The following is a 102,184-nucleotide window of genomic DNA, read 5'->3' on the forward strand; positions in this document are numbered from 1 at the left end:
AGCCAGGGGTGATAGGGCTCTGGGACATGTGAGTTTTTTATACATATAACTCCTTTTCCCCATATTATTATTATCAGATGGTCTGCACCATTATTTGTTTCTTTGTATTTACAGATTAATTTAGCACGTTCTTTTTGGTAATTATTGTTTTGCTTTTCACAATTTTTTGTGCATTGTATTTTTGAACGCTGCCATATTATCTGCATGGGATTTTAGCGCTCACACATTGGTTATTGTGGAAGTCATATTTGACCGACTGCAAGCATGGCTTTCCTGCCCAAAAGAGTTCCATAGATTTAAGGTGTGCGGTAGGTCTATTTCACATAGTTAAAATGCTAAGTTCCATTCGAATGCACGAACAGACGTCGTTTGTGCAAATCCCAATGTTAACGTGGCGTTCGAATATCCTTGGTTTTTTCGAAACTATCTTTTCCAACAGGGGGTCCTCCTTTAAGACAAATATTTATTGATTATATTTTTTAAATCCTTATTCTTCGCTGAATAATCAAAGATTAAGGAAACTTCGTTCTTGTTAATATTCTTTCTATTTTTATTTGTAATCTTTTTGCTTGACTTATCTAGTAGCTTTTTCCTGTCTATTTTCCCCACTTCCTTATGGGCCTTATCCAGTAGAGTCCTAGGGTAGTGTTTGGCTGTGAATTGTTCTACTAACTTGCCAATCTGGGTCTCGCAAGTTTCTCCACTCGTGCAGTTTCTTTTTAGCCTTAACATCTGCCCTTTGGGAATGTTATCCAGCCACGGGCCGTAATGACAGCTGTCATAAAAAATGAAACTATTAACGTCCACCTTCTTGAAGAAGGTTTCTGTCCGTATTTGATTATTGGAAATAAAAATCCGTAAGTCCAAAAAATTAACCTGATTATCACTGTGGTCCATAGTGAGCTGAATCCCCCATGAATTAGAATTTAAATGTGTCAAAAAAACAGTAAGCTCTTCTACAGAACCCCTCCAGATCCAAAACAGATCGTCGATGTAACGGCGATAGGTGACCAGGTTCTGCACCCAGCCATGACCACCATATATGAAGGATTCCTCCCAAAAAGACATAAAAAGGTTCGCATAGCTGGGTGCGAACCTAGTCCCCATCGCCGTCCCAAGGATCTGTAGATAAAAAGAGTCTAGGAAGTAAAAATAGTTGTTAGTCAAGATGAGGTGAATGCCCTCCAAAATAAATGCCTGTTGATCCAAAGATAAATTTGAAGCCGACAAGAAAAATTTGACGGCCTCCATACCCTTGGAATGTGGAATGATCGAATAGAGTGATGACACATCCGCCGTTACGAGGATGTCCCCATCCTTCCACTCGACTTCCTCCAATATTTGGAGAATCTGACTAGTATCCCTTAAATAAGCTTTCGTTTCTTTCACTAGGGGCTGCATACATAAGTCGATATACTCCGACAAGGGGGCTGACACCGAACCTATCCCAGAGATAATGGGCCTCCCTGGTGGTCTAGTTTCATGTTTATGGATTTTCGGTAGAAAATAGTATACAGGTATCTTAGGATAGGTGACAACCAGATAATCATATTCTGTTTTAGAAATCACTTCTATTGATAGACCCTTATTCAAAAAGTTCGTAAACATATCTCTTTTCTCATTAGTGGGGTCACCTTTCAATTTCTTATACGTAATACCGTCGTTTAGTTGTCTCAATGACTCCTCTATATAGTATTCCCTATCCATAAGAACGATGCCACCCCCCTTGTCGGCCGGTTTGATAACCACTTCTTTGTTCTCTCTTAAGTCGGCCAAAGCCTTTTGTTCTTCCTTATTTAAATTCATTCTGTTCTTATTTATTCTTTTAATGCGTTCCACCTCTCGCATCACTAGTTCCTCAAAAGCATCTATTGACTTTGTCTTACAACTTTTCGGAAAGAAGGTGGATTTCTTTTTAAGTGAGGTGAGATTGGGCTCTTTTAGTTGCACATCTCCATTCAATCCCTCAGTAGTGTCCACCTTCTCCAGAAAAAAGCGTTTCAAACACAATTTTCTGACAAATTTCTTCAGATCTATATAGACTGAGAAATTATCCACATTAGCGGTTGGGCAGAATTTTATCCCCCTAGCCAATACTCTATTTTGCATAGTGTTTAATGTAAGTTTCGAAAGATTGTATATTCCCTTGATCTCTATATCCTTCCCCTTTTTCCTTCTCTGTATCTTATTTCCCCCTCTTGTTCCTCTCTTTCTATTCTTCTTTTTAATGGAGAACTGGTAGGGGGAAATACACAACAAGTATATAGTGTGAAACAATTGATAACTTGTCACACTACTAACTGCATTTATGTTCTTACATGCCCGTGCAATATGCACTATGTCGGCAAAACCACTCGGCAAGTGCATATCCGTATTGAGGAGCATGTGCGTAACATAAAAAGAGGTTTCAAGGAGCACCCCCTATCCTCCCATTTCATTCACAAACATCAGGGAGATGCTACCAAATTACAATTTATTGGGATAGAAAGAGTTAGTAGAAATTGGAGGGGTGAAAATCTGGACAATAAATTGTCAAAACAAGAAATGAGGTGGGTGTTTAAATTGAAATCGCTGTTCCCTAGGGGTTTAAATGGAGAATTTGAAATCTGTAATTTTCTGTGAATAAATTATAATGCTTCTTTTTGTCCTTTTCCAACTTCTCCTTTTTCAATCAGCAGGCACCTTATAAAATTCCCAGTCTGTATTAAGTATAGGAATTGAGTACTTTTGAAATGAGTATAAATATAGATTTGTACTGTCTACTTTAAGGGATACTGGAAAAGCGAAGACTTTTCCTGCTGTCTAGAATTGATCACTTTTATATAATGTGTAATTTTTATTTACAATTAATTACCCTTGTATAATGTCTATTATGTATACCTATAAAAACTTAATTTAATGGAGTAAGAAGATGTCTCTTTGATAAAGCCCTGTAGAATTACTATGTGGAATAATTTAGATATGGTCTATGTATGTATTTGAAATAACTGTGATTAATATCACTTTGATGATTCTGTTTTTTAATATGTGGCACTGAATATAATCGATTTAGTGTGGTTGCTGGAAGGGGTTAAGTCTATGAAGTTTACAATTGTGTAATTGAATGATTGAGAGAAAAAAAGATCGTGCGAAACCACGCCCCCCGGCCAATGGGGTGAGAGGAGGGCGGCACTATGAACTTAAAAAGAAGACTGGAACCCCATGACGTTGTCGGAAGAAGCCTGTGGAGGCGGGCGAAACGCGTCACATGGACGTCATTGGAGGGCGGACCCGGAAGCGATCACGTGACCGGACTACAACCAGGAAGCGTTTTCGAGTATATGTGTTTTATGCTTTTATGTGGGTGACTCTGCGAGTTCATACCCACCACATCCAAAGTAAGGGTTTTTAACCTATTTTATACAATAAACCTAATTGTGATACTATTCAATTGGGGGTCCTGCCCTTCTTCCTTTTATACACAGCACAACAGAATCATCAGTGAACATATCCTCCTGACTACCATGCAGTGTGGGAATATCCCCTCTCCCAAGGAGCATTTCAAACCCAGAGCCAGGGGTGATAGGGCTCTGGGACATGTGAGTTTTTTATACATATAACTCCTTTTCCCCATATTATTATTATCAGATGGTCTGCACCATTATTTGTTTCTTTGTATTTACAGATTAATTTAGCGCGTTCTTTTTGGTAATTATTGTTTTGCTTTTCACAATTTTTTGTGCATTGTATTTTTGAACGCTGCCATATTATCTGCATGGGATTTTAGCGCTCACACATTGGTTATTGTGGAAGTCATATTTGACCGACTGCAAGCATGGCTTTCCTGCCCAAAAGAGTTCCATAGATTTAAGGTGTGCGGTAGGTCTATTTCACATAGTTAAAATGCTAAGTTCCATTCGAATGCACGAACAGACGTCGTTTGTGCAAATCCCAATGTTAACGTGGCGTTCGAATATTCGAATGCACTTCGATTTCTGTCGAAGTGTTTAAGTTCCAGAGAAGGTAAGAAGTCAGCTGTGTTCGTGCCGTTGTGTAGCCGATTTGAGTTCCATGAACTCGATGGCAAAACACCACTGACCACGTTCGACTAAACAAGATGGCCAATATGCCCCAATAATGTTCTTAAAGGCAATACACACCAGGGCCTTAGTCATAAGGCAGGAGACTGGCAATCAGGCTTCTCCAAAAGCCAGGGGTAAAAGGCAGTTTTGTCACATAAAAAGCCAGTGACAAAGGGCAGTTTGTCACAGTGATGTTTTCAAAAGGGGTCTCGTCTAGTAGATCGGAGATGTTCCTAAATAGGTTACTATCTATTGGAAGTCTTTTAATGGGATTATGACTTGTTAGTCTCTGAACGCCTCTAAGGACACTTTTGACTGGGTAATATGCTAGAAATGGAGCTTTGTTTGGATAAATTGTTAACATGTAGTGTTGTATGCCTGTTAAGTAAAGTTTGATTGTATTGTATGCTAATTTTAGAGATATGTGACAAAAAGTTGTGAACGCAACCATTGTTTCTATGGAAAAAAAATTATTACATAGTAATCACGTACACATTTTTTGAACAGATCATATTGTCTGGCATAGGATTTCTTAGTATTGAGTGACAAACCAGCCTGTGCGAGCGACCTACTGTGACTTAACAGGGTATTTAGACCATTATTCGGTCTGTGAACAGTGGAGGTTCTTTGGGTTCCCAAATATTCTTGAAAATTAGAACGTGAGAGTGCGTCAGCTGCGTTATTCTGAACGCCTGGAATGTGAATACAATTTAGACAGAACTGCAGATTTGCCGCTAACCAGGTAAGATTCCTTACTAAGTTCATGATTGTAAGGGACTGAGAGCGGCTTTTATTATTGATGTTACATGCTGCCAAGTTGTCTGAAAAGCTCCTCACTGATTTACCTCTCCACTCTTTACCCCAAATGTGTTGAAATTTTCTAGTGAGGTAGTCTCTGCTGGCCAAGAGTCGTATACCCAGTCATTGCCAAAAATCGCTGCATAACCTATGGCTCCTGATGCGTCAGTCCAAATTACTGGGGGATCGTCAGAGATGGGGGTAACGCATAATGACCTGCCATTCCAAGAGGATAGCAATAGATGCCACATTTTTAAATCGGCTCTAGCCGGTTCGTCAAAGTTAGTTCTGGGATCGTCATCGGGGAGACCCTCTGGAATTATCCTCATCGCGAAATTGAGTGATCCAAGAAGTGACTGTAGCTCTTTGCTGGTGCAAGATTCTTGTGAGGTGCAGATATCGATGTATGCTAGAATTCTATCTACCTTTTCTTGAGGCAAGCTAGCTTGCATTGGAACTGAATTAAGTGTTATCTCCAGGAACGTAATCTCAGTGTTGGGACCTTCTGTTTTGCCCAGGGCTACTGGAACTCCTACATCCTCAAACAGTGACAGCATGTGATGTAGGTTGCTTGGTGTGAAGTGGTTTGGTTCAATAGAGAGAAAATCATCCAAATAGTGAATGATTACTGAACACCTACATTTGTTTCTTGGGGCTACTTTTGGAGCCTGGTTGCGAAATAGTACTTGTCTTCCCAGGTGTCAGATTATTGATGGATTGGCAGAAGTTTGAATGCATTTGAAATATCTGTTTTACTTAACTACGCTGCCTTGCCAGAGTTAATGATAGCTTGTATGGCATTGTCTATTCTTGCATAATGTAAAGAGAAATCCTCTGATGGTATCAGTGCAATTAAGCTAGGTGTCATGGAAGAGTGAGGTGCTGGAAAATCAATAGTGAGTCTTTTTTATTATTATTAAACTTCCCTATAGCTATGCCTAGAGGGTTCGTTCTCCTAGAGGTGAAAGGTGGGGTTTTAAATAGCCCAATCATGAAACTGTTGTCGATTTCTTTATAGAGGAGTTCCTGTATACTACTAGGGTCAGTGAGTGCTGACTGTAGGTTGGGGCATTCCAGAATTCCTGTGGGGAGTGCAACAAAACCTGTGTGAAACCCATTAGAAAAAGCAGATGTGAGACATTCTACCAGATCTAAAGAAGGATAATTAGACAGGTAACATTGCAAATTAGGTATGTTTATTGGTGTAGATGATCTTTTAGGGTACAATCTGTTTGGGCACATTGTTTTAGCATGTGTTCTGTAACAAAGTGAACACACGTGAAGGAGTCTGCAAGCACTGTAACTACAACCTCCGGCATTGAAGTTGTTACAGACTTGAGCCTTGCCAAGAAAAAGGATCGGCCTGCCTAGTTTATTTCTCAATTCTCTTTGGGCCATGTTGGGTTGAAACTCGGGGTTGGCATTGCTAGTGGAGGGAATTGCGGGTCTTTCGTTATCCTCATCTGAATTTAATAGAAGTGCGGCAGTAATTTTAGGTACTGTCCAGGACCTATAGCTGGACGCTGGGCTGGCAAGTACAGTTTGCCTTGTCTGCGAGCCTGTTCTGGTCGGGGTACTGGTAACCGACAGGTCATCTCCTTGTATGGAAGCATTAGACAAGCTATGGATGTGAGGCAGATAACTTAGTTAATATGGTATCCATGTGGATATGAAGTAACCCAGTTTACTAGTTTAGTGCCCTAAGAGGAAATTATATTATTTTCACTATTTTAGGTGAGGGATGATGCCCATACTACATGCCAAGTGGCTTTGAGAGGCTCTACCTATTATTTGGCTCGTGGGGCCTTTGTGCCACTGAGGTAGGTGGCTGGGTGTTGGTCTCTCGGTGACACGTATAAGATTTTAAAGGGACTCTATAGTCACCATATAAAAGCAAGAAAGACAGGTCCCCCAGCCTTCCTTCTTGCTTTTATATGAACTTTCATTCATTAAAAAAAAAAAATCGGTGTTTTTATATTAAAAACTTACCTCCGTTCCAGCGCCGAGCTCCCCGCTAGGCCGCGCCCCCTTTTTCGTCAAAATGACGAAATCGCGGGGCCCAATGGGACGGCTTCGCGCTGGACCAATCGCGTTCTTCATAGAGCGGCATTGAATGCCGCCCTATGAAGAACCTGAGCGCTTTACCGCGCATGTGCGCGGAATGCGCGTTCGCGAGCTGAGCTGTCTGACTGACAGCTCAGCTCGCTTTCTAAAATTATCAATAATAATTTAGGGCCCCCACCCGCCCTGTGCGGCGGGTGGGGGCCCTAAAATTATCAATGAGGGGGGGGACCTACTGTCCCCCCCCCCGGCCCCCACCCCTGTGCGGCGGGTGGGGGCCCTAAAATTATCAATGGGGGGGGACCTACTGTCCCCCCCCGGCCCCCACCCCTGTGCGGCGGGTGGGGGCCCTAAAATTATCAATGAGGGGGGGGGGACCTACTGTCCCCCCCCGGCCCCCTCCCCTGAGCGGCGGGTGGGGGCCCTACAATTATCAATGAGGGGGGGGACCTACTGCCCCCCCCCCGGCCCCCACCCCTGAGCGGCGGGTGGGGGCCCTAAAATGATCAGTAAGGGGGGGGACCTACTGTCCCCCCCCGGCCCCCACCCCTGTGCGGCGGGTGGGGGCCCTAAAATGATCAATAAGGGGGGGGACCTACTGTCCCCCCCCCCGGCCCCCACCCCTGAGCGGCGGGTGGGGGCCCTAAAATGATCAATAAGGGGGGGGACCTACTGTCCCCCCCCCGGCCCCCACCCCTGTGCGGCGGGTGGGGGCCCTAAAATTATCAATAAGGGGGGGGGACCTACTGTCCCGCCCCCCCGGCCCCCACCCCTGAGCGGCGGGTGGGGGCCCTAAAATTATCAATAAGGGGGGGGACCTACTGTCCCCCCCCCCGGCCCCCACCCCTGAGCGGCGGGTGGGGGCCCTAAAATTATCAATAAGGGGGGGGGACCTACTGTCCCCCCCCCCGGCCCCCACCCCTGAGCGGCGGGTGGGGGCCCTAAAATTATCAATAAGGGGGGGGGGACCTATTGTCCCCCCCCGGCCCCCACCCCTGAGCGGTGGGTGGGGGCCCTAAATACAAAGGGGGGGGGGACCCTAGTTAACCCTCCCCCCCCAAAAAAAAAATATCTCCCTACCTACCCCCCTCACCCTAAAAATAATGAGGGGGGACCATTAACTAAAAACCTGTAAAAAAAATGAGATAAAATCAACTTACCATTCGATGTTTTCTTTCTTCTAAAATCTTCTTTCTTCAGCCCCAAAAAAGGCCAAATAAAAATCCATAATAACCGACGCAATTAAAAAAAAAAAAAAAAAAAACGAGCGCAAAAAAAAATAATCCATCTTCACCCATGGAGGGCTCCGCGCAGACTGAGCTCCGCAGGGCGGGGGAAGGCTTATAAAGCCTTGCCCCGCCCTGCAATTAGGCTAAGAACACTCTGATTGGTGGGTTTAAGCCAATCAGAGTGCTCTTTGTCATTTTACAAGCGTGGGAAAGTTCTTTGGAATTTTCCCACGCTTGTAAAATGACACAGAGCACTGTGATTGGATGGATTTCAAGCCATCCAATCACAGTGCTCTTTGTCATTTTACAAGCGTGGGAAAATTCCAAAGAACTTTCCCACGCTTGTAAAATGACAAAGAGCACTGTGATTGGATGGCTTGAAATCCATCCAATCACAGTGCTCTTTGTCATTTTACAAGCGTGGGAAAATTCCAAAGAACTTTCCCACGCTTGTAAAATGACACAGAGCACGGTGATTGGATGGCTTGAAATCCATCCAATCACAGTGCTCTTTGTCATTTTACAAGCGTGGGAAAATTCCAAAGAACTTTCCCACGCTTGTAAAATGACACAGAGCACTGTGATTGGATGGCTTGAAATCCATCCAATCACAGTGCTCTGTGTCATTTTACAAGCGTGGGAAAATTCCAAAGAACTTTCCCACGCTTGTAAAATGACAAAGAGCACTGTGATTGGATGGATTTCAAGCCATCCAATCACATTGCTCTGTGTCATTTTACAAGCGTGGGAAAATTCCAAAGAACTTTCCCACGCTTGTAAAATGACAAAGAGCACTCTGATTGGCTTAAACCCACCAATCAGAGTGTTCTTAGCCTAATTGCAGGGCGGGGCAAGGCTTTATAAGCCTTCCCCCGCCCTGCGGAGCTCAGTCTGCGCGGAGCCCTCCATGGGTGAAGATGGATTATTTTTTTTTGCGCTCGTTTTTTTTTTTTTTTTTTTTAATTGCGTCGGTTATTATGGATTTTTATTTGGCCTTTTTTGGGGCTGAAGAAAGAAGATTTTAGAAGAAAGAAAACATCGAATGGTAAGTTGATTTTATCTCATTTTTTTACAGGTTTTTAGTTAATGGTCCCCCCTCATTATTTTTAGGGTGAGGGGGGTAGGTAGGGAGATATTTTTTTTGGGGGGGGGGAGGGTTAACTAGGGTCCCGACCCCCTTTGTATTTAGGGCCCCCACCCACCGCTCAGGGGTGGGGGCCGGGGGGGGACAATAGGTCCCCCCCCCTTATTGATAATTTTAGGGCCCCCACCCGCCGCTCAGGGGTGGGGGCCGGGGGGGACAGTAGGTCCCCCCCCCTTATTGATAATTTTAGGGCCCCCACCCGCCGCTCAGGGGTGGGGGCCGGGGGGGGGGCAGTAGGTCCCCCCCCCTTATTGTGAATTTTAGGGCCCCCACCCGCCGCACAGGGGTGGGGGCCGGGGGGGGACAGTAGGTCCCCCCCCTATTGTGAATTTTAGGGCCCCCACCCACCGCTCAGGGGTGGGGGCCGGGGGGGGGGCAGTAGGTCCCCCCCCTTATTGTGAATTTTAGGGCCCCCACCCGCCGCACAGGGGTGGGGGCCGGGGGGGACAGTAGGTCCCCCCCCTATTGTGAATTTTAGGGCCCCCACCCACCGCTCAGGGGTGGGGGCCGGGGGGGGGGGCAGTAGGTCCCCCCCCTTATTGTGAATTTTAGGGCCCCCACCCACCGCTCAGGGGTGGGGGCCGGGGGGGGGCAGTAGGCCCCCCCCCCTTATTGTGAATTTTAGGGCCCCCACCCGCCGCACAGGGGTGGGGGCCGGGGGGGGCAGTATGCCCCCCCCTTATTTTTTATTTTAAGGCCCCCACCCACCGCACAGGGGTGGGGGCCGGGGGGGGACAATAGGTCCCCCCTTATTGATAATTTTAGTGCCCCCACCCGCCGCACAGGGGTGGGGGCCGGGGGGGCAGTATGTGCCACCCTTATTTTTAGGGCCCCCACTCACCGCTCAGGGGTGGGGGCCGGGGGGGGGGGGGAGGAGAGTAGGTCCCCCCCCCCCCCCCTTCAACCACTATTGTGGCCAGACAGCATCCCTGTGGGTTCGGGCTTCAGCTGTCAGCTGAAGCCACGCCCACAGCAGTGCTGACAGGCTGTCAGCACACAAAGCGCGTTCACAGTGCTTTGTGTGCTGATAGCCCGTCTGATGCATTCACCCAGAATGCATCGGACGAGAGGCCTTTTTAGGGCCTCTGAACTCGGAAGTCCCTCTGGTGGCCGTCTGATTGACTGCAACAAGAGGTGTTCCAAGCTTCCAATGTAAACACTGCATTTTCTCAGAAAATACAGTGCTTACAAGAAAAAGGCTCCGGGTAGCTGTAGCACTCACCTAAACAACCTCATTAAGCTGAAGTTGTTCAGGTGACTATAGTGTCCCTTTAATATCGATTGGCCGTGACAAGTGAGGCCCTAACTATAACCTGATGCAAGGCGATAACTATGCGTTGGGCCGATTGGGCTTGTACCTCTGATTGTAGGGATGAGTGTAGGCCTTGCAGGACCACTCAACTAAAGGAAAAGAGGCCTATGGAATTATACCTAATTGGCGAGGGTTTGTTAACCTTTACGTTATTACCTAACTGGGTTGTTTTTTTTTCACACATACCTGCTATTGGCCTGTAGGATGTAGTCGGTAAGAATGACCTCTACTTGTTCCTAAAACATGTCATAATTATTGAGTTATAACCTAAACCCCCAGAAGTATGAAAAACGACAAGGACAAACCTAGGAAAGAAACTATATACTAACCGTATATAATTGGAATAGAGTTGGGGAAGCTTGGACTTGTCCTGGGAGGGCGGTCACTTGAACTAATGTTTGGAGAAACAAACCGTGACTTGTTTTAATTTACAGTCCTGGTTACACCAGGAAAGGACTATAGGGTAAAATATGGGTAGGTAGGTATTAATTTAGAGGCCTACCTCTTTAAATAATGCAGAGTTGTATTTTATAAAGATGGAACCGCTGCAACCAATGTCAGTAATTGTAGTATCTTTGTTTAAAATAGAAGGGAAAACAAAAACGTCATATAATTGCTAGCTTAACTTATATTACTTGCTTAACTGGCATTGATCGAAGAATCAAATGAAAATGCATGAAATGCATTAGGGGTAGTGATGTCCCGAACAGTTCGCTGGCGAATAGTTCCCGACGAACATAGCGTGTTCGCGTTCGCCACGGAAGGCGAACATATGCGATGTTCGGTCCGCCCCCTATTTGTCATCATTGAGTAAACTTTGACCCTGTACCTCACAGTCAGCAGACACATTTCAGCCAATCAGCAGCAGACCCTGCATCCCAGACCCTCCCACCTCCTAGACAGCATACAATTTAGATTAATTCTGAAGGTGCATTCTTTTTTTTTTGTGTGTGTGTTTGTGTTTATTATACATTATCCTCCATAGCCAGTAACCTGTGTTTATTATACATTATCCTCCCCATAGCCAGTAACCTGTGTTTATTATACATTATCCTCCCATAGCCAGTAACCTGTGTTTATTATACATTATCCCCCATAGCCAGTAACCAGTGTTTATTATACATTATCCCCCCATAGCCAGTAACCTGTGTTTATTATACATTATCTCCCCATAGCCAGTAACCTGTGTTTATTATACATTGTGACGAGAGCAATCTCGCCACATTGCATTGGAGAAGCCTGGTTGCCCGCCTGCTGCCTTTGGACTATGGACCAGACTTTAAAATACTTTATTTTCCCTGCAGAAAGGCTTATTCGTGCCTTTCTGCCGGGGTGTTCAGTAGATATTATCTACCGAACAAACTGACGAAGGAGCGACCACCTGGGAGCTGGAGTGTGCCGCCAATTTACCTCCCTGAAGCTGCGGTTAACTGCAGCTTAATTGACAAATACAGGGTGGTCTTTGTTTGTTTACCAAACATGTGGCGGCGGCCATTTTAAAAGTCCCGTACGGTCAGCAGTGTTCGGCACTTAAACTATGGAACTAAAACCGGACACTTATTTGCACGAACACCGCTGAGCCGTCCGCCACCTGGTTCCTGTTCGTACAGTTTAGCGAATACATGTCTATTCGGTATAGTATTTTATGTGAATGTGTTAACCCAGATAGCTATGCCATGGAGCCCATTCGTGTAGTTAAAGAATTTGGCTCCATGGCAATTGAACTGTGTGAATAGGATCTGAGCGCTATTCAGTAGTTTTGTGCGCTCAGATCCCAGCTATCTGGGGATATGTGAAATGTCTGTGTTTTATGTAGACAAGGTGACTTTATGTATTTTAAAGTGTTTTACTGTCTTTGTGTCCCCATGTGTATAATGGAGTCTTGCCTCTGTCCTGGGAGATAATTGAATTTCTTCTCAATTATCTCCAGGATAGAGGGAGGGAATTAGAATGCATTGTGGGGATGTTTTATTGCTGTGTGTCTGTAATTGGTGTATGTCTGTCCCTGGTCACAGTCTTCCATCTGGTCCCCTAGGGGAGTGTCCTCCAGGTGGGAGACTTGCATAAATACTGGGCGGGTAGCCCATAATAAACCAGACCACTGCTTGACCCTCAATACGGAGCTCTGTCTCGTCTTTGGGGGGATTCACTGTATGCTGTTAGAGACTGATTGCCAGGAGTGTAAGCCGCTTGGGAGCTTTTCCTGTTCGTCTGCTAGCAGCTATTCGTGAGGTTCCGGTTCGGGAGTTTGGAGTGCTACCTTACTCCCTTGTATGCAGTTCGGGAGTTTGGTGCATTCACTTGTATTCAATTCAGGAGTTTGGTGTTCTACAGTAGCTGCCTTTATATCTGAAAGGGGAAGATCGCCTAAACAGATTTTAACCCCTTGTCTGCTGAAACGGTCTGTTACAATTGGTGGCAGCGGTGGGATCATTCCTACAGCCAGAAGGACAGCTACAGGAGACACCATTTCTTTGGATTTACAAGTTAAGGGCAACGCATGTCCCAGTACAGCGAGCCTGACAGCACCAAGATGGAACCAGCAGTGGCGTACAGCTACTCTATGAGAGAGTTTGACAATATGATGAAATTGCGGCTGAAGTTCTTTGGACCCAATCCAGCTGAGAAATATGTGCAGTCCATGAGGGACCGAGTGTTCAAGAATCTGCAATACCGGGCAGAAAGAGAAGGTCAGCTGGAACGTTGGGAGGAACTCCAGCGGCAGGTACTGCAGGGAATTGGGAGCCCAGTCTCCATTCCCAGCGGCAGTGTGATGTGCTGGGAATTTGGAGCCCAGTCTCCATTCCCCAGCGGCAGTGTGATGTGCCAAGAATTGGGAGCCCAGTCTCCATTCCCCAGCGGCAGTGTGATTTATTGGGAATTGGGAGCCCAGTCTCCATTCCCCAGCGGCAGTGTTATGTGCAGGGAATTGGGAGCCCAGTCTCCATTGCCCAGCAGCAGTGTGATATGATGGGAATTGGGAGCCCAGTCTCCATTCCCCAGCGGCAGTGTGATATGCCGGGAATTGGGAGCCCAGTCTCCATTCCCCAGTGGCAGTGTGATATGCCGGGAATTGGGAGCCTAGTCTCCATTCCCCAGTGGCAGGCTGAGTTAAAGGGGACAGAGGTAGTTGTTCCTGCCCTCCAGCAGCAGAGTGATATGCCAGGAATTGAGAGCCCAGTCTCTATTCCCCAGCGGCAGTGTACCTTGCAGGGAGAGGAGAGCAGCGTCCTCCCTCCAAAGCGGCAGGGTGAGCTACAGGGATGCTGGGCAGTCAGCTCAGATCCCCAGCGGCAGCGTTATTTTTTGGGAATTGGGAGTCCAGTCTCCATTCCCCAGCAGCAGAGTGTCCAGCAGGGAATAGAGAGCCCAGTCTCCTTTCCCCAGCAGCAGGACTCTGTATTGGGAGCAGAGACAGTCGGTCTCCTTCCACAGAGGCTGGAAGTATATATGGGAGAGGAGCTTGTTACCCCATCTCCCCAGCGGCAGCTTTACATACCAGGGGGAGACAGTAAGCCCTACAACTGTGCAGATGGGACCGTGGTCTCTGCACTTACCACACAGGGGGTAGGGACGGTCGGTCCTGCCCCCCAACGACCAGGTTGTTTAGCAAAAGGGGAGACAGTCGGTCTCCAGCAGCAGAGCTGTGCAGCTAAAGGGGAGACAGTCGTTCTCCAGCAGCAGAGCGGTGTATTTAAAGGGGAGACAGTCGGTCTCCGGCAACCAGGCTTCAACCAGACTACTCCCGTGGTAGTGCTGGCATCAAGGCAGAGTACCGCTGGTCTCTGCCCACTTAGCAACCCACCAAGGCAGCCTACCAGTCCCCCACACAGCCGTGGTGAGGCACCTGGACATGGACAAGTTTCTCCTCTACCCAGGTGTAGTAACCAGTTATTGTGGGTGGGCTGTACTGCTGTTTCTGTTTTGTGGGTGGGCTGCTGGACTAACAAGGGCACTGACCGGCAGGAGGTCAGATACCATGTTAGTCTGTTTGTAAAAGGGGAGAGATGTGACGAGAGCAATCTCGCCACATTGCATTGGAGAAGCCTGGTTGCCCGCCTGCTGCCTTTGGACTATGGACCAGACTTTAAAAGACTTTATTTTCCCTGCAGAAAGGCTTATTCGTGCCTTTCTGCCGGGGTATTCGGTAGATTTGATCTACCGTACAAACTGCCGAAGGAGCGACCACCTGGGAGCTGGAGTGTGCCGCCAATTTACCTCCCTGAAGCTGCGGTTAACCGCAGCTTAATTGACAAATACAGGGTGGTCTTTGTTCGTTTACCGAACACGTGGCGGCGGCCATTTTAAAAGTCCCGTACGGGGTGGTGTTCGGCACTTAAACTATGGAACTAAAAACGGACACTTATTTGCACGAACACCGCTGAGCCGTCTGCCGCCTGGATCCTGTTCGTACAGTTTAACGAATACATGTCTATTCGGTATGTTATTTTATGTGAATGTGTTAACCCAGATAGCTATGCCATGGAGCCCATTCGTGTAGTTAAAGACTTATGGCTCTATGGCAATTGAACTGTGTGAGTAGGATCTGAGCGCTATTCGGTAGTTTTGTGCACTCATATCCCAGCTATCTGGGGATATGTGAAATGTCTGTGTTTTATGTAGACAAGCTGACTTTATGTATTTTAAAGTGTTTTACTGTCTTTGTGACCCCACGTGTATAATGGAGTCTTGCCTCTGTCCTGGGAGATAATTGAATTACTTCTCAATTATCTCCAGGGTAGAGGGAGGGAATTAGAATGCATTGTGGGGATGTTTTACTGCTGTGTGTCTGTAATTGGTGTATGTCTGTCCCTTGTCACAGTCTTCCATCTGGTCCCCTAGGGGAGTGTCCACCAGGTGGGAGATTTGCATAAATACTGGGCGGGTAGCCCATAATAAACCAGACCACTGCTTGACCCTCAACACGGAGCTCTGTCTAGTCTGTGTGGGGATTCACTGTATGCTGTTAGAGACTGATTGCCAGGAGTGTAAGCCGCTTTGGAGCTTTTCCTGTTCGTCTGCTAGCAGCTATTCGTGAGGTTCCGGTTCGGGAGTTTGGAGTGCTACCTTATTCCCTTGTATGCAGTTCAGGAGTTTGGTGCATTCACTGTATTCAATTCGGGAGTTTGGTTTTCTACAGTAGCTGCCTTTATATCTGAAAGGGGAAGATCGCCTAAACGGATTTTAACCCCTTGTCTGCTGAAACGGTCCGTTACATACATTATCCCCCATAGCCAGTAACCTGTGTTTTTTATACATTATCCTCCCATAGCCAGTAACCTGTGTTTATTATACAGTATCCCTCCATAGCCAGTAACCTGTGTTTATTATACATTATCCTCCCATAGCCAGTAACCTGTGCTTATTATACATTATCCCCCCCATAGCCAGTAACCTGTGTTTATTATACATTATCCTCCCATAGCCAGTAACCTGTGTTTATTATACATTATCCTCCCATATATACCCATTTTGGTGATAGTTGGACTTTGTCTTGAGAAAGTCCTCTAGCAAGGACGAAACGCGTAGACAGTCTTCTATCTGTTTCTCTGTGCTGTACCTCCGTTCCGGTCCTTCATTTGCGGTCCGGCTGTGACTTGTGGTAGCTGTCGTGATCGGATCACTTACCCGTTTACATCTCGTGTCAAGGGGTTGGCGTGCTCCCCTTACCTCGCTCGGAGGTCGGGCGAACAGGGTAAGTTGCTCTGGCTGATCCCCAGGGTATCTATATAATATTTTGTACTCTGGGTTTTCACCATTGCTACCCCCTCAGCCCAGACCCGGTAGCCTGGTTGGTTTATGAGCTCCCCCCGACAGGGATAGTGCAGGAGCCAGGGGGACTATTTATCCTTCTTCTCATTTTTTTCTATATTTTCTATATTTTTTATATGTGCACATTTTTCACCAGTAGCCTATTTGCCAGTGTTTAGGGGGCCCCACACTGTGTCTAACTTTTTTCTTAACATCTGCTCTGGACGTTTATGATGCCGGTATATACATCTTTGTAGTATGAATTTGATGCTATTACATTGTGTTTATGTCTAATAAATATGTTTTAGACTTTTGACACATGGCAATATTATTAATGCTACTTACTTATTAATTTATATTAACCCTGCTTTACTACCAGGTCCTATTTTATTTTTATTGATATATTTATTGAGGTACAGTGCTTTAGTGGTCACTGTTTTATTGTATTTTACCTTGGAGCGCTCACATACCATTTTGTATTTTTTATGTATAATCAAGTCGCTCCCCTGTATGTGATGCAGCCCGGCATTTGATTAGTATTATTCTTTTTGTCAGTCACCTTGTATCAGTTGTGGTATTGATTATCCTCCCATAGCCAGTAACCTGTGTTTATTATACATTATCCTCCCCATAGCCAGTAACCTGTGTTTATTATATATCAGGAGATATGTGGACATTATATATTGTTCATGTTTTTTTTAGCTTGTGTTTATTTACTTTTTTAATTTGTTTTATTTGTTTTACATGTATCAATAAATTTAACTAGCCATATACATATATATAGTCCAGTGGACAGAACTGCTTCTACCCAAAAAAGGGTTGTGTCCCTCACGTTTGCCATAATTATGATAGCTAAGTAACTGGCTCCCAAGAAGGTGAGCAGAACCAGCACTTTATTTTTGCTATTATATTGAGCTTACAATGCCAAACTAAGAGCATGTATTCTATCTGTTTTATCCCCCTCTCTGAGTCCTTCTGGATTAAAGAAAGAAGGGTTTTTGGTATTACCATAAGATACCCCTGTTATTGTGATTTGAGCCTACCACCATTTGGCTCGGCCTTTTGTGAGTGCATCTAATTCCCACTCCATATATCTCTTCGCTAATTGATGTAATGTACTCTATTACATTTTTTCTATCCTAGCTACCATTTTTCTTCCCATGTTATAAGGGTAAGTGCATATGTAGCAATACACTGGTTTTTACTTGACTGGGATTATACCACTCAGTTTACTTTGTTTTTTACAAATATGGAATAACCTCATGGATACAATCAAATCTTCCTTCAGTCTAAAATAATTTAAGAGATCTCTGTCAACATATCTCAATATTGAATGCACCTGAAATAATGGTTGATTATATTTCTTACCTCTTCCTTTTTAAATGTATATGTGTATTTTAATATTATTTTGTCATTTTAATATTATATTTTACCCTGTTGCAACAAATCAATGTTTGTGATTCCACAACATGCTTGAAAACAAGATACATCTCAATGTATCCTTCCTGGTTATATATTTTATAAATAAATGAATACATTTTTGAATTAATTTGTGTGTGTATATATATATATATATATATATATATATATATATATATATATATATATATATATATATATATATGTTGTGGGTATTAGACTACATATATTATATAACCTTTGTCACATGTGCTTCATTCCTAGTGGGAGCAGCTCCCTTTCTTGTCCTGAGATTTTGTTCTTCTTTTATGACAGTATTTATTTCATTGTGTTTTCTTTTTTTTTTCTGGTGAGGATTGGGTTAATGTGTATTCAGTACTTGTAAGTACCTGTTAGCTTGAGTCTGAAAATGATTTTGCCATGCTGTCCATGGATATTTTTATTTTCTACATAAATATTTTATGACTAAGGAGCAGAGTTTAGGGAGCCAATTTAAGGAAGAGGCTTTGAGACAACTCCAGGATGAAACTACTTATATGGCATTACAGTCCGACCCAGTGTTTACATTTAAACATGAATTGTCTCATTCAAATTGTTTATTACAGATAACTATTAAATTCATGGATGTCTTTCACTTATCATCACAGGAATAGAATGTCCATTACAAAGTTTACATTATTGTAAAACAGAATTACAGAATTATTTGGGGTGAAATGGAGATATTTCCCCTACAACTAAAAATGTGATTACATTCAGAACAGTTCGAGAAAAAATTCTCAATATTTTGCTCGAGGTGTCAAGGGAGATTTATATCTTGCTGTTGAATGGCTGTCTCAAATGGCAGTCATCGAGGATATAATTATGAAGCACTGCTCGGTAGACTTGTGCATTCTTAATTTATCTTAATTGTGAGCCATCGCCATTTCATTTGAAATACCAAATTATGAAATTCTATATGGACAAATCACGAAAGAAATTAAATGGAAATTCATTTATTTTGTGATATGTCAATATCGACTTTTGATGGATAAACAGTTCTCTTCCAGTACTTAGTTTCACTTTAACATGTAGTGTGACAGCCAGATAAAAGGTACCGACTGTATCATTCAGGGATTTTATTGTGATAACATTCTTTTTTTTCAATCAAATACATTGTTTGCATAGTGACATGACAACAGGGAGATGTGCACACAAGAGCATGAACAATGGTATTTTGGTTGAATATTGTCACAAGTAGTTGCATTGAGATTTTGGCACTGTTTCAGGGTTTTTATTCAAGCCCGTATTCCAAGCATCAAATAGATGTGGTTGAAAATTTTTCTAAAATATTATGTCTTAAACACATAACAATGAGTAATTATTTTTTTTTATAAGGTTGATCTATAACTAATATTGCCACGTTCAAAATCAGGAATCTCTAGATCATAGTTCTCCATCTGCTTAAAATGACCAAATACCAGCCAATTATCTCAGTAGGTGCTCCAATAGTTCACACAAGACTTGTGCAAGGTGAAATAATTTGGTTCTTAAAAAAGTTTAGGAAGTAATTAAACAGCAGCAAAAAAGGTACACATGACTCTGCTGACATTCAAAAACCGCTGCAATCTTGCCTAGCCCAATGGCTACACAATATCAGCATTTTTGCAATGCCAATTTTTGGCAAAATTGGATTATTGTATATCTGGATTTAAAAAAAAAAAATACTATCTGGGTTTAGTGAAAAATGGGTAGCAGGGAGTCATTCTAAGTTAAAAATAGGGGATTTATCCAAAAATGAAAAAGTCATTGGGCAATTGATCATCTGCTCAACAAAGCTTTACCACACATCCAGCGTGCAGCAACATTAGTAATTTCATTGTGATATATATAAAAAAAAAAATATGAGATGGGTGAAGGGGAGGACCTTTAGCACCACCACCACAACAAATAGTTTTGTTTTTGTTTTTTCAAACGAGTTTGAGAATATAAAAGTGCCACACTCAGTGCAGACAGGATTTACTCGTGCAGTACCGCCACTCATAGCCATTAATGTGGGAAGAAGCTTGCCATTTCCAAAGTATACGCAGTGTATTTTTTTTAATGAGATGGGTGAACAATGGAATGGCCCCCATCACCACCACCACAAATAGTTTTTGTTTTTTACAAAAAGAGTTTGAGATAAAAAAAGCCACACTCAGTACAGAAAGACAGAGAAATACATATAAATAAATAAAGTGCTGCATAAATGGATAAACCCTATGTTTTGTCTCATATAAGAATTCCTCAGGGGCAATAAAGTGCAGCATGATCATGCTTATTATTTTGTTTATATGTATCTGTTTTTTTTTGTTTATTTGAAATATGAAATCCCATATACATCTACTTGTGAAAGGAGATCTGGTAACATAACCCGAGATGTTATTGATGGACCTTTTAACTAGGTACATTTTAGGATCCATATGAACAGAGATTGTCACCGCTTTTCATGACGGGCTTATTATTCTACCTATATTTGTGAGTTGAACCTTAAAACAGCAATACATAAATCAGTGTTTGTTAAGCTAGAAATCACCCCAGTGTCTTGAAACCCTTATGCTGCCATGGATTTATGCACCAACAAAGAAGGTTCTGCTTTCCTATATCTCTATAATCAGCTGCTGGGAATACTCAATGAAGTCACACCACTCAGATGTCGTATCAATAATAATATTCAAAGTTTTAATGCGTAGTACATTGTATATATAAATCACAGTTTGTCTAGGGGTGTATACAACAACGGCTACATTAACCAATCATGGGAGTCTCAGAACCAGAAGTATAATTTTTAATATAACATTTCGTAATGCTGTTTGTTAGTCTCCTGTTCACTGATGCAAGTGACAGTATGAGATTTAGGAGCTCAATGAAAAATTGCAAGAATGCGATGTTTTGCAAGATAGTGCAGGCTGGTGTCAGGGTGCAAAAACACAAAAACACAAAAACACAAGAACAGAAAAATATTGTATGTTAAAAAATGCAAATGTAACTCTTTCAAAGCATGAATATATTGACTTATAATCAGGCCTACTGACCATTTGGTGTTTCAAGCTATGTATACAGTAATACTTTAGCTACGTAATAAGAAATACAGAAGTTGAAAGCAGGACATGAGACTGTAATATAAAATGTATGTGTAGGAGAATATTCAGTAACCATTGCGTAGGTAATACAATTTTTTCCCAACAGTGTTCTAATTGAATTACACTATTTTTGGCCTATGTATAATCTTTTTTTTGTAGATACATCCAGTGTGGTTTTATGTCCAAGTTTTAGAGGATTCATTTTTGTCTACAAAATTGTGCAATTGAAAAGGGGTAATTACTATTTCAATTGTTGTGTGTGAAACACTAGCACTGCACTTTATTAGTAATTGTGTTAATCTAGTATTGTTTTTACACTCCGTACAGACAAGGTTCCCTTGTGCAGTAAACTGCAGCCACACATAGCCATTGATGATGGAAGAAGCTTGCAATTTCCAAAGTATAAGCAGTGGCACAGAAGCACACTGTAAATCAAATACCCCATCAAATAAAATAAGAAAATAAGGTATAGCGGCTAGTCAAGTGGAATTGTTTTTCAATTTGTTTTCTTATTTTTCTTTTTTAATTCACTTAATGGTTTTCCTGTCCAACCTACCTATGCTGAACTTTTGTACAATCCTAACAGTTCCTCCTGCATTTGCCAAGGGTGGTGGTAGTAGAATAGGTAGTGTTGATGGAAGATTGTGCCAACTGTACCGAATCAGAAGCAGCACAAGTGGACCTGCTGCCTGCCCTAGTGTATTTTTTGTTTTTCTTCTTTCCTCAGTAATACAGACATGTGGTATCTTTTCAGATGTGGCGTCATACCTGCACTAGTGCGATGATCCTTCACTCGCCTCCTACTCATTTTCTTGCCACACAATTTGCAATTTGTAAGACAGCCTTCATGAAGGCACAAAAATGAAATCTAAACTTTGCTTTAGAGGGATACATTAGCTCCTGCCCATTGCCTTTTGGCTGATAAAGATGCAGGTGGATTTGCATTGGTAGCAGTGGAAGCTTCTGAAACACTAGTCTGTACACAAGCACTTGGTTGATTGATGCTATTGTAAATGATGTTGGTACTGTTTCTGGTGATGTTGATTGTTATGGGAAATAGACTTAAACAAGGCAACATAGTTCTTCTATATTTATTTTCTTCCATGAGCATGTCAGTGAATGAGTAGAATTGCAAACGGTTAACAGGATATCAGACAGTACAACACAATTCCTAACATAACATGATTTTCTCTATACTTCTATACCTTTTTATGATTAATAAATTAATGTTTTTAAATTAATCATGGTCAGGATGGCACTTGGATGCAGCAGGGCTAGAAACTTCTCAGGGTCCTCCAGACCCTCAAACTGCCATGGACTTGTGAAAAGATCTCTGCTTCCCTCTTATCTCTCTGCAGCAGAGAGATAAAGCCAGTTGGGAAAAAGCCAGTTGGAATAACAAACAAAGGACAACATAATGTATTCCAAACAAGCCTTTCAAATTTATTACACACAGCAAAAAGAACTTAGAAACACATTGGTCAGGGTGGTACGCATTATTATCCAGTCACAGTAGGCCTCACATGAACATCTGTGAAAAGGGTCCTGCTGTGGCAAAATTAAGCAATATATCATTTTCAGCTGGCTCCAATCTTCAGTTAGAGCACCCCTTGTGGAATGTAGAATGTCAGTGTTGTGATCTGGGTCTCCTTTATATCTTTTTTAATACAGTGAGAAAAAGTTAAATTAATTTATTTAAAGAATTGGGTGTCGGGGACTCTGGACTGAATGGGGACATTGATAACATTCAACCTCAAGCCTTCTCCTCACTCACAATAACAGTGAGGGTGACACATGGAGTAACCCATAGCTACTGAATAGTTAATTTTAAAAATGGTTAATATTTTTAAAGGGGATGTTTGGGACACTTAGTGGCTGGCAGACACTACCTCCTCAAATTGAAAACCTGAATGTACGTGAAAAAAAGTCAATAACCAATAACTTCTCATATATCATGAAGGAAAAAAAACTGTTATATATGAACACTAAAGCACATACCAAACCATGTGAAATAGCAATAGAAACAAAGGAAAAAGCCGAACAAACTCAGTTGGAGTACAGGAGTTCTGTCACACATTTAGCATAAGAGAGATTTACATTTTTATCAACTACTGACCTATCTAAAAAGGCATTAACACTTATTATTGTCTGTAATAATTTACTGTTACATTTATTGAGATTGAGAGAAAATCAAACATAAAATATGCATTCAATAAACCCACTGATTTTTTTTAAATTGAGACATCCATTAATAATTGAGTATTCTTAATTATAATTTTCATGTATGATGTGCCAAATGTTACCAGATAAAATGTGTTTAATGTTTTATGTTTTGACCTTTCCCATGAGATGTTACTTTGAGTTCATATGGGATCTGAACAATACAATGAAACATTTTGGAACAAACATACATATAATCAAGGCCCAGCTTGAAGATAGGATGGCAAAGACCTCCATGGCCACCGTGTATCAGGAAGTATTACTTTACTGAGAGGGTAGTGGATGCATGGAATAGCCTTCCAGCTGAAGTGGTAGAGGTTAACACAGTAAAGGAGTTTAAGCATGCGTGGGATAGTCATAAGGCTATCCTAACTATAAGATAAGGCCAGGGACTAATGAAAGTATTTAGAAAATTGGCCAGACTAGATGGGCCGAATGGTTATCTGCCATCACATTCTATGTTTCTATGTTTCTCTGCTATTTCTAACTGGATGGCTGCCCACTTAAACTCAACTTTACCAAAACTGAAATTCTGGTCTTTCCTCCCTCAAGTGTTGCTACTGCTGTGTCTGTCTCATCTTCCTGTCTCATCTTCCTGTCTGCCCCGCACCTCCCACGCCTCACCCTTCTGTCAGTCCCTATATTGGCTTCCTGTAAGATAGGGCTCAATTTAAAATTCTGGTTCTTGCTTTCAAATCTATATATAATGCTGCTCCCACCTATCTATCCTCCCTAATACACAAGTATGTCCCATCTAGGCCCTTACGCTCTGCTGAAGATTTACGTCTATCTTCTGTCCGTACTCCCACCTCTGATGCTTGCCTTTAAGACTTCTCTAGGGCTGCACCTTTCCTGTGGAACTCACTTCCCTCCTCCATTAGTTGCTCACCCAGTCTCCACTCCTTCAAAAAAATCATTAAAAACCCATTTCTTCATAAAATCGTATCAATTAAACTGTTAACAGCTCCCGACTGATTCCTCCCTTGCAACTGTCCTCTAATACTATCCTTACCTTTTGTGTCACTTTACCCCACTCCCTCTAGCATGTAAGCTTATTGAGCAGGGCCCTCAACCCCTCTGTTCCTTTGTGTCCAACTTGTCTGGTTACAACTACATGTTTGTTCGTCCACGCACTGTAAAGCGCTGTGGAATGTGTTTGCGCTATGTAAATAATAACATAATAAAAATAACTTAATAATATATACCAACAATAGCGGAACAAAAGTGGGGCAGAGGGATTTGGGCTCAACATAGGGACTATGCCTCTTAAATAGTGACAATTGGAAGCCAGTAGGGTGTATGGTATTGGTTAAGGAGCTTGGAGTGTTCCTTTAACACTTTTGCAGTTTTTTTCTGTACGATCAGTCAAACACAAAAAAATATTTTATATATAAATCAATTAACTATTCATATGGAGACATTAATTAATAATTTAGTTTATTATAATCTTGACCAAATATTGCCGGAGACTACGTTTTTGAGTTATGTGTCATATTTTAAGTTTCTAATGAGATGTTGCTTTGAGTTCATGTCAGGTCGGAACAATATAATAAAACATTTTGGGAAAAACATGCATATCACCAGGGCCCAGCTTGAAGACAGGATGGCAAAGACCTCCATGGCCACCGTGTATTTTCCAGTGGAACTAAGAGATGCCGGGATATAGGACACCCAGACACTGAGGAAGGCCAGCATGCTGAAGGTGATGAACTTAGCCTCATTAAAGCTGTCAGGAAGTCTCCTGGCCAAGAAGGCAACAAGGAAACTGATGGTGGCCAGAAGACCAAGGTATCCCAACATGCACCAGAAGGCTGTAGGTGACCCCTCATTACATTCAACAATTATAATTCCTGGTTGTGTTAGTGTGTTTTCTGCTGGGAAAGGAGTGGCAATTGCAATCCAAGAGATGCAAAGAACCAACTGTATAATGCAAGAAAAGGCAATAATCATGTAGGAAACTCTAGGCCTGGCCCATCTCTTTACACTGCTGCCAGGTTTTGTGGCCATAAAGGCAAAAACCACCATGAAAGTTTTGGCTAAAATACAAGAGACACAAAGTGTGAAGATTGTGCCAAATGCAACTTGTCGTAAAAGACATTTCTCAGCCTGAGGGTAACCTATGAAAGCTAAAGAGCTGAGGAAGCAAAGGGACATTGACATTAGGAGAAGACAACTTAGAGAGAAGTTGTTTGCTCTGACAATTGGGGTGTTCTTATAACACATGAAAAGTCCAAATATGGAAAATGGTAACAGAGAAGAGAGAACACCTGTAGCAGATAATGCAGCACCCAAAGTTTCTTCAAAGGAGAGAAACTCTTTGTTCTTCTGGAGACATCTGTCTTTCTTGGTGTTGGGCCACTCATCCCATGGACACTTGAAGCAATTAAGTGAGTCTGAAAAAATATATAATGAGAGAAAACTGAAAACGTGTCCATCTTTTCTTTTTGCTGCACTCTGACTGGTTGTATTTTGTGTAATAAATGTTAGTATATATCTCTCCCAAATACCTTATGCAGCTAATAATCTAAATTATAACTGTACAAAATAAAAGGTCTGGTTTTGAATCCTTGCAAATATATGTGGACTTTCATTAACTCTATTGTTAATGTAAGTATGTGATGTATATTGCTAGTGTAATTAAGTTACACCAGGACACATGACTGGTGGACATCTTGATGCTCCTTGAAGCACATAGTCAGCAGCCAGATTGGTGCTCCTGAAAGTTTAACACAGTAGTTGAATTGAATTGCGCAAACAAATTCATTTGAAACCATGAACCACAACACACACATGGCAAATAACAGTAATTACAGTTTAATGTCTTGACAAAGCAATCAATACATAGCTTTGCCAAGCAAAAGCACATTGTCTGCCAAATTGTATACTAAATATATGGGATAACAACTTTAGTTTTTTCCCCAAGAACAAAAAAGAATGGGTAGATATCTAAAACTAGATGTGACAAACCCCTAGTTCATTTTCCCAGTTTTCCTGTACCCAAGTACTTTTCATGATTCGGTATTTTCAAACCTACTGAACACGGACCACCCCCCCCTCCCGGTTCGTTAACTATAAAGTAACCACAAACTTAAGTGCTCTCGCTGTGTGGCCGCCATTCATATAACTGAACAACATGTGCTATTTAAAACGGTATCCATCTTGTCTTTCGAACACAGGCAGTGGCATGTGGTCGTCAAACATCTGGAACTCGATGTCGGATACTTACAAGCACAAACCAAGGTGGCTTTGTGTCAATGCCTGCTTCCATTCCTGACAAGGCAGGAGAGTGCTGTTTGGTAAGAATGTTCACACGAACTAGGAGAGCATTTTCTACCTACGAGCTATGGGAAATGTTTGTTTGTTTTCGAATGGGAACTCCTGAAAGATGACCGGCCAAAGTACCAAACTCCCTGGAACTGTTTTACCCCGGTGGCGATTCGGCTAGAATCTATGGATCTGAGTGCTATTTTGACAACATTGGCGCTCAGATATCAAGGGATATAATACTTGTGAGGGTTCTTATAGATATTCTGTGTATTTTGGGATGTTTATTGTAAAATTCTGTACCTCTAGTGCCTGGGAGATAATTAGGTTAAGCAAAAGCAAGCTTACTTATCCCCCAGACACAGAGGTGCCTGGGCAGGCTTACTGTACAAATGAATGGAGATCCCATGCTGGGGGTATGGGTATATAAACAGGCCACTGGACCATAACAAAACATTCTTCTTGTACCCTTCATCAAGTCTTGGCTGATGTTTGGGTTAATCAGAGCTATAATCACTACTTCACTTCGGTACTTGGGAGATTTATATCGCATATACTCAGGGGATAGGGGATCCACCTTTTTTGTCAAGATATCTGTAGAGTATCTTTAAATATAGGAAATACCTCACAGGTGTTATGTTGTGCCATAAATTATAAGGTATAAAGGTATAAAGACTAAAGGAGGCCCTCATCTGCACAGTAGTATATGGACCCTGACCACAGCTGGTAAGCAATCCAAGAAACAAAAAAAATTACTCAATCCTCAAAGTGATCCTGTATTGTGGTGCTAACATGATAGATAATGCTTCGGCCTAAGCAGGCTTGATAGAGGCCTGGTTAGGCCAAAATGTAACCTGTCATATTGGAACCTGAATAAAGGACACCTTTGAGGATTGTGCCTGTTCTTTTGTTCTTCTTTTGTTTATTTCTAGCTTTATTTTGTTCAACAGCTTTTGTCCGTGGGTGAAGTAATAGTCGTGACTATTGGTTCATCTTGATAGGTTTATGGAATATGTCCTTATACAGATTTAGGAATGCTGAAAAACATAGCTGATATATCAGATGGAATTAATGTGAGCTGTAATTCTAGCATTAACTCCATCTGATATATCAGCTGAATCTAATTCTAGCATTAATTCCATCTGGCATATCCATCTGATAAACGGGTCAGCTGCTTCAGAAATATCATCCGATCAATGCGCCATTGAAGCACATTTATTGGCCTTTTTTTAATGACTAATTGTATGGTAAGCAGTTTTGTAGATGGAGCCCACAATGCTGCATGGGTCTGGATGTCACAATACCAGGGTCACAGTACAAGTGAGGTTCAGACAAAAGACTGGCCAGGTTCTTATGTGGATAAACAGGGAAAGGTGAAACAGCAACTTGAACACTACCAGGAGCACAGTTTAACTGAGCAAGGAGGGACAGGAGGAGTGCTATTAAATAGGGGAGATGTTAGTCATTAACAAAAAATTAGATAGATCATCCGATGCCCATGGGTGAGGACACTAGGTGGACTTGTACCAGGTCCCTTCAGTGTATTATTATTGCTGCCCATTATTTTCTGTTTAGCTGACTTTTCTGTTTTTTCTGTTTAGTGGACATGACCCCCACACGCGTCATGGGGATTAGGGGCATGGGGAAATGTTAAACTTCCTTTGTTCTAAAGTAGGGCTAGTGGGCAAAAGGTAAAAAAAAAAAAAAAAAAAAAATCTGTTGATATTTTCAATACCATTTATCGAGGATTATATGTTCAAAAGTAAAAATATTTATCAGCCCCAATAAGCCTTGAACGGTGGATATTAAATTTATTTGAACTATTAAAAGGTTTATCAGAAACTGATACATGGTTTTGGTTGGATTGTTGGGTGTTAGGACATCTTTTCTACATGTTTATATAGATGCCGTTTTGTCCACACTATCTCTAACATTAATCGTTGAAGAGTTTAACCAGCATTGTGTACCTGCAAAGCATAGTTTTATATGATTATTCTTTTAACCTACCACATATTGATACTTTCAATGCTTCATCAAATGTCTTCTGAGACATCACCCTCTGATCTTTATAGGTATAAGGGACATTAAAGAGGTATGCTGGTGTAATGCAGGAGCATCGGGAGAGGTTCAAAGGGCAGATCACACTCCGTTATCTTCTAAATCTTATAGTGCACCATTCTGTCAGCTTTATATGCCCACATATAAACTGAGCTCAATAAGTCAAATTTTAGATTCACCTATCTACTTTCATTAAGTGAAGTGGCAACCTGGGTTATTTGGGCACGCAATAATACATTAGGAAATTGGTTAAACTCAAAACACTAAAACTTTTTCAAAGCATGCAATATTTGATTTATACGAATTTGTGAGTTTTTTTCAATGTTCTCTGTATTATTATGTTTAGCAATATTTTTTCCACTTTAATTATATTTTTTGCTTTTTAAGGTTTGAATTTTTTTCAAATATGAACATGATATTTCATCATTACCCTTATGAAATTTGAAAGCACTTTTCTTTTGAGCACAATTCCAATTATGAATACGTAACTGAAGACAGAATATTAAAAATATTGTCACTTATTAAATCAGATAAATGATTGCTACTCTTGTACACTCACCTGTCCGGTTGGAAATCTCTCCCAGAGGACACAGAACACACTCAAAACAACAGACAGGTAAGTCCTTCCTTAACACCTTCCTAAAGCCAGCAAGACAGCTCTCGGTGCAGACAGACACAGGAACCTATAGAACAATGTGCAGCAAACTATTTTAATATAATTATGATGTAAATAATTCTTTATCTGCATGATTAAACAAGCCAAACAATTATATAAATCTTGGTGGATTGAAAATCTCCAGGCCTTGGTCTGGAAGGCAGTTCTGTTTTAGGGAGGCAGGTACACGGTGGCCATTCAGACTGCTTACCCTCGTGGTTTGGGTTTGCTACTGTTGGAAGGTTGGGGTACCCTTGTTTTAAATGGTGTTTTTTCAGACTTGTGATGACTCTCCATTACCCTCTATTGGTAAAACTGGAAAATGCATGGAGTTGTTTAATCACAATATGCAAGTCAGAAAATTAAAAAAAAAACTGACCAGTTGCATTTGTATATCTCAATTTTTCCATAGTTTGGAAAGTTGTGATTGTGTTGTATATTTGAGACATTGTTATCTTGCTTGTTCTTCAGGCTATGTATGTTTATTTATAGTTTATATGGATTTCACCACATGTTTAAGGATAAGTCACCAAAGGCTAATCATTGTCCAAAATAAAGCAGTGGTTGTTAGTTCCAATGGGAAATGTTTGGTTTAGTCAGAGATCCCAATAACAATGATGAGTTAAGATAGAGCTAGGCTTCCATTTGTAAAGGCAGTAGCTGGAGACAGTGTAGGCAAAGGTGTTAGTACCTGCCTGAGAAGTGAATAGAAAGGAAGAGAATAGCCAAAGGCAGAGGGGACCTGCCTGGTCTAGTGGAAGAGATCATCAGAGACCCTATCCCAGGGTCCCTGATAGCAGCTAGGATGCTAAGTTGGTGGAGGAACTCAGACAGAGTACAGGAGCTCCATCACAGACAGACAGATAGACAGACAGATAGATAGATAGTTTTTTTTAGTTTTTTTTATCACGCCAATGGCCATTAAAGAATATTACCCCTCTCTGTCTCATTAGAAATTTTGCCTTTTAGCTGAAAAAAGCAGAGATAATTGTTAGTGTAGTACTTACCTAAGAAGAGGTTTTGCCTTAAAGTGGCAGGTGAGCTAACCACCAGTTATTTAAATGTGCATAGGGATTTGGGATAGTGCACAAGTAATTTTTTCTTTGCTTTTTACTGTATGTATTGGGGTTGATGAGTACTATAGAAATTACTGCCACGCAGCAGTTTTAGGAGTTTGAGCGCAGGCTTGATTTTCTATGCTTGTATTTTTAAGAAGTTAATACGTTTTCATACCTCTTTGTGGCCATATGCCCATATCAGTGCACTTGTATTGATAAGAAAACGGTTCCCGTTGACCTGAGTAGTATCATAGCTGCCCACTTTCACTTGCCTCGTTGTGCCATCTGTATTCATGTGCCAGTTTATTATATCATATATGGCAGGTGGATCCCCATTTTGGTCAAAGAACAACTCTCTTCCATTACTTAGTTTCACTTTAACATTCTGGATGTAGTGTGACAGCTGTGAACCAGATAAAGTACATCTAAAGTGTCATACTGAAATATTTAGTTTTCCATAAAGAAAAACTCATTGGTCAGATAGTTATGTGACATTAGGGAATGTGGCAAGACCAGATATAATATTAATTGTGTGTAAGACAACAGACTGGCTTTTTTTTCCTTTGTTCTCTGCATCTAGCAAAGTAAAAAATAAAATACTACAAGCAAGGCGACCAATGACTTAATCAGAGCCAAATCTAAAAGTGACCACTCTTTACTATATCCTCTTTAGTCTCTCTTTTTGCATCTTCCTCTACTTTTCTTTCCTATGCTAGTTTTCATCAATTCTCTGTCCTAAGCCCACTTTTCTTCTCACATTTCACATTCTCATTACTTTGTCACTGGGTAACCGGTTTTAATCTTTTGGTTTTCAATACAATTCAATGCTGATAATGACCACCAGATCTACTTCTCTTCTCTTGACCTCTTGCCCTCCCTCCTTAATCATGCCCCATGCTCTGTCTCCAAATGGATGGCAATATACTTTCTGAAACTCAATCACTCACAATTAGAACAACTTGTCTTCCCTCCTCCAAGTGATAATCCTCCACTATTAGTTTATCTTCAGGTAAGCAGTGCTACCATTAAATTGACCTTACGGGTTTGATGTCTACATATCATCTTTGATTCCAACTTATCTAACCATCTAAATCCAGTCAATTTTTCAAGTTAAGGAAGGTTTCACATAATGAACTGTGCTAACATTTTCATTGTCATTTTAATTTAGTCACTGTGTATTATCTGCTACTTATTTAGTGTTAGTGTAGAGCAGGGAGTCTTACCTGCCATGGTTTAAAATGCTGAATGTCAATACATCTTCCATTATCAAACAGTCCTTTGCTTTCTTGACACGTTCGCATGTCATGTAATGATTGAGCAATGACATGCATTGCATTGTAAGTGTTGTAGGCATCATTTAAGCTTAATACATCATAGAAGACATTTTTGATACCCTCAATACTCTCATTTCCTGTGCATAATTTGGAATTATTCCATAATCCTGTGAGGTTTGCATGATCAAATAATTCACACCCAAAAGCATTTTCCCAAAATATTCTAGTCCATAGATCCTCACCGTTGTTAAATGGATGAAGAACAGTTAAGAATTCTGCAAATCCCAGGATTGTTGAGGTATGAAAGGAAAAACCAATAGAACCAGAGAGTAGTGATGAATATTTGGCTGCTGTTAGCAAGTTAGAGATTGCCCAAGCTTCACTGGCCACAAAAACTTTACCTGTAACATTTTGCCTCAGCATCTCTTCCAATAAGATAATTTTGTCAAAATCTTTGGTGAAAGAAACTATAGCTTTTACAGTGGATCCTTTAATGGTTTTTGTTACATGGGAAATGTTATCCAAATCATTAGTTTTTATATATTCTGTAAATGCTACACAAGCTCCACCCCTGAGGAGTTCCTGCCTAATAACCTGAATGCCCTGTTTTCCGTATTCATCATCTACAGCCAATAACCCAACCCAGGTCCAGCCGAAGTGTAACACTAGCTGTGCCAAACCCATGGATTGAAAGGCATCGCTTGGGACAGTCCTGAAGAATGAGGGGAATAGTGTTTTGTCGCTCAGGATAGAGCTGGAAGCCACATAGCTAATCTAAGATTAAAAAAGAAAGTATGTGAGTGCAAAATCTTCAATTTACAATTTTTAGAATCTAATATAATATGTACAGTGATCCCTTGCTTATTTTGAACGTTTGCCCACTGACAAGGAAATGATCAGTCTATAATCTTAATGGTAGGTGTATTTTAACAGTGAGAGACAGAATACCAAAAAAAAAAAAAAAAAAAGTGGACAAACGTTCAAAATCAGCAGGGGATCAAATACTTTTTTCCCCTGACTGTATATGAATATGATTAGTGTATTAACACTGTGTATATGTAATGCTACTATATTAGAAAATATTTACAGAGGCTGTTTGCTATGCCATAGATTTTCTACACAGTATTATCTAATTTTGGAATTCTATAGTACCTATAAAGAGCATGTTCTGATATATACAATACAAAGCATTTCGGAGCCATGGAAAGCTATACTCCTTACCTGTGGGTATTTATATAATCCCAACACTTGGGCATTAAGAATAGAGAAGGTTGATGTTGAATGTCCAATGACCGATGACAAAGGGGGCAATTTCTTGCAAAAGAAATTTGGAACTCCTTGCTTTTGACCTGTTAGCATCTTGAAGGTTCCATCCAGTTCTTGATGAATCCCAGCACACGAGTCATAGACTTGGAGACCCAATGTTAAGTTTGAGAGCAGAGTTGGGTTCCTGTTAATTTCGTCCAAAGCAAATTTCATGACACAAAATTGCAGAAATCCTTCATATCTAAAACTAGATGGGTGACAATTTTTTTTTGTTATTTTAAGAAAAATATAGAAATATTTTACAGCTGCGATATAGAGGGTATATCAAAGTATCATAAACTGGTAGCAATCTGACAGAGTGCATTAAAAGCTATATGTGACGATGTGAAGAAGAAGCAGAGGTGAGTTACTGATACTGAGCTGATACACTACCTTTCTAAAATAAGACACATATAAACAATTATAATAAACAAGAATAATGATGAATGCAATGTAGGTGAAAATAAAAAGGACACTTTTAAAAAATATTAGGAACCATGGGCAGTAGATTTATTGTTACAGGTAAGCTAGTGAAATGAACACATTGGAAAAGTTTTGCAGAGAGGCACTGAGGCTAGAGGTGTTGTGGAGAGAGGCACTGAGGCTAGAGGTGTTGTGGAGAGAGGCACTGAGGCTAGAGGTGTTGTGGAGAGAGGCACTGAGGCTAGTGGTGTTGTGGAGAGAGGCATTGAGGCTAGTGGTGTTGTGCAGAGAGGCACTGAAGCTAGATGTGTTGTGCAGAGAGGCACTGAGGCTAGAAGTGTTGTGCAGAGAGGCACTGAGGCTAGTGGTGTTGTGGAGAGAGGCATTGAGGCTAGTGGTGCTGTGCAGAGAGGCAAGGAGGCTAGAGGTGTTGTGGAGAGAGGCACTGAGGCTAGAGGTGTTGTGGAGAGAGGCACTGAGGCTAGTGGTGTTGTTGAGAGAGGCATTGAGGCTAGTGGTGTTGTGCAGAGAGGCATTGAGGCTAGTGGTGTTGTGCAGAGAGGCTTGAAGACTATGGTGAGGCCTAATAGAAAGCAGTTGTTGTTGGGGGATTCCATCATAAGAGGTGTGGAGATGGACAATGGTGGAATTGTGAGGTGTCTTCCCGGAGCTACTGCTCACAGAGACAGGAGACGTATCTGTAATATTGTTAAGCAGGCAAAGCAGGAAGGGGAATTGGATGTACTTGTCCATTTAGGGACAAATTACTTGGCTTGCAATGAGGTTTCAGAGGTTAAGGAAGTTTTTAGTGTTTTTGCCAATGATATACGGCAGGTTGCTTCCACACTGTTATTCTCTGAAGTTCTGCCTGTGCATAACACTCAGAATGACAGGCAGATGTGTATTAGGGACTTTAACTTGTGGCTTGGTGAATGGTGTCGGGAGCAAGGATTTGGCTTTATTTCTCATGGTAGCTCTGTTTGGTATGGAAATAAACTGTACAAAAAAGATGGTTTGCTTCTTTCTCAAAAGGGAACAAATGTTCTCAGTGAGCAGTTCAGAGGTTTTGCTAAGATGTATTTAAACTAGCAGGGGGGGGCAAAAGGGTGATAAAACATCAATCCAATTGTCCCCCAAAACAAGGACAGAAGGTGCCTGTAGCAAGTGTGTTAAAAAATGATAAGCTTAGAGTCATGTCTACAAATGCTCGCAGTTTAGGGAATAAGATCCATGAACTTGTGGCAATAATGGCAACTGATAGTGTAGATTTAGTCGCTGTTACTGAGACATGGTATAATGAAAAAAATGACTGGGACATAGCAATACCAGGGTACTCTTTATATAGAAAAGTCAGGGAAGGCAAGAAAGGGGGAGGGGTGGCCCTGTATGTGAAGGATAACATAAAATCTAGCCTAATAAAGGTTAGTGAGGCGAACATAGAGTCCGCTTGGGTTACGTTAGAATTTGGTAATCACACAGTAACTTGTGCAGGTGTAATTTATAGGCCCCCAGGACAAATTGAAGAGTTAGATATTCTAATAGTTGAATAAATAGCTAAAATGACAATGAAGGGGGAAGTTATCATCATGGGTGACTTTAATCTTCCTGATGTAAATTGGAAAACAAAAATAGCTACTTGTGCCAGGAGCACACATATTCTAAACTCCCTACTGGGATTGTCTCTAAAGAAGTCGTTGAGAAGCCAACTCGTAAAGAGGCCATACTAGATTTAGTGTTAACAAATGGAGATTTGGTATCAGATATTACTGTAGGTGAAAGTTTAGGATCCAGTGATCATCAGTCAGTGTGGTTTAATATAAGAACAGTGACTGAGTCACACCACACAAAAACAAAAGTTTTAAACTTTAGAAATACAGATAAAACTTACCAGGAAAGGTTAAAGGATCTTAACATGTATAGCTTGGAGGAAAGACGAGACAGGGGGGATATGATAGAAACATTTAAATACATAAAGGGAATCAACACAGTAAAGGAGGAGACTATATTTAAAAGAAGAAAAACTACCACAACAAGAGGACATAGTCTTAAATTAGAGGGACAAAGGTTTAAAAATAATATCAGGAAGTATTACTTTACTGAGAGGGTAGTGGATGCATGGAATAGCCTTCCAGCTGAAGTGGTAGAGGCTAACACAGTAAAGGAGTTTAAGCATGCGTGGGATAGGCATAAGGCTATCCTAACTATAATATAAGGCCAGGGACTATTGAAAGTATTTAGAAAACTGGGCAGACTAGAGAGGCCGAATGGTTCTTATCTGCATTCTATGTTTCTATGTTTCTATGTTTCTAAGTTGACTTATGAAGAAATTAATTTCTGATGTCTGTAAACCTTACATTTTACAAGGTTCTTGCTTCGGAGGCTCTGTAAATTGGAGTTTACTTCTGTCCATATATTTATCAATGTGGAGGGAAAGCACAGCACCTATTATAATATCTCCATCCTCTGAATATCCAGTCAAATCAGATCCATGCATTCTGCAGCCCAGGTGATCGCAAAGGTAAACCGGCAAGAGGTAGGATAGGATAATGTGCCATGTTGACCAATAGACAACCATTTTCATTTTGAAACAGAAAGACATCATAGTTGTGATCTCAATGCAAATTGTTAAATCCTACAGAGAACCGATAGTTAAATAGCGTAAATTGTAAGCAATGTTCCCACGCGTTTTGTGTGCACTGTTTCTGGATTGAATGCTGTCAAATTATTATTTATATCACACTGTGCAACCTATCCATTTATTAATTTAGACTTACACAGAAAAACCTGTATACATTCATTGTAAAGCTTCTATGGAAAATCATGCTGAGAGGTGCATGCCAGTTTTGGACATCTTGCTCAATTGCAATTTTTTTTTTTTTTTTGTATTTTTTTTTTTAACATACCTTAATATGAATTAATGAAATCCCCTCACCAAACAGTCTGTTCTAGACATATAAAACATTAATATGAGATGGGAACATTGCACATTTTAGAATTTCCCTTAACCCTGACAAATCTTCAATTTCTTCTTGTGATTCTGTGAAATAGGTTCAACAGTCTTTTTTTTTTTTTTTAATGACATGTGTCTCCTTTTTTAGAGATTATGTATCAGATTCATGTCACAGATCAAAAAAATTAGAGGTGTCTGACTTTGAAGTATCCTGATTCTTATAAGGCTTAGGTCACCTGTGGAGGTCCAGGGATGATCCTCACTATGGAAACCAAGAAAAATAATACTTCCCTGCAGAGAAGGTGCAGGCTGGCTAAAACATATAACAAAAACACATAACTGGAATGCTAAATTCAAATAGTCCCAAGTAATTTAGCTCAGCAGTAGGCAACTTTAAGCTCTCCAGATGTTGTGGACTACATCTCCCATAATCATCTTAATGCTGGAAAAGCATCAAGGTAGATGCAGTACATCTGGAGTGCCGAATATTGTCTACGACTGTCATAGCTGCAGTAAGAGATTACCTAAAACCGATAAAATATGAAATAACCTGGTTTACAAACATGTAATGGGTTTGTTTTTTGGGATGTGTCATGACACCTTATGTGTGAACCTTTCTCTTCTAATGAAGTAGAGTCTGTGTTATCTGTTTAATGTCACTTGTATCAACCGGATATCTGTATTCATGCACTACACTTCAAAACCAGGAAAAAAAAATTGCTCTACAATTCTGGGTATAAAGGAAAAATTAGATTTTTTCCATACGAGGATTAGTAATTTTTCTCTGCTTTGACCATAGAGATGGTTTATGATTTAAGCACATTAACTGGCCAATGTCATACTGTACAAAAGTGTACTCTTACATTAAGAATTCTGATTAATACCTATTAATATATTAGATGTATATTCTTCTTTCTTGCTGTTCAGTGGCTCACCTGGTATCATATATATAATAGTTATTCTGTGTCACTTAAAATTATAATGCTATCAGCCTTTCCTGGGTTTTCTTATAACAGAGATTTATTTTTCTTGCTTTGCAAATACAAAGTCAATACTTACAACATCATTGATATTAAACAGGTCAACAGCTGATGTTATATGCTGGACATTCAAAGTGCAGACACTTCTCAGTACAGTGATGTTCCGTGCCTCGGAATCTGTGTCTCATTGTCTCAAGGTCTCCCTTACACAGATAATACATTCTACATGAGTGGCTGCGTAAGCATTACAAAGTCAATGCTATTCATACAATATGTTTGTTGGCAATTGTCATCTGTTCATCACTCAAGATCAACCATATCTCATTGTGAAATGTATTTAAGAAACATTCCCAAAATATAGAATATTTTACACATACCAACCTGTAATAACTGAAGCAGAATAACTGATGATATAATGGATGGAATTTTCATGTATTTTCAGTTTATTCTATATATACACCCTGTGTTTTAAAGATGTGAATATGTGCAATAAAGGAGAATTCTGTATACCAGTGAAATTATTATAAACAAATGACCTACCTTATATCCCAATCTGATAGATTCAGACCACATTTTGTGATGGAAATCATTAAAGATTTTAGATTCTGTGCAGAACCTGTTTGAGGTTACAATGGCACTATTTCAGCAGCTCATTCACAGTAATGTGACATGGTAAAATTATTCACACTGCATATTCTCTTCCCTTTTATATTCTGAATGAAATCCCCTTGCTGGCATAAACACAAATAACTAGAGTTAGACTGTTCATTATTTAACCTCCTTTACTATTTCCCTAGCGGCTGCTGTAGGGGACTTGGGGATAGACTGGCACACATGGAGTAAAAGATAATGATGTTGTTAACAATATAATAAAAAATGTTTGTTGGGCAATTAATATCATTCCTTTTTTTCAAGAGAGAGTAGTAAATGGCTTGACTATGCATATATTATGGAATGGGATACTTATGGGCCCCAAGTATTGAGGCTACACCAGATTTTAAGAACCCGTAGACTTGAGCAGCCACTAACAGTATGTTTCACACAGGACAAGTTTGTTGACCCGCACTTAAAGGGAATCCCCAAAAATACAACAGGACAAAATCGTAGAAACAAATGCACATTTATTGTAGTCCAAACAGAAAATACAAATGGCAAGATACTCGAACAGCAGTCCTCATGTATGCTATATATTTCCAAGCATGTGAAAATGAAAAAAGATTGTGAGTGAACAAAATATAAAAAATATCTGAGCATGGGACCAGCCGCAGCTGCTGTACAGGAGGGAGACCACCAAGAGAGCCGACCTTAAAGAAAAATTAGAAAAGCCTTGGATGTGTTTCGCACCACTCCAGGTGCTTTCTTAACACTGGGAGTATATCTTACACGTCTGTCTTCCTCAAAGCATGATGTATCTCTCCTAATCCTTTTAATCCCTCGTTTTAGTGCTCCCTCTGATATGTGATAGAGTAATTCCACATCCAACAAGCATAGAGCATCTACATTTCATAATGCACTTATATCACATACATCTATTACGTTATATTCATCAGCTACATGAAACCCATAGTGCACTCAGGGCCAATGGTTTGGCAACATCGACATACCACCACACATTGTGAGGTATGCAGATCTGGACAGGTGGGCTCCACCATTAGTGCATGATAACAGTGACAGTTTTCACAGACCCAAGCGCCCGGGCCCCAGAATTTCAATATGGAGTGCACATATTACAGCGCACAACTTATGCCGGTCCAAGACCCACTCGCATCAGCTTCAGCCAGCAGCACCCCAAGTAAGCCACCCTCCCGCAAACAAAGGTATGCTGACAGGAGGGTGGTTGCAGGTATAAATATTATGACATGTATGTGTGTATATGTCAGTGTGCATGTGTATATGTGTGTCAAGCTGTGTGTATGTATCTTTGTGTGTGTGTTTGTGTATGTGTATCTGTGTGTCAAGCTGCGTGTAGGTATATGCCAGTATGTGTATCTGTGTTTATGTGCCAGTATGTGTTTCTGTATGTTAATGTGAGTGTCTGTGTATTTGCATATAAGCGGGTGTGTGCGTATCTGTGTATCTCTCTGTGTTTCAGTGTGTATGTGTTTGCATATCAATGTGTGTGGGAGTATTTACACTACATACAAATGCATGCCTGCATTTGAATGCCAACAATCACACACACATCTATAATTTAAACACACAAACACTGCTCAGTGCCAATTACACAAGTTTTATATCTCCAGCTGGCAAAGTGTTGTGGTACTTGTACGACAGAAGGGTGTCTACATTTTGTCCACCCTAGAGCGAGGCCCAAAAACAAATTATTGCATCAGGGCCCATTCTACGTTGGTTCCACAACTACCCCTGCAGGCCCTCAGCAGCCTTTATAGTGAAGAGGGGGCCCAGCACACAAGATCTTCAACTTCCAGAAGCTTTCTTTAACTCTTGCCATCCCCTGGCTATCAGAGTGTTGATGTGAGTTACCATGGCAATGAACTGCGAGACACACAGACCGGACTTGTGAGAGTTGGAGATCATGTTGGCTGGACCCCTTCTTCACTACACAGAACCTGACAGCCATCACAATGCCACCGGACCACCAGAGAGTGTAATGCTCCCCCTCCCTGACACTGCATACACATGGGCGGACTCAGGTACTGTGGGAGGTTTCAGGGGCAGGTCCTGGTAACCGACTTGGGGGCCCTAGGGCCTGGACCTTGAGCTACTTAAGGGGTTACCATTGATGTGGTTTCTTTATCTTCCAGTATTCCTCATAATTTGGATTTGATGGCAGTGCGTCGTTTTTTTTTTATATATATATATTATTTTGGTCTTTGTACTACACATATTGACTATTTAGTGTCTTGTGTTTCTTTTTTGTTTGTTTGGTTTTGCCATATTCATAGACGTGGCTCAGCTATAGGCACACAATGTACACCCTCCTATGCCAACATTTTTGGGGGGTTGGTGGGAGGCCACACATATCTCAAAGGATGGCAACCCTCATAAACATTGTTTTGATTTTGATTTTCGTTCTATAGATGACCTTATAAATTTGTGGAATGATGCAGAGGATAGTAACACTGAATTCCTGGCTTATCTAAATAATTTATGTAATCTGCAATTCACACATTTATGAAAATGTAAATGTCTCATTTAGATCTCGTATTGAGACGTGATAGTTTGACAGGTTTAATTATAACACAAGTGTATATGAAACAAATGTCTGGAAACACCCTCTTAAGAGCAGATGCCTGTCACCCTGCATATTTGTCCAGCGCCGATCCTCAGGTCCCCCAGGCGCCCTCGGCTTCAGAATTATAGTTGCAGGAAGCACGGAGTGCTGCCGAGCAGAGGCACTGCTGATTGTCTGAGAGTGGTCACCTGACACTCTCAGCCAATCAGTGACTCCCCTTTTACAAAACTGTCTTGAAAAATTTACGTTTCTATTCAAACTCATTTTATGAATTGGGTGTCACTGATTGGCTGAAAGCATCAGCTGACTGCTCTCACCCCATTTAGTGGTTATCCTGCACAGCAGCACTCATGCTGCCTGAAACTAAATTTTTAGATTGGATACTGCCTGGGGGACCCGACGATCGGTGCTAGAGGCTCCCTTTAGGGTTAAACCATTCTCAATGGAGTTGTTTTCATGCCCAAAGTGCCCCTCTAAAGACTCCTTCACCGCTGTATGATATAGTAAAGAAAGGGTTAATTGTTGTTTAACCCCTTAAGGACACATGACATGTGTGACATGTCATGATTCCCTTTTATTCCAGAAGTTTGGTCCTTAAGGGGTTAAGGGACAGGGAGGAACTTGGAGATAATAACTCCCACTCCCACTAATTCAGAGAATTGGGGGTTACTTGGAGCCCACAAAATAATAAGCCTTTGGCCACAAAGTTTCATGGTATAAAGTAGTGATCCAGGCACTTAGATTGATAGATAAACAGCAGCTTTATTGAGCTTGATAAAGACCTGGTCGGGTTGAAATGATGCTGCGTGTTCTGCTCCAATAAACCTGCTGTTTATCTAACAATCTAAGTGCCTGGATCACTACTTTATGATATACACTTTACATCTTTCTTCCTGCCTACAGGATATCCAGTCGTGGATGGGAGCCAATTATTTAAAACTTAATGGCTCCAAAACTGAATGCATCATCTTCAGTAACCAGGAGGTGAATAGTATCTTTCCCTCATGGCCGGACTCGTTTTCTCCATCTCCGAGTCCTGCCACCAAGGTCAGAGATCTGGGAGTCATTTTCGACTCTAGGTTGACACTGAAGCCCCAGATCAATCAGGTGGTAAGCTCTTGCCACTACCACCTGAAGCTTCTGAGGTCTATTTTTAGATTTATTGCCCCCTCCGATCAAATCTCGGTGGTCAACGCCATCATCGGTAGCCGATTGGACTACTGCAATGTCCTGTACCTTGGACTGCCTCAGAACATCATACACAAGCTACAGTTGATACAGAACGCAGCTGCTAGGCTACTTACGGGTGTGGCCCGCAATGACCATATCACTCCATCTTTAAAAGCCCTGCACTGGCTGCCCGTTCGTGAACGGGTTCTGTTTAAAAATGGTTGTTTGGTATATAAGGCAATCCACGGTATGGGACCAGACTATCTGAAGGATAAATTCACACGCTATGCTCCCAGTCGATCCTTGAGATCGGCTGATTTAGCCTTATTGAAGATTCCAAATTTTAAAAAGAAAAAGTGCGGAGGGAGGACGAGTGATGTTCAGGGAGCGCAATTTTGGAACTCCCTGCCTCTGACATTAAGACTTGAGAATGATCTACTGAAGTTCCGCCGGAGCTTAAAAACAGTTTTATTTGCTCAGGCATACGGGATGACATGAAATTTTTAACCTGGTTCAAATGCATGTGATTATAATGCTGTTGTGTGCTGGATATTGTTTTGCTTGTTTTTGATTGCTGGTATGCGCATCGAGACCCTATGGGTAATAAGACTGCGTTTCTTAAGAATTTTTAATAAATAAATAAATAATAAATACATGGGGCCTGGACTTCCGCTGATCCAGTGCACCTTGATAGCCTTGTAAGGGCGGTCTCCTTCTAAATTACCTACAAAGTTTTATAGTGACCAATGGGTTAATTCATTCTTCACATATAGAGTGGTACATAGGACAGCAGGAGGGGGAAGGCATACTCTGCACTACTACTCACTCATTATCTCTGTAAAGAGTAGAGTGGCTTGGAATGTAGACATACACAGCGTTACTAATTTGTGACTGGCAAGTGCTGGCTTAGTAGCTGATATTGATGGCTCCATTCCCAAAGTATCCAAAGTACCCAAAGTATCAGTATCAGCATTTGCTCAGATATTGTGTCACATATATTTGCATGCTGCAATCCCTGATGGATATTGGGCCATTTATAATTCTCTGGTTACAGTTTTCTATCTCTTTCCCAGCACATCACTAAAGGAGATTTACTATTGAGATAATATATTGAGATAATTGAGATAATATATTCTATGCTACACTTTAGTTGAAGATCATTCAACATTTTTCTTACTCTAGAGCCATACTGTAACTGTTTACTGTGATGAATAGTCTTAAAGGGACACTATAGGCACCCAGACCACTTCATCTCATTGAAGTGGATTGGATAAAGTGTCCTTAACCTCTTAACCCTTCATGTGAAAACATTGCAGTTTCAGAGATTATATTACATTGATTACATTAAATTGCAGGATTAGGTCAGCCTATAGTGGCAGTATCCCAGACAGCCATTAGAGGCACTTCCTGGCTTCTCACAGAGTTTAACACTCTGGAGGGACGTTAGACGTCCTCCCGCTTTGCCTGAGGACATTTAGCATCTTCAAAACCCCCATAGGAGAACATTAATCCAACGCTTTCCGATGGAGAACCTCTCATGCATGTGCATTAGATTCCTCCACTGGCTTGACGTCACTGGAGAAGGAGAGTCAACCAGCACCAAGGGACCTTAATACTGGAATTAAGGTGAGTGTTTAAAGGGTCTTAACCCTTTCATAAGTGGAGGAGTCTAAAGTAATAGTGACAATGACATACTATATTAATAGAGTTTTGTATTCCTAACATTATAATGTTTCTTTTAGTAGAACAAAATAAAACAATGTTTCCTATTCAGTAATAAAACTTGCTGACAACTCACTGGAAATGTGTAATTCCTGGGGAAATGTATTATATTTAACTTCAAAGGAGGTATTTTTCTATACATTATTTTCTATGATTTTTCCATTTGTTTAAAGCATTAGACATATAGGTAATATAAGCCGTTAGCATAACAGAGACAAACACTGCTTTCAACTTATCAGCTTAAATGCATTAACAATGTCACTGTCACTTTTGTACAATAATCCTTTTTAAGTTCCATGAGTGTTTATTAAGAGAAAGTCAAATACAGAAAATGTTTTATTCCGGAATCAGCTCTTTGGAGTTATATTTTACATTTTCCCATGAGATGTTCCTTTGAGTTCATGTCGGGTCTGAACAATATAATAAAACATTTTCGGATAAACATGCAAATCAGCAGGGCCCAGCTTGAAGATAGAATGGCAAATACCTCCATGGCCACAGTGTACTTTCCAGTGGAACTAAGAGAAGCTGGAATATAAGACACCCAGACACTGAGGAAGGCCATCATGCTGAAGGTGATGAACTTGGCTTCATTAAAGCTGTCAGGAAGTCTCCTGGCCATAAAGGCAACAGTGAAACTGATGGTGGCCAGGAAACTAAGATATCCCAACATGCACCAGAAGGCTGTGGGTGAACCCTCATTACATTCAACAATGATAATTCCTGGTTGGGCTTGGGTGTTGTCTGTTGGAAATGGAGGAGCAAATGAAATCCATGTGATACACAAAACCAATTGTAAAGAGGTGGATAATGCAATAATCATGTAAGAAACCCGAGGTCTGACCCATTTCATTAAACTGCTTCCAGGCTTTGTGGCCATAAAGGCAAATACCACCATGAAGGTTTTGGCTAAAATACAAGAGACACAAAGTGTAAAAACTGTGCCAAATGCAACCTGTCGTAATAGACATTTCTCAGGCTGAGGATAGCCTATAAAAGCTAAAGAGCTGAGGAAGCAGAGGGACATCGACATTAGAAGAATACAACTTAGAGTAAAGTTGTTTGCCCTGACAATAGGGGTGTTCTTATAACAAATGAAAATTCCAACAATGGAAATTGGCAGCAAGGATGAGAAAGCACTTGTAGAAGCCAAAGTCATACCCATACGCTCTTCAAAAGAGAGAAACTCTCTGCTTTTAGGGAGACATCTATCTTTCTCGGCACTGGGCCACTTATCCCATGGACACTTGAAGCAGTCAAGTGAATCTGAAAGAAACGAGAGAAATAAAATGTGTTTTCATCCGTTTCAATACATATTATTCTTGTTTTTTGTTACTTTTACTATTTGTTAGCAATGTTATTTTTTTAAACTTGTTTTTTTATTTTGTGCAGCACATTCTTTTATTTCCGTTGAATATAATATGGAGTTTATCATGTCCTTCTATTCCAAATAATGGAAAATCGGTATAACAAAAACATTCTCACAGAAGCAATAATTCTAACCATTTATATGCTCACCTGTCATGTTGGAAGCCTCACCCAAAGGACATGGAACACATTCAAAACAACAAGTAGGCAAATCTTTCCTCAAAACCTTTCTAAAACCAGCAAGGCAGCTCTGGGTGCAGACAGACACAGGAACCTGTAGACAGATGAACAACAAACAATTGTTTAATACTCTACACTCTATACACTTGTTTTGCTGCGTCTTCATTTTGATTACAGTGAAAGCTCACCGAGCATAACTCTCAGTTTTCAATCTCGGTTTCATATGTCTAAAGTTACACTACTGCTCTACGCGATTATAGTCCTATTAATATTGAGAATGAAATTGTTGTACCTGTTGTTGGTCAGATGCCCATATCAGTGCACTTGTATTGATAAGAAAGCTGTTCAGATTGGCCTGAGTAGTATCATAGCTGCCCACTTTCACATGTCTCGTTGTGCCATCTGTATTCATGTGCCAGTTTATTATATCATACATGGCAGGTGGGTCGCCATTTTGATCAAAGAACAGTTCTCTTCCATGACTCAGTTTCACTTTAACATTCTGGATGTAGTGTGACAGCTGTGAAGCAGATACAATGTACCAATTTTATAATTCAGGGATTTTTATTGTGACAACATTCCTTTTTTCAGATATGTCATGTGTTGTTATTCATCTGAGGTTGTATTACCTAATTTTAAAACCTGATAAGGAACAGATGATTTTTATTATGTCCTAACATGTAAAACCATAGAATTCAAAGATGGGGAACATTCTTTTTTCTCATATCATCTCTTACCTTTACATATCTTACCTTTGGAGTCACTGTAATGACTGCTGTACATACTAACAAAATTCAAAAGGAACTGCACTCATTTCATTTGAGCTAAAAAAAAATGGGTGTAGGAAGTCCCAGGACACCAAAAAGTTGACTCCAAGGAACAAGAGAAAGGTCCAGGCACCGCAAAGCTCAGTGAGGCACATTTATTTATAACACAGGCCATTCTGACAGCCTCTGACATTGAGCCCATGAGTGAGTCCTCCACTGATGGTGCCCTACCACCATCTGCAAGAAGATGTTTAGGATGCCCAGTGCCAGAGAAAAACTGGGTACCTCTAAACCTGACTGTCCCATAAATACACTAATTCACGACGACATCTGACATCATGGTAACAGTAGATGTTTGTGAGTCACTGAATTATTTTTGCCTCTTTATGTTGGACGACGTATTTGAACTAATGCTTGAGAAAACCAGCTTGTTTGCAAGCCAGTATCTTTCTGCAAATCCGGGGTCACATTACAGTAATGTTGCAGAAATAAAAACATTTAGGGGTTCTAACCATAGTAATGGGTATTGTCAAAAAGCCAAATATCAGGTCTTATATATCAGGTCTTATTGGTACAAACTGCTATTTGTAACTGGGATTTTATGTGACAAATTGCCCTGTGTCATTGGCTTATGGAGAAGCCTAATTGCCAGCCTCCTTCCTCATGACTATGGCCCCTTCTCATCAGCCCATGATAAACCTAAACCCCATGGCGATTTGACTGTGTTTGTGGGATCTGAGCGCTGTTTGGATATATTGAGCGCTCAGATCCAAGCCATCTGGGGATAGTTTGAATGTGGGGGTTCTGTTCAGTGTAATGGGAATTATGTATTTTTGTGTATTTTGGCTGTTGTTGTGAATAGAGATATTTTCTGTACCTGGAGATAGCTGGCTTACCACACCCAGTTAAGCCAATTATCTCCAGGATAGATGACTTTGTGGAACTGGTTTGGGCTGGAAAAGCCATGCTTCAGTGGTCACAAAGGACTTTCGACCTAACTTTTGAACCACTGGATCAATTTGAATGATTTTTGAGTATATTTATATTTGAAGGACGCTGATTTCAAATATGTAACTTTTATTAATATTGCATTCATACTTTTAAAGTTATAAGAATTGTGTAAAAACTGTATATTTTCTGCCTGTGCTAATTAAGTAAGTCCATTGTCTTGAGATAATTGTATCACAGGTAAAGGGGAGGATTTCTGCTGGGAGTGGTTTACTTTATTGTATGTGTTGTAATGTTTTTATTGGTTGTTCTGAAAAACCCTGTGGGCGGTCCTGTATGTGTTAAACCTGCATAAAAGAAGGCCCTTTGGTGCCAAGTAAAACAGAGTTCTTCTTCACCCTCAATCTAGAGTCTTGTCTCTTATTGGGGTAACCGGCTATATCAATCACTACAAGGGATTACTATGCTCTGCATGCTCCCTTGAATAGTCACTTCTAAGCTCTTGTAAGAACTTGTTCCTGGTTTGCTCTCTCAAGGACTCTACGGTGGTTATGGTGTCTGCTGGAGTGCTTGGAGCCCTCAGGAAGCGCTAGGAGCATCCTTCAACTGAGGTATCCAGTCGGGGTGCCAGGTGATCCGTTACACACCCCATACTAGCTACACCTCTTTTCAAAGAGGTTATTAAGAGTGAATGCTACTAGCATTACTGTCCTTCACTGCAATTCCTCCATTTTAAAGATATCACACTGTTTCCGGCTAGAAATTATCCATTGAAAGGCTCTACAAAATTTGGTAAATTGTTCAACTCCTGTCTGACAAAATTTTCCAAAATGATGTCCCTGATAACAACATTTTATTTTTATTTTTTTATGAATACCTGATGAAATTTAAAGGTAGACTGCTTTTCAAACTATATTCCATCAAAGCAGTCACTATATGGCATTACATTTTACAAATTATGTGAATCCACTACTGGTCATACATGGGCATTTCACATTAACAAGGGAAAGATAGCCACCTTGATGCAACAGGATGCCCTGATTCTGTTGGTACAAATGGCAAGATTGTGTGTGATCTGGTCCTCCCATTGTTAATAAGCTATGGGTTGATATTTATTATACCAGTTTTGATTAATTTAAAAAATGCATACAGTTCCGAAACAAAACTTGGCACAGTGTGTACAAATCAGTCATTTCCCCCAACACCCTGACAGGTGTAGAGCTGAAGAGGGTCCTCTTCATCTCTACGCCAGGATGAGGCGCTGTTCCTGGGTTCAAAGATAAGAAGGATGTATGCATACTGTCCACAACGTACAATGAACGTACAATGCCAGTCTTTGTCAGTGAAAAAACTGAGCGGCTGGAGAAACAGAAGGGCATTGTAGACTACAGCAAGTATATGGGAGAGTAAACTTGACTGACAAATATATACAGCCTTATCTGGTGTACCGAAAAACTAGGATCTGGTACGAAATAATTGCAATCTGTCAGAGCCAGATTGCTGTTTCAGTTTCTATGTGCTGTACAAAAAAGAAACCATTGGTAGGCCATACCTATTTCTTGATTTTATGTTGAGAATGTTGTCAAATATTATATTTGCCTAGTCCCCTAATCCTCCCTGTTTGTAATCAGAAGTTGTAGTTGGGGCAATATAGCCGTGATGAACAAGTAACATAGCATATTATAACCATTAAACATATTTAAATTTACACCAGTCGGTTGTGGTAGGCCTGTAATAAAAGTGGGCAAAAATAATTATTTGGACAAGTTACAAAAAGCTTGCGTTAACTCTTTAACTGGGTTTGGAATGTAAAGAGTATAGGCGAAGGATTTCCAGCATCCCATAGCCTTGATGAGCTGGAATGTGGTTGGCGGAAGCCAAAGATGCTGCCCCTATGCGGAAGGAGTGCCTTGAGAAAAGGTTTGCATTTAGGCCGAGCCTTGTTAACAGTAAGCGAACATAAAGCATGGATTTTGATGTTGTAGGGATGGAGCCGTGAAGTTCTAATAAGAGTTGGTGTGGTTGTTTCTGGATTGTGATGAGATAAGTATCCAGGTCTTTTACAGGGCACCATTTGTTTTGAGTAGGGAACAGGGTAATTTTGACAGTATGTCCTATAGGGTTAGTTTTAGACTGATGTAGGGATAGAACATAATGACCTAAGGTTTTCTGGATATCAGAAGTTTTTAGGTATTGCGTGGCAGTTATATTTCTGTCTGTAAATTCATTGTGACGTAGGAACCCATAGAATGCTAGGTATATTTTGATTACCATATTGGTCTTGTGTTCTAAAGGAGCGGAATCTAATAAGTCGGATAATGAATGAAAAATTTTGTTGTGGATGGGTAGCCTCTGGTACGTGTGTATCAATCTTTTTGATTTCCTTCAGTAAGGTCCTTATCTGATATGATGAAAGGAATCCTGTATTGTTAGGGTGTCGTAGAAGCATTTGGTGTTGGATGCCCATAAGGTACAGTTTAATTGTGTTAAATGATAATTTTAACTTAAGGTGGCAAAAATAAGTGAACCCCAAAATAGATTCCAAAGCAAACATGTCAAGCACTTGAAACTCCGCTATAAAGTGAAAATATTAAAATCCCTATCGTATGATTTCCTAGTGTTGACAGAAAGTGCAAGGTGAGAAAAGTGATGTGCATGGTTTAACAGGACATTTAATCCATGAGCATGTCTAGGAATGGCGAGGAAAGGGTAGCCAGTCTGGAAGCGGTGGGTAGTGTCTGGAAGAAAGCCTGAAAATGAAACCGATACAAAGCAGCAGGCCTGTAATAAAAGTGGGCAAAAAGAAAAATGCCATACAACATTTATACATGTAACAAAAACTTGTTTATTTGGACAAGTCACAAAAAGCTTGCCTTAACTCTTTAACTGGGTTTGGGATGTAAAGAGTATAGGTGGAGGATTTCAGCTGAGATGTTTGTGAAACCTGGAACGTGAATGCATGTGATAAAAAATTGGTAAGTGGCCGCTACCCATGTGAGTTTCCTCAACAGTCTCATGATGAACAAAGATGAAGATCGTCCTTTATTCACAATGTGGCAAGTGGATAATTTATCTGAATAACATCTGACCGAGTGACCGACGTGATGTGTATGTGGTGAATCGTGGGAATAAAGAGAGTTAACGGGAAATGAAGGATCTACCCTGCGGGATATTTATCATGGCAAAATTGAGCAACCCCAGCAGGGATTGAAGTTCCTTGCAGTTGCAAGAACCTATTTGCAAGTAATGTTCAATGCTTGATAGGGTGCACTCAATCTTGTCCTGGGGAAGGCCAGCTTGCATGTGGATTGAGTCCAATTGGATCCCCAGATATTGCATGCTGGTGTCAGGACCTAAGGTCTTGTGCGGGGAGACTGGGATAGTCAGGGACTCAAAAAGAGCCAACATGTGTGTAAGGCTGCTAGGGGGGGAGTGCGTTGTTTTCAATCATGAGGAAATCATCCAGGTAGTGAATAACGGATGGACATAGTTACATAGTTAAATAGCTGAAAAGAGACTTGCGTCCATCAAGTTCAGCCTTCCTCACATTTGTTTTTTGCTGTTGACCATCTGTACACATTAAGTAATAACCAACACAGTTTCAGCAAACGTGTCAAAAATTTTGGGGCTGCTTCTGGAGCCAAAAGTGAGTCGTGAAAAAAAATAATATAGCCCTTGCCACTTAATGCCGTGCAGATGCCATAGTGAAGGGTGGATGGGAAGAAGTTTAAAAGCATTGACAATGTCCGTTTTACTGAGCAATGCACCTGTACCAGCCGCCAAAATGGCCCAAATGGCATTGTCGATAGTGGCATATTGTAAGGAAAATTCTTCGGAGGGTATAAGGGAATTAAGGCTGGAACAGTGGAGGAATGTAGTGCTAATAAGTCAATGATAAGTCTGGGTTTAAGTGAAGTTTTCCCCGTGACAACCCCTATGGGGCTGGTTCTCCAAGATGTGAAAGGTGGGGAAACAAAAGGCCCCAACAAAAACCCTTGCTCTATTTCAGTCCTTATAAGTGTACACACTAACTCTAGGTCATTTAAAGTGGTTTGCAAATTGTTGCATTCTAGTGTCCCGGTTGGCAAGTGACGTTGATGCAAGTGTGGTAAGGTTTAGGGAAAACTTTATTCGGGTACATGGTCTTTGCATGAGCCCTAAAACAATGAGAACACACATGCAATAACCTACATGAACTAAAACCACAAGTGCCTGCATTAACATTATTGCAAATTTGAGATTTGCCCAGGAACACAATGTCCCTAACCAGCTTATTCTTTTGGATTCTGGTAGGTCTTGCCGAGTTCTGGACAGAGTGACCCTACTATGTACTATGTGCGGTAGATGCACATACTGCAAAAGCCGGGGGTCTGAGGCCTGCAAAGTGTCTGCAGAATAACTCAGTGTCCAGCTTACTCCAATGTATGCTGTAATTGAACTGAGTCAGAGCTGCAGACACTTTTGCAGAGAAGGAACGGTGGTAGTCATAAAAAGCAATACCACCATATTTGTACCCCATATCCAACAGCTTGTGCATATAAATGTCAAATTCCTCTCTTTTCTCCGGATAAACCGAGCAATAGACATCCCTATAAATCCCAAAACCCAATACAAATTCAGGAATAGACAATTTTTTTGTTCAACCTGGGGTCTCTTGCCCTTAGAACCACTGAAATGTCCCCATACGCAAATGTCCTGTTCTCAGGAACATCCTGGGAGGCAATAAGAAATGAGACAAGATTAACATCCTTGCCTTCCAGAATGTCCTTTTTAAGATGACCATGTGCGAGGGGTTGATACTTTCAGGGACTTTAATTGATGTCAAAGTATTACCGCGCATGACAGCCATTCCTGCATTGTTAGAAATAGCTGGGTCTGTAGGAACCTGGGGAGAACATACTGCTTCCAATTTCTCCAGTCTTTCGCTAATAATACCAATGGATGACATTAAAGACGTCATCATGGCATGAAGAGCCGGCAACTGAGACCTTCCCCAGCATCAGAGTTGTCGGTGTTAGTGTTCAAAAGTCTAAACAACTCAGCTTTCCTAGCAGTAGCTGGGAAAGGAATGCATCTCCTTCGTAGTTCTGCTGTGAGGAGTAGGATATTCCATGACTGCAGGAAAGATGGACTAGTGGCATCAGCTCCTTGGGCAGGAGTACCGGACCTAGCGGGAGTGCTGGGAAGGGACTGCTCCTCAGGCATATCAGGAACTTGAGACATAACTGAAAATATATAGATGCAAATTGATTATTCTGGGACAAAGTAGCCGGGTACTGGCAGGCTAGCTAGGTGCCAAGCGGCGAACAAATTATGCTATTTGCAATGTGATAGATGAGTCCCTACTAATTGCCAAGCGGCGTGAGAGGCGCTACCTATGCATTGTTTGTAAATCCGCAATCAAAGTTTTAATTCCTGTAATGAAACCTGTGGGAATGACATCAAGACAAAAGTCAGATTATATAAATACCCATCTCTATCATTATAGCCCGAATTCATGCATAAAATTGTAACTGTAGTATCCTTTCTAACCAATAGGGGCATCTAACTTAACAACCAGGCTAATCGGCTGAAATTCGTGAACAGTCTCATGCCAGCAAGATACTGCCAAACGGGGAGGAATCCCCTGTATAGAATAATTGGTTAAACCTAATCATTCGTATGTTTAAACCAATTTGAATCAAATTTGTATGAAATGGCTTAAGGTAACAACCGAAAACGAAACGAATGGCTGCATTTGTGTATTTAAATAAGAAAGACACATATTAAAAAAGTTATTAAATCAAAAGAAACTTGTGCCGAAAGCGCCTGCAAGTAAACGAACGGCAAAGCAAACAAACGTACGCAGAATTGTGAACGGACCCCTACCGCGATGGCGTGTAACACTTGCGACCGTTGCCTTACGGTAAGGATCTTGACTTACGGTTTTAGAACCACTAGCTGTGCTGAGACTGGACTGCGAGGAAGCCAGAAGGAGGCCGTGGGTTACAAACTGTTTGGTAAGCGGTCAGGTAAGCGAAGAACAGGAGCCAGGACCACGCGGGCAAGCAGGTAAGAAAATAAGATGGCGGTATGACTGAAAGTAATCCTCTCAAACTCGCCAGACCATCAACGATAAGATGGGAGAGGATTGGCAGCCCTTTTAAAGGGAATTCAAGCCCCTCCCACAATTACAGGACAAGGCCTTAAAATATGTCTAAAAACTTTATCGCTAACACTTTCCTTCTCAATGCCCCCTTGTCCCCGTTCCCCCAACGCCCTGTAAAAAGTTACCAGAAATAAATGAAAGTAGGTTAAAGGGCTCCAGTTATTACTGCCCTTTCTGCCCATTACAAAGTCTATCATACTGTGCTGAATTGTTGAATCAATCTGTATGGGACTTTGTCAGTTTGTTTGTTTGTTTGATTGTTTTGGAGTTCTGACCTTGCTTGTCCTGATTACTCTGGTAGCTGCCTGTACTGACTTATTGGCTTGTTTTACCGACTGCTGACTTCTGGTTTCCCCTGACCTTGGCCTATCTTTGTTTAAATTAAGCCTACCCATTATAAAGTGACTACACCAAACAACTCGAAATATTAGAATAATCAATGTGTTAAAATGTTATGATATCATGGGGGCAACGTTCTCTCAAAGGTGACAGGCCCAGAAAATCCCTTTGTCAATTTTACAAAACGAAAATATTTGTCTTAATTCACATGATCTCTTCCAACTGTAAGCCCATTGATGGCATTGCTCAGTACTTTGTATTGAAACTCTACATATCTTATAAAGAATGCCCACAAGCATCATACTGCAACAATGTTTAATTATACTTAAAAGGACACTATAGTCACCAAAACAAGTTTAGGTTTTTGAAGCAGCTTTTTTGTATGTATATATATATATATATATATATATATATATATATACCTCTGAAGTCTCACTCCTCAATTCACTGCTATTTATGAGTTAATTTACTTATGTTTCTGTTTATGCAGCCCTAGCCACACCTCCCCTGACTGTGACTGACACAGCCTGCATGAAAACAAACTGGTTTCATTTTCAATGAGATGTAACTTATTTTAAATGTTTTTATCTCCTGTTCTGTAAATTGAGCCTTAATTACATACAGGAGGCTCCTGCATGCTCTAGCAATCTATTAACAGCGCAGGAGATAAAACACTTGAAATTAAACATAGTTTGCAATATAGGAAGTGTAACCATTAGATGACTCTTTACAGGAAGTGTTTAGGAAGACTGTGTAAGTCACATGCAGGGAGGTGTGACTAGTTGTATATAAACAAAGTTATTTAACTCCTAAATGGCAGAGAATTGAGCAGTGAGACTACAGGGGCATGAGCTATACACCGAAACTGCTTAATTAAGCTAGAGTTGTTTTGGTGAATATAATGTTCCTTTAGTTATACAAGACTTCAGACTGTAAATCTACATCATATTAATAGTTAAATTGTACAACATGCTCTGGGTAGAAACAGGTAAATGAATACCCAATGTAATTATTTAGTATCCCCGTTAAATAGTTGTACTTTTGTACTTAAGTAATGAAAATATGATCATATGTGTAAAATGTATAGCAAATATTTATGGACCATTACAAAATAGCATGTCTGGTCTACTGTTCTTACCTGCCATGGTTTAAAATGCTGAATGTCAGGGCAACTTCCATTATTAAATTGTCCTTTGTTTTCTTGGCAGTTTTGCATGTTGTGTAATGATTTTGCTATGACATGGATTGTGTTATAAAGGTTGTAGGCAGCATTTAAGTTTGTGACATCGTTAAAGATATTCTGAATACTTTCTTTACTCTCATTTCCTGTACACAGCTTGGAATTATTCCATGAATCTGTGAGAATTGTTCGATCCAAAAATTTACACCCAAACACTTTTTCCCAGAATATTTTAGTCCATGGATCCTCTATGGTGCTTAATGGATTAATAATGTCCAAGAACTCACTAAATCCTGGGATCATTGAGCTATGAAAGGAAAGTCCAATTGTTCCAGAGAGTAGTGAAGAGTATCTGGTCACTGTTAATAGGTTTGAGATTGACCAAGCTTCACTGGCCACAAAGATTTTACCTGTTATATTTTGCCTCAACATCTCTTCCAAAAATACAATTTTTTCAATGTCTTTAACAAGAGAAATTACAGCTTTGGCAGTTGATCCTTTGATAATTTTTGTCACATGGGAAATGTGTTCCAAATCATTTGTGGATATGTATTCTGTGAATGCAATACAAGCACCACCCCTGAGGATTTCCTCCTTAATGAACTGTATTCCCTCACGTCCATAGTCATCATTTACAGCCACTAACCCAACCCAGGTCCAACCAAAGTATAACACCAGTTGTGCGAGACCCTTGCATTGAAAGGAATCACTTGGGACAGTCCTGAAGAATGAGGGGAACTGTGTTTTGTCACTCAGAAGAGGGCTGGTTGAGAAATAGCTAATCTTAAGAGAAAATACAATAGCATTTCAGTGTAATTTTTCCAATTTACATAAAATATCAAAAAAATGATTTGAAGGAAATACATACATGGACAGCCTATTAAATCAATTAATACGCAATGCTATCTTCTTGACAAAACTTTGAGGGAATTTACTATAGACTTGTGCATATGTTTTCAAATGAATTGCAATTTGTCAGACATTTTGGCTGTTGAGTGATTTGTCCAAAATAATAATAACAAAGTATTTAACCAGGAAAGGTACACTCAGATTACTCTGGTTTTCAAGTACGTCCTGGGAATGTTACTTTTGCCCAACATCCAAGGAATATTACCATTACCCAATTTAATGGTACTCATTTTATCTATCTGGAAAGGATGAAGGGCTGAGTCCAGGGCCAGATTAAGAGTCCTTGGGGCCTGGTGTTGACAATTATGATAGGCCTAATTACAGAATATTATCGACCAAAAACACTAAAACATTCATACCTCCCAAGTGTCATGTATCTGATGGAGATGGTGCTGGAGGGAAATTCATAGGATGCAGCTATGAGAAGAAGTGCTATGAGAAGGGACGGACATGCCCAAAAAGGGGGCATGTCTGCCCACAAAATTGGAAGGCCAGCCTGACATGAAAGTATGTCAGGCTGCCTGGCCAGCATACTATACAGACAGCACCCTGATCTTGCCATAAATGTGTCTAATGATGCACTCGCTACACGCTTTCTAAGGACTCCCCTAGCACTCACATGTCTACTCGTCTCTTTATCTTCTTACTAGCAGGCAGAATCTCCTGCTATATAGTCTGGGACAGAGAAAAGCTGTATGTTGTGAGTGTAGAAGAAAGGGGACATGCCAAAGTGTTAGAGAAGCCAAAGTCTGCATTACCTTACTAATTTCATTGTCAGACAGCCCACACACCTTTTGTTCCCCTACATCCCTCTTGAGTTTCCATACTTAAGCAAGAGCATGTGAAGAATAGTGTGTAAAAAAAAATAAAAAAAAAATGTTTTTATTCAATGGGCCAATTCCATGGGCATAAGCTTGGAGCAGCAGTTGCTATGTTAATCCAGCCCTGGCTGAGTCAACCCTGCCACCCCCAAAGGTTGAACAGATTCTATTGATGATATAGTAGCCCAATGAGCTATCTCGCCAGCCTCAAATCCATCCTGTCATATGCACAAATCACAAAACAATAAAATTGACAATGAACAATCTGCTTGATGGACAGAAAAAACATGGTTGATGGTTACGGGACAAAATGTTGATTTTATTCAAAGATCAAATAAGAGGTCATTAGTAGAAGCCAAAAAGGAGGCGCAGTAAAAGAAAAATCTATATTTACATACATATATTTATTCCTACTTTTTTCATTTTTTTTTCAATTTATTGGCTACTTCTTGTTTTACCCCTTTCTGGTTACTTCTTGTAGCTATAAACCAAATGTGAACAAAATGGCAGGAAAAAAAGTACCTTACAGTCTTCTGCAAAATGTATACATAATATTTTTTGCACAATATTGGTTTGTCCTAAATGTTTTCCCTGAAAGGATCACATAGACAAAATCCAAATTGCCCAAAACATTTTTGGGAAGAATCAATTCAGACAAATCAAAATGTTCCACTGTGTTAAGTCTAATTTATAATGTCATAGATTTTAACTTCAATATTTATCTGCTTTGCCTATGAACTTACATAGTTACAAGTTCTGCCTTACTCACATCTGTGTTTTGCTGTTAATCCAAAAGAAGTCAAAGAACCCAGTTTGAAGCACTTCCAATTTTGCAACAAACTAGGAAAAAAAAATTCTTGACCCCAGAATGGAAGTCTGATTCATCCTTGGATCAAGAAGCTATCACACCACAATTGAAAAATTATATAATTGATTATTATGTTTTTGCAAGTATGCATCTAGTTGCTGTTTAAACATCTGTACATAAAAATCAATTTTTTTCAGGTAGAGAATTCCACATCCTTATTGTTCTTACGGTAAAAAAAAAAAAAAAAAAAAAACGTTATTTTGCCTTACAGTAAATCTCCTGTCTTCCAGTCTAAAAGCATGACCTTGTATACTATGTATAATCCTGTTTGTGAATAGATTTCCAGACATACGTGCATAACTTCTATAGTGTTTTAACATAAGTTCTTAATACAAGCAATGCAAAGTATTTCATAAGTGTAGTAAGTTTCAATTATACTCCTTACCTGTGGGTATCTATATAAACCCAATATGTGAGCATTAAGAATAGAGAAGGTAGAGGTGACATGACCAATAATTGATGACATTGGGGGAATTTTCTTGCAAGAAAAATTTGGGACTCCTTGCCTTTGACCTGTCAGCAGCTTCAGGGTTCCATCCAGCTCTTGATGAAGTCCAGTACATGAGTCATATGTCTGAAACCCCAACGTTAGATTTGGAAGCAGAGTGGGGCTCCTGTTGATTTCATCTAAAGCAAATCTCATGGCGGAAAACTGCAAGTATCGTTGATACCTAAAACTAAGTGTGACATTGAATATATTTTTTATTATAAAGCAGAAAGATAGACAAGAAAGGGAAATAACACAGATAACCAAAAGCTTACTGAATGACTGGGATAAGAAAGGAATGCAAAGTGGAGACAAAACAGATCAAGTTATGTTTTAATGACATGTCATACACTGCCTATTTAGAAAAACAGAACATTGGAAACAATATAATGATATATGTTATAGGGATTTAAATGGATGTGGAAATAACAACAAAACCAATTATAACAAAACAAAACCAAGAGACATATAGACATTGTTTCAGTGTAATGGGTGAACTGGTGAAATTAAAATATAGAATAAAAACGTAATATATCCAAATCTATTGCTGTAACTACTAAGGTCGACATCCACAGTTTAAAAGACCTACGAGATAACTACGATTTCGTATGGTCTAACAATGTTTTTAATTATCTGGGCGTTATAATTTCAACCCAAGTTAACGATATTATGGAAATAAATGTATTGAATCTCCTGAAATATACAAATATAAAATTAAAAGAATGGCGCTCGAGCAAATCCTCCTGGATCGGCAGGATCAACATAATTAACGCTTACATCATGCCCAAATGGTTGTATTTATTCAGGATGATTCCCTTACAAATCCCAGATAACTGGTTAACTATGATACAATCTAGTTTTCAGAAATTCATCTGGAAAACGAAAAGACCCAGAATAAGTTCTAGAGTTCTTTCCAGGAAACCCTAATATGGAGGTTTAAACTACCCAAATATCAGAAACTGTTATTATGCTAATATCATTGGTCACATATATAAACTTCAGGTTGAATAGTTTAAAACAGACACATGGTACCAAATTGAATCTGAGGCGGTTGGCAAAGATAGATTAGAAGTGTATTTATGGCTTAAAAACGACAAAAAAGCAACAGAGTATTTATGTAGTAAATCACTAATCCTGTCACAAACTATTAGTGCATGGGAGATGATAAAAAAAAAAAAAAAAAAATCTCCAACAAAATAATTAGGACATGCCATCTGATTGTCTTGGAGGATAGTATTGAGGATATTTCTTTAAATAACTGGTCCAAACTCCAATGGACGATTGGGGATATCCTCCAGGACGACCACATTTTGCCTTTTGCTGATATTCAAGCCAAACTACTTCTCCCTAACAAAGAACTATTTTCTTATTTAATAATTAAAAATTTCTTGAATTCTTGAAGTCTTTATTGAATATGTCGCCAAAAATTGATATTCTTATTCAAGCCATCTTTAGATATACCAAAGTTAACAAAATTCTCTCAAAAGCTACTAACCTGTTATCCATCCTTGACCAACAACCCTTAAAGATACTAGATAAATTGAATAATAACTTAAATATTGACATAACTGAGAATGAATGGTGTTAATAATAAATATATTCATTGCCAGAACTTAGTTGAATGTCAATATAAGATTATGTACAAATGGTATTTGACTCCGCATAAATTAAGTAAGATGTATCCAGGTCAAATTCCTCATTGTTGGCGTTGTGGTTATTTAGAGGAAACACTTGTTCATATATGGTGGCACTGTAGTTCAGTTAAAAGTCTTTGGGAGTGGTCCTTTGAAATACTTAAATGTTTATTTAATATTACAATTAAAAAAGGCCCTGCTACATTTAAATTGGAAACTTTCTTCCACTTCTTCTAAGTGCCTGGTAAACCACTGCTTTTTGGCGGTAAAGCTAATAATAGCAAGACAACGGAAGTCGCATCTTCCTTTCCAGAGGAGTCAGCTTATTAATCAAATTTTATTCCAACTCCGAATGGAAAAAGATTTACCGGTCTCCTCCATACATCTTCTAAATAAACAAGACCAATACATTAATTGGATTCGAACTTTGGAAAATAAATGAATTATTTTTAGTTTTTGATAGATAATTACATTCACAACGATGTTTTTTGATAATGTTTCAGACTGACCACTGCCCATACTTATTTCGACAGCAGTTCTAAAAGAAAGAATTTATCTCTTTATAAAGATATTCTCAGCTGTTTAGTTGGGGAATCAATCTTATACTTTAGATTAGAACAGTTGTAATAAATGAAATATTATATGTTGTTATTGTCACACTTGTTTTTGTCTTGCATGTAAATTGCACTAGTGTTGTCATATGTATGATAAAATGAGAACAAAATCAATAAAAAAAAATATAGAATAAAAAGTGCATGCTTAAAAATCAAAGTTCGTAAAATCTAATACTTACATTATACATGGTTCATTTCGACGAGGCTCTGTAAACAGGGTTTTAGACCTGTCTGTATATCTATCAATATAAAAGGGGAACATTGCACCTATTAACACATCTCCATCTTCTAAATATCCAGTCAAATCAGATCCATCCAGTCTGCACTCCAGGTTTTGGTACAATGAGGTTGGTAGGAGGTAACATACGACAAATTGCCACATTGACCAATAGATAACTGTTTTCATATTTAAACAGAAATAGGTTATAGCTGTGATCTGTGAAACGTCCTACAAAGAATGGATAGCCATATATTATCAGTGTAATCAGAAAAATACAGTGTAAGCAAGGTTAAACCAAGAGTTTCTTGTGTGTACCATTTCCAGTTTGGAGTGCCTTAAAGCATTCCGTTATATGTCCCAGTTACAAAGTGGTCTAGATGCAAAATGCATTTGCAAAAAAAAATTTTTTTATTGAGAAGTGAACGGGTCTTCTCTTCAAGAAAGTGAAGCGACCTTGTTTTCTAACCTATAATAGCTCCAGGGTAAAGATCCACAGCACTCAGCCATGTATCTGAAAGCTGTATTAGCAGTTAAAGTGTCTCTGTCACTAAAAATTATCTTTATCTAATCTGCTTCTATATCGTTCCCCTGTGTTTAAATCTCTCTTTATTTTTTTCCTTGAGTGCTGTAGCTTTTATAAAATATGTAAGGTAAAATTGGAACTACTTTTTCTTATATTTAGCAAGTTGACCAAACAGTTTCAGTTGCCAATCAGATTTACCCACAATCCAACAGTAAAATCACTGACACAGAAGGGCACACCACAAACATCATGAGCAGAGAAGAACAAATGCCAGTGCCAAGGTAGAACATATTCTAAATATAAATAGTGGCAAGGGGTAGAGGGGAGGTGGGGGGAGGGCAACATAATTAAGGAAAGCAAAACTGGAAGAAAAAAGAACATGATAGAGCTGCATTTAGATTTGGTGGGTATTCATCTACATCCTAGCTGCAGTGAGAGATCCAAGGTGGCCCTGTAAATTTTTTAATAATGGGATTTACAGACATGTAATAGATGTGTTTATTGCGATGTATGATGATGACCCTGCATGTGTATAATTTTCTCATATAATGAACTATGTTATCTGTTAAAAATCACTCCTAGTACCCATATATTGCATTCTTATTCTACCATAACATAGCATTTTGAAATCACTCAGATATAAAAGGAAAATGAAATTTTAGCATCTTTCCACTTTGTTTGTTTTCCTCTTTCTCTGCTTTGACCATAGAGATGATGTGTGGTGTCCTCTTTCTCTGCTCAGACCATAGAGATGATGTGTGGTTTCCTCTTTCTCTGCTCTGACCATAGAGATGATGTGTGATGTCCTCTTTCTCTGCTCTGACCATAGAGATGATGTATGATGTCCTCTTTCTCTGCTCTGACCATAGAGATGATGTATGATGTCCTCTTTCTCTGCTCTGACCATAGAGATGATGTATGATGTCCTCTTTCTCTGCTCTGACCATAGAGATGATGTGTGGTGTCCTCTTTCTCTGCTATGACCATAGAGATGATGTGTAGTTTTCCTCTTTCTCTGCTCTGACCATAGAGATGATGTGTGGTGTCCTCTTTCTCTGCTTGGACCATTGAGATGATGTGTGATTTCTTCTTTCTCTGCTATGACCATAGAGATGATGTGTGGTTTCCTCTTTTTCTCTGCATTGACCATAGAGATGATGTGTGGTGTCCTCTTTCTCTGCTCTGACCATAGAGATGATGCATGATTTCCTCTTTCTCTGCTCTGACCATAGAGATGATGCATGATTTCCTCTTTCTCTGCTCTGACCATAGAGATGATGTGCGGTGTCCTCTTTCTCTGCTGTGACCAGAGAGAAGATGTGTGGTTTCCACTTTCTTGGCTCTGACCATAGAGATGATGTGTGGTGTCCTCTTTATCTGCTCTGACCATAGAGATGATGTGTGGTTTCCTCTTTCTCTGACCATATCACATTCACTGCCTCATACCATACCGCCCCATTATACTCTAACCCTGTGTTTAAAGCAGCAAATATGAACAAAGCAGGGGACTCCCATATAACAGTGCAATTAGTCAAAAAAACCTACCTTGTGTCTCAGTTTGGATGTTTTTTTGTTTGTTTTGTTTTTTACATTTTGCATAGTAGAGCATAAAGATTCCGTGCTGAACCTCTGTGTTACTGAGATTACAGTAACTGTTTGTTCTGCATGTTCACACTAATACACACAGTAATGTGAAATGGTGCAATAATTCCTCATTCATTCCTTGCTAATGTCTGCCTCGTAACTTCAAGAATTTATATTAAAGTTTAAATCCCCTTGTAACTCACAGTAACTAGGTAACTCGTGTCAAACTGTCAATTATTGAATATCTCTTACTATCCCCCACACTGTTAGCTGTAAGGGACTTGTCTGGCACATAAGGAGTCACTGATGAAGATAATTGGATAATTAACAATGTGACTAAAACTGCTCATTGCACTGTAATAATTCCCTTTACAAAGAAGGCACTAGAATCTAACACTAGGTACAACACACAGGTACATGTTAACAAAGGGGCTGATGGAGCTCCAGGCCCATGCCCAATGAATAGGCCCATTGATTTTACTTCTCTTCACATGCTTTTGCTTAAGTATGGAAACATAAGAGAAATGTAGATGAACTGTCTGCCAATGAAATTTGGTAAGGTAAAGCTGGCTTTGTGCACTATTCAAGTACTCTTGCTCTCTAACACTGAAGCATGTTCCCTTCTACACTCACTACACCCACTCTGGTCTGTCCCAGACCATAACACATTGATACCGGAGAAACTGACGGAAGCCAAGCACAGAGAGATGGACACAGGTTTCTTCAGGAAGGAAGAGATTCTTTATTGGATCACCGATCGGGACTCAGAGGGACTAGCGTCACCAAAATACAGCAAGTTCTGAGCCCCGGACAATAGTGCAGGCTCCTTATATAGGCACATAACTCCTCCCATATTAAGCTCCACCCGCACATTCTCTTAACCAATCAACACAAATAAGAATTAACTTCCTGTTTGACCGCATGGCTTGTCCAGCACAATGGAGGAGGGGGAAATACTACATCCTGTATTCTTGCACATGCTCCGTACACTACTGATCGTATCTTGCCTCGTGCAACCAACTGATCGATACGTCAGCATATGCACGTACACATGCCACGTGGTAATCTCGGCCTACTAAATTTATTTTTACCGAGATTCCACCGCATTCCCCCCTTTGATGCCTCTTGATATTTTACAATTACTTGAGGCATCACTTAACCTTGGTTTGCATACACCGCAAGTTACCTTGAACCAGACCAGACTTATCTTATGATGTGAATCTTTTAACACTCATCTTCCTGCATTGGTTCTCCCTGATCTAAAGCCTTATACTTATAAATCGCCATGATCTGTGCAGCAGCCTTCCTCTCTGCTATATTTCCTATCAGGCTTTGCACAGACCTGACTACTAGGGGTATAAGACACGGCAGGAGTAGACACAACATTAAAATCAGTAGGACTCCACCTACCACTGCCTTAAGCCCTCCAAACCACTCATACCAGCTACCAAACCAACTACTTGGATTGTACCCTTTCCATACCTGAGTAGGCACATGCGCTAGTTTAACCATATGGCTAGTAAGCTCAGCTATTGCTTGCCCTTCGTCATCTATTTGAAGACAGCAATTGCTCAGGTTAAACTTCCCACATACACCTCCCTCTACTGCCAAAAGGTAATCCAAGGCTAATCTATTTTGGTAGACTGCTGTCCTCATCCTGGTGTTATGCTTCGCTAGAAGATTGAGCGCTTGTGATGTCTCATTAGTGATAATCTCAACCACCGCCTGTAATCTTATAATACGGTTGAGCATATAAATAGGGGTTCTGTAACCAAAAGTACCATCCTCAGCCCACGTGGCTGGCCCGTAATAATCTATGATACGCTGGGGAGGCCATTCATTATCTTCCCAGGTGCCTATCTCTATGGGTCCCCTTTTCTTCCTATGATTCACATCATACACTTTAACACCTAAAGTCTCACCTGTTTCAATCGGTAACAAGAAGAAGGATGGTTTGAGCATACCCAACACACATGCCCCTTCCCAGTCCTGTGGCAACTCCGAATAGGCTTTCTTACCACAGATCCAGTACAAATTTGCTGGGGCTCTCCAGGTAGATGTGATGGATAAATCAAACCACACATCCTTTAAATTAGCGTATCTAGCAAACGGGTTAGATGGTTCTGAGACATTTGAAGCCGACCACCAGGTTGTATTCTTTGTATCATCATCATAAGCTTTTTGCCCTAGACAAGTTAATTCTCCTACAGAAGTATTATACATTATTCCTTTCCTTGCTATGCAAACATAACCTATGATGGAGGTCTTTAATCTCCACTCAGATTTACCTCTAACACTCATATGATAATCGGCTTGTGTAGATATCAATTGGTCAACTGCCTCAGAACCGGACATTACCTCCTTTGCTTCCCAAGGCCATTGGTCTCCCATGTTAGTACCTCCACACACATAGCAGTTGGTAACATTAAGACTACCGGCAATACTTTCGGCTAAATCGATGAACAGGTTTTTAGCATTATGGGGGATCTTATTATCTATACTCATCTCTTCATAAAAGGAATGGTATACTTGATGAGTTTGGGAGGATACCGTATCAGTCTCTATCCCTATAAACAATAATGTCCCAGGATCTAAACCCGTCCTGTATATTTGAAACCCAAATAAATTGCCATATTTGTCTAAGAACTTATCGGGGTTATTTATAAGTATATGGATGGGATTACATTCCATAGACTTACAATATGGGCTAGTCGGCAACTTAGTCACTATCATGTCTTTATCTACTGTCTGTCCCCAAGTCGCCCACCCCACACAAGACCAATATGGGCAAAAGTTATAGTCTTTATTTGGGCATCTAGGACTTACATATTTATTTTTACTACTGGGACAAATATATTTATCATTAGACCCATACGTCCTCTCCCATCTAAGATCCCCACATACATTCCACGGCTTTCTACCACTCGATATCGCTTTACACGCATCAAATAGCAGAACACCCGAAGAATGTACGGATTCTAACACCGTCTTATTAATTAGGGTCCCCTGAGGATCTCCATTCCTGAGAGTCAACCAAATTGTACGAGGTTGATACTCCGGACTGAAGCACTTAGGTTCTCCTACTCCTAAATGGCACACACTATAGTCTATATTTAAGTATCTACATCTCGATACATCTCCTTTACACTCGTATTGTGAATGCCAGATTAGGGTTTGGGAAATATGGTTACCTGTTCTCGTAGTCTTAATGCATACCTCACAGCTAGGAGTGTCAGTACCTCTACCTTCCTGAATATAAAAACACATATAAATAAACACTATCAAAAGCACATCTTTCGCCGTCATCCTCAGTCTTCGTCCGTGCGAAGGCGCCTCAGCTTCCAGGATGTGAGGGCTGCAGGGAATGGAGTTCTGCTCGTCTTCACAGGTGTCCCTTCGAGACTTTCCTGGCTTATATACTATGTGTTGGTAAGCGGACAGGCTTTATTATGGCCTTCTCACTCACGCACCAAATCCCTGTAACAATAAAATTTGTAATCCACACGATTCCTCGTTACTCCGACTGAGTAGTGCGTTTTAACCGGATCTTGCAGGGATTCTCTGGATCTGCTGTAACTTGCCAAGAATCGACTGCTGCTGGCTTAACCCTGGAGTGATGTATCCACGGAGTCACTTCGGCTACTTTTATCGCTGTAGGGGTAGACAAAAGAACAACATAAGGACCTCTCCACTTGGGCCCTAACGGTACATTATTCCACTCTTTAATCCACACTTGATCTCCTGGATGATAACTATGAACAGGGGGATAAATATTCACAGGTAATCTATCTTGTACCCATTTCTGTACCTCCTCCATAGTCTTACCCAACTCTACAACCTGCTGCCGGGTAATTCCTTCTCCCAACTGACTCAAATCCCCCCTTAAGTTACCAAGTACGGGAGGTGGTCGCCCATACATAATTTCAAAAGGAGAGAGGCCCATCCTTCTGGTAGGGGTACTGCGGATTCGCAATAAAGCTATGGGTAAGAGAACGTTCCACTTAAGTTGGGTTTCCTGACACATTTTAGCCAACTGGTTCTTTATAGTTCTATTCATTCTCTCTACCTTACCAGAACTCTGGGGTCTATATGCAGTATGAAGCCTCCACTTTATACCTAGCATATGAGTCAGTTGTTGTAGGCACTGATGAACAAAAGCTGGACCATTGTCCGATCCTATAGAACAGGGTAGTCCATATCGGGGTATTATTTCTCGTAGCAGGAATCTTACAACTTCTCCTGCTTTCTCTGTACGAGTAGGACATGCTTCTACCCAGCCTGAATAGGTGCACACAATTACCAGCAGGTAACGATGTCCACCCGATTTATGCATCACTGTAAAGTCTATTTGTAGATCGGACATGGGGAGTCCCCCCATAAACTGGACTCCTGGTGGCTTTACTGGTCCTTGTCTTGCATTATTTTTAGCACACCTTACACATCTTCGTACAATGGCCTGAGTCAAGTTGGACAATCTTGGTATGTAGAAATGTTTTCTGAGAGATTCTTCAGTACTGTCTCTCCCAGAATGTGTCCCGTTGTGATAATTTTGGACAATTTCTACCGCTAGTGATGCTGGTATGACTATTCTTCCATCTTCTAGCTGATACCACTTGTTCTCCAAATACTTTCCTGGTTCAGTCTTTAACCACTCCTCTTCTTGAGCTGTATAAACTGGAGTCCATTGAGACAGTGGAGTTGGTATTAGAGCAGCTATATGCCCCACATACTCCTGTCTTCCTGATTCAGCAGCACGCTTAGCTGCAATATCTGCCATCCGATTTCCCTTGGTTACATCACCATCTCCTCTCAGATGCGCTCGACAATGTATGATACCGACTTCTTTCGGCTCCCACACTGCTTCCAATAGTTGTAGGATTTCAGCTGCGTATTTGATTTCTTTGCCTTCTGAATTCAGTAGTCCTCTTTCTTTATATAAAGCTCCGTGGGCATGAGTGGTTAAAAACGCATACTTAGAGTCCGTATAGATATTCACTCTTAAACCTTCAGCCAATTGTAACGCTCGTGTTAGTGCTATTAATTCTGCCTTTTGTGCTGATGTTCCTTTCGCCAGTGGACGAGCTTCTATCACCTTGTCTATTGTTGTTACTGCATATCCTGCATAGCGGATCCCTTCTTTCACATAACTACTGCCGTCGGTATAATATTGAACATCGGGGTTCTGGATGGGAAAATCACGAAGATCTGGTCTACTTGAGAATACTTCATCCATTACTTCCAAACAATCATGTTGACTTTCAGTAGGTTGTGGCAAAAGGGTAGCTGGATTTAAGGTGTTTACAGTCTCTAAATGCACTCTTGGGTTTTCACACAACATTGCTTGATACTTGGTCATACGGCTGTTACTAAACCAATGATTTCCTTTGTAATCCAACAATGTCTGTACTGCATGTGGGACTCGTACATAAAGTTCTTGACCCAGAGTGAGTTTATCGGCTTCAGCTACTAGCAGGGCGGCTGCAGCTACTGCTCTTAGACAAGGTGGAAGTCCGCTGGCCACTGCATCCAATTGCTTAGACATGTAGGCAACAGGTCTTTGCCATGATCCCAAGTACTGTGTCAATACTCCCACAGCCATTCTTCTTTGCTCGTGTACATATAAGTAGAATGGTCGTGTGTGATCAGGTAGACCTAATGCTGGGGCACTCATCAAAGCCTTCTTCACATCTTCAAATGCCGTTTGCTGTTCTTGGGTCCATAAGAAGGGGTCGTGCTCTGTACCTTTGATAGCTGCGTACAGAGGTTTTGCTAGTATCGCATAGCTGGGAATCCATATCCTACAGAAGCCTGCTGCCCCCAAGAATTCTCGCACTTGTCTTCTATTCTTGGGTATTGGTATTTGGCAGACAGCTTCTTTTCTCTCTGGCCCCATAATTCTTTGACCTTCAGAGATATGGAATCCCAGATACTTGACAGTTGGCAAACACAACTGAGCCTTCTTTCTAGACACCTTGTATCCTGCCTTCCAGAGAATGTGCAGTAGATCGTGCGTTGCTTGCTGACAGATTTCTTTTGTAACTGCTGCTATCAACAAGTCATCTACATATTGTAACAAGACACACTCTCCTGGGATGGACTCGAAATCCAGTAGATCTTGACTTAGGGCTGAACCAAATAGGGTAGGTGAATTTTTAAACCCTTGGGGCAGTCTTGTCCAAGTCATTTGGCGTTTTGAGCCCGTTACAGCGTTCTCCCATTGGAAAGCAAAAATACATTGACTTTCTGCGGCAATTCGGAGGCAAAAGAAGGCATCTTTGAGATCTAAGACTGTGAAGTAAGTAGCCCCGCCCGGAATTAAAGCAAGCAGGTTATATGGATTGGGTACAACTGGATGTATACTAACAACCGCATCATTGACTGCTCTCAAGTCCTGCACAGGTCGATACTCATCTGTACCGGGCTTTTGAACAGGCAGCAATGGGGTGTTCCAGGGGGAAGTACAGAATTTTAGGATACCATACCGTATGAACTTATCCAGATAGGATTGGATGTTCTTCTTAGCCTTCTGCGGGATGTGGTATTGTCTTAGGCTCACTGGATAAACCCCAAGTTTCAGTTCAATTTTTATAGGTGGAATATTGCGGGCCAGTCCTGGTGGGTTGTTCTCTGCCCAAACTCCTGGTATGTTAAATAATGTCTCATCACTCCTAGGGTTTTGGCTAGTCAACGCTGTATAAAGTCGCCACTCTTCTTCCTTTGGTACAGATAATGTCATGATACCTGAAGGTCCATTAAACTTTAAAGATGTTGTTCCATTTGGTAGGAACGTAATCTGCGCTTGTAATTTTGATAGCATATCACGTCCCAGCAATTGGACTGGACATTCAGGCATATAAAGGAATTGATGTTTTATTACGTGGCCTCCCAATGTACAGAGTCGACTTTTAAGAACCGGTTTTTCAGCACTTCTCCCAGTTGCTCCTATCACAGTAATAGTCCTTCCAGATGGAGGAGCAACTAGATTAGTCACCACTGAATGTTCAGCACCAGTGTCGATCATGAACGCACTCCTTTTCCCCCCTATTGATACATCGACCATAGGCTCCGCTCGACCAAGGGGGATGGAGCCCGGTCGGTATCAATAGTCCTCCATGACCGTGTCAGCCAATCCTACAAAGTCCCTACCTTCTCTATCGCGGGACCTTTGCGCTGCTGGAATATACCTGTCTTCCCTAACACTTCCTCTGTTCCCATTACTCCCTCTATAACCATTACTCCCTCCGGGGCCTCCTCTACCTCTCGCTCTGCCTCTAAAGTTTACATAACCTGTCCTAGGTCTGTCTCTCTCAGACTGTTCTCTTCGCGGACACTCATTTCTCCAATGCCCTTCTTCCTTACAGTAAGCGCACTGATTTCTACTTAGAGGTTCCTCATTCCACTTACTATCGCCTCTATCTGGGCCCCGTCTATCTACGCCTGCGATCGCTACCGCTAGCATATCAGCCTTTTTACGCATCTTGCGCTCTTCCTCTTTCTTGCTTTCTGTTTCCCTATTCATATAAACCTTGTTCGCTACCTCCATTAGTTGGGTGATTGACATACCTGCAAACCCTTCTAACTTTTGTAGCTTGCGCTTAATATCTCCGTAAGCTTGGCTGACAAAGGCGGAGTTCACCATTCGGGAATTATCTGCGTCTTCCGGATTAAAGGGGGTATACAAGCGGTATGCCTCCAATAATCGGTCATAAAAGACACTGGGCGCTTCATCGCTTTTCTGAATCACCTCAACTGTCTTCGACATGTTAATGGCTTTCTTTCCTCCTGCTTTCATGCCAGCAATTATAGCGTCTCTATAGGCTCTGAGTTGAGCCATATCAGCACCATTTACGTTCCAATCGGGATCGGTGTTGGGATAATGTGTTGCGGCCCATGCTGATGGATTGGCTTGGTTTAAAGTACGGGCTTTATCCTCTAGTGCTTTAATGGCTGCTTGATTTATTCTTGTCCTTTCCTCATTGTTAAATAAAGTCATTAATAACTGCTGGCAATCAGCCCATGTCGGGTTATGTGTCTGTACTATTGAGGTGAACAGATCAGTCATAGCTTGTGGTTTCTCAGTATACGAGGAATTGTGGGTCTTCCAGTTTAAAAGGTCGGTTGTTGTGAATGGAACGTATACAAAGACTGGGTCAGCATGTGCCATTTGGCCTGCGGCATCGAGATAGGCTGGCCCAGGATTCAGACGAAGAGGCATCTGATAGTGTCTTAATTGTTGGGCACCGGTCAACTGTCGGGTCTGTATGGGGCTACGTGGAGGGGCGTCAGTCATAGGTTCCAGTCGGGGAGAAATAGGGTATGGGGATGTGGGAGCTTGGTTTTGGGAAAAGGTTGTAAATAGAACACTTCGAGTCGAGCTAGATGAAGCTTGACCGGAAGTCTGAAGTGGCGCCAAATCAGGATATTCGTTTTTAATGGGGGTTGGTTCTGATTCCGGAAGGGGAGATTTAGTACGAGGGGGGGTGGATCCTGTACTGGAGGAGAAAGCGGAAGTGGATGAGGGTAATGAGGGGAGGGCTGCAGGACTTCCTGCGTTTGCGTCACTTCCTCTTAACGGAAAGTAAGGGGGCGGCAAAGGGATCTCGGACTCAGGGGGCGTGTCCAAAATGGGCCTAACACCAGTCCTAGTGGACGAACAAGTCCTAGCTACCATGAGGCGACATTGCTCCTCGTGGCATGTCCGGAGCCATTTTGGCGAGTCATTTACGGCCTGTCTCCAACAATCAACATAAGGAAACTGGCCGTAAAGTTCAGGCCTACCTGATACAGCCACGTGTAAGCGCTGTACCAGAGTTGGATCCAAACTGCCACGTGGCGGCCATGCCGCAACCAAAGTAGGCCACTCCCTAGTACACAAAGTGACCAAACGTACAGGAGACATTTTAACCCCAAAATCACAAGTTTTGAATCCCTTTTTAAAATTCTTCACCATACAAACTAAGGGATCCGGGATCGTTGACTGCGACGCACCCATACTTAACAATGGAACGTCGTCGACAACGAATACTATGCACGCGTACTATTCAACAGTCACACCCGTTTCCTCTGGCAACAGCACCACGTGGTACGGTTACCAAGTGAAACGTACACAATAACAATAAACACTCAGGGAATTCCCGTACACACACAGCTGTTACACCAGTCACTAGATAATCAATATTATGCCCTTTGGCGTAACTATACAGTCACCCACGCTATAATTCTCTATATACGAATTACCCGTCTATAACACACCCCAGTAACATCGTCTTTTACAAATAGCGGTTACAGTACGGTTAGCATAGGTCAAAGCACAAGTTAAGGTCACAATACAATTATTAGTGGTTATGGTGTTAAACATGCAATGGACGACAATGATTAGTACTTATATACAGTGTCAGTAAATATACAGGGTTATGGTACCGTGCACTATAATACAGCAACACACTATGAACACTCTCGCTAGACGGCTGAGCTCGCGCTATCTAACAAGATATACACTTTACTAAACAATCGTTAACACATTTACAATTCCCAACTAAACTATTGGCCAGTACCTTGAATGGACTACCTAAAAACAATCTACATACGTTTTGGTTAGCCACACTGCCCAATCACCACATATATAGCGAGCTAGAGGACCGAATTTACACAGACGCCTCTTAGTCGCACTATCAAAAGTCTAGTGGGTTCCAAATTTACACGCCTTCCCACTTAGCCCAGATAGGATGAGAACTAGCGAACCGAATTTACACAGACGCCGCTTAGTCTCCCGGTCCCTCCGACCTAGCGAACAAAATGTACACCCTAGAACGCTAGTCTAGACAAGACACCGGTGTCCGGCTAGGGCTATTTACACCAGAGCCCCGCCTGACTAACAGAATCAAACGGTCTGACTAAAGAGCGTTCGATCGAGCGGTGCGCCTTCGCTCCTTCCCTCCGACAGAGGGGGCAGATACACAGATTCAAAACCCCTTTGGGCCTACCGCACAATCGGTATACCCCTAGTGGGTCCTGCCGTCTAAAACAGCAGTTGTCTTACCTCCTCGTTCCTGAACCTGAGTTCACACTCATCGACGGGGACACCCCAGCACTTCTCACGTAGAGGCCGATGATCTCCTGGACAACAGACCAGTGGCGCCGAGACGAAGGGAGGTCCACGCAGAAGTTCAGGGGTGCAGCCGTAGAGAACGTGGGCAAAGATAGACCGTCTCACGCCTCTGCCTCTCAGCTACCGTTGAACGATGAGCTTCCCGGCCAATGCACCAAATGATACCGGAGAAACTGACGGAAGCCAAGCACAGAGAGATGGACACAGGTTTCTTCAGGAAGGAAGAGATTCTTTATTGGATCACCGATCGGGGCTCAGAGGGACTAGCGTCACCAAAATACAGCAAGTTCTGAGCCCCGGACAATAGTGCAGGCTCCTTATATAGGCACATAACTCCTCCCATATTAAGCTCCACCCGCACATTCTCTTAACCAATCAACACAAATAAGAATTAACTTCCTGTTTGACCGCATGGCTTGTCCAGCACAATGGAGGAGGGGGAAATACTACATCCTGTATTCTTGCACATGCTCCGTACACTACTGATCGTATCTTGCCTCGTGCAACCAACTGATCGATACGTCAGCATATGCACGTACACATGCCACGTGGTAATCTCGGCCTACTAAATTTATTTTTACCGAGATTCCACCACAACATGAGCTTCCGTGTGTGACTGTGTGACTGTTTTAATGTTTTCTGTCAATACGATTCTGTAATTGGGCCCATCATAATGGTCAGCACCAGGCCCAATGGGCTCTTAATCTGGCCCTGCCAACACACCAATGACAGCGAATTTAAAAACAGATCAGGTTGTTTTTTGTTTCTTCCCATGAAGCCCCAGATATCACCAGTTATTCAAAGATTATCAAATCTGCAAGAAACCAGCCCACGCCTCTTATATGTCTTTCTCTGCATACAACAAGGTGAACTGTATCTTTCTTTGGGACACTCTGTGAAAATTTGCAAGCCATATTGTTTCAGATCTGGGTACTGAGTCCCACATGTCCTAGTTTATAATATGACTATAGTAGGCAGGGCTGCCATCAGAAATGATGGGGCCTCTTACATACCTCAAGGTCTGGGCATCCAAGGCTCACACCCTGTGTCAGGGCACAAGGATGCAGTATGTGTGTTTCTTTAGTGGATCCATTGTCTGTGTGTAGGGGATGCAGTATGAGTGTGTGTAGTGGATGCAGGCAGGGCTGGCCTTAGGCTTTTGGGCACCCTGTGCAAAAAAAATTCACAGCGCCCCCCCCTTCCTGCTCCCCCTACCCCCACTTCTCCCCCCTTCCCCTTCCCTCCCCTTCCCACACACCCTGTCACACACACAGACAGACAGCCACACACACACACACACGCAGGCAGTCACACACATACAGCCACACACAAACAACCACACACACAGACATAGAATGTGATGGCAGATAAGAACCATTCGACCCATCTTGTCTGCCCAGACAGTCACACATAGGCAGTTACACACACACAGGCAGACAGTCTCACACACACACATACAGGCAGATAGTCTCACACACAGGCAGACAGTTATACACACAGACACAGTCAGACACACACACACACAGGCAGACAGTCACACACACAGACAGTAACACACACACACACAAAAGGGCAGACAGTCACACACACAGGCAGACAGCCACGCACACAGGCAGACAGTCACACGCGCACACACACACACACACAGGCAGACAGTCACACAGGCAGACAGTCAAACACACAGACAGTCACACACACACACACAGGCAGACAAACACACAGACAGTCACACACACAGGCAGACAGTCCCACACACACAGGCAGACAGTCAAACACACAGACAGTCACACACACACAGGCAGACAGTCAAACACACAGTCAGTCACACACAGAGGCAGACAGTCTCACACACACACACACACACACACAGGCAGATAGTTATACACACAGACACAGTCAGTCACACACACAGACAGTAACACACACACACACACACACAAAAGGGCAGACAGTCACACACACAGGCAGACAGTCACACGCGCACACACACACACACACACACACACACACACACAGGCAGACAGTCACACACACACACACAGGCAGACAGTCACACAGGCAGACAGTCAAACACACAGACAGTCACACACACACACAGGCAGACAAACACACAGACAGTCACACACACAGGCAGATAGTCTCACACACACAGGCAGACAGTCAAACACACAGACAGTCACACACACACAGGCAGACAGTCAAACACACAGACAGTCACACACACAGGCAGACAGTCACACACACAGTCAGTCAATCACACATAGTTACCTCTATTCATTATGGAGGTGGAAGTAGTGCAGCTCCAGGATTCTGGTTGTTGGGGAAAGCAGGGACTCTTTCCTGCTTCCCCGGCAGCAGTTCCACGGCACGTTTAAAAAGTGTGTGTGTAGTGGATGCAGTGTGTATAGTGAACGCAATGTTGGTGTTTGTGTAGTGGATGTGATGTGTAGTGGATACAGTGTGTGTGTAGTGGATGCAGTGTGTGTGGGTGTAGTGAATGCAGTTTGTGTGTGTAGTCCTGTGTAGTGGATGCAGAGTGGATGTGTAGTGAATGCAGTGTGTATAGTGAATGCAATGTGTGTGTTTGTGTAGTTAATGTGGTATGTAGTGGATCCAGTGTCTTTGTAGTGATGCAGGGAGTGCAAAGTGGATCTAGTGTGTTGATATATATGTAAAGTAGGATAGGATTGCATTATGTGAGAAAAGATTGTTTGTTTTTTACATTTTTAATTGTTATTCATTTTATTCCCCCCTCCCTGCCTCTTACCTGTGACCATGGTGAGGGAACATTGCACTCCTTGGTGGTCTGGTGGCATTGTGCAGGCTGCCAGGTGCTATGTAGTGAAGAGGGGGTACAACAAAGGCCATCTTCAGCTTCCAGCAGCTCCTTTCTCCAACTCTTGCGAGACCGATCTGAGTGTCACACGGATTGCTGCCAAGATTACCGGGGGTAATGCTCCGATGGCCAGGTGCTTGTGAGAGTTTGAAAGAACTTCTGGAAGCTGAAGATCATGTGTGCTGGGTCCCCTCTTCACTATGCAGACTTCCGGGGGCCTGTGGCACATATAGAAATAATCGCTATATATATGTGCAATTGGGAATGTGGGGCCTGGGCTCTGTGACAACTGTCATGGTTGTCACACCCTGATGGTTGCCTGATGACAGGCTAAATTGGATGTTTATTTTCATTCCCCTGAGGAAGTCTGAGTTCGACGAAATGCGTAGGGCTAACAACTTTTATTATCACTTTGTTATTTTTGTTATTGTTTATTCCATGTGTTATTTGCCACATTTATAAATTGTAGCTGCGAGTACTCCTAGACTTCCTTTTATCCAACTACATGGACCGGTACTGGGGACTGCAAGACTTTATTGATGGGCCTTTTATTCATTTTTATCCTGTAAGTGTACCAGATTAAAGCGTGTTTAATACTTTACATTTTAGTGTTGTACTATATTTGTTTCAATTTTCTTTACATATGAGTCTTCAGAATATTAAACGCTGAATATCCGGAATCTTCACCATATTGGTGAGCCTAAACTTGTTTGAATTTTGTGAGTGCAACCTTGAAATTTAGAAGTTTTAAGGTTTTTTTTTGGTTTTTTTTACTATATTGCCCTATCAATTGTTTCTCAAATTTTGTGTTTTAGACATATCTTAGTTTTGCTAATACAGCTCCAACCCCTGTTTCTGAGGAATTTTCTTGAAGTATGTAAGGCAAGGTGGGATCAGGATGTACCGGAATAGGAGTGGAGGCAAATTATGTATCACGTATTCATCCGAACATAAAAATGTGATTAATGGCATTTACTGTTCTGGCAGGAAAAGTTGTGCCGAGCAACATTACTGTCCTGACAGGAAAAGTTGTGCCAAGCAGCAATCAATCCACAGGAGGGTTTGTGCTGAACAGCAATCATGCAAATAGGAAACTGGTAACTGCCTTTGGGGTCAAAGGCCAGTTAAAACCAATCAGATCCACAGGCGGGGTATTTAGGCCCAGTTCTCCTCTTGCTCAGTGCCCTGTCGTGGTTTCCCTTGATGTTGTCCAAGAGTGCGTTATTGATTCTGGTCATTCTGATTATTTGACTTTGGTATTAATTTTGACTTCCCTCTTTTCTGGCATCCCTGACCCCTGGCTTTTCCTTATCGTTGTGTCTCTTTCTGTGTCCCTTGACCTTGGCTATTCCTGACTATTCTTTGGTACGTTAGTCCGGCCATTCTAAGGTCTGGTATACGTTACCTATCAATCCTCTGTGTTACACAATTCTACGTGCTGGATTATACTGTAAACCTGACATTATGCTTTCAAGTTTTCAAACGCCTTCAGTGCTTCATGTGAGCAAAGTTTTACATTAACTTCTTTTTTTAGGTTTCGTTGAATCCATAGAAAACCCTTTAGAGATATAATGTACGCTAGGAATGCAATTTGGGTTTGGTCAAAAAGACACTTTTCTAGTTTGCAATACAAACCACTCTATAGTAGTCTGGTTAGTACTTTCTTGACGTGTACGTGATGTGATTCCTTACCATTGGAATAAATCAATATGTCATCGAGGTAGACAATAGCACAGTCATATAAGAAGTCACTTAGTACATCGTTCCAATCAAATCCTGGAAGACAGCAGGAGCGTTAAATAAACCAAAGGCATTACGGTAGATAATGCCTATAACGGGTATTAAATGCTGTCTTCCATTCATCTACTTTATGTATTTTGACTTAATTGTAAGCACCCTAAGATCCAATTTGGTGAATGCAGTAGCACCTTTTAATTAATCAGAGAGAGTAGTGCCTATAGGGTAATGGAGAGACACACTGATAGTAGTATCACAAAATGGGGGATAACCCCTAAATTGTTAACTAGGATTGAGAAAAGAAAAAGAAAAAAAAACTACCAGCAGGTGTATCTCTAGCTAAGAGAGTTTTGAATTAGTGCCAACGTTAAAACTTAACTTTTAATATAATTTAATAAAATAGAAGATAAGATAAAAGCAAATTAAGCAAGGCGTTCAGTCCTTCCTGTGGCCACACTACCTAGTATTATATACAGGAAGGACTGAGCGCCTTGCTTGATTTGCTTTTCTTATCTTCTACTTTATTAAATTATATTAAAAGTTAAGTTTCCATGATATGATCTCTCCCTTCTCTCAGTTATTTTTTTTTCAACCACAGAAATCCTAAAACCACTTGGAATATCATTAAAGAAAACATAATTGTGTTCTAAAATAAATTGAACTGAAATGACAATAACATTTCTCACATATGGAGATATCTTTCGCCAAAAAATAATCTATAGCCTTAGGTCCCAAACTGTGCTCAGTTTGCCCAACTATATATTATATAGTTCAATTTATTTGAAAACAGAATTATTTTTTCTTTAATGATAAATATTATTTACAAATCACAGGGAGCGCCATGGGCACCAGGTTCGCCTCCAGCTTTGCCAACACATACCGTATATACTTGAGTATAAGCCGACCCGAATATAAGCCGAGGCCCCTAATTTTACCCCAAAAAACTGGGAAAACTTATTGACTCGAGTATAAGACTAGGGTGGGAAATGCTACTGGTAAATTTCTAAATAAAATTAGATCCTAAAAAAATTATATTAATTGAATATTTATTTACAGTGTGTGAATATAATGAATGCAGTGTGTGTGTATGAATGCAGTGTGTGTATATGAGTGCAGTGTGTGTATAAGTGCAGTGTGTGTGTATGAGTGCAGTGTGTGTGTGTATGAATGCAGTGTGTGTGTATGAATGCAGTGTGTGTGTATGAGTTCAGTGTGTGTATGAGTGCAGTGTGTGTGTATCAGTGCAGTGTGTGTATCAGTGCAGTGTGTTTATGAGTGCAGTGTGTGTGTATGAGTGCAGTGTGTGTGTGTGTGTTGCAGAGCCTTGGTGGTGGGTGGGCATTTTTATTATTATTTTATTTAAATAATTTTAATTTTTGTTGTTGTATTATTTTTTATTTTATTATTTTTATTTTATTATTATTTTATTTTATTATTATTTTTATTTTTTTTGTCCCCCCTCCGTGCTTGATACATGGCAGGGAGGGGGGCTCTCACTCCCTGGTGGTCCAGTGGCATTGGCAGTTCAGTGGAGGGGGGCTGGCAGGAAGCACTTACCTCTCCTGCAGCTCCTGTCAGCTCCCTCCTCCTCCGCACCGGTCCGGTCAGCTCCTCTGTCAGCTCCCACTGTAAGTCTCGCGAGAGCCGCGGGGTCATAGCGCGGCTCTCACAAGACTTACACTGGGAGCTGACCGGACCGGCGCGGAGGAGAAGGGAGCTGACAGGAGCTGCAGGAGAGGTAAGTAAGAGCTTCCTGCCAGCCCCCCTCCACTGAACTGCCAATGCCAGCCCCACACAGCCCCATTGTCTGTATTATGGCAATGTAAATTGCCATAATACAGACATTGACTCAAGTATAAGTCGAGTTGGGGTTTTTCAGCGCAATAAAATGTGCTGAAAAACTCGATTTTTTCTATTTGTGTCCTGATTTGTACTAAAACTTGGTGACAGATTGCAACAGAAAGTTAAAATCTGAAAATGAACTAAATGCACTGGAATAAACTTTCCCAAGTTATGACATTTTGTATTTATATTTTCTACTATGAGTGTTATTATGCATTGTTTTTATGTTTGTTTAAAGTATGAGCTACGTAACATAATGAAGTCAGCATAGGCTTCCTTCCAATCTAAAATGTAGTTTAGCAAGTGTATCTTGTTTATAAAGACAGATTTTTAAACACATTTTTATATAGTTTAAAGACACAATTCAGTATTATTGCTGAGGAGCTCTGTTATACTTTCACATACACCAACAATAATGAAATAAAACTGGGACAAGGGTTTTGGGTCAAGATAGGGACACATGAAGGTCAATATGGTGCATGGCAGTGCTTATGGATTTTCGAGTGTTCCTTTAACATGTTCACAGTCTCTCCTGTCAAACACAGAAAATATTTTATTTAGTAATCAATCAACTCTTCTCATGGTGACTTACATTAAGAATTGTGGAGTTTTTAATTATAATCCTGACTGAATATTACCAGATTCTGCTTTTTGAGTTGTTATATTTTAAGTTTTCCCATGAGATGTTGCTTTGAGTTCATGTCAGATCGGAACAATATAATAAAACATTTTGGGATAAACATGCAAATCAGCAGGGCCCAGCTTGAAGATAGAATGGCAAAGACCTCCATGGCCACTGAGTACTTCCCAGTGGAACTAAGAGAAGCCGGGATATAGGACACCCATACACTGAGGAAGGCCAGCATGCTGAAGGTGATGAACTTGGCTTCATTGAAACTGTCAGGAAGTCTTCTGGCCAAGAAGGCAACAATGAAACTGATGGTGGCCAGGAAACTAAGATATCCCAACATGGACCAGAAGGCTGTGGGTGAACCTTCATTACATTCAACAATGATAATTCCTGGTTGGGTTTGAGTGTTTTCTGCTGGGAAAGGAGGGGCAAATGAAATCCACGAGATGCACAAAATTATTTGTAGTAAGCTGGATAAAGCTATTATTATGTAGGAAACATTTAAATACATAAAGGGAATCAACACAGTAAAGGAGGAGACTATATTTAAAAGAAGAAAAACTACCACAACAAGAGGACATAGTCTTAAATTAGAGGGACAAAGGTTTAGAGGTTTAGAGCCTAGCATAGCACGCCCGCCATCCTTAATGGGTTAAAGGTCAATATTAGCTGGGAGGTATTAACATACATTTACACGTAGTAGTTAGGGAACATACTGCACTTCAGTCAGTGTAAAAATACACCTCTTTTTAATCCCCTCATTTATTCCAGACACAAAGTATAACAAATAATAACAGTAGACAAGAAGTTACTGAGGAACCTGCCCGAATGACCTTTACCTTTTACAAAAATGCCCCATTTTTCGTTTTTCATTTATATCTCTTACATTCCTTGCTGCCATATTACAGATCTCTCTCTGTTCCCATCTGGCCTTAATTTGTAAGTATCTTCTCCCTATTTAGTTGAGCCTCACCCCTTCTTGTTTGCCAGTTCATTAACCCCATAGTGAGCAGAATGTTTTTTAAGTTTTCTTACCGTTAAGGAACAGGGCTGTTTTTACATTTCTGCTGTGTTTTCCTCTTACTCATTTACTGTACCCACACATATTATATACTGTGTTTCCGCAATTAAATGGTCTTCCAATGGATACCATTATTTTTATCATATCATATAATTTACTATAAAAGCAATTATAATATATGATGAAAAAATGTAAAGAAACACACTTTTTCAAACTTTGACCCGCAAAAACTGTTACGCATCTACAACTGCCAAAAACATCAATGCTAAATAGTTTCAACATTTTCTCCTCAGTTCCTGTTATGTGTTACAGACAAAAACACCCCAATATGTGTTCAGCAACATCTCCTGAGTATAACAGTGCCCCCAATGTACAGGTTGTATGGGTTTTTGCAAACCTACAGGGATCAAATTTAGGGCTTTCCTCTTTTCCGTGTTTGCACGTTGAAATTTGCCAGATTGGTTTGCTGGACCCATGTTGCCTTTGAGACCCTATGGCAGCCCAGGAATGAGAGCTCAGGCAGGCCCCCTGCAGGCACTGCACAAGCCGGCTATTCCGGCCATGTGATAGCGAGGACCCCGCTATCACATTGCCCGGGATGGCCGGATCAGCCAGTGGGGGTCTGCCTGAGCTTCCAGCACACACATAGAAATATAGTTTTACATTTTCTAAAGCTACTTAAAATCACAAATGTCAGCAAACAAACATGGAGATTCAGTTCCACCATATGGCCATATTATTTTAAATCCACCACTACTCCACAGTACCTTGTTATCAGTGGGTCCTAATTTAATTCCAAGGTGGGAGACAAAGTAAATAGTTCTAGTGCTAAATGAGATAAAGTGTATTTCAATAATCTGTTGCCAATTGCATTGTGGATATATAAAATGCAAGATGATTGTGATAAACACAATTCAAAAAAATGCAGTGTCAAAACTAAACAATGAATGTGATAGTACTTTGATGTATAAACAGGGTGGCCCATAACGCCCTACCCATCCAGCGCACAGATACACTGGATACATAAGATATATGGATGTGTAGGGACTTACGGGCCACCCTGTACTCACAATGCATATCATATTTGCTCAACGTCACGTATAAGCTGTCTCCAGTGTTCTCGCCATCTACAGAGAGACTGAGGTATTCCACACCGTGGTCTTTTTTGAAGATACCGACCACGGTGTATACTGAACCAGGATTCCATCAGCCAGCACCTTCACCATGTTCCTGCAACTTCACACAGCTGCCAGTGGTCCGTCTATCCTCCATGGCTGAGCTGAGTGCTCAGTAACAGTCAGCATTTTCATTGGCAGTCCTATTTTTATTTTTCTCTGTCCTATCTCCTGCTGCGGCAAAAGGGGGGGGGGTTTCACCTCAGGTGGGGTTCCACACCGAGGTTAAGGCACTCTTCACACTGTTCACAGAGTTTTAATAGGGTTGTGTTCCAGGTCGCTGGCATTTATTTTATTATTTTTATATTGACACAAACGGATACAGCACACCCACACGCTAGGTTGCAAATACATTGCGGCAAGCATGTCAATTTATATATTTTTTAAATTTGTACCTAAATAACAAGGCATGATGATAGTCAGTATATCAAAAATGTTTTCACTCCATAAACTGAATTAATAATGTTCCCATGAATACACTTACCTGTCTTGTTAGAAATCTGGCCCAGAGGACAGAGAATACATTCAAAACAACAGACAGGCAAATCCCTCCGTAACACCTTTCTAAAACCAACAAGACAGCTTGGGGTACAGACAGACACAGGTACCTGTAGGATAAAAACATAGCAATCCATTATTTCTTACATAAATAACTTATTAGACTTAGATATTCATTTCAAACTAAACTGCTATTCAAACGAATTTGGGCTGATGGCTGATGGCGGATGGCGGAATTCCAAGTCATGTGCGAAGTGAGAAATAGGAGAAGCAGTAAAATATGTATACACTTAGGTTTGAAAATATTTGGACACTAACACGAGTTTTGGTATATCAGCTGTTTACCAAAATAAATTGGGTAAAAAATTGGTGGAAGGGTTTAGGAATTACAGCTCTTTAATATTTAGCCCTCTTTTCCAGTGGACCAAAAGTGGACCAAACGTAATTGGACAATTGACAAGTTTACTCAGGTAAAAAGTCAGGGGTTCATTCACATTTGGAAGCTATTGCTCTGAACCCACAGCAGGCGGGCAAAGAAGCTTTTAAGTGAAACAGGCAACCCTTATGCTAAAAAAAAAAACAATCAATCAAACAGAGAGATAGCATGGACATTACGAGTGGCCAGATCAACAGTTTGGTACATTCTGATAAGAACACACTGTTGAGCTCTGCAACACAAAGGCATGGACATCCAAGGAAAACAATAGTGGTGGATGACTGTACGATGGTAAAGAATAACCTCTTCATAACATCCAGCCAAGTGAAGAGCGCTCTCTAGGAGGTAAGCATATAATTTAAAATATCTAAAGAGAAGGCATCATGAGAGCAAATATAGAGGGTGCACCACAAGGTGCAAGCTACTCATAATCCTTTAGTAGAGAAGTAGAAAGGACAGATTAGACTTTGCCAAAAAAAACTGTTAAAGAAACCAGCCAAGTTCAGGAACAGCATTCTTTGGACAGATACAACTAAGTTTAAACTTTACTGGAATGACTGGAAAAAAAAGTATGGAGAAGGCTTGGTACTGCTCATGATCCAAATCATACCACTGTAATCTGTGAAATACGGTGGAGAAAGTGTGATGTCATAGGTATGCATGGCTTCCAATGGCACTGGGTCACTAGTGTTTATTGATGATGTGACAGAAACAGCCTGATAAACTATGAAGTGTGTAGGGATATATCGTCTGCTGAGATTCAGCCAAATTCAGCAAAGTTGGATGGATGGTCCTTCACTTTACAGATGGACAATGACTCAAAACATACTGTAAAATCAACGCAGGGTTTTTTTAAGGCAAAGAAGTTAAATATTCTGCAATGGCTAAGTTAATCACATGACCTCGAACAGATCGAGCATGCATTTCACTTGCTGAAGTCAAAACATAAGGCAGAAAAACCCACGAACAACAACTGAAGAAAACTGCAGCAAAGGCCTGGAAAAGCATCACAAAGCTGTTTAGTCATGTTCATGCATTGCAGACTTCAAGCAGTCATTGCTTGAAAAGGATTCTCGAAAAAGTATTAAAGATTTAAATTTTTTTGTATGATTGTGTTCATTTGTTTAATTACATTTGTGCCCTTGGAATAAACGTTTTAATGCAATATTTTTGTTCAACCCCTTGAATTAAAGCTGAAAGTCTGCACTTCAGTTGCATCTTGGCTGTTTCATTTCAAATCCATTGTGGTGGCATACAGAACCAGACCAAAATTATGAAAATTGTGTCAGTGCCCAAATATTGGAAACAAATTGAGAATTCCACCTGAAATCAAACACTCAGAGACTGAACACCAGCCGGAAGGAAGAAGGTATGTGCATAAGGAGTGTCAAGGGTAGAGTCCCGGATGAAACACAGTGCATCCACAAGTACATCATGAAGATGGCTCCCAAACATGGACTGCTAAAGGAATGCCTAAGACAACAACAGATATAGGATACAGGAAAAGAAGAGGTTCTATGGCAAGACATGCCTCTCCACGGGTTGTACCTCCAGCAGATAGTGGATGTGGCTCACACTGTGATATCCTATTAGTGGTTGGACAGAATGACAGCCCTGAAGCACTAATCCTAGCATCATAGTAACAAAACTTAGCACCAGATTAATAGACGTGGACAGCTGAGATTGCTGTCCAGAAGAGTGCAGTTCTAGGAACCGATAAAATACTGCACAGAACCCTCAGACTCCCATGCCTCTAGTAGGGTATCCAAGAATGAGGACTAGACAAAAATGTATACCACTCAGGAAGAGTGAGAAAATCTATATATAGCCCGCACAGAACCCTCAGTATACTGCACAGAACCCTCAGACTCCCATGCCTCTAGTAGGGGATCCAAGAATGAGGACTAGACAAAAATGTATACCACTCAGGAAGAGTGAGAAAATCTATATATAGCCCGCACAGAACCCTCAGTATACTGCACAGAACCCTCAGACTCCCATGCCTCTAGTAGGGGATCCAAGAATGAGGACTAGACAAAAATGTATACCACTCAGGAAGAGTGAGAAAATCTATATATAGCCCTTTATCAATATTAATCTAAACTCATTGTCTAAAACATTTGCTCTTTCACTACTGTGCCTTCATGGGCAGCTACTTCATCCATCTGTTCGTGTCCACATGTCAAGTCATGAAAATTAACTAAACCCTTTCATAACTAGCATTATATCCAAAGAAATGTATTAGTCTCTAAAAACAAAAGGCCCAGGTAAAAAGAAAGTCTAGGAAGTAATTAAATAATATGGCTCAGATTATAACACTGGCTCTTTGACACTTGTTTTGCTGGTCAGGCGGCTCTTCAATTGGACCTTATGAGAAGGTGTAATAATTTGACAGGGTCCTTTTTAAACCATTATTGTCCATCATCTTTGTTCCAGGGAATTCCTACTGAATTTGGATATTTTTGTTTTTTAGTGTTTCATTCTAGGGGGTTAAAAGGGAGAATTTATAGGAGGAGACCAGGACTAACGTTTCTCAGGAAGCTACCAGGAATTAAATAGTCATGGTATTGTCATAAAATAGTCTTCTGATGCCTCAAGCTTTACAAGCATACATTAGTATCATTATTCATATAGTAGCTTCTTTTTATCCCACATTGGTAAATTTTGGTAAAATTTGCTAATTTTTTATATATGATCAAAGTAGTAATTTGAATAGATTATTTTTTATTATTAAATTCTAACACTAGATGTGTGTATTAAAGATATTTACATTATGTGTTTAACATATTATCAGCAACACACGTGGATGGTCAGTTTAACTGAAATCCAGAATCAGATAAGAATTGCCCATAAGACATACTCCTTACCAGCAACTAATTATATCATGAGGGAGCCTATGCTTAATGGAGGTTTCTACAAGTTGCTAATTTAGACTAAGTTGAAACTCGGGGCCTCTATGCCAACTATTTAAAACTACCTGATGCCTCTATATCTGTTACAAACTATGACAAACTCTTTGAAAATTGACAGAAATCTATGACTGATTGACTATAGAGATAACAGTTTTTCATGTCATTTTTGTCATTGTAATTGGAAATTTTATTATTCTTATATGAGATATTCTCTGAATATTTTCATGCATGTTACATATTATTACTAATTATTTGTCATAATAAATAATATTTTTATAACCGGTTGTGATTAATGTGTGAAATATAAATCGCTAACAAATGTGCTCCAAGGTCTATAAGAGTTAAAATAGTGAAAAAGTGACCCATATCTCACAATAAACAGTAAAATGATAGGCTAATGGTCCTTGATTTTTGTAACCTCTTTAAAACCTGTCTCACAATTCCAAACAAATGTCAAGCATCGTCCTTTACGAACTCTGGATTGTAATTTAACCTTTGTATGGCATCATCTGTACGTTAATAATATATAAATACACCTCTATTGAAGAATCCTCAGGCTCGTTACACCGAAGGCTCATCGAACACGACTCTCAGTTTTAATCTCGGTCCTGAATGTATAAAGTTCTACTGTCACCTTCTAGTTCTGTTTTATGGTTGCCCATTGCAAAGGGCCGTAGATGATTAAAGTGCTTTATTAATATTGAGAATTAAATATTTTTTTTTACCTGTTGTTGGTCAGTACCCCATATCAGTGCACTTGTATTGATAAGAAAGCTGTTCCCATTGGCCTGAGTAGTATCATAGCTGCCCACTTTCACATGTCTCGTTGTGCCATCTGTATTCATTTGCCAGTTTATTATATCATACATGGCAGGTGGGTCTCCATTTTGGTCAAAGAACAGTTCTCTTCCATTACTTAGTTTCACTTTCACATTCTGGATGTAGTGAGACAGCTGTGAACCAGATAAAGGGTGCCAACAATATCATTCATGGATTTTATTGCGATTACATTTGTACCATAGAATTTAATTATAAATTCCCTTGTCTGAAACCCTACCTCTGATTAATCACGGTGTAAAGATTTCTGGATAATAACTATTTTCTAAGTATATACGTAGCCTAATTTAACAAGTGTGCTCCAACCTGATACTGAAAATAAACCTCATATTTACAAGCATGAACAATGAACTATACAATTATCACTAGAAATTATAACCACACTAAAGTACAATAAAAACAAACAAACAGATAGACTAAAGCCCCCAAAACCTCCAACATTTTCTAAAATGTAGTTACAAACTATGAAAAAACATAAAATACTAGCACTTTAGAGGTTGTGAAGGAGAGATTGAAAATTATAGTGAGAAGCAGAGCAAGAGAACAAGATAGGGTGTAGATGAGATATGAGGGAATAGGATCAAGGAAACAGGTGGTGGGGTGGGAAGACCAAAGAAGAGCATATACGTCTTCCAGTGTTGTGGGTGCTAATGAGTGGAGCAAGTGGGATTGGAGGGAGTATTTGTAGGGGAAGGAGAGAGATTAGAGATCAAACTGCACATTTTAGAGCATTCTTTTATTGTGGCCAGTTTAAGGCACACCTGTGCAATAATCATGCTGTCTAATCAGCATCTTGATATGCCACACCTGTGAGGTGGGTGGATTATCAGATATGATATATAAGAGGGCTAGAGTTGTTCAGTGCTTTATAGGTATGGGTTAGCCCTTTGAATTGACTTCTATAGGATACAGGAAGCCAATGCAAGGACTGACAGTGGCGTGAGGTGTGAGAGGACCGACTAGAGAGGAAAATCAGTCTGGTGGCTGCATTCATTACAGACTGTTACAATAATCCATGCAGGAAATTACTAGAGCATGGATAAGCTCCTTGGTAGCATCTTGTGTAAGAAAGAGCCAGATACGGGCTATGTTCTTAAGATGGAATCTACAGGATTTGGCAACATACTGGATGTGAGGCTCAAAGGTGAGGCCAGAGTCAAGTATGACGCCAAGACAGAGCGCTTGCAAGGATGGATTTACATGAAGGGAGAGTGAAAGAGGAGGGTCAGTAATAGGAGGAGGAAAGACAAGGAGCTCAGTTTTAGAGAGATTGAGTTTCAGAAAAGGGAGGACATCCAGTCAGAGGTGGAAGATAGGGAAGCAGTGACACATTGAAGGATGGCAGGGAAGAGGTCCAGGGAGGAGAGATATATTATTATTATTATTTTATTAGTTATATAGCGCCATCAGATTCCATAGCACTGTACAATGGGTGGACTAACAGACATGTAATTCTAACCAGACAACAGGACATACAGGAATAGAGAGGTGGAGGGCCCTGCTCAATGAGCTTACATTCTAGAGGGAGTGGGGTATAGTGACACAAAGGGTAAAAGTAGGGGTATGAAGTAGGAAAAGTATTCACTGAGTGCTTATTATGTAATTTTGACAGTTGCAGGAGAGGAGTCATGGGGGTGGGGGAGAAAAAACTGCTAACAATTTAATTGATATGCTTTCTTGAAGAAGTGAGTTTTCAATGAATTTTTGAATGAATGGAGACTGAGTGAAATTCTTACGGAGAAGGGAAGGGAGTTCCACAGAGGAGGTGCAGCCCTGGAGAAGTCTTGGAGGCGAGCATTAGAGGTGGGAGTACGGACAGAGGATATACATAGATCTTTGGCAGAGCGTAGGGGCCTCGACGGGACATACTTGTGTATTAGGGAGGATAGGCAGGTTGGAGTAGCATTATCTGCACTATAAGCACCAGCATTTTAAATTGAGCGCTATATCTAAGCAAGGATGCAATGCAAGCCAATGCAAGGACTGACAGAGCAGGGAGGCGTGGGAGATGCGAGCAGACTGGAAAATGAGCCTCGCCGCCACATTCATTACAATCTGGGAACATGTAGGACCACTGAGAAGGGGATTGCAGTAGTCAAGGTGAGAGAGAACAGCAGCATGGACCAGCACCTTAGATGCATCTGATGTTAAATAGGGGCGGTATATCAGGGTGTCATCAGCATACAGGTGGTAGTGGAATCCAAAAGAGGTAACGAGTTTGCCAAGAGAGGCAGTATAGAGAGAAAATAGAAGGGGACTAAGGACAGAGCATTGGGGGACTCCAACTGAGATAGGATGAGGGGGTGGGGAGGTAAATATTAGAAACGGAGATGCTAAATGAGCGTTGGAGAGGAAAACCACAAGAGGACAGAGTCACAGAGACCGAGTGATTAAAGAGTTTGAAGAAGGAGAGCATGATCAACGGTGTCAAAGGCAGCAGAGAGGTCAAGAAGAATTAGTATTGAGTAGTGGCCCCTTTGGATTTCGCTGCGATTAGGTTGTTAGTAACTTTGATAAGAGCAGTCTCAGTAGAGTGAAGAAGGCGGAAGCCAGATTGAAGAGGGTCAAGAAGAGAGTTGGAATTGAGGCAGTGAGACACACTGGCAAAGACAAGTCTTTCCAGATGTATTGATGAAAAAGGGAGAAGGGATATGGGACGATAGTTAGAGGGGCAGGAGGGGTCAAGAGATGATTTTTTTCAGGATAAAACCTGTACACGGGTGGGTACTGTTGTGGTCATGAAACATTGATGAACACAAATATATGCTAAGAGCTAACATTATAATGGTATTCACATTTAAAATGCCATGCAGAACTAAGAAAATAATGTTTCTTATTTTCTCCCACTTATTCATATAAAATTATGTTTCATACATAAATGTTTATATGTGAAATGAAAGCCCCATTGCCCCTGAACAAAATGATATCTAATAAGTGTTGTTGCACTTAATATGACCTAGGTAAATTATGGTTGAACAGACATATAGTCAAATTCTAGGTTTTGTTTTGGTCAGAACTTGTACAATCGCCTCTGTCCTTAATGGGTTAATATTGTTTAATGAGCCTTTAAAACGATTTGATATTTTGGGATAACTTTTTAAAATGATTTAATATTTTGAAAATACTTTAAAGTTGTAATAATTTGATATGTTTTTATGTATTGATACTTTTTTTATATATATCATGTGTTTTCTGATATTTTAATAATTAAAATCATTGTAAACATTTATCCAAAAATATTACTGTCACAGGTAGGAAAATCCCTTAGGTCCTTGGTTGCCGCTTCTGCAATCCTCTGCAGGTCCTGGATTCAGCTACAGCATACCGTGATTATAAACTACAGGAAAAGTGATTTTTTTTTTCTCTCTTGAACCTTGTACAATTCCCCAGTATTGTGGACAAGACTGGTTGTGTTGGGTAAAATAAGAGAACTGTTTATGTATTCATACCACTGCACACAACATGGGGTCTTTAGCCAGAACAATGCAAACCACTCTCTCTCTCTGTTGTCTTGGTGTCTGGGATATAAGTAGGTTAAGACATGACAATGTAATTATCTGCTGGACACCAAGATGCGTTCCACAATCTAATAATTAACACAATAGCTGTTATCCAGTTCAACATTCTACAGAATAACTCAACAATAACACAATGTACTCCAACATGCTTTACATCATTTTAAAGCTAGTGATGGGGTCCATGGTCTGTGGGCATGAGGCTAGCCTTCAAGCCTCTCTAGGAGGGTATGGCATGGGAGCTTCCATGATGATTACATTATTTGCAATCCAAAAATATCAAATCAAGGGTTGTGTGCATTCTGCTACATACATATTCCTCGATTTAATATTTCTAGCTACACTTTTAAAATGATTTAATGTTTTTTGATAAATTATCAAGCTAATATTTTTTTTATATATATATTTTGATATTCCTGGATATTTTAATAATTTGAAAAAATAATAAAAACATTTATCCAAAAATATGAAATAATTTGAAGAGCTTGTAAAAAATATCTTGCAAGTGAAAAACACCTTAAGAATATAGTTGAACACTATAAAATAATTGCAAGTTTTGGATAAGTGGGTAATTCATAATAAATACATGAAAAAATAAAATAAAAAAGCAAATAGTGCAAATGGTAATACTGGTAATAATAGTGGCAATGTAAATGTGTATAAATCCACTCACATTGATTAGAGCCAATATGGTTGGCTTGATCCTCTGTATAATTGTGTTTTTTTGGCAGAACCATCCTATCTACAAAAAGTTACTCCCAAATCTCAAAAGAAACACAAGACAAAGAAGGGGTACCAATAGTGTAGTAAGAATTAGATTTTGGTTTTAGGTTGTAATTAGTATAAACCCCACCTTATTCAGAGCCCAATGCAGTGGCAGAACTATGGCAGTCGCAGGGGTTGCAGCTGCGACCGGGCCCATCACTTCAGGCGGACCCCTGTGACCGTGGGTCCCGCCAGCTGAGTAATGTGGCCTCAGCCTGCACGGTATAACTGCCGGGGTCGCATTGAAGGACCCCATGCTATTCGGGTCACCCGATGCTATGTAATTCCAGGGGGACCGATCCGCACGTTAACAGTCCGACCGGACTCCCTCTGATGATGTCAAAGACTGGGAGGAAGTGACTGCCCCGGTCACTTCCTCCCAACAACCACTGGGAGCCACGCGGGATGAAGGAGGGGGAGTCAGACTGGGAACTCTGACTCCCATCAGCCTGAGCCACCACTGGACCCCAGGGAAAGGTATGTGTGTTTGTATGTGAGTGTCTGTATGTCTGTCTGTATGTCTGTCTGTGTGTGTCTGTATATGTTTAAGTCTGTATGTGTGTGTATGTCTGTCTGGGTGTCTGTATGTGCGTGTGTATATGTCTGTCTATGTTTCTGTATGTGTGTGTGTATGTCTGTCTATGTGTCTGTATGTGTGTGTATGTCTGTATGTGCATGTCTGTGTATGTATGTGTATGTCTGTCTATGTGTCTGTACGTGAGTGTGTGTCTGTATATGTGTGTGTGTGTCTGTCTGTGTGTCTGTATGTGTGTATGTCTGTCTGTCTGTGTGTGTATGTCTGTCTGTGTGTATGTCTGTCTGTGTCTGTGTGTGTCTGTATGTCTGTCTGTGTGTATGTATGTGTATGTTTGTCTGTATGTGTGTGTCTACATGTGTATCTGTTTGGATGTGTGTGGTGAGGAGCTAACGTATGGGAGGGGGACGATAGACGTATGGGAGGAGGATGGAGGGGGGTTGACGTAAAGAGGGGGTGGGGCAGGGCAATTTTCGCACTGGGGCCCCATGGTTTCTAGTTACGCCTCTGGCACAATGCATCCCTGGCCGAAAAGCATAGTGCCAATAATAAGGTGACCTCTACAGCTTCCTGAAACATGGAATTTATGCTGACAGACCACATGTGCTAATCCAATATTGATTGAGACTATAATAATAATAATCAAATTAAAAGTATACACTTAATTAAAGTCTGATAAAATCCTTACAAAGACACTTTCTCTATTTGGCTTCCTCAATGTTCTTCTGTCACAACAATCCATCTTTTTTTTGTGACCTCTTCTGGGGTCACATGGAGGAAATCCACCACTGAGCATTCCTGAAGGATGTTAGATGTTAGCTTCCGGAAGTGATATTGCTCCCGTCTGCTCTCTGTAACCTCCTCCTTTGGACTCACACAGATTTCCTCCTCCGCAACTCACACTGCAGGAAACACTCTTGACCTCATCTTCACCAATCTCTGTACCACCTCTGATCTCTCCACTGATCCATTTCCTTTGTCTGACCACCATCTGCTAACATTTAACATCTGCATACCTCATACCAAAATTTCAACACCATCAACTCTCCAACCTCGCAGAAACCTCAACTCCCTCGATCTCCAGCACTTCTCCACCACACTCCAAACACTCCTTTTACCCATCTCAAATCTCAACTGCCCTAACTCTGCAACCTCACTCTACAACTCCACTCTCTCCTCTCAACTTGACATCATGGCACCTCCTACAGTTAAACGCAGCAAGCGCCCCCAACTACAACCCTGGCACACTAAGCTGACCCGTTACCTCCAAAAATGTTCCAGAACTGCTGAACGCTGCTGGAGAAAGTCTCACTCTGCATCTGACTTTGTCCACTATAAATTTATGCTGCGCTCCTACAGCATGGCTCTTTCCTCTGCAAAAGTAAACTACTTCAAAACCCTCATAAGCACACTGTCCCATCAACCCAAACACCTGTTTCACACTTTTGATGCTCTTCTTCGCCCTGTGACTACCCCTCCTTCCACCACCTTGTCCGCCACAAACTTTGCATCTCATTTCACTGAGAAGATCTCTACAATCAGGAAAGAGATCTCTAATCTCTCTCCTTCCCCTATCATTATATCACCCAACCCCACTCCCCCTGCCATCCTATGCACATTTGCACCTGCTACAGCACAAGAGGTTTCTGCACTGCTCCTGTCCTCCCGCCCCACCACCTGCTCTCTCGATCCTATTCCCTCGCATCTCATCCGCACTTTGTCTCCCTCTCTTGCTCTTCCTCTCGCTAGCATTTTCAATCTCTCCCTTTCCTCTGGCACATTTCCCTCACCCTTCAAACATGCAACCGTAACCCCGATTCTGAAAAAGCCCAACCTTGATCCCAACTCCCCATCCAACTACCGCCCTATCTCGCTACTCCCATTTGCCTCCAAGATCCTCGAGAGAGTTGTGTACGCCAGATTGACAGACTTTCTCGAATCCAACTCTCTGCTTGACCCCCTTCAGTCTGGATTCCGCGCTGGTCACTCTGTCGAAACTGCTGTGACCAAAGTATCCAACGACTTAATTGCCGCTAAATCTCACGGCCAATACTCTATCCTAATCCTCCTTGATCTTTCTGCCGCATTTGACACTGTTGATCATCAACAGCTTCTTCACATTCTTCGTAACTTTGGTCTACGGGATACTGCTCTCTCCTGGTGCTCCTCCTACCTCTCCCAGCGCTCTTTCAGTGTTTCTTTCTCTGGTTCCGCCTCTACTCACCAACCCCTCTCTGTCGGCGTCCCCCAAGGATCTGTCCTCGGCCCCCTACTGTTCTCTATCTATACTGCCTCCCTTGGTAAACTCATCAGCTCCTTTGGTTTCCAATATCATTTATATGCAGATGACACGCAAATCTACCTGTCCTCCCCTGATCTCTCTCCGCCCACCTTGACTCGTGTTTCTGACTGCCTCTCTGCTATTTCCAACTGGATGGCTGCTCACTTCCTTAAACTCAACCTGTCCAAAACAGAACTTCTAGTTTTTCCTCCCTCAAGTGCTGCTACTCCTGTTGTCTCCATCCAAGTCAACGGCGCTACTATCACCTCTACCTCGCAGGCTCGCTGCCTAGGGGTTCTTTTCGATTCTGACCTCTCTTTTACTCCCCATGTCCAATCGATAGTCAAATCCTGTCGCTTCCAACTCAAGAACATAGCGCGCATCCGCCCATATCTAACGCCGGACGCGGCTAAGATATTGGTTCATGCTGTTGTTCTCTCTCGCCTCGACTACTGCAATCCCCTTCTGACCGGTCTTACATGTTCCCAGCTTGCACCGCTGCAATCTGTAATGAACGCGTCTGCGAGGCTTATTTTCCTGTCCGGTCGCACCTCCCACGCCTCCACGCTCTGTCAGTCCCTGCATTGGCTTCCAGTTAGATATAGGGCCCAATTCAAAATTCTGGCACTTGCTTACAAATCCCTACATAATGCTGCTCCAACATACCTATCCTCCCTCATACACAAGTATGTCCCGTCGAGACCCCTGCGCTCATCCCAAGACCTACGCCTATCCTCTGCCCGGATCCCCACTTCTGACGCTCGCCTTCAAGACTTCTCTAGGGCTGCACCTATTCTGTGGAACTCACTTCCCTCCTCAATCAGACTTTCACCCAGCCTCCACTCCTTCAAAAAATCTTTGAAAACTCACTTCTTCGTTAAAGCGTATCAATTAAACTGTCAGCAGGCTTCTCATCCCCCACCCCTTGACTCCTTTCCTGCAACTGTCAAAAATGACCTACCAAGCACTCAATAAACCCTTCTCTAACAAACTATTTAATTCCCCTACTTTAACCCGTTTGTGTCACTATACCCCACTCCCTCTAGCATGTAAGCTCATTGAGCAGGGCCCTCAACCCCCTCTGTTCCTGTACGTCCAGTGGTCTGATCTCAATTATGTGTCTGTTAGTCCACCCATTGTACAGCGCTACGGAATTTGTTGGCGCTATATAAATAATAAAATAATAATAATAATAATAATAATAATATTAAGGCTTTCTGCGGAATGTCTCTTCCTATCGCCAGTCAGAGCAAGGTTACCATCATCTTTCTGTACTCTTTTGAGATCTGGGAATTACTTTATGAACATAGGTGTGAGGCTGACAATAAAGTATGATTGTGCAGAGAATTGAGCCAATCATATAGGCTCTAACCAATGTGAGTGGCTTTAAACACATTTATATTGCCACTGTTGTATTAACATTTGCACTTTTTCAGTTTTGTGTCTTTCAAGTTCTCATTGTGAATTACTCACTTACTCAAACAATTTCAAATAGTAAGACAATTATTTCATAGCACTCAACTATATTCTTAAAGTTTTTTTTTCACTTGCAATATATTTTTACATTGTACTGTATTTGGGTACAGGTAAGGAGGCATTCCCACACAAGTGTTGTTTTGAGCTGCTGTTAATCTATTAGACTTCTTAAAATGCTTTGACTGCATATTTGGGGTTATTCTTTTGCATTTGAAAAACTTATAATAAAATATTGTATTTAGGTCATGGTATTTGTGTCCCGGAGAGGTTGTTACCTGCCATGGCTTAAAACTGATGTCCGAACAATTCCCATTTCTAAATGGTCCTTTGTTCTCTTGGCAGGTTTGCATGTCATGTAATGATTGAGCTATGACATGGATTGCATTGTAAATGTTGTATGCAGCATTTATGTTTGATATATCATAGAAAATATTCTGGATACTTTCTATGCTCTCATTTCCTGTACACAATCTGGACTTATTCCATGAATCTGTGAGAATTGTTTGGTCAAAAAATTTACACTCAAACACTTTTTCCCAGAATATTTTAGTCCATGGATCCTGTCTCGTACTAAAGGGTTGAATACTGTTAAAAAATTCTCTAAATCCTGGGATTGTTGAGCTATGAAAGGAGAATCCAATTGTTCCAGACAGTAGTTTGGAATATTTTGCCATTGTAAACAAGTTTGAGATTGACCAAGCTTCACTGGCAACAAAGATTTTACCTGTTACATTTTGCCTCAACATCTCTTCCATAAAGACAACTTGGTCAGTATCTTTGGCAAACGAAATGACAGCCTTGGCGGTGGATCCTTTGATGATTTTTGTCACATGGGAGATATGTTCCAAATTATTTGGTGATATATATTCTGTAAATGCCACACAAGCTCCACCTCTGAGGAGTTCTTGCTTAATGAACTGAATCCCTTGACGCCCATAGTCATCATCCACAGCCACCAACCCAACCCAGGTCCAGCCAAAGTATAACACGAGTTGTGCCAGACCTTTGGATTGAAAGGCATCACTTGGGACAGTCCTGAAGAATGAGGGGAACAGTGTTTTGTCGCTCAGGATAGAGCTGGTTGATAAGTAACTAATCTAAAGTGAAAAATCAAAGTGCACTTTGTCAATTTTTTTTTTGTATATGAAAACAGTGTGTATAAAATGCAACTTTAGAGAATAAAATGTTTGGAGACCAAATCAAGTACTATATCATAGATTTAATCTACACTATTTTTCTATTTATAGACTTCTACGCTCAGGGGCAGGCTGACCACTCGGGCACAGCGGTCATGGACTGAAGGCCCGTGGCAGTCAGGGGCCCGAAGCTGCTGTGGCTGGGCTGGGGAGATCAGAGGATCTCCCCAACCAGGCCAGTGTTAAATAAGGCAGCATGCAGTGGAAGACCAACAGGAAGCTCTCCTTACCTGGTCTCTGATAAACTTCCCCAGCAGGAGAGCTCTATGTTTGTAGAATGTCCTCCTCCCTCAGCCCCTCCCCTCTGTGGAGTCAAAGGTAAACCCCTACAGGCCCCTGTAAGCTTCTCCCACGTGCAGCACAAGCTCTGCCCCCAGCTCCAACCCATCCATGCAGTAAGGTACAGCCTGTGTTCCAGGCTTCCAGCTCTCCATCCACAGCAGCAGAGGGGGAGTGACAGTGTGATCTTGTGTGCTAGTGATCTTCTGTGTGCATGTTGTGAGCATGTGCGTGTCGGTGAGCTTCTGTGTAGTGAACCTGTGTGTAGTGAGCCTGTTTTAGTAAGCATGTGTTTAATGAGCTTGCATGTGTGTGTGTGTGTGTGTGTGTGTGTGAGTGAGTGAGCTTGTGTGTAGTGAGTCTGAGCTTAGTGAGCTTGTGTGTGTGTGTCAGTGAGCATGTCTGTAGTGAGTCTGTGTTTAGTGAGCTGTGTGTGTGTGTGTCAGTGAGCTTGTGTTTAATACGCTTGTGTGTGTTCTTAGTGAGCTTATGTGTGTGTTAGTGAGCTTGCATGTGTTTGGTGAGCTTGTGTTTAGTGAGTTTGTGTGTCAGTGAGCTTGTGTGTGTGTCACTGAGTTTGTGTTTAGTGAACCTGTGTGTATGTGTGTCACTGAGCTTGTGTGTATGTCACTGAGCTTGTGTATGTGTTTAGTGAGCTTGTGTGTGTTAGTGAGCTTGTGTTCAGTGAGCATGTATGTGTGGTTCAAAGAGCTTGTGTTTAGTGAACTTGTGAGTGTGTCAGTGAGCTTGTGTGTAGTGGCATTGTGTGCATGTGAGTGAACTGTATGTAATGAGATGTGTGAGCTTGTGATCTTGTGTGTGTATGTCAATGAGCTTGTGTGTAGTGAGCTTGTGTCTGTGTGTGTCAGTTTTCTCTAGTGAGCTTGTGTGTGTGTCAGTGAACTGTGTGACTTTGTGTGTAGTTAGAGGTTTGTTTGGAGCTTGTATATATCAATGAGCTTTCTGTTGTGAGCTTGGTGTGCGTAGTGAGTGTAGTGAGTGGTGTGTAGTGATTTTTTATAGTAAGCTTGAATGTCTGTGTGTGAGATTGTGTGTAGTGAGATTTCTGTAGTGAGCTGTGTGAAGTGATTTTTCAGTAGTGAATGTGTGTGTGTGTCTGTGAGTGAGCTTGTGAATGTGCCATTGAGCTTGTGTGTGTGTCAGTGAGCTTGTGTTTAGTGGGCTTGTGTATGTGTGTCAGTGAGCTTGTGTGTATGTTAGTGAGTTTTCTGTAATGAGCAGTGTGTAGTGATTATTTCTATAGTGATCTTGAATGTCTGTTGGTGAACTTGTGTGAAGTGAGATTTCTTTAGTGAACTGTGTGTAGTGATTTTTCTATAGTGAGCTTGAATGTCTGTGGGTAAGCTTGTGTGTAGTGATTTGTTAGAAGTACGCTTGTGTGTCTGTGAATGAGCTTGTGAATGTGTCAGTGAGCTTGTGGGTAGTGACATTCTGTATGTCAGTGAGCTGTCTGTAATGAGCTTATTGTGTATGTTAGTGCTGTTTGTAGTAAGATGTGTGTAGTGAGCTTGTCTATGTGCATGTATGTGCAAGAACCAACATTATATATATATTTCAAGGGGTCTAAGAGGTAATTTTGCCCAGAAGGCTGTCAGTCTGTCCCTGTCTATGGTGTACACAAAACAAGTCCAACAAGTACAAACAGTATATGCAAAGCTATCATTATACTTCTTACCTGAGGATATCCATATAATCCCAGCATGTGGGCATTAATAATAGAGAAGGTAGAGGTTGAGTGCCCAATAATTGAGACCGTAGGAGACAGATTTTTGCAAGAGAAATTTGGGATTCCTTCCCTCTGACCCGTTAGCATTTTCAGGGTACCATCCAGCTCTTGATGAAGTCCTGTACATGAGTCATAGACTTGAAATCCTAATGTTAGGTGTGGGAGCAGGTCGAGGCTGTTGATCTTATGTAAAGCAAATCTCATGGCAGAAAACTGCAAAAATCGTTGATATCTAAACCTAGGTATAATTTTATGTATTTATTAATTTATTTATTTATTTATTTTTAGGGAAAAACACAAAATTATCATCAACATAAGAGCTATGATCTAGTATAGGAAAGAGCAGACGAATAGAATGATGGAATACTTAATAGCTAAAAGGGGAAAAAGATATAAATGTATGCAAACAACATTTTATTACCTATGTTAAATAAGATACATATAAATAATTAAAATATGTATATATCTATAATAAATAATCAAATATAAATGGGAGAACTGAGGAAAAAGAATGAAAAAAAAAACAGGAGAAAATGAATTCAGTATTATAGACTAGCAAAATAAACATATATGGAACAAGTTAAATCCTGGAAAAAAAAACTTACAATGTACATGGTTTATTTTTAGGAGGCTCTGTAAAGAATATTTGACTCCTATCCACATATCTGTCTATATGAAAGGGGAGCACTGCGCCTATTAACAGATCTCCATTCTCTGAATGTCCAATTAAATCAGATCCATGTAGTCTGCAGCCTGGTTGATCGTAAAGGGAAGCCGGCAATAGGTAGAACAGCACAATGTGACATATTGGCCAATAGACAATGCATTTCAATTTGCATGAGATTTCAAAAATGTGATTTTGATGCAAATTCATGGAAATCCTACAAAGAATAAATAGTCATCATTTATGAGTATAATCAGAAAAATAAAATGTTAGTAATGCTCACACAAATATCTTGAACTGTTTCGAGTTGGGAGCGCCAAAGTAGTCTCCTTGATTGTATTATACAATTTGTCCGGCATACATTTCATCATACAATTTGATACAACATCAGCCGTAACATATAAGTCATATCACAAAAACAGCAGCCTACTTCCTTCTGCTCCATCTACTTCTAGTTCAGCTCCTTAGTATTGTCACGGCTAACTATGTGGTCCAGCACGCAGAAACTATGTAAATATATACATAAGTAAGAAAAGGAAAATAACAGGATAGAGCGTAAACCGGACCTTAGAATGGCCGGACTAATACGCTAGAGACAGAGAATGGTCAAAGGGAAAGCCGAGGTCAAGGAAGCCAGAAAATACTCAATACCGATAAAACAAGCCAAGTCAGGGAAACCAGAGATCAGAATAATCAGGGAAACGCCAAGGAACAGGATACCAGGAAATCAGAAACACGGAAATAGCACTCTCGGGAAACCAGGAAACTGAAACCACGACAGGGCAAAGTTCTGGGAAAAGCTAGGGGTTTAAATACCCCTCTCTAGGCTATGATTTAAATACCCCTCTCTAGGCTATGACCTCTGACCCCAAAAACGTGCGTGTGCGTTGACGTCGTGGGCGTGGCTATCCATAGACGCGACCACGTGGTCGGTGCCATATTGGATTCGAGCATGATGCCCGGAAGAAGTGAGTGCGCGGTTCCCGGCTCGCCGACGAGCAGGTAAGCTTGTGTAGTCGGTACGGTCGTGCCGGTCGGGCACGGCCGTGAGGCTCGGCGGGCCGGTGACCGCAACAGTACCCCCCACTCGAAGACCGCGCACCGGGCGGGAAGGACCCGGCTTAAGAGGAAAGCGGTTGTGAAATGACCGGATAAGACGGGGCGCATGGACCCGGTCAGCAGGAACCCAACAACGTTCCTCGGGGCCATAACCCTTCCAGTCAACGAGATAGGACAAGACACCTCTGGATAACTTGGAGTCCATGATAGAACGGACTTCATATTCTTCTTGATCACCTACTAGCAAGGGCGGAGGAGGAGTGGATAACTTGGTGTAGCGATTGCAAGTAAGGGGCTTGAGCAGAGACACATGGAAAGTATTTGCAATTCTCATATGAGCCGGTAGTGCCAAAGAATAGGTCACTGGATTAATACGTTGGGTAACTCGAAAGGGACCTATGTATCGAGGGGCAAATTTCATGGACGGGACCTTGAGCTTGATATGTTTTGTGGAGAGCCACACCCTGTCACCTGGAAGATAGACAGGATTAGCGCCCCGTTTTTTGTCAGCTTGGACCTTTGCTCGTAATGAGGCTTTTTGCAGAGCTGAATGGACGGAATCCCAGGTATCATGAATCGATTCTAAACGGGTGTTCAAAGCAGGAATTTCCGTGTCTGAGAATTCAGAAGGAAAAACAGCGGGGTGAAAACCCTGATTTACAAAGAATGGACTATGATTAGAAGATTCATGAGTGGCGTTGTTCCTGGCGAACTCAGCCATGGGTAAGAGTTCATACCAGTTAGACTGATTGGCATTTATAAAGCAACGTAAATAGACTTCTAAAGACTGATTCGCCCTCTCTGCTGCTCCATTTGTTTGAGGGTGATACGCTGATGAAAAGGAGAGTTCGATGCCCAATTGTTTACAGAAGGAATGCCAGAACCTAGAGACAAACTGGGTGCCTCTGTCAGATACTATGTTTTTGGGTACACCGTGCAACCGAAAGATTTCTCTCAAGAATATTTGAACTAGATCTTGAGCAGATGGTAATTTTTTAAGTGGGACAAAATGTGCCATCTTCGTGAATCTATCAATAACCATAAGGACTGTATTAAACCCGTTTGAACTGGGTAGATCCACAATGAAATCCATGGCGCACTAGGTATGGAGCACTAGGTATGGGCAGTGGTTGTAACAGTCCAGGAGGTGACCTAGGAGGAACTTTAGAAACGGCACATATTTGACATGCCCCAACATAATCTTTGATATCGTTTCTAAGAGCAGGCCACCAAAACCTCCTGGAGATGGCAGAGAGAGTTTTATGGACTCCAGGATGGCCCGCTGTGAGGTTGTCATGGAACATATCTAATACCTTTTTTCGAAACTGAGGTGACACATACAGTTTGTCCGGAGGTTTTCCCGCAGGTGCCTGAGTTTGATCTGCTATTATGGCACAGAAGAGTGGAGAAGACACTTCGGAAACTGTAGTGGCAATGACGCATTCAGGAGGTATAATAGGATATATATCCTGTTCCGGAACTTCATCTGTCTCAAACTGCCTAGAAAGTGCATCTGCCTTGGTGTTTTTAGTACCAGGCCTGTACGTAATTACGAAATTGAATCGGGAGAGGAACAATGACCACCTAGCCTGACGAGAGGACAATCTCTTAGCGTCCCCAATATAAGCCAAATTCTTATGATCAGTAAAGATCAAAAGTGGCTCTTTGGAACCTTCCAAGAGATGCATCCATTCCTTAAGGGCAAGTACAATGGCCAAAAGTTCCCTATTCCCTATGTCATAATTCTTCTCTGCAGGTGTGAGTTTGCGAGAGTAAAATCCACAGGGATGTAAAGGCGTATCAGGACTTTCTCTTTGAGACAGAATGGCTCCAACTCCTGTTTCTGACGCATCCACCTCTAGGATAAATGGTTTGGTTGGGTCAGGATGGGTCAGGACAGGTGCTGAGGAAAATAAAGATTTTAACCGTTCAAATGCCTCTCTTGCTTCTTTGGACCAAGATATACAATTTGCTCCTTTTTTGGTTAAATTTGTTATAGGGGCAATCACGGAGGAAAATCCCTTTATGAATTTGCGGTAGTAATTCGCAAACCCTATAAAGCGTTGAGTAGCTTTAAGGCCCTTGGGTAATGGCCACTGTAAGACTGCCTCCAGTTTGCGGGGATCCATCTGGAAACCAGACTGAGATATAACGTATCCAAGGAATTGTATCTCCGTTTGGTCAAACTGGCATTTTTCCAGTTTACAGTAAAGGCCGTTCTGTAACAGGGTTTTCAGTACGATTCTCACATGTTCGTGATGTGTCTCTAGGTCTGGGGAATAGATGAGAATGTCGTCCAAGTACACTAGAACGAACATGTGAAGGTACTCTCTTAGGACATCGTTAATAAAATCCTGGAATACCGCTGGAGCGTTACATAATCCAAACGGCATAACCAGGTATTCGTAATGTCCCATTCTGGTGTTAAATGCGGTCATCCATTCGTGACCGTCCTTAATTCTGACTAGATTGTAAGCACTTCGGAGATCGAGCTTGGTAAAAACTCGAGCTCCTTTCAATCTGTCAAACAGCTCTGATATAAGGGGAATAGAGTTGCATTTTTTATGGTAATCATATTCAAACCCCTATAATCAATACAGGGGCGTAGGTCTCCTTCTTTTTTAGAGACAAAGAAGAACCCAGCCCCGGCTGGTGAGGAGGATCTACGGATATGACCCTTTTTGAGAGCATCCTTTATGTATTCTTCCAAACAAAGATTTTCTTGGGGGGACAAGGCATAAACTCCTCCCTTGGGAGGCATAGTCCCTGGTAATAAATTTATAGTACAGTCATAAGGTCTATGAGGAGGTAACCCTTCTGACTGGACCTTGTTAAATACCTCTTTTAAATCCATATACTGCGGTGGTATTTGTGTGGTCAAGGGAGGTGTAATAGG

General features: G+C 41.1%; 2 protein-coding genes across 2 annotated transcripts; both read right to left on the reverse strand.

Moving 5' to 3' along the window:
- Positions 1-24,575: 24,575 nt before the first annotated feature.
- On the reverse strand, positions 24,576-32,881 carry LOC134601922 (extracellular calcium-sensing receptor-like). Its single transcript, XM_063446427.1, has 5 exons — positions 32,624-32,881; positions 31,352-32,176; positions 30,304-30,531; positions 28,975-29,098; positions 24,576-25,486 (listed from the first exon to the last, which is right to left on the reverse strand). Exons 1-5 carry the CDS (start codon positions 32,879-32,881, stop codon positions 24,576-24,578), a joined length of 2,346 nt encoding a protein of 781 aa, XP_063302497.1.
- Positions 32,882-43,509: 10,628 nt separating this feature from the next.
- On the reverse strand, positions 43,510-97,769 carry LOC134601923 (extracellular calcium-sensing receptor-like). Its single transcript, XM_063446428.1, has 5 exons — positions 97,515-97,769; positions 94,619-95,440; positions 85,660-85,887; positions 81,573-81,696; positions 43,510-44,414 (listed from the first exon to the last, which is right to left on the reverse strand). The coding sequence occupies exons 1-5, from the start codon at positions 97,767-97,769 to the stop codon at positions 43,510-43,512; spliced, it is 2,334 nt and encodes a 777-aa protein (XP_063302498.1).
- Positions 97,770-102,184: the final 4,415 nt, after the last annotated feature.

This window comes from Pelobates fuscus, chromosome 3 (assembly GCF_036172605.1).
Source record: "Pelobates fuscus isolate aPelFus1 chromosome 3, aPelFus1.pri, whole genome shotgun sequence".
In the NCBI taxonomy this organism is placed as follows: Eukaryota; Metazoa; Chordata; class Amphibia; order Anura; family Pelobatidae; genus Pelobates; species Pelobates fuscus.

Excerpts from the sequence above, each read along its gene's own strand:
- LOC134601922 (XM_063446427.1), bottom strand. The coding sequence starts at position 32,881 with ATGAAATTTGCTTTGGACGAAATTAACAGGAACCCAACTCTGCTCTCA. Across the intron at positions 32,177-32,623 it reads GATTATATAAATACCCACAG|ATTAGCTATGTGGCTTCCAG; the intron begins GTAAGGAGTATA and ends TTTTAATCTTAG. Across the intron at positions 29,099-30,303 it reads GGGCATATGGCCACAAAGAG|GTTCCTGTGTCTGTCTGCAC; the intron begins GTATGAAAACGT and ends ATTGTTCTATAG.
- LOC134601923 (XM_063446428.1), bottom strand. The coding sequence starts at position 97,769 with ATGAGATTTGCTTTACATAAGATCAACAGCCTCGACCTGCTCCCACAC. Across the intron at positions 95,441-97,514 it reads GATTATATGGATATCCTCAG|ATTAGTTACTTATCAACCAG; the intron begins GTAAGAAGTATA and ends TTTTCACTTTAG. Across the intron at positions 81,697-85,659 it reads GGGGTACTGACCAACAACAG|GTACCTGTGTCTGTCTGTAC; the intron begins GTAAAAAAAAAT and ends TTTATCCTACAG.